Below are 144,179 nucleotides of genomic sequence, written 5' to 3'. Positions count from 1 at the left end.
ACTTGCACTCACAACAAACACACGTATTAAATTGTACACTAGCGCATGGCCGTGCGGTCATGCGCAGTTTATATAGTTGCAGGACAGGAAGCGGCCACAGAAACTTTGCCCTTCCAAGACCTGCCAAGAGGACCAATAGAATGCGCTGCAGAGTCTGAGCACATGACCCTCGATCTCCAACGGGAGATCTTGCCCTGGGCATGCTCAGTGTGCGCAGACAAGGACTTAGTCCCAGAGAAGTCCACTCGCCGCTGACCAGTATAGGCTTTACAGGCAGAAGCTGGAGAAGCAGCAGTAACTCTTCTCACAGAGCCAGACTGAGCGAGACGCTGGGATCGACGTCCCTGCTGAGCAGGCTCCACTGCGGCTGGAGGAGAATGGGAGACCGCAGCGGAGACGGATCGAGATTCCCCCTGTGCAGCAGAGGAAACTCGACTCCTAACATTACCCCCCCTCCTAGGGCCCCCCCCCTCCTTGGGCCTCGCTACGTTCGAAGGCAGCAATGAGCTGTGGGGCCCGAATGTTTTCAGCAGGCTCCCATGACCTGTTCTCTGGACCATAACCCTTCCAATCCACCAGATAGAACTTTTTGCCGCGTACCACCTTACACCCCAAAATAGCGTTCACCTCGTAATCGTCCGTAGACGAACCCGATGTCCCGGCAGATGACTCGGAAAACCGGGACATGTATACGGGTTTCAAGAGGGACACATGAAAGGTGTCGGTGATACCCAAGCGTGGAGGAAGAGCCAGGCGGTAGACCACAGGATTAACCTGTTCGAGAACCTTGAAGGGACCCAAGTAGCGAGGCGCAAACTTAGTGGACTCAACTCGCAGCCTGATGTTACGGGCGGAGAGCCACACCAAGTCGCCAGGAGCAAAGGTCGGAGCGGGGCGCCGATGAACATCGGTGGAGGACCTCATTCTCTCCTTGGAAGCCCGAATGGCATCCTGAGTGCGATCCCAAATGTCCCGTGCCTCCACAGCCCAGTCTGCCACCCTGGAATCGGCGGAAGACACGGGCATGGGCACAGGTACCCGCGGATGCTGACCATAGTTAAGGAGGAATGGGGTCTGTCCAGTGGAGTCAGCTACAGCATTGTTAAGAGCAAACTCCGCCCACGGTAGCAAAGATGCCCAGTCATCTTGTTTAGCAGAGACAAAATGTCGCAGATATGTGACCAAGGTCTGGTTGGCTCTCTCCACCAACCCATTCGTCTCGGGATGATATGCCGAAGAGAGATTCAACTCGATACTGAGAAGGCGACAAAGCTCTCTCCAGAACCGAGACGCAAACTGGGGACCCCGGTCACTGACAATTTTGTCTGGCATACCGTGAAGACGGAAGATGTGTTTAACAAACAATGCTGCCAAGGCCCGTGCAGAAGGTAGCCGGGGAAGCGGCACCAAATGCACCATTTTAGAAAAATGGTCGGTGATAACCCAAATGACAGTACAGCCACGTGACTTGGGCAAACCCACCACAAAGTCCGTCCCGACCATCTCCCAGGGCCTGTCTGCCACCGGCAGAGGGTATAACAACCCAGCTGGCCGTTGACGGAGAGACTTATTTTTGGCACAAGAGACACATGCCCGAACGTAGTCTCCAACGTCACGAACCATATGTGGCCACCAATACATTCTCGCCAACAACTCAGATGTCCTCTTTGCCCCAAAGTGTCCACCCACTCTGGACGAATGAGCCCACGAGAGAACCTCCGGACGCAAATTGATGGGGACAAAAATCTTGCCCGGAGGCACAGACTCAAGCGAAACCGGAGCTACGGTTCTCAGACTCTCTGAAGGGACAATGAGCCGAGGCTCGTCCTCCTCCTCCACAGTTGACACCAGGGAGCGAGAGAGAGCGTCAGCACGAATGTTCTTCTCCCCGGCGAGATAATGTAGAGTGAAGTGGAACCGGGAGAAAAACAAGGACCATCTGGCCTGACGAGAATTCAGCCGCTGGGCTGTCTGTAAATAGACCAAATTCTTGTGGTCCGTGTAGACTTGGAATGGGAACCGAGAACCCTCCAAGAGATGTCTCCATTCCAAAAAGGCCAACTTCATTGCCAGCAACTCCCTATCCCCGATGGAGTAATTTCTCTCCGCTGGTGAGAAGGTTTTTGAGAAGAAGAAGCATGGATGCTTCCGACCTTGAGCATCCTTTTGATAGAGGACTGCTCCTGCACCAACGGAAGAGGCATCCACCTCCATTAGGAATGGCTTATCCACCTCGGGACGATGTAAGATGGGAGCGCTAGCAAAGTGGGACTTAATAGAAGTGAAGGCCTTGGAGACCTCTTCGGACCACGATTTAGGATTCGCTCCCTTCTTGGTGAGGGATACCAAGGGAGCTACCAGGGTTGAGAAGTGGGGGATGAACTGACGATAGTAATTTATGAACCCCATAAAGCGCTGCACCGCTTTCAGAGAATGGGGTTCCTGCCAGTCCATCACTGCCTGTAGTTTGGCAGGATCCATAGCCAATCCCTGGGCCGAGATGATGTAGCCCAGGAAAGGTAAAGACTCCTGCTCAAACATACACTTCTCCAATTTGGCATAGAGGGAGTTTGCCCGTAGGAGGTCGAAGACTTTGCAAACATCTCTCCGGTGGGAGTCAATATCTGGAGAGTAGATAAGAATATCATCCAGATAGACTACGACCGAGGTGGAAAGCATATCCCGGAAGATATCGTTCACAAAGTCTTGGAAAACGGCTGGGGCATTACAGAGCCCGAAGGGCATCACCAGATACTCATAGTGCCCATCCCTGGTGTTAAAGGCCGTCTTCCATTCGTCCCCCTCACGGATGCGAATCAGGTTGTAAGCACCCCGCAAATCTAATTTAGTAAATACCCTTGCTCCCCGAAGTCTATCGAATAACTCAGATATCAAGGGCAAAGGATACTTATTCTTAACGGTGATGGCGTTAAGACCCCTGTAGTCTATGCATGGGCGCAATTCCCCATTCTTCTTCTGCACGAAGAAGAACCCTGCCCCAGCAGGTGACACTGACTTCCTAATGAATCCTCTTGCCAGATTTTCCTGGATGTACTGTGACATTGCCTCCGTCTCCGGGAGAGATAGCGGATAAACTCGACCCCGGGGAGGCTCAGCACCAGGCAAGAGATCAATAGGACAGTCATAGGGGCGATGGGGCGGAAGGGTCTCCGCTGCCTTTTTGGAGAACACGTCTGCATAAGACCAATACTGCTTGGGGAGAGAGGATAGATCTGCGGGTACCTCAGTAGTAGCAACCTGAACGCACTCCCTCTGACACCTACCCCCACAAGATTCACCCCAACCCAGAATTCTGCCTGAGGACCACTCGATATGAGGAGAGTGGTACCGGAGCCAAGGTATTCCCAACAGGACCTCATCAATTCCTTCCGGAATGACGAGCAGAGAAATTATCTCCTGATGAGATGGCGACATGGACAGAGTAAAAGGGATGGTCTGGTGTGTTATCTGTGAGGGCAATGTCGACCCATTCACCACTCGCACCGTTACTGGTTGAGCAAGCATAACCAGGGGTATTGCGTGACGTTGGGCAAAGGCAGAAGACATAAAATTGCCCTCCGCCCCAGAATCCACGCAGAGCTCTACCGAGTGGGAGAATGAGCCAATAGTAATTGTCCCCTTAAAGGACAACTTAGAGGCAAACGTCGCCGTGTCTAGTGTACCTCCACCTACTACCACTAGACGCTGACGTTTCCTCGACTGCTGAGGACATCTGGAGGCTAGATGTCCTGACTGCTGGCAAACATGACAGACCCTGAGTGCACAAGCGGTCCGGGACTTAGATCCTGCTTGTGACACTTCCCTGGCCTCATGTGACTCAGGAACCAGGACCGGAAATTCCAGAGGTTTGGCGAAAGTAGGAGCCAGCCGAAACCTCTGCCTACACTGGGCTCGCTCTAACCTCCGCTCGTTAAAACGGAGGTCAATTCGAGTGGAGACAGTTATTAACTCCTCCAGTGTGGCAGGAATCTCCCTAGTGGCCAGAGCGTCCTTTACGTGGTCAGCCAAGCCCCTCCAAAATATGGGGATAAGAGCTTTATCCGACCAATCCAGCTCAGATGCTAAGGTGCGGAATTGGACGGCAAAATGACTGACCAAGGACTCACCCTGAGTTAATGCCAGCAATTGGAGCGCAGTATCATGGGTGACTTGAGGTCCTAAAAAGACCTGTTTCAGAGTGCTCAGAAACAGCGGAGCACTCTGCACCTCATAATCACCACGCTCCCACAGCGGCGTAGCCCATTCCAACGCCCTGTCCGACAATAGAGACAGAATAAATCCCACCTTAGCCCGCTCTGTGGGAAAACGTGTAGCCAGGAGCTCGAGGTCAATAGAGCACTGACTCACAAATCCCCTACAAAACTTGCTATCACCAGAAAATTTTTCTGGCAGCGGGAGGCGAGATAATGTCGGAACAGGGGTGGCAATGGACATAGTAGCTGCAGCCACGCTGGCAGCCTGTACAGCTACTGCAGTAACATCCACAGCTGAGGTCGCGCTCTCGAGAGCCGCCAACCTACCCTCCAGCTGCTGGATATGCCGCAGAGATTGCTGTTTGTCTGTCATCACTAGCCAGATCCAGGCGCTAGTGTAATGTTAGGACTGGCGGAACGCACCAAGAGAGATGATATAGATGCGTTCGCAGTCCGGGGTCCACCGTGCAGGTGAAACCTGCTGCTAGGAAATGACAGACAATATGGCGGTATTCAAAAGTATACACGCGTGGGTTAAACCTCACCCAGCGTGAAGAAAGCGATCCTGTTGCGTCACAGGACCGCGGTACCGCACATAGAGCGCGAGCAAGTGGTCAGCGAACTAAACCCCAACAGGGATTGTAGTCCGATTAGACCCTTGCTGGCACTACACCGCAACTGGGTGTGAAAGGAATTATATAATTAAGGCACCGAAGTGCGAACTGTGCCGTGCTGGCAGGCACCACTAAGCACCCAGACGTGGGTCAGGAAGCGCACACTGGTGCGTGGCACCGCACTGGCGGTCACAGCAGTAGACGCTGACACGTGTGTGACACGTTGAGTGATAAGTCGGGCGCTAGATAGCAGCCATACTCCATACGCGAACAATCATACAATAGGGTAGGGGTATTTAAAGAACGACTTGCACTCACAACAAACACACGTATTAAATTGTACACTAGCGCATGGCCGTGCGGTCATGCGCAGTTTATATAGTTGCAGGACAGGAAGCGGCCACAGAAACTTTGCCCTTCCAAGACCTGCCAAGAGGACCAATAGAATGCGCTGCAGAGTCTGAGCACATGACCCTCGATCTCCAACGGGAGATCTTGCCCTGGGCATGCTCAGTGTGCGCAGACAAGGACTTAGTCCCAGAGAAGTCCACTCGCCGCTGACCAGTATAGGCTTTACAGGCAGAAGCTGGAGAAGCAGCAGTAACTCTTCTCACAGAGTCAGACTGAGCAAGACGCTGGGATCGACGTCCCTGCTGAGCAGGCTCCACTGCGGCTGGAGAATGGGAGACCGCAGCGGAGACGGATCGAAATTCACCCTGTGCAGCAGAGGAAACTCGACTCCTAACAGTCTGCATTCCAAAACGGCGCTCCTTCCCTTCCGAGCTCTGCCATGCGCCCAAATAGTGGTCCCCCCACATATGGGGTATCAACCTACTCAGCATAAATTGCACAATAAATTTTGGGGTCCAATTTCTCCTGTTACCCTTGTGAAAGTAAAAATTTGGGGGTGAAAAGATCATTTTTGTGGAAAAAATATGATTTTTTTATTTTCATGGCTCTACATTATAAACTTCTGTGAAGCAGTTGGGGGTTCATAGTGCTCACCACACATCTATCTAAGCTCTTTGGGGGGGTCTAGTTTCAAAAATGGGGTCACTTGTTGGGGGTTTCTACTGTTTAGGTACATCAGGAGCTCTGCAAATGCAACATGACGCCCGCAGACCATCCCATCAAAGTCTGCATTCCAAGCGGCGCTCCTTCCCTTCCGAGCCCCGATGTGTGCCCAAACAGTGCCACATATGGGGTATCAGCATATTCAGGACAAACTGGTCAACAGATTTTGGGGTCCAATGTCTCCTGTTACCCTTGAGAAAATAAAAAATTGCAGGGTAAAAAATCATTTTTGTAGAAAAAATGCGATTTTTTATTTTCACGGCTCTACGTTATAAACTTCCGTGAAGCACCTGGGTGTTTAAAGTGCTCACCACACATCTAGATAAGTTCCTTAAGGGGTCTAGTTTCCAAAATGGTGTCACTTGTGGGGGGTTTCCACTGTTTAGGCACATCAGCAGCTCTCCAAACACGACATGGCGTTCGATCTCAATTCCAGCCAGTTCTACATTGAAAAAGTAAAAAGGCACTCCTTCTCTTCCAAGCTCTGCGGTGCACCCAAACAGTGGTTTACCCCCACATATGGGGTATCTGCGTATTCAGGAGAAATTGCACAACAAAATTTATGGTTAAATTTCTGTTTCTACACTTGGGAACATAAAAAAATGGTTCTGAAGTAAAATGTTTGCAAAAAAAAGTTAAATGTTCATTTTTTCCTTCCACATTGTTTCAGTTCCTGTGAAGCACGTAAAGGGCTAATAAACTTCTTGAATGTGGTTTTGAGCACCCTGAGGGGTGCAGTTTTTACAATGGTGTCACACTTGGGTATTTTCTATCATATAGACCCCTCAAAATAACTTCAAATGTGATGTGGTCCCTAAAAAAAAATGGTGTTGTAAAAATGAGAAATTGCTGGTCAAATTTTAACCCTTATAACTCCCTAACAAAAAAAATGTTGCTTCCAAAATTGTGCTGATGGAAAGTAGACATGTGGGAAATGTTATTTGTTAACTATTTTTTGTGACATTTCTCTCTGATTTAAGGGCATAAAAATACAAAGTTTGAAAATGGCAAAATGTAAAAAATTTTGCACCATATTTCCGTTTTTTCATAAATAATCGCAAGTAATATCGAAGAAATGTTACCACTATCATGAAGTACAATATGTCACGAAAAAACAGTCTCTGAATCAGCAGGATCTGTTAAAGTGTTCCAGAGTTATAACCTCATAAAGTGACAGTGGTCAGAATTGTAAAAATTGGCTCTGTCATTAAGTACCAAATTGGCTCTGTCACTAAGGGGTTAAAGGTGTTTTCCAAAGAAAATAAGTTATCACCTATCATGTGGACAGGTGGTCACTTGCTGATTGGTGGGTGTAGCTGGAACTCACAGCAATCAGCAGAATGGGGAATTTTTATCCCTGTTACAGAATAGAGCACAAAGTCAAATATCTAATCGCCTTCCATTAATTCTCCTGACATTGGTATGGTTAATTTACGTAGGGTCCTTAACCTTTAAGGCCCCAGGCATGAAGCCCCCCTTTCCCAATGAACCATATACGACACTAAAGCCATTGTTGGATAATTTTGGCCACAACAGCCTTTATTAAACAAACAAATTAACATTACATAAATAACCAATCAATAAATAACCAATCAATAAATCGGGGTGGGTCCTTGAAGCTTGAAAATCTGGCGATTAAACAAAGCCGTAACAAACAGTGGACGAACCAACCGTAACTTACTCCCAGCCGTTACCCCCTGGCTCGGGAGCACCAAATCACCCCGAAGGGTGCCATCGTCCACTGAACCCCTGAGGATCAAGCCACCGCTGGCCAAATCCCCCCAAATCACCAGACCAAATAACCACCACATAAGACCAACTGAGGAATCCATATACCCACGGACCCCCAGCGCAATTTAGCACCAACTTCAAGGACCCCTCCCAACCGCCACAACGAGGGTCTCTTGACCCCTCAAAGACCCGAGACCCCCCCACACCGAATTGCTATGGCCCTCTCAATACCTTGTTGTAAACCCAGTGCCCATATATCAATACCCACAGCGTTTAGGTGCACACCGTCACCCAACAAAAATTCCTCGCCCCCTTCTTCCAGGTCCACATGCCGCACCGCCACTCCCCCATTCTGCTGTACAAACCCGGACACCGCTCGATTGAGTTTGATCCGCGCCTTATTGATCTTCGCAGACGATCTTGCGTGGCGCCAACACCTGCGCGGCACGATATCCGACCACACGACTGTCAAGCCACTATACGCCAACCATAGGCGTAAAAGGTCATGCTTAATGTCCCTCACCAGTTCCCGTAGAGGCCGAACACCCAGATCGTTGCCTCCCGCGTGGAGCACCAAAATGTCTGGAGGCCTGTCAAGCTGGGCACTGTTGTGCACCTCCTGGCTGACCCTGCTCCACTCCATGCCTCGGAAACCTAACCACCAAACGACCGCCACGTCCCGATGAAACCCGAGCTGCCGTCCGTCTCGTCGCATATCGGCCCGTCGGGCGCCGCAATGGACATACGAGTGTCCCAATATCCAGACCAAGAAGGGTTTGGCACCTACAACGAAAAAGAAACTTAACATAGAAAAACACACTATAACTCTCTAACTTCGTAACGCCCCCCAGCCCCTCAGGGCGGAATGTAACTCCTGTACCGGTTCGACTCCCATCTACCAATTCTCTGCACCACCTCAGGCAACAAACCGCCCGATGCGGCCTCGGTCGCAGCCCCGATCCGAAAGGAATGCGGGGCAAAACGAGATGTATCCAAACCCATCAGCGCTAACCCCTGTCTAAAAACCGCTATGAATTGAAATTTTGACAAAAATGACCCATCCGCGTGGCATAATAAAGGCCCAGACCTCACTGGATCAAAACTGAGAAACACCTGTAAACAACGAATGGGGCACATCAATGAATTAACCACTGCCCCCAGCACAACCCTTCGACCCCTTCCCAGCTGATCCGTTTTAGACCGCCGAATCCAGAATTCCAAACGACCGTTAGCCAGCACAACATCCTTAGCCAGCAAACCTCCACAACTACTCCTGCTCGGAGCCACCAGCTCCCCGATCCGCAAAGCCCCAAAAAAGGCTAAAGAAAAAGCCAAACGGAAAAGAGCGATTTCAAAATCCGAAACACAAACTTCCGACAAACGCCCCCCTAGAGATTCCAACATTTGGAAAGAAACCGGGCGTCTGCGGTCCCCGCACCACTCTGTCGCCCAAACCCCTTAAACGCCAGCCGGATCAGAAACACTTTCGTCAGATCCCTGAACCCTCTAAGTTTAAAGCCAAAAGCCAAGCCCGCACAAATGCGCCCCGCCTTTGCTGAGGACCAACCCTCCTTAGCCCCTTTACTCAGACACAACAATAAGGCACCCACCTGATCTTCCGCAGAACCTCCACCCTGGCAGGATTCCAACCACCCCTCCCATGCGCCCCATACTGACTGATACGCGGCCCAAGTGCTGGGAGCCAATGAAGCCCTTATCAAATGATCTGCTGCCCTGAGACCACGCTCTAGAGTTCCGGTGGGCAATCCGGACCCCGTTCCTCCGCTGTCGGAGCCAGTACACGAAATCGATCCCACTGTAAACGAGACAATGAGTCAGCAATGGAATTCTGAACCCCGGGAACATGAGTGGCGGTAACATGCGCATTCAAAGACAAGCAAGACAACACTAGCTGCCGCAAAACCCGAATCACCGGAGGTGAGGATGCTGATAGGCTGTTGATAGCACACACCACACCCATATTGTCGCAATTAAAACGGATTCTCTTATTCCGAAACTCATACTTCCACAAATGCACAGCCACCAAAATGGGAAAGATCTCCAACAGAGTCACATTTTTTTACCAAGCCGTTCGCAAACCATTCAGCTGGCCACCTCGTCGCGCACCACTGTCCTCTGAAGTAGGCCCCAAAACCTACATCGCCGGAAGCATCCATAAACAAATCCAACTCTGCGTTAACCACAACGTCCTCCATGAGCAAAGACCTACCATTGTAATCCGCCAGAAAACGATCCCAAACCTCCAAATCAGCCCTGTGCTCAGCTGTTAGCTTTACAAAATGATGCGGCGTCCGAACTCCGCTCGTGGCGGCCGCTAGTCTACGGGAAAAAACTCTCTTCATCGGAACGATGCGGCATGCAAAATTTAATTTACCGAGTAACGACTGAACCTCCCATAACTGCAACTTCTTCACACGCCTCGCCCTTGCGACCTAAAGCCGTAACGCGACCACCTTCTCCTCCGGTAAACGAAATTCCCAGTTCACTGTGTCGATAACCATGCCCAAGAACGAAAGGCACGTACAGGGCCCCTCAGTCTTGCCCGGAGCCAACGGTACGCCAAAGAGATCAGCCACCCAACAAACTGAACGCAAAACAAGTTCACAGCACCTGGAATCTGCCGGACCAATGCATAAAAAGTCATCCAAGTAATGGATAACCGAATCAAAGCCCGACGAGTCACGTACGACCCATTCAATAAACGAACTAAACGTTTCAAAGTACGAACACGACAAGGAACAGCCCATCGGCAAACATCTGTTCACAAAAAAACCACCGTTCCAAAAACACCCCAATAACTTTGAACTCTCCGGGTGCACCTGCAACAATCTAAAAGCGGTTTCAATGTCCGTCTTCGCCAACGGCACTCCCCTACCGCAACGCCGAACCCAACGGGCCGCCTCTTCAAACGATGTATAAACAACTGAGCAGAGTTCAGGATCGATCCCGTCATTGACGGAACGACCCCGAGGGTACGACAAATGGTGAATCAGCCTGAACTTATTAGGTTCTTTTTTAGGCACGACACCCAACGGGGAAACCACCAAATCCAAAAAAGGGGGATCCTGAAACGGCCCCGACATTCTGCCCAAAGCAACCTCCTTTGACAATTTCTCAGTGACAACACCAGCATATTCCTCAGCAGACCTGAGGTTTTTACAAGACCGGGGGGATGACAAACGGGGGGGCGGTATCCTAAAACCATCCTGAAACCCGGACCGCAACAGTTCGGCCCCCTTCCTATCAGGATATCTACTTAGATAGGGGGCCATCGCGCCCAGCTTCACCGGCGTCACCCCCTTTGGAATTACCAGACTCGGTCCTGGACTTGTTCTTTTTGAAACATCGTGCAGCACCATGTGAGGAACCACTGCAGTGTGAACACACGTGCTTAAACCTGCACGTAGCGCCGAATCTGCACTGGCCCTCGTTAAATTGCCAGCACAAGCGATGCTTCTGCCCTCCCGACTGACTCACGGACCCCCCAGCGGTCCCTTGGGATGCAGACTGGCCGGTCCCACCGGCCCCACCCTGAAAGGGTTGTCCCAACCGAGTGGGTGCCATCACCCGAAGCCATAAGCCAGTATCCTTTTGATCCCACCGTATAGCCGGCTGTATCGCTTTTCTCTGCCTGAACTACACGGTGCGCCTCCCCAATCGAGTCCATGTAACAAAAAAGGCCGGAACAATTCTCCGGTGCCTTCTCACCCACAACGCTGGCCAGGATTGCAAATGCCTGCAACCAATTTACGAAAGTCTGCGGTATAAGCCGCCACCTACGCTTCTCTTCCTCCTCCTTCTTGCTCTCATCTTTTTTCCCCTTGTCCAAGTTAAACTTTTCCAGCGGGAGAAGGGAAAAGATTTCGACGTATTCGTCTTTCCAAATCTTTTCCCTCACTTCCTTCTTCAAATGGACCACCAACGGGCCCTCGAAGCACACAAACACTTCGCCGTGCGCCCTGTCATCTAAATGAATCCTGCATTCTTTCTCTTTCTCGGTCTGTACTGATACAGACACCGGCTCAACAGCACTGTTGTGCGCCACCAGGCCCCAACCCGGAAACACTCGCTCGGCTTCCCGCGGTCCTACCCACGCGGCCAACTGACCAGGCAAAGACACACCACTATCCAGCCGCGCGATCAACTCTCTAACATTACCCAGCAGTTCGCTAACGCCAGCTTCCCCAAAACCGGATGCCGCCGACGCGCTCTGACTAACTACGCCCGACACCCCCACCGTACCGACCCCCACAGACTGAGATACCGCAATGGACAAACAAGACATGGAGCTATACTCACTGGGCTGCGAGAGAGCTGTGATCCCTCCAGCCGCTGGGCGTGCGTCCATACCGTCGATCGATGATCTCGAAGCTCCCTCCGGACCCTCCGGGAGAGGAGGTCCACTGATGACCGACCTCACGGATCCCGCTGGCGATGCTGCAGAGGGCCCGGCCGCCCTGGAAACGGGGAGCCTGTTGCTTGCAGATGAGCCAGCGGGCCCCTGTACCGGGGCGTCCCTGCTGTCTCCGGACCCGCTGCCCGATCCACGATGCAGGGAGTGATGCGACGATCCACTGCCAGCACTCCAGTGCTGGCACGCGCCGAGAGCGCCCTCAGCGCCATCTACTGGCAGGTCCAGCAACCCCGAAACCACTGGGGAGCCACCTGCCGCTGCATCCACTGCTGTGCTCCACCGCTGGGTCATTCCCGGCGACGAAGCAGGACGCCCGCCAGGTGAGTTACCCCGGCGGCCTGCTGTAACATAGCCGGAGCCTCCTGCAGCCCCAGCGAGCGCTGACACCGCCCCAGGCACAGGGCGGGAATGGCCGCGCGACGCTGTAGGCCTCAGCCCGGCCGGTGGATTCCTCCCAGCCCGGGGCCTGCTGGGGCACTTGGATGCAGGCGCCCGGACTGGAGGGTCCCGGGAGGGGCTCCGGCGCTGAGGCCTGGACGTCGGGAGAAAGCCGCTCTGGGGGACGTACCCGGCGTGAACGCCGCAGCGCTCCGGAATCCGACGCTGCAGCGCCGCTTCCACCGCCGATGATCCCCGCCACTTGTGTTTCTAGCCAGCCCGGCGGCGGGCTCTCCGCTGCTTGCCTAAGGGATTCCAGGGCCTGGGCCAAGGACGCCATGGTGAGTGGAGGAGCGAGGGGACTTCTCGCTGCGCTTCAGAGCGGGAAAGTGCCCCGCTCCTCCCCCCTAACATTATAAACCCCCCACCCATTACCATAGCCACCCCCTCTAATGACTCATAACCCACCCCCACCCCTCTCCTTCACCAACCCCTGTCATGTCGGCTTCCACTAAGCGCCGCATGGGGGATGGGCGCCTGCTCCAGCCTGTGCTATTGTGCTGCTGTAAAAAGCTGAGTTTAGCACTCGGCAGCCCCATAGGAAATGAATGTGGATAAATGTTCCATGTTCTGCTTATCAGTGCAGGTTTGAATAACCCCTTTAAATGTTGTCACTCTGCAGAGATGTTGATGACTTTGGGATGCCTACACTCTCAGACCCTGATAGCCTTATTTTAGTTGGACCAGTGATTGCAACACACAAAATTATCCCTGGGATTTAAGAAAACTGGACTGATTAACTAATTCAATTACTACTATTCTGAAAATGAAGGAAATGGCAACCATTTTCCCTTGCTCATAATTCCCTTCAGCCACCACTAGGGGGACCTCATTGCATAGAATTTCCAACAGTTTACATTGAGCTGACAAGTAGCTATAAAAATCCATAAAAGTGAGCTCCACTAGTGGTGGCTACAGGCAGAGAGGATTATTAACTATGTGGAGGAAAGACAAAATATTGAACATGCAAAAGGGAAGATATTACTTATTTGCCTGGACATTATTTGCAAGGACATTGTCTATGTAAAGGGTGGGGAACCTCAGGCCAGCAACGACTCTCGATGACCTTTTATCTGGCTCCAGGGCAGCTTCCTGGTAGCTGTAGCTGTATTTTGACAGCCACCATCCCGACCCCAGTGCCATCATCAGGACGCACGTTAAGGGCGGAGTTCGCGATTTGTGCAGCCCCCGAAGGATGGTATAAATATCCAACTGGTCCTTGGCAGAAATAAGGTCCCTCACCTGCGGTTTACGTGATATTGATCTCTCGTGATCATTTGAATCCTTTCTCACACACAACGCACAATGATCACATTGAACCAAATGATCCCACTATGTGTGCATACGATAAGAATTAAATCTTAATGCAGCATGAAATTATTTATTTATCTTACAATTAACATTTATTAACAAACATAAATTCTAAGCATCATAAATACACAACGTCCGAAAAATAGATGTGTACAATATAATGACATTCTTATACTTAGTATAAACAATATATAGGACTTACTAAGACTTTCTGATAGGGGTGAGGTACTGTAATTAGGAAGTTATTATCTGGAAACACAAAGATATAGGAAACCTTCCAATATTCAGATCTTCATGTCAACAGGAGATTGCAAATCCAGCTTTGTTATGGGGCACCCCGAGCTAGGGACCAGACAGCAGCACGCTTTCATCATGATGTAGTAGAGACACAATGTAAGAACTGTTCTTGATACGTGGCTTGAAAGTGGGCAAATAAACTTGTGTTGCTCAGAAATGCACATGGTGCCAGTTTTGTCATTAGAGTTTTTTTAAAATCAGAACTATTTCTTCTTTTGAAACTGTTTTACCAAATTGGTGAGGACCTCCAGCCCCTCCACAAGTCCATCCCCATTGGCAGCACAGCAACCTTGGACGTGCCACTGGTGTCCTTTCATCTTCATCAGTCCCAATTTCTCTGCTAGCTCCATGGGCTTTTGGGCACCAGGTAGATCTTGCTTATTGGCCATCACCACAAAGGGGACGCCTCTCAATTCAACATTTTCCAGGTTGTCGATAAGCTCTTCCCTGGCCTCCCCAAAACTCTCGGGATCGGCACCGTCCACCACAAAAACCAGACCGTCTGTGTTCATAAAGTAGTGTTTCCTCAGGCCTCTGTTCCTGTTTGGACTTCCCATGTCCCACATAGTGAAGGTGACGTTACGGATGGGTTCCACAGTTTCGATATTGAATCCAATGGTGGGGATTGTACGGACCGTCTCATTCAGCTTCAGTCTATATAGTAGAGTTGTCTTTCCAGCACCATCAAGACCCAGTAGCAGGATCCGGGTTTTGGTTCCAGAGCAGTTCAGAAGAGTTTGATAGAGGTTGCTCAGAAGACCACCCATATCTGCTGCAAATGTTCTTTTCTGTAGGGATCTTTTGGGTCTTGAGTAGGTAGCTGTGCATGCTTCCTGAAAGCTCTTTTGCTATATATACACTGCTGGTCAATCCCATGTTACTTAGCAATTATTAATGCTCTTGAGGAATTTCCTGCTTGCTCTGTCACTCTGTGCCGTGTTGGAGCTTTTCACTACAACCAGCAGTTACACTGTCAGCAGAATTCCTGGAAGTGACATCACTGAATGGCTCGTAAGGTCCCAGCAGATATTACTGTACTAACCCAATGCTAATACGGCTGCACCTCATATAATACATATATAATACTGGTGTTCTAGGAGAAGTAAAAATCACATGCTCTGAATGTTTAGAATGCAAATATCTTAACCCCTTGAGGGTATGTGCACACGGAAAATTCTCTGCGAATTACTGATGCAGTGTTGTGACATGAAAAAGAGGTTTAAATGGGTGTTCCAATAATGACAACTGGGTTGATAAGTGTCTGATTACTTGTGGTCTGATCCCTTTATGACAGAGACAACTTTTGTTTTTTCACTTTTTCATAGATACATTTTGCAGGATAAGTTGTACAGGTAAAAAAAATCCCACAGCATGTCGCCGTGGGTAAGATTATATATCCATGAAATTTTGGAGAAAAAGATGCTGTGAAAACAAGAGAATGCATGGTTAAAGAGAAGAAGAGAGGAAAAAAAGGGAGGAGGACATAGGAAGGACTCGAACAATATAAGAGTCTGAGATGGCGAACCTAAATTTCCCTACGGGCAGTCCCACACGTCCAAATAATTCCAGGACCGGAAAAAATCGGTACCGGAATTATCCGTGTGCCCACTGGGTACCACACGCACCGTGCAGGAGACAGCGCTAAAGTTTAGCGCTGTCTCCTGCATCGTGCTGAAGCCGCGATTCATATCTTCTGTGCAGCAGTGTTTGCTGTAAAGAAGATATGAATAATCAATTTTTTTGTGGTTTTTCGTGTATAAAATAAAGGTCCATGTCCCACCCCCTGTGCGCCCCCCCGCTGTTCTGAAAATACTCACCCAGCTCCCTCGGTGGCTGTCGCTGCTTCCTATCCTGGCCGCACCTTCTACTATATGTGGTCACGTGGGGCCGCTCATTTACAGTAATGAATATGCGGCTCCACCCCACGTGACCGGGGGGGGGGAGGGGAGCGCACGGGGGTGGGGACATGGACCTTTATTTTTTACACGAAAAACCACAAAAAATGGATTATTCATACCTTCTTTACAGCAAACGCTGTATTATGCATTATTCTTCAATGGAGTATGTTAATGAAGAGGTTGGACAAGAAATGACATCACAATTTTTTTGCTGTTGTTCAATAATAGATCTTTATTTAACCTTTATTTAGCGGACCCCGGTCAGTGTATCTAGCTTTGCGGGCCTGGGCCTTCCTGTTCCTGTCCTCCATGGCCCTCCGCTGGGTTTCGTGTTCTTCTTCCTCCTGCTCCAACTGAGTGCCTGCGTATGGCGATATTCTTCCCAGCTAATGATCTCTTCACTGCCTCCTCTGTCTTTGCCTCCCCAGGGAACCCCATTAAATCAGTTTCCATGCGTTCCCAGTGGAACGGCACCCATCCTCTGTGCTTCTCCCAGGGCATACGGTTAGGTTGCAGCGGCACCGCCAGTTGGTCCCTGGTGTTTGATGTCCGGTCCAAGGCTATTTTCGCATGCCTGGCTGGGTTTAAGAGCTGACAGGGGCTTCAGTGGGCCTATCAGGGTCTCCTCGGTCACCGGTCACAGTGCCTGCATCCATTGTTTCTCCGGTGCCGACCTTCTTCTGCTCCTCCGCTGGGGTCGGGTAGTGAGGCAGCCCGCCGCTCGCACATCTTCTCCAATAAGACCTCCTTCCACACCGACACCGCGGTAATCTGCGACTGCAGGAGCTGGCAGCTCAGCTCCTTCACCTCCGCTCCAAGGAACTCCGGGTCCATGATAGGCAGCTGGTCTTGGTTCCCATCCCGCTGGCTGGGGGAGTCCACCGCTTCCACCCCACGCTACGGGCAACCACTGCTCGCCATTAGAGTTGAGCGACCTTGACCTTTTTAGAGTCGAGCCGGGTTTTGCGAAACCCGACTATGTCCAAAGTCGGGTCGAGTGAAATCGGCCGATTATGACGTAAAGTCGGGATCGACCGAAACACGAAACCCAATGCAAGTCAATGGGGCAGCATAGTCGGCAGTGAGTGGGGGCCAGGAAAACACCTAGAGTGCCCATTTTAATGTCAAAACCATCCATTCTTCTTAATGAAGCTTGTCAAGCGTAATTTACCTTATAATAATTGGAAGGCATTTGAAATTGGGGGTCATTTGGCTAAAGTTGTGGGGGGTAGGGCTGGTTCAAGTAATTAGTGGGCCCAGGAAATCTGGACCACGTCACGGCAGTGGAGCAGGGAGAGGTAAGTATTTCAACTTTGCAAGTGCTGTGAACCTGAGCAAGCAGGGGGGGCCCACTCGTTGGCATTGGCACTGGCACAGGGCCCCTCAAAGTACAGCGGTGTGTTTGCACGGCGGGGGCGCCTCCCACCGGCAGCAACACTTTTGCGTACTATGAGAGGCCCTGTGCCAGTGACGTCGCCAACTAGTATTCCTCCCCCCACCTGATGAAGGAACCTGCACTTTCATCTGCACCTTCCTCTTTGTCCCCGTGTAAGGTGGTATGGTATGCGGGAAGAGCAACCTGACTTTCAGCAGGGTCACAATGTTGTTGTGTAGCGTGCACGGGGAATGTTGCGTTATGGGTCAATGTACCAGCAGACTCATCTATCACTGGCTGGGCAATGGGCAGGATGAGGAGGAAACACAGATATAGACCCAAAGAATAAAGTTGGCTAAATGCAGTTCAAAATTGGTAACACAGGAATAACCAGGGGGCATTGCAGTGGAGGACAACTGGAATGAGAGGCTGACACAGAGAGTACTGCCAAATCAGTAAGTAGTCGAAATGCAGTTCAAAATTGGCAACCGTAGTAAACAGGCGGCACAGCTTTGTTCAGTGGAGGAGAACAGCAAGGAGTGGCAGACACCGATAGTAGGCCCCAACCCAACTAGTAGGCCAAATGCAGTCTAACATTAACAACTACTTAACGAGAGGCTGAAAATGGTATTTCAGGACAGGAAACCAGGAGAACAGCAAGGAGTGGCAGACACCGATAGTAGGCCCCAAACCAACTAGTACGCCAAATGCAGTTGTTCCATTTAACCACAATTTAATGAGAGCCTGAAGATAGAAGCTCAGGAAAGGCAACCTGGGGAACACCTTGGAGTGTAACACACCATCTCTCTCCACCCCATACCCATTTTGTAGGCCTAATGCTGTGTACTTTTCTACAACTACTAAACGAGAGTCGGAAGACCGAAGCAATGGCAAGGAAACCTGGGGAACACCTTGGAGTGTAACACACCATCTCTCTCCACCCCATACCCAATTTGTAGGCCTAATGCAGCCTACTTTCCGACACCTACTAAACGAGAGCATGAAGATCGAAGCTCAGGAAAGGCAACCTGGGGAACACCTTGGAGTGTAACACACCATCTCTCTCCACCCCATACCCATTTTTTAGGCCTAATGCAGTGTACTTTTCTACAACTACTAAACGAGAGTCGGAAGACCGAAGCAATGGCAAGGAAACCTGGGGAACACCTTGGAGTGTAACACACCATCTCTCTCCACCCCATTCCCCATTTTTTAGGCCTAATGCAGCCTACTTTCCGACACCTACTAAACGAGAGCATGAAGATCGAAGCTCAGGAAAGGCAACCTGGGGAACACCTTGGAGTGTAACACACCATCTCTCTCCACCCCATACCCATTTTGTAGGCCTAATGCTGTGTACTTTTCTACAACTACTAAACGAGAGTCGGAAGACCGAAGCAATGGCAAGGAAACCTGGGGAACACCTTGGAGTGTAACACACCATCTCTCTCCACCCCATACCCAATTTGTAGGCCTAATGCAGCCTACTTTCCGACACCTACTAAACGAGAGCATGAAGATCGAAGCTCAGGAAAGGCAACCTGGGGAACACCTTGGAGTGTAACACACCATCTCTCTCCACCCCATACCCATTTTTTAGGCCTAATGCAGTGTACTTTTCTACAACTACTAAACGAGAGTCGGAAGACCGAAGCAATGGCAAGGAAACCTGGGGAACACCTTGGAGTGTAACACACCATCTCTCTCCACCCCATTCCCCATTTTTTAGGCCTAATGCAGCCTACTTTCCGACACCTACTAAACGAGAGCATGAAGATCGAAGCTCAGGAAAGGCAACCTGGGGAACACCTTGGAGTGTAACACACCATCTCTCTCCACCCCATACCCATTTTGTAGGCCTAATGCTGTGTACTTTTCTACAACTACTAAACGAGAGTCGGAAGACCGAAGCAATGGCAAGGAAACCTGGGGAACACCTTGGAGTGTAACACACCATCTCTCTCCACCCCATACCCAATTTGTAGGCCTAATGCAGCCTACTTTCCGACACCTACTAAACGAGAGCATGAAGATCGAAGCTCAGGAAAGGCAACCTGGTGAAAACCTTGGAGTGTAACACAACCTGTCTCTACACCCCATACACAATTAGTAGGCCTAATGCAGCGTAGTTTCCAACAGCTACTAAACGAGAGCCGGAAGATCGAAGCTCAGGAAAGGCAACCTGGGGAACACCTTGGAGTGTAACACAACCTCTCTCTACACCACGGAAGGGCTGATTCTTAGGAAGGAAGGCTGTTGTAAATAAGCATTGCGCGTCCGAGGGTGATTATATTCTTATTCGGTATCTACTCACCCTCGGACGCGCCATGCTTCTTGATTTGTAATTAATGTTTATTTGCAATGTGCTTTTGACTTACTCAATTATTTTTTTAATTATTGATTTTATTAAATTAATAGTTTAACATCTTATTGGAAATAATTTAAAGGAGACGCGACAGGACAACACTCGGTGGATGCCATATCTGTGTTAACAACTCCAAAAAACTTTCAGTTAACTTCTTGCAGGAGAAAGAAATTGTAGCTGTTGGACCTTTGTAGTACAGTTCCAGATATTTGTTGTGTGTTTGTTTTGATTGTTAAAATGTCTGCATTTGAGATCTCAACACGATCTTATTTTTTATAATCAAATTAATTTTTTAAATATTTTATTAGGTTGGTTCAAGGGGTACACGGGCCGCAGTAGACAGGTCAGTGGAGGCCTAGTGGAAGGAGGGACCGCAGATGCGCCACTGTTTCACCCATACACAATTAGTAGGCCTAATGCAGCGTAGTTTCCAACAGCTACTAAACGAGAGCCGGAAGATCGAAGCTCAGGAAAGGCAACCTGGGGAACACCTTGGAGTGTAACAACAACCTCTCTCTACACCACGGAAGGGCTGATTCTTAGGAAGGAAGGCTGTTGTAAATAAGCATTGCGCGTCCGAGGGTGATTATATTCTTATTCGGTATCTACTCACCCTCGGACGCGCCATGCTTCTTGATTTGTAATTAATGTTTATTTGCAATGTGCTTTTGACTTACTCAATTATTTTTTTAATTATTGATTTTATTAAATTAATAGTTTAACATCTTATTGGAAATAATTTAAAGGAGACGCGACAGGACAACACTCGGTGGATGCCATATCTGTGTTAACAACTCCAAAAAACTTTCAGTTAACTTCTTGCAGGAGAAAGAAATTGTAGCTGTTGGACCTTTGTAGTACAGTTCCAGATATTTCTTGTGTGTTTGTTTTGATTGTTAAAATGTCTGCATTTGAGATCTCAACACGATCTTATTTTTTATAATCAAATTAATTTTTTAAATATTTTATTAGGTTGGTTCAAGGGGTACACGGGCCGCAGTAGACAGGTCAGTGGAGGCCTAGTGGAAGGAGTGACCACAGACAGGCATCGAAGGCCTAAAATAATAACACATGGCTGTAGGCAATTTTAAATTGGTTCCAGGGGTACACGGGCAGCAGTGCCCTGGTCAGTGTAGTAGTAGTTGAAAGAATGGACCGCAGACAGGCATCGAAGGCCTAAAATAAAAAAATTGGGCTGGCTGTAGGCAATTTTAAATTGGTTCCAGGGGTACACGGGCAGCAGTGGTGTGGTCAGTGGAGGCCTAGTGGAAGGAGTGACCGCAGACAGGCATCGAAGGCCTAAAATAATAACACATGGCTGTAGGCAATTTTAAATTGGTTCCAGGGGTACACGGGCAGCAGTGCCCTGGTCAGTGTAGTAGTAGTTGAAAGAATGGACCGCAGACAGGCATCGAAGGCCTAAAATAATAACACATGGCTGTAGGCAATTCTAAATTGGTTACAGGGGTACACGGGCAGCAGTGGTGTGGTCAGTGGAGGCCTAGTGGAAGGAGTGACCGCAGACAGGCATCGAAGGCCTAAAATAATAACACATGGCTGTAGGCAATTTTAAATTGGTTCCAGGGGTACACGGGCAGCAGTGCCCTGGTCAGTGTAGTAGTAGTTGAAAGAATGGACCGCAGACAGGCATCGAAGGCCTAAAATAAAAAAATTGGGCTGGCTGTATGCAATTTTAAATTGGTTCCAGGGGTACACGGGCAGCAGTGGTGTGGTCAGTGGAGGCCTAGTGGAAGGAGTGACCGCAGACAGGCATCGAAGGCCTAAAATAATAACACATGGCTGTAGGCAATTTTAAATTGGTTCCAGGGGTACACGGGCAGCAGTGGTGTGGTCAGTGGAGGCCTAGTGGAAGGAGTGACCGCAGACAGGCATCGAAGGCCTAAAATAATCACACATGGCTGTAGGCAATTTTAAATTGGTTCCAGGGGTACACGGGCAGCAGTGGTGTGGTCAGTGGAGGCCTAGTGGAAGGAGTGACCGCAGACAGGCATCGAAGGCCTAAAATAATAACACATGGCTGTAGGCAATTTTAAATTGGTTCCAGGGGTACACGGGCAGCAGTGCCCTGGTCAGTGTAGTAGTAGTTGAAAGAATGGACCGCAGACAGGCATCGAAGGCCTAAAATAATAACACATGGCTGTAGGCAATTCTAAATTGGTTACAGGGGTACACGGGCAGCAGTGGCCTGGTCAGTGTAATAGTAGTTGAAAGAATGGACCGCAGAAAGGCATCGAAGGCCTAAAATAAAAAAATTGGGCTGGCTGTAGGCAATTTTAAATTGGTTCCAGGGGTACACGGGCAGCAGTGGTGTGGTCAGTGGAGGCCTAGTGGAAGGAGTGACCGCAGACAGGCATCGAAGGCCTAAAATAATAACACATGGCTGTAGGCAATTTTAAATTGGTTCCAGGGTTACACGGGCAGCAGTGGTGTGGTCAGTGGAGGCCTAGTGGAAGGAGTGACCGCAGACAGGCATCGAAGGCCTAAAATAATCACACATGGCTGTAGGCAATTTTAAATTGGTTCCAGGGGTACACGGGCAGCAGTGGTGTGGTCAGTGGAGGCCTAGTGGAAGGAGTGACCGCAGACAGGCTTCGAAGGCCTAACATAATAACATAGGGCTGGCTGTAGGCACTTTTAAATTGGTTCCAGGGGTACACGGGCAGCAGTGGTCTGGTCAGTGGAAGTCTAGTGGAAGGAGTGACCGCAGACAGGCTTCCAAGGCCTAACATAACAAACTTGGGCTGGCTGTAGGCACTTTTAAATTGGTTCCAGGGGTACACGGGCAGCAGTGGTCTGGTCAGTGGAAGTCTAGTGGAAGGAGTGACCGCAGACAGGCTTCCAAGGCCTAACATAACAAAATTGGGCTGGCTGTAGGCACTTTAAATTGGTTCCAGGGGTACATGGGCAGCAGTGTATGGTCAGTGGAAGTCTAGTGGAAGGAGTGACGGCAGACAGTCTTCGAAGGCCTAACATAACAAAATTGGGCTGACTGTAGGCACTTTTAAATTGGTTCCAGGGTAACACGGCCAGCAGTGGCCTGGTCAGTGTAGTAGTTGTAGAAAGAAGGGACCGCAGACAGGCTTCGAAGGCCTAACATAACAAAAATGTCAAAACAATGGTATTGTCAGTGCCAGGCATTGAAGGATGTCAGCGCCTAGACTACACATTGGTGAAGCTGTGAGAGATAATTTTGCTAGTGGTAGAGCACTGTTTGAGCTGGGGGGGGGAACTGTCTTGTGGCCGGCGGTACAGGCACAGGGCCCCTCATATTACAACGGTGTGTCTGACGTTGGGTGCGCACCACCACCGCCAGAGACACTTTATTGTACTATGAGGGACCCAGTGGCAGTGCCGTCGACCAAAAGCGGCCACACCCACCTCTTCAGACAAACAGCACTCTCAAGGGTCCAAGCGCAAAGTGGCGATAGCACGGCCCCGTGTGGGGAGTTTGGCCATTTCGTGAGGTGGAAACATGTCGTATGCTGGACAATCAGGTGAAGAAAATTACGAGATTGGAAAAGTCATTCAGAATAGTCCACAGGCAAGACCTTTTCATAGGAAAGCTAGGTGTCAGCCGGGCAGGGTGGGGCAAAAGATTTTGAAATCCAGTTGTGGTTCATTTTAATGAAGGTTAGATCATCTACATTTTGGGTAGCCAGACGAGTCCTTTTTTCTGTTAGTATTGAACCTGCAGCACTGAATACTCTTTCTGATAGGACACTAGCTGCCGGGCAAGCAAGCTCCTGCAATGCATATTCTGCCAATTCTGGCCAGGTGTCTAATTTGGATGCCCAGTAATCAAATGGGAATGACGGTTGAGGGAGAACGTCGATAAGGGATGAAAAATAGTTTGTAACCATACTGGACAAATGTTGTCTCCTGTCACTTTGAATTGATGCTGCAGTACCTGTCCTGTCTGCGGTCATAGAAAAATCACTCCACAACCTGGTCAGAAAACCCCTCTGGCCAACGCCACTTCTGATTTCTGCCCCTCTAACACCTCTGGTCTGCTGGCCCCTGGAGCTCGTGTGAGAACGATCACGGGCGCTGTGTGCAGGGAATGCCAGAAGCAAACGGTCAACAAGAGTTGATTGTTTTGTTGCTAATATTAGTTCCAAGTTCTCATGTGGCATAATATTTTGCAATTTGCCTTTATAGCGAGGATCAAGGAGGCAGGCCAACCAGTAATCGTCATCGTTCATCATTTTTGTAATGCGTGTGTCCCTTTTGAGGATACGCAAGGCATAATCCGCCATGTGGGCCAAAGTTCCCGTTGTCAAATCTGCGGTTGTGCTTGGTTGAGGGGCAGTTGCAGGCAAATCTACGTCACTTGTGTCCCTCAAAAAACCAGAACCCGGCCTTGCCACGCCACCAATTTCCCGTGCCCCCGGGAAAGCTTCCTCATTAAAAATATACTCATCCCCATCATCCTCCTCATCCTCCACCTCCTCTTCGCCCGGTACCTCGTCATGTACACTGCCCTGACCAGACAATCGCTGACTGTCATCAAGGCTTTCCTCTTCCTCTGGTGCAGACGCCTGATCCTTTATGTGCGTCAAACTTTGCATCAGCAGACGCATTAGGGGGATGCTCATGCTTATTATGGCGTTGTCTGCACTAACCAGCCGTGTGCATTCCTCAAAACACTGAAGGACTTGACACATGTCTTGAATCTTCGACCACTGCACACCTGACAACTCCATGTCTGCCATCCTACTGCCTTCCCGTGTATGTGTATCCTCCCACAAAAACATAACAGCCCACCTCTGTTCGCACAGTCTCTGAAGCATGTGCAGTGTTGAGTTCCACCTTGTTGCAACGTCTATGATTAGGCGATGCTGGGGAAGGTTCAAAGAACGCTGATAGGTCTGCATACGGCTGGAGTGTACAGGCGAACGGCGGATATGTGCGCAAAGTCCACGCACTTTGAGGAGCAGGTCGGATAACCCCGGATAACTTTTCAGGAAGCACTGCACCACCAGGTTTAAGGTGTGAGCCAGGCAAGGAATGTGTTTCAGTTGGGAAAGGGAGATGGCAGCCATGAAATTCCTTCCGTTATCACTCACTACCTTGCCTGCCTCAAGATCTACAGTGCCCAGCCACGACTGCGTTTCTTGCTGCAAGAACTCGGACAGAACTTCCGCGGTGTGTCTATTGTCGCCCAAACACTTCATAGCCAATACAGCCTGCTGACGTATGCCAGTAGCTGCCCCATAATGGGAGACCTGGTGTGCAACAGTGGCAGGTGCGGATGGAGTGTTTGTGCGACTGCGGTCTGTGGACGAGCTCTTGCTTCTGCAGGAGGACGAGGAGGAGGAGGAGGAGGAGGGGGTGCGAACGGCTACAGACAACTGTTTACTAGACCGTGGGCTAGGCAGAACTGTCCCAAACTTGCTGTCCCCTGTGGACCCTGAATCCACCACATTTACCCAGTGTGCCGTGATGGACACGTAACGTCCCTGGCCATGCCTACTGGTCCATGCATCTGTTGTCAGGTGCACCTTTGTGCTCACAGATTGCCTGAGTGCATGGACGATGCGCTCTTTAACATGCTGGTGGAGGGCTGGGATGGCTTTTCTGGAAAAAAAGTGTCGACTGGGTAGCTCGTAGCGTGGTACAGCGTAGTCCATCAGGTCTTTGAAAGCTTCGCTTTCAACTAACCGGTAGGGCATCATCTCTAACGAGATTAGTCTAGCTATGTGGGCGTTCAAACCCTGTGTACGCGGATGCGAGGCTAAGTATTTCCTTTTTCTAACCATAGTCTCATGTAGGGTGAGCTGGACTGGAGAGATGGAGATCGTGGAACTAGCGGGGGTGCCGGTGGACATGGCAGACTGAGAGACGGTGGGAGATGGTATTGTTGCCGCCGGTGCCCTAGATGCAGTGTTTCCTACTACGAAACTGGTGATTCCCTGACCCTGACTGCTTTGGCCTGGCAAAGATACCTGCACAGATACAGCAGGTGGTGCGCTAAATGGTGGTCCTACACTGCCGGAAGGGATGTTGCGTTGATGACTAGCTTCATTGGCCGAGGGTGCAACAACCTTAAGGGACGTTTGGTAGTTAGTCCAAGCTTTCAAATGCATGGTGGTTAAATGTCTATGCATGCAACTAGTATTGAGACTTTTCAGATTCTGACCTCTGCTTAAGGAAGTAGAACATTTTTGACAGATGACTTTGCGCTGATCAATTGGATGTTGTTTAAAAAAATGCCAGACTGCACTCTTTCTAGCATCGGATACCTTTTCAGGCATTGCAGACTGAGCTTTAACCGGATGGCCACGCTGTCCTCCACCAGGTTTTGGCTTTGCCACGCGTTTTGGGCAAGATACGGGCCCGGCAGATGGAACCTGTGGCGATGTTGATGCCTGCTGCGGCCCCTCCTCCTCCTCTGCTTCAGAACTGCTGCCGCCTGCACCCTGTTCCCCCAATGGCTGCCAATCGGGGTCAAGAACTGGGTCATCTAATAACTCTTCTTGTACCTCCTGCGCAACTTCGTCTGTGTCACCGTGTCGTTCGGTGGTATAGCGTTCGTGATGGGGCAACATAGTCTCATCAGGGTCTGATTCTTGATCAGCACCCGGCGAGGGCAATGTTGTGGTCTGAGTCAAAGGACCAGCATAGTAGTCTGGCTGTGGCTGTGCGTCAGTGCACTCCATGTCAGATTCAATTTGTAATGGGCATGGACTGTTAACTGCTTCACTTTCTAAGCCAGGGACGGTATGTGTAAAGAGCTCCATGGAGTAACCCGTTGTGTCGCCTGCTGCATTCTTCTCTGTTGTTGTTTTTGCTGAAGAGGACAAGGAAGTGACTTGTCCCTGACCGTGAACATCCACTAACGACGCGCTGCTTTTACTTTTACCAGTTTCACGAGAGGAGGCAAAAGAGCTAGAGGCTGAGTCAGCAAGATAAGCCAAAACTTGCTCTTGCTGCTCCGGCTTTAAAAGCGGTTTTCCTAATCCCAGAAAAGGGAGCGTTCGAGGCCTTGTGTAGCCGGACGACGAACCTGGCTCCACAGCTCCAGACTTAGGTGCAATATTTTTTTCCCCACGACCACCTGATGCTCCACCACTACCACTACCCTCATTACCAGCTGACAATGAACGCCCCCGGCCACGACCTCTTCCACTAGACTTCCTCATTGTTTTAAAAACGTAACCAAACTAACGTTATTTGTTGCAGTCACACAACTTACACGGTGAGCTATAACTTCAGTATGATTTAGCTACCCCTTTACAGGTTGGTGAGACCACAGCGAAAATCAGGCCCAATGTTACACACTCTTTTTTTGGTGGCTGCAAATTAGAGAGATGCCCCACACGCAGGACTGTCACTGAAGCACAAATGTTAATATTAATGTCACACTATTATTTTTTTTTTATTTTTATTTTTTTCAGGAACACTTTAGAAACCCCCCCAAAAAAAAAAAATTGATTTTTGCAGGGAGAATTTAGAAAACAAATGTAACAAACTATATGCTTTCTATGGGCCACTGAGTGAGAGATGACGCACACAGGAATCAGGAGTGGCACACAAGCCCAGAGGCCAATATTTTTCTACCAATGATTGATGGAGTTATTTTCTCTGGTAGATTTTGGAACCCAAATCAAGGAAAAAAAATATAGGCTTTCTATGGACCACAATTGGAGAGAGAGAGAGAGAGAGAGATGGCACACCCAGGAGTCAAGACTGGCACACAAGCAGAAAGGCCAATATTAATCTCCCACTGTTTTTTTTTTTTTTTTTTTTTTTTTTCAGGGAGACTTTAGAAAAAAAAATAATAAAAAAAATATGATTTTATCAGGAAGAATTTAGAAACCAAATAAAATAAAATGATTTTTTCAGGGAGAATTTATAAAACAAATAAAAACAAAAATAGGCGTTCTATGGCCCACTGACTGAGAGATGACGCACACAGGAATCAGGAGTGGCACACAAGCCCAGAGGCCAATATTTTTCTACCAATGATTGATGGAGTTATTTTCTCTGGTAGATTTTGGAACCCAAATCAAGGAAAAAAAATATAGGCTTTCTATGGACCACAATTGGAGAGAGAGAGAGAGAGAGAGAGAGAGAGAGATGGCACACCCAGGAGTCAAGACTGGCACACAAGCAGAAAGGCCAATATTAATCTCCCACTGTTTTTTTTTTTTTTTTCAGGGAGACTTTAGAAAAAAAAATAATAAAAAAAATATGATTTTATCAGGAAGAATTTAGAAACCAAATAAAATAAAATGATTTTTTCAGGGAGAATTTATAAAACAAATAAAACCAAAAATAGGCGTTCTATGGCCCACTGACTGAGAGATGACGCACCCAGGAGTCAAGACTGGCACACAAGCAGAAAGGCCAATATTAATCTCCCACTGTTTTTTTTTTTTTTTTTTTTTTTTCAGGGAGACTTTAGAAAAAAAAATAATAAAAAAAATATGATTTTATCAGGAAGAATTTAGAAACCAAATAAAATAAAATGATTTTTTCAGGGAGAATTTAGAAAACAAATAAAACCAAAAATAGGCGTTCTATGGCCCACTGACTGAGAGAGAGAGAGAGATGGAACGCTTAGTACTGGCACACAAGCCCAAAGGGCAATATTAATCTCCCTTTTTTTTTCCAGGGAGAATTTCTAAAACCCCCCCCAAAAAAAAAATAGGCTTTCTATGGCCCACTATTTGTGAGAGAGATGGGACGCTCAGGACTGGCACAGATGGCACGCTCAGGACTGGCACAGAAGCCCAGAGGCCAATATTAATCTCCCTTTTTTTCTGGGAGAATTTATAAAACCAAAAAAATATTTAAATAGGCTTTCTATGGCCCACTATTTGTGAGAGAGATGGCACGCTCAGGACTGGCACAGATGGCACGCTCACAACTGGCACACAAGCCCAGAGGCCAATATTAATCTCCCTTTTTTCAGGGAAAATTTATAAAACCAAAAAAAAAATTAAATAGGCTTTCTATGGCCCACTATTTGTGAGAGAGATGGCACGCTCAGGACTGGCACAGATGGCACGCTCACAACTGGCACACAAGCCCAGAGGCCAATATTAATCTCCCTTTTTTCAGGGAAAATTTATAAAACCAAAAAAAAAATTAAATAGGCTTTCTATGGCCCACTATTTGTGAGAGAGATGGCACGCTCAGGACTGGCACAGATGGCACGCTCACAACTGGCACACAAGCCCAGAGGCCAATATTAATCTCCCTTTTTTTCAGGGAGAATTTATAAAACCAAAAAAAAAATTAAATAGGCTTTCTATGGCCCACTATTTGTGAGAGAGATGGCACGCTCAGGGCTGGCACAGATGGCACGCTCAGGACTGGCACACAAGCCCAGAGGCCAATATTAATCTCCCTTTTTTTCAGGGAGAATTTATAAAACCCCAAAAAAAATAAAATAGGCTTTCTATGGCCCACTATTTGTGAGAGAGATGGCACACTCAGGACTGGCACACAAGCCCAAAGGCCAATATTAATCTCCCACTGTATTTTTATCAGGGAGAATTTATACACCCCACAAAAAAAAATACAGAAAAATGAAAAGGCTTTCTATGGCCCACTATGTGAGAGAGATGGCACACACAGGGATGGCACTCTAGCAGAAATGCCAAATTGCCAATCTTAATCTCCCACCAAAAAAAAAAAAAAACAGGGAATGTCCTACAATTACTATCTCCCTGCCTGCAGTAATCTCAGCCAGGTATGGCAGGCAGCTACTATCTCCCTGCCTGCAGTAATCTCAGCCAGGTATGGCAGGCAGCAATAAGGAGTGGACTGATGCACAAATGAAATAAAAAGTGTGGACAAACAAAAAAGATAGCTGTGCAGAAAGGAAGGAACAAGAGGATTTGTGCTTTGAAAAAAGCAGTTGGTTTGCACAGCGGCGTACACACAGCAATGCAGCTATCAGGGAGCCTTCTAGGGCAGCCCAATGAGCTACAGCGCTGAGGGGAAAAAAAAAAAAAAAAAAACTTCCACTGTCCCTGCACACCGAGGGTGGTGTTGGACAGTGCAAATCGCTGCAGCACAAGCGGTTTTGTGGTTAATGGACCCTGCCTAACGCTATCCCTGCTTCTGACAAAGCGGCAGCAACCTCTCCCTAAGCTCAGATCAGCAGCAGTAAGATGGCGGTCGGCGGGAACGCCTCTTTATAGCCCCTGTGACGTCGCAGACAGCAAGCCAATCACTGCAATGCCCTTCTCTAAGATGGTGGGGACCAGGACCTATGTCATCACGCTGCCCACACTCTGCGTTTACCTTCATTGGCTGAGAAATGGCGCTTTTCGCGTCATTGAAACGCGACTTTGGCGCGAAAGTCGCGTACCGCATGGCCGACCCCGCACAGGGGTCGGATCGGGTTTCATGAAACCCCGACTTAGCCAAAAGTCGGCGACTTTTGAAAATGTTCGACCCGTTTCGCTCAACCCTACTCGCCATCATGCTTGCCGGGTTCTCCGCCACGCCCATGAGCTGTTCCCGCTGTCTCCTTTATGGGCGGTTCTCTCTTCTCCTTTTTCCACCATCTCAGAACAGTAGGCGGATTTTCCCGGCCGACGGCCATGTTCTGATCGCATAGAAACATTCACAGTGGGCGGGCATGATTTTTGCGCCTTTCAGTAACCTAGCCCATGATGGGAAGCTACGCCATTCCCTTTGGTACTGTTTCTGGGCACACAAGATCCAGTTTAACCCCTTTCTGACATCGGACGTACTATCCCGTCGAGGTGGGGTGGGCCCCCATGACCATGGACGGGATAGTACGTCCAGCGCGATCGGCGGCGCTCACGGGGGGAGCGCCGCCGATCGCGGCCGGGTGTCAGCTGCCTATCGCAGCTGACATCCGGCACTATGTGCCAGGAGTGGTCACAGACCACCCCCGGCACATTAACCCCTGGCACACCGCGATCAAAGATGATCGCGATGTGCCGGCTGTGCAGGGAAGCATCGCGCAGGGAGGGGGCTCCCTGCGGGCTTCCCTGAGCCCCCCGCAGCAACGCAATGTGATCGCGTTGCTGCAAGGGTCTTACCTCCCTCCCTGCCTGCTCGAGCCCCGGATCCAAGATGGCCACGGATCCGGGTCCTGCAGGGAGGGAAGTGGCTTCACAGAGCCTGCTCAGAGCAGGCACTGTGAAGCAGCCTGCACTGCTCTCAGATCGGTGATCTGACAGAATGCTGTGCAAACTGTCAGATCACCGATCTGTGATGTCCCCCCCTGGGACAAAGTAAAAAAGTAAAAAAATTTTTTTTCAAATGTGTAAAAAAAAATAAAAAAAATTATTCCAAAATAATGAAAAAAAAAAAATATTATTCCCATAAATACATTTCTTTATCTAAATAAAAAAAAAAAAAACAATAAAAGTACATATATTTAGTATCGCCGCGCCCGTAATGGCCCAACCTATAAAACTGGCCCACTAGTTAACCCCTTCAGTAAACACCGTAAGAAAAAAAAAAAAAAAAACGAGGCAAAAAACAACGCTTTATTATCATACCGCCGAACAAAAAGTGGAATAACACGCCATCAAAAAGACAGATATAAATAACCATGGTACCGCTGAAAACATCATCTTGTCCCGCAAAATAGGAGCCATGACACAGCATCATCAGCAAAAAAATAAAAAAGTTATAGTCCTGAGAATAAAGCGATGCAAAAATAATTATTTTTTCTATAAAATAGTTTTTATCGTATAAAAGCGCCAAAACACAAAAAAAATGATATAAATGAGGTGTCGCTGTAATCGTACTGACCCGAAGAATAAAACTGCTTTATCAATTTTACCAAACGCGGAACGGTATAAACGCCTCCCCCAAAAGAAATTCATGAATAGCTGGTTTTTGGTCATTCTGCCTCACAAAAATCGGAATAAAAAGCGATCAAAATATGTCACATGCCCGAAAATGTTACCAATAAAAACGACAACTCGTCCCGCAAAAAACAAGACCTCACATGACTCTGTGGACCAAAATATGGAAAAATTATAGCTCTCAAAATGTGGTAACACAAAAAATATTTTTTGCAATAAAAAGAGTCTTTCAGTGTGTGACGGCTGCCAATCATAAAAATCCGCTAAAAAACCCACTATAAAAGTAAATCAAACCCCCCTTCATCACCCCCTTAGTTAGGGAAAAATTAAAAAAATGTATTTATTTCCATTTTCCCATTAGGGTTAGGGCTAGGGTTAGGGCTAGGGTTAGGGCTAGGGTTAGGGCTACAGTTTGGGTTGGGGCTAAAGTTAGGGTTCAGGTTGGGGCTAAAGTTACAGTTAGGGTTTAGATTACATTTACTGTTGGGAATAGGGTTGGGATTAGGGTTAGGGGTGTGTCAGGGTTAGAGGTGTGGTTAGGGTTACTGTTGGGATTAGGGTTAGGGGTGTGTTTGGATTAGGGTTTCAGTTATAATTGTGGGGTTTCCACTGTTTAGGCACATCAGAGGCTCTCCAAACGCGACATGGCGTCCGATCTCAATTCCAGCCAATTCTGCGTTCAAAAAGTAAAACAGTGCTTCTTCCCTTCCGAGCTCTCCCGTGTGCTCAAACAGGGGTTTACCCCAACATATGGGGTATCAGCGTACTCAGAACAAATAGGACAACAACTTTTGGGGTCCAATTTCTCCTGTTACACTTGGGAAAATACAAAACTGGGGGCTAAAAAATAATTTTTGTGGGAAAAAAAAAAAGATTTTTTATTTTCACGGCTCTGCGTTATAAACTGTAGTGAAACACTTGGGGGTTCAAAGTTTTCACAACACATCTAGATTAGTTCCCTGGGGGGTCTAGTTTCCAATATGGGGTCACTTGTGGGAGGTTTCTACTGTTTAGGTACATTAGGGGCTCTGCAAATGCAATGTGACACCTGCAGACCATTCCATCTAAGTCATCATTCCAAATGGAGCTCCTTCCCTTCCGAGCCCTCCCATGCGCCCAAACAGTGGTTCCCCCCCACATATGGGGTATCAGCGCACTCAGGACAAATTGGACAACAAATTGTGTGGTCCAATTTCTCATGTTACCCTCGGGAAAATACAAAACTGGGTGTTATGTTTGCTAATGACAGGTGTTATAAAGGATATCCAGAAACACAGTGTGCATAGCGATCAGAGCGCACACAGTGATCTGACAAATACCCAAAAATACAAGAACGAGCTCTGAGACGTGGAAACTCTGTAGACTGCACACCTGATCCTATCCTAAACACAACTAAAAGCGGCTGTGGATTGCGCCTAACAACTACCTAGGCAACTCGGCACAGCCTAAGAAACTAGCTAGCCTGAAGATAGAAAAATAGGCCTGACTTGCCCCAGAGAAATTCCCCAAAGGAAAAGGCAGCCCCCCACATATAATGACTGTGAGTAAGATGAAAAGACAAAACGTAGGGATGAAATAGATTCAGCAAAGTGGGGCCCGATATTCTAGGACAGAGCGAGGACAGTAAAGCGAACTTTGCAGTCTACAAAAAACCCTAAAGCAAAACCACGCAAAGGGGGCAAAAAAAAACCCACCGTGCTGAACTAACGGCACGGCGGTACACCCTTGCGTCTCAGAGCTTCCAGCAAAACAAAAGACAAGCTGGACAGAAAAAAAGCAACAAAAAGCAAAAAGCACTTAGCTATACAGAGCAGCAGGTCACAGGAACAATCAGGAGAAGCTCAGATCCAACACTGAAACATTGACAAGGAGCAAGGATAGCAGCATCAGGCGGAGTCAAGTAATGAAGCAGTCAACGAGCTCACCAGAACACCTGAGGGAGGAAGCTCAGAAGCCGCAGCACCACCCGTGACCACAGGAGTGAACTCAGCCACAGAATTCACAACAACTGGGGCCTAAAAAATAATTTTTGTGGGAAAAAATTTTTGTTTTATTTTTACGGCTCTCCATTATAAACTTCTGTGAATCCCTTGGTGGGTCAAATCGCTCAGCACACATCTAGATAAGTTCCTAAGGGGGTCTACTTTCCAAAATGGTGTCACTTGTGGGGGGTTTCTACTGTTTAGGTACATTAGGGGCTCTGCAAACGCAATGTGACACCTGCAGACCATTCCATCTAAGTCTGCATTCAAATGGCACTCCTTCCCTTCCGAGCCCTCTCATGTGCCCAAACAGTGGTTCCCCCCACATATGGTGTATCATCGCACTCAGGACAAATTGGGCAACACATTTTGGGGTCCAATTTCTCCTGTTACCCTCGGGAAAATACAAAACTGGGGGCTAAAAAAATAATTTTTGTGGGAAAAAAATTTTGTTTTATTTTTACGGCTCTGCATTATAAACTTCTGTGAAGCACTTGGTGGGTCAAAGTGCTCACCACACCTCTAGATAAGTTCCTTAGGGGGTCTACTTTCCAAAATGGTGCCACTTGTGGGGGGTTTCAATGTTTAGGCACATCAGTGGCTCTTCAAACGCAACATGGCGTCCCATCTCAATTCCTGTCAATTTTGCATTGAAAAGTCAAATGGCGCTCCTTCCCTTCCGAGCTCTCCCATCCGCCCAAACAGTGGTTTACCCCCACATATGGGCTATCAGCGTACTCAGGACAAATTGTACAACAACTTTTGGGGTCCAATTTCTTCTCTTACCCTTGGGAAAATAAAAAATTGGGGGCGAAAATATAATTTTTGTGAAAAAATATGATTTTTTATTTTTACGGTTCTACATTATAAACTTCTGTGAAGCACTTGGTGGGTCAAAGTGCTCACCAAACCTCTAGATAAGTTCCTTAGGGGGTCTACTTTCCAAAATGGTGTCACTTGTGGGGGGTTTCAATGTTTAGGCACATCAGGGGCTCTCCAAACGAAACATGGCGTCCCATCTCAATTCCAGTCAATTTTGCATTGAAAAGTCAAATGGCACTCCTTCGCTTCCGAGCTCTGCCATGTGCCCAAACAGTGGTTTACCCCCACATGTGGGGTATTTGCGTACTCAGGACAAATTGTACAACAATGTTTGGGGTCCATTTTCTCCTGTTACCCTTGGTAAAATAAAACAAATTGGAGCTGAATTAAATTTTTTGTGAAAAAAAGTTAAATGTTCATTTTTATTTAAACATTCAAAAAATTCCTGTGAAGCACCAGAAGGGTTAATAAACTTCTTAAATATGGTTTTGAGCACCTTGAGGGGTGTAGTTTTTAGAATGGTGTCACACTTGGGTATTTTCTATCATATAGACCCCTCAAAATGACTTCAAATGAGATGTGGTCCCTAAAAAAAATGGTGTTGTAGAAATGAGAAATTGCTGGCCAACTTTTAACCCTTATAACTCCCTAACAAAAAAAATTTTGGTTCCAAAATTGTGCTGATGTAAAGTAGACATGTGGGAAATGTTACTTATTAAGTATTTTGTGTGACATATCTCTGTGATATAATTGCAGAAAAATTCAAAGTTGGAAAATTGCGAAATTTTCATAATTTTCGCCAAATTTCCATTTTTTTCACAAATAAACGCAGGTAATATCAACGAATTTTTACCATTGTCATGAAGTACAATATGTCACGAGAAAACAATGTCAGAATCACTGGGATCCGTTGAAGCGTTCCAGAGTTATAACCTCATAAAGGGACAGTGGTCAGAATTGTAAAAATTGGCCCGGTCTTTAACGTGCAAACCACCCTTGGGGGTAAAGGGGTTAAAGGGTGGTGAATCCTGCTCATGACGCCAAAATGGAGTACCCGCTAGGTATTTAGGTATATTTTAATTTATTTTTCAATTTATAAAATGACCAATAATATCACATACAGGGGACAAATACCACCGCACCATGACCAGACACCATATTAACACCACATAGTGACCTATAATACCACATACAAGGAACAGATACAGCCACACCATGTCGAGACCACATATTACCACCACAGTGACCAAATAATATCACATACAAGGGACAAATACCACTGCACCATGTCCAGACCACATATTACCACCACATAGTGACCTATAATACCACATAAAAGGAACATATACTGCCACACCATGTTCAGGCCACATATAACCACCACAGTGACTGAATAATATCACAAACAATGGACAAATACCACCGCACCATGTCCAGATTACATGTTATCACCACATGATGACCAATAATACCACATACAAGGAACAGATACCAACACACCATGACCAGACCACATATTACCACCAAATAGTGACTGAATACTAAAATACTGATCAGTAATAAAAAAACCCACGATACTAATATCACCATAAGTGCCAATATACACAGGAGATCTGTACTTAGTATGCAGTGTCTGTGTACAGGTAATACAGTGATCACTGATGACATTGTACACAAGACTGCTGTGTATAGTATACAGTGTATAGTATCAGTGTACAGGTTACACACTGACTCACCAGTGACGTCTCTAGATGAAGTCCTTCATCTTCGCTTTTCATCTTCATCCAGCACAGACTGCCATCACTTCTTCCAGCCAGGGCTTGTCTCTGCATGAAATAACACAGTTATCTACACCACCACTTGCAGAACACATTACTTATTTTTTTCCCAAATTCTAAACTACACCAGATGAAGAAAAAAAGGCGACAGTGTTGCTCTGCAAAGTAACAGGACCGCCTCCCTTATTTAAAACAGTATGCTCAAAAAATAAAATAACCACATCACTGCAGTAATAATATCCCCCATCCTGGCCCTCGTGTGTCTCATTCCTGGCTCCAGCCATATGTTCTCCCATCCTGCCCCATCAGTCCCATGATCCTGCCCCATCTGTCCCATGATCTTGCCCCATCTGCCCCATGATCCTTCCCCATGATTCTGCACCATGTGTCTCCATCCTGCCCCCTGATCCTGCACCATGTGTCTCCATCCTGCCCATGATCCTGCTTCATCTGTCTCCCTCCTGCCCCATGATTCTGCCCCATCTGTCTCCATCCTGCAGCATGTCTCCATCCTGTCCCCTGTGTCTCCATCCCGCCCCCTTTCCCCATTCTGCCCCCGTGTCTCCCATCCTGCCCCTTGTCTGCAATCTGCCCCATGTGAGCAGGTTGCCGGATGCAGTGACAGACAGGATTCAGAACAAGGGTTAACAATATTTAATGAACAGGGAATACTCCATGCAGGGAGGTAACTGGTTAAACGGGAATAAACAGTCTAATTGCAAAAGGATTTGCATAGTTCAAGAATAAAGAATCAGGTAACAGCAGTTCCGGTGAATACGGCTAACAAGTCAGTAGTCACTCAGACGATGAACTCAATAGCGCCGACAACAGCAGCTGCGGGGTCTTTTCTAGTGGACTCCTATAGACAACAATGCCTTCTGGCGGCAGCGGTTGGTCTCCAGTACCTTCTGCTGTCCCTAGTCCATTTGCTGCAGTGGCTGACCAGGGTGCAGGCCACAGTCCGGTACGAGCCCAACGTGGCTGGGCAAATAAACACTGGCAAAGTCAGGGCACAAGTCTCTGTCCCGTACCCGGTCACTCTTATGTGGCACGTGCACTGTATCCACGGATATGGAGCTTACAGCACCTTGCTCTCTGGTAGTCGCCGACCACACACTGCACATCTCTCTCTGGTCCCCGTTGCTGGTGGTGAGAGATGACGGACGCTGGCCTGCGTGATTCTGGTGCTCCCAGGATGGAGCACTCCTCTCTCTGGACTGCTGCAGGACACACAGCTCCTCTCTCTGGACTGCTGCAGGACACACGGCTCCTCTTCTGGCAGCGGTCCATCTCCAGACGGTGAGGCCTGTCGCAGTGCCGATTCTCGGTGGGGAGGGGGAGCAGAGCGCGCCGCCCTCCTTACTGTGCGCTTCCCTGGGTTTGCACCAATCTGCGCTGCTGCGCGCACTTTTTCTTTATGTACCCTGCCCCCCTCTGTCAGGAGGAAGGTCTGGCTTGCTAATGCTTCCCCCAGGCAACAAGGGACCCGCCTCGACAGTTCCAGCCCCGGCAAGCAGGTACCCACTATGCAGTCCTTCCCCTTACATCTACATTCTGCCCTTTGTCTACATTCTGCCCCCGTGTCTCCCATCCTGCCTCCGTGTCTCCCATCCTGCCTCCGTGTCTCCATTCTGCTCCATGTCTCCATTCTTCCTCCGGTGTCTCCCACCCTGCTCCCATGACTCCCATCCTGCCCCATGTCTGCATTCTGCCCCCGTGTCTCCATTTTGCCCGGTGTCTCCAATCCTGCCGTGTCTCTAATCCTGCCCCCGTGTCTGCAATCCTGCCCCTCATGTCTCCATTCTGCCCCCTTGTCTCCAATCCTGCCCCATGTCTCCAATCCTACCTCTCATGTCTCCAATCCTGCCCGTGCCTTCTGGCGGCAGCGGTTGGTCTCCAGTACCTTCTGCTGTCCCTAGTCCATTTGCTGCAGTGGCTGACCAGGGTGCAGGCCACAGTCCTGTACGAGCCCAACGTGGCTGGGCAAATAAACACTGGCAAAGTCAGGGCACAAGTCTCTGTCCCGTACCCGGTCACTCTTATGTGGCACGTGCACTGTATCCACGGATATGGAGCTTACAGCACCTTGCTCTCTGGTAGTCGCCGACCACACACTGCACATCTCTCTCTGGTCCCCGTTGCTGGTGGTGAGAGATGACGGACGCTGGCCTGCGTGATTCTGGTGCTCCCAGGATAGAGCAATCCTCTCTCTGGACTGCTGCAGGACACACAGCTCCTCTCTCTGGACTGCTGCAGGACACACGGCTCCTCTTCTGGCAGCGGTCCATCTCCAGACGGTGAGGCCTGTCGCAGTGCCGATTCTCGGTGGGGAGGGGGAGCAGAGCGCGCCGCCCTCCTTACTGTGCGCTTCCCTGGGTTTGCACCAATCTGCGCTGCTGCGCGCACTTTTTCTTTATGTACTCTGCCCCCCTCTGTCAGGAGGAAGGTCTGGCTTGCTAATGCTTCCCCCAGGCAACAGGGGACCCGCCTCGACAGTTCCAGCCCCGGCAAGCAGGTACCCACTATGCAGTCCTTCCCCTTACATCTACATTCTGCCCTTTGTCTACATTCTGCCCCCGTGTCTCCCATCCTGCCTCCGTGTCTCCATTCTGCTCCATGTCTCCATTCTTCCTCCGGTGTCTCCCACCCTGCTCCCATGACTCCCATCCTGCCCCATGTCTCCATTCTGCCCCTGTGTCTCCATTTTGCCCGGTGTCTCCAATCCTGCCGTGTCTCTAATCCTGCCCCCGTGTCTGCAATCCTGCCCCTCATGTCTCCATTCTGCCCCCTTGTCTCCAATCCTGCCCCATGTCTCCAATCCTACCTCTCATGTCTCCAATCCTGCCCGTGTCTCCAATCCTGCCCCCGTGTCTCCAGCCTGCCCCCTTGTCTCCATCCTGCCCCGTGTCTCCAATCCTGCCTCGTGTCTTCAATCCTGCTCCCGTGTCTCCATCCTGCCCCCGTGTTTCCATCCTGCCGTGCCTTCATCCTGCTCCTTGTCTCCAATCATGCCTCCATGTCTCCATTCTGCCGTGTCTCCAATCCTGCCCCTGTGTTGTCTCCAATCATGCCCCCATGTCTCAATTCTGCCCCGTGTCTCCATCCTGCTCCGTGTCTCCAATCTAGTCCCATGTCTCTATTCTGCCCCGTGTCTCCACTTCTGCCTCCCATGTCTCCAATCCTGCCCCCGTGTGTCCATCCTACCCCCATGTCTCCATTCTGCCCCGTGTCTCCAGCCTGCCCCCTTGTCTCCATCCTGCCCCGTGTCTCCAATCCTGCCTCGTGTCTCCAATCCTGCTCCCGTGTCTCCATCCTGCCCCCGTGTTTCCATCCTGCCGTGTCTCCATCCTGCTCCGTGTCTCCAATCATTCCCCCATGTCTCCATTCTGCCGTGTCTCCAATCCTGCTCCCCGTGTTGTCTCCAATCATGCCCCCCATGTCTCAATTCTGCCCCCATGTCTCCAATCTTGCCCCCCGTGTCTCCAATCCTGCCCTGTGTCTCCAATCCTGCACTCCGTCTCTCCATTCTTGCCCTCCGTGTCTCCATCCTGACCCCGTGTCTCCAATCCTGCCCCTGTGTCTCCAATCTTGCCCCTTGTTTCCAATCTGCCCCTTGTCTCCATTCTGCCCTCGTGTCTCCAATCCTGCCCCGCGTCTCCATCCTGCGCCGTGTCTTCATTCTGCCCCTCTGTGTCCATTCTGCCCCGTGTTACCCAGCCTGCCCCAGTGTCTCCAATGTTGCCCACTGTCTCCGTTCTGCCCCTTGTCTCCATTCTGCTCCTTGTCTCCCATCCTGCCTCCGTGTCTCCCATCCTACCCTGTGTCTCCCATCCTGCCCCCATGTCTCCATCCTGTGTCAATGCCGCTTTCAATAAAAATAAAAAAACTTCCACGCTCTTGTGGTGAAGTTTCCTCCAGGCGTTTCAAGCGCGCACTTGCCGGCGAATGACAATGACGTCATACGCTGGCGACGTGCACGCTGACATCAGCTGCCAGCCTCCAATTGGCTAGTGGCTTTAACTATTGCCGTGCGGGCCCTCATGGCAATAGAGTAACTGAACCTGCATCTCGGACGCAGGTTCAGTTACTGCACCGGCAGAATCCTGCCGCTGGGGCCCGATCAGCAGAAGAGATGGGACCCAATGCGGGACCCATATGCCAGTTAGGGCAGTAATTCCCTGTGGCAGCCCTGTCCACGAGACCTGGTGGCTGTGATGAGCAGTGACATCAGTAACTACACCACTAATCAGAATTGCTGAGCCCTCTGTATAATGGTCCCATATAGTGCACCACAGTATACTGGTGTCATATAGTGCCCCACAGTATATTGGCCCCATATAGTGACCCACAGTATAATGAACCCATATAATGCATCATACTATAATGTGTCCCACCTATTGCTCCACAGTATAATAGCCCCATATAATGCTCCACAGTATAATGCCCCCATATAGTGCCTCCCAGTATAATGGCCCCATATAGTGCACCACAGTATAATGGACCCATATAGTGCACCACAGTTTAATAAACTCATATAGTGCTCCACAATATAATGGCCCCATATAGTACCCTGCAGTATAATAGCCCCATATAGTGCACCCTTATATATGGCCCCCCATCCTTTTATATGGCCCCCATCCTGGTATATGGCCCTGATCTTGGTATATGGTCGCCATCCTGGTATGTGTCCCTATCCCCCCCATACAGGTATTTGGTCCCCATCCTGGTATATGATAGCCATCCTGGTATATGTCCTCATCCTGGTATATGTCCTCATCCTGGTATATGTCCTCATCCTGGTATATGGTCCCAATCCTGTTATATGGTTTCCGTCCTGGCAATTGTCCTCATCCTGGTATATGGCCCTCCATCCTGGTATATGGCACTTTATCCTGGTATATGGCTCCCATCCTGGTATATGGCCTCCATTTTGGTACATGGCACCCTTCGTGGTATATAGCACCCGTCCTGGTATTTCGCCCCCATCTTGGTATATGCCCCCATCTTTGTATGCGGTCGCCATGCTGGTATATGGCCTTTGTCCTGGTATGTGTCCTCATCCTGGAATATGGCCCCCATCCTGGTATATGTCCCCATAGTGATATATGCCCCCATCCTGGTATATGGCTCTCCATCCTGGTGTATGGCCCTTTATCCTGGTATATGGCCCTCATCCTGGTAATGGCCTCCATGCTGACATAAGGCACTCATTCTGGTATATGGCACTCATCCTGGTATATGGATCTCATCCTGGTATACGGATCTCATCCTGGAATATGGCCCTCATCCTGCTATATGCCCCCATCCTGGTATATGACCCTCCATCCTGGTATATGGCCCTTTATCCTGGTATATGCTCCCCCATCCTGGTAATAGCCTCCATGCTTGTATAAGGCACCCATCCTGGTGTAACACCCCTTTAGGGCTACCACGGTACACTGGGTGTTATGGGGGGGTCTCACCTCTCCAGGGCGCAGTGCCTCCACCCGAATCTTGATTGGAGTTCTCTCTCTGGGACTGCAGAAGGGCTAGTATCTTCTGCCAGGGGCTGATTCGGGAAACCCCTGCCACTCTCAGTACACACTCACAGGGATCAGAAGTAAAACAGTTTAACAGGTTTATTGCTATGCAGCATAAATTAGATGGATTTAAAAGAATAACATGAAATACAAATAACTGTGCTCTGTCAAGGTCATATACACATCTCACTCTAATTCTACTTCAACCCTGCAAGTATAACGTAGTAGGGTTTTTTGTTTGTTTCTTCTAGTTTAACTCAGTCCAAACGTTGGGGCCCAGTTGCCGCGGATGCAGGCGCGCAAATTAAAACAGTTGGTGCACTTAGACGAATAGTCTGAGCTGTAATGTACTCACTGTAAATAACGCTGGTAGGACCACAAGTCTCAGAAAGTCACTCACGGCACGTCTCTAACGGTCGGATGGTTCTCTGGACACCAGCTGGGGGCGGCCGGATTCAGTCCTTTATACGGTGGGAGTGCAGGCAGAAATCTCCAAGTTTTTGATGCAACTTGCTCCAGAGGGTAACACAAAGTCGCACTCTCTCCAGCAACACAAGTATATCCGGGAGGACAGCAACCCTGCAGCATGGGGCCAGGCAAGTCCCCCGTGCTCCGTCTCTCCCAACAAGATACCACGCTCTTTTCTTCCTGTGTATTCTCAGTTTCACTTTCTCCCCAGCTCCTGCCTCCAAGTCCCTCCTCCTCCAATCCAAGCTGTGTCATCTCACTCAAACAAGGATCCCTGGGAATTGTAGTCCAGGGGTCCTTGGGAATTGTAGTCCACTGCAGCTCAGAGGAAAATCTGCTAATGTCTGTAGGTCCTGGTATAACAGCAGCTGCAAAGCTCTTCTTAGGCTACGTTCACATTGGCGTTCCGCCAATGTGCGTCGCTGTTGCGCCGGCGACGCAGCGGCGACGCAGCGGCGACGCGCCCCTATGTTTAGCATAGGGGACGCGTGCGTTTTTAGGGTGGCGTTTTTCGACACTTGCGTCGTTTCCGACGCTAGCGTCGGACGCAAGAAAATGCAACAAGTTGCATTTTCTGTGCGTCCGATATTGGTTTTTGCGCGCGTTTTTTCGTGCGTCGCGCGTTGCGTCGCCGACGCAGGGCGGCGCAACGCTAGTGTGAACGTAGCCTTAGTGTCTGTAAATCCCAGTATACCAGTAGCTGCCCTAACAGTTCCCAGTGCAGGTGTTACACTGGTATATGGCACTCATCCTGGTGTACTGATTTCATCCTGGTATACGGATCTCATCCTGGAATTTGGCCCTCATCCTGCTTCATGACCCCATCCTGGTATATGGCCCACATCCTGGTATATGGCCCCATCCTAGTATATGGCTCCCATCCAGGTATATGGTTCCCATCCTGGTCTCCATACTGGTCGCCGGGAAGGTGATACAGAACCACCTGGATAGAAGGTTTTTCCACCAACATATAAGAGGATTCTTTACTGTTAGGGCAGTGAGAATCTGGAATTGCTTGCCTGAGGAGGTGGTGATGGCGAACTCAGTCGAGGGGTTCAAGAGAGGCCTGGATGTCTTCCTGGAGCAGAACAATATTGTATCATACAATTATTAGGTTCTGTAGAAGGACGTAGATCTGGGGATTTATTATGATGGAATATAGGCTGAACTGGATGGACAAATGTCTTTTTTCGGCCTTACTAACTATGTTACTATGTTACTATGTTACCTGCTGTGATTTTCTTCTTGAACAGCTCTCTGCTGCCCCCTATCATCCAGACAAATACATGATTGGCCAACGACTAACAGAGGAGGCCACAGGCTGTCACCACTACTAGGCTGGTTATCAGGAAACTAACAGTGAGCATATGGTATGTACACCTCCGGATTCCAAAACATTGAATATATGTACAGATGTGCTCAAAAGTTGACATACCACGGCAGAATCATTGCTTTCTTAGCTTTTTTTCAGAGAATTTGAATCAAAACACCAAAACTTTTCCCCCACTAATGGTTAGAGGTTGGATGAAGCCATTTATTGTCAAACCACTGTTTTCTCTTTTTAAATCATAATGACAACCCAAAATATCCAAATGACCCTGATCAAAAGTTTACATACCCCATTTCTTAATACCTTGTATTGCCCCCTCTAACATCAATGACAGCTTGAAGTCTTTTGTGGTAGTTATGGATGAGGTTCTTTATTTTCTCAGATGGTAAAGCTGCCCACTCTTGGCAAAAAGCCTCCAGTTCCTGTAAATTCCTGGGCTGTCTAGCATGAACTGCCGCTAGGGATCTCCCCAGAGTGGCTTAATGATATTGAGGTCAGGAGACTGAGATGGCCACTCCAGAACCTTCACTTTATTCTGCTGTAGCCAAAGACAGGTCGACTTGGCCTTGTGTTTTGGATCGTTGTCATGTTGGAACATCCAAGTACATCCCATGCGAAGCTTCTGGGCCGATGATTGCAAATTGTTTTTTAAATTTTTGAAAAAGTTTTTGTGTTATCATTCATATTCTCTGAAAAAAGGCCAAGAAAGCAAAAGTTCTGCTGGGGTATGTAAACTTTTGAGCACAACTGTATATGCCCCTGTATGGTCACTGCTAACTCCACGATATCCACAGAAACATTATTTGCTGCCATCACCAATTGTTTTTTTAGACACATGTTGACTTATAAATCACGACATATTCCCTTTACCAAAGGTAAGGAGATACTGAGAGTTGTTATCAGTCATAATCAGGCTATGGACCATACAAGAACCACGTACGATGAAAATCACAAATATAATAATAATAATAATTTTTATTTATATAGCGCCAACATATTCCGCAGCGCTTTACAAATTATAGAGGGGACTTGTACAGACAATAGACATTACAGCATAACAGAAATACAGTTCAAAACAGATACCAGGAGGAATGAGGGCCCTGCTCTCAAGCTTACAAACTATGAGGAAAAGGGGAGACACGAGAGGTGGATGGTAACAATTGCTTTAGTTATTCGGACCGGCCATAGTGTAAGGCTCGGGTGTTCATGTAAAGCTGCATGAACCAGTTATCAGCCTAAGTATGTAGCAGTACAGACACAGAGGGCTATTAACTGCATAAAGTGAATGAGAACATGATGCGAGGAACCTGATTGCCTATTTAAAAAAAATAAATAAATAAAAACAATAGGCCACACAGGGATCGTTAGGTTAATAGATTGAGGCGGTAGGCCAGTCTGAACAAATGAGTTTTTAGGGTACGCTTAAAACTGTGGGGATTGGGGATTAATCGTATTAACCTAGGTAGTGCATTCCAAAGAATCGGCGTAGCACGTGTAAAGTCTTGGAGACGGGAGTGGGAGGTTCTGATTATTGAGGATGCTAGCCTGAGGTCATTAGCGGAGCGGAGGGCACGGGTAGGGTGGTAGACTGAGACCAGAGAGGAGATGTAGGGTGGTGCCGAGCCATGGAGTGCTTTGTGGATGAGGGTAGTAGTTTTGTACTGGATTCTGGAGTGGATGGGTAGCCAGTGTAATGACTGGCACAGGGTAGAGGCATCGGTGTAACGGTTGGCAAAAAAAAATTACATCCAGGTACCTTATAGATGATGTTGTTTCTGATTGAAGTCATTCTCTTTCTTTTCTTCATCTTATTCGCTATGATGACTTTTCACAGCAACAGCTTGTCACTGCAGGCTTCCATCTTTGGTCTTGTGCAGCACATCCCCACATGATAGCCTTAAAATAGCAGTGGCATTATAATGCTACTGAATAAAAAATATCTGTCCTATGCTGAGTCCTTGAATAACTAATTGCTCCTCCCTATATTTCCTGCACAAAATATGACCTACACACTGTTCCGCTTATGGCACATGCCCTCCCCACTGCCCTCTCCTTTCCATACCAGCCCCCTTTTCACACTGTCCTCTTACACTGTGTCCCCCCTATATGGCCCAGTCTCTATACTGTGCCCCCTCATCACATTCCCCCTCTGTGGCATACTATCCCCTCCTGGCTGTGCATTTACACTGTCCTCCCATGCTACTCCCTCCACACTACTCAGTCTCTATTCTGTGCCCATTCACACTTTTCTCCCCTCCACACTGCCATACTGTGTCTGCACCCAACTTCTCCCTTGCTCCCCATACTGAGTCTGCAGACATTTACCCCCTTTGCTCCTCATACTGTATCTGCACCCAACCTACTCAATCTGTGTCCACACCAATCCCCCACTTCCCATATTGTGTCTGCACTGATCCCCCCTCATACTGTTTCCTCATACATTCGTCCCTTGCTCCTCATTCTGTATTCGCACCCATCCCCCACTCACCATACTGAGTCTGAACCCATCACCCCCTCATACTGTTTCCTCATACATGCCCCATCTCCTCCTTTGCTCCTCTTACTGTGCCTTAAATATTTCTCCTGCTCCCCATATTGTGTCCACACCTATTGCTTCCTTGCCCCTGAACTGCGTCTTCAAATGTTCCCCACTCCTGTTACACTAAATCAGTTCTTCAGCACTTACCACCAATGTTTCCTTGCCGACAAGTGCTGTAAGCAGCGTGATCACATGACCTGATATGCTGTTCACGTCTCCCTGATCAGGCAGTCAGATCTTTAATTGCACTCTCGTCTGACAGACGTATGTATGGGCCCTTGTAGCATTCTAAATGCCAAAAAGACATGTTTGTTTAATGATGTTGCAGCCTCTGTGGCCTTTCAGAAAAGATGTGTATATACTGACAGGCCAGGTGACACTTGGATTGCACACAGGAGGTGTCATAATCCGTTCCAGGGTTTATTCCTGTCTGCCCTTTTTCCGGGCGGATCATGTCAAGGGTTAACTTTGCTCTGCCTCATTCTGGGTTCAGGTTTGCTATTTAGCTCCCATGAATCTTGCTGGCAGTGTGAGCTATAGTTCTGCCTTTGGTGTGTGAACCTACAGTATGTTCCTCATCCTGGTATATATGTTCTCCATCCTGGGCTCATTCTGGTATACATATACCCCTTCCTGGGTATGTCCCCAATCCTGGGACCCATCGTGGCTTATATGTTTCCCATTCTGGTATATATGTTCCCCTTCTTGGTTTATATGTCTCCCATCCTAGTATATACTGTATGTCTCTTGTCCTAGTATATATGTTCCCCAACCTGGTATATATGTCTCTCGTCCTAGTATATATGTTCCCCATCCTGGTATATATGTCTCTCGTCCTAGTATATATGTTCCCCATCCTGGTATATATGTCTCTCGTCCTAGTATATATGTTCCCCATCCTGGTATATATGTCTATCGTCCTAGTATATATGTTCCCCATCCTGGTATATATGTCTCTCGTCCTAGTATATATGTTCCCCATCCTGGTATATATGTCTCTCGTCCTAGTATATATGTTCCCCATCCTGGTATATATGTCTCTCGTCCTAGTATATATGTTCCCCATCCTGGTATATATGTCTCTCGTCCTAGTATATATGTTCCCCATCCTGGTATATATGTCTCTCGTCCTAGTATATATGTTCCCCATCCTGGTATATATGTCTCTCGTCCTAGTATATATGTTCCCCATCCTGGTATATATGTCTCTCGTCCTAGTATATACGGTATGTTCCCCATCCTGGTATGTATGTCTCTTGTCCTGGTATGTACATTCCCCATCCTGTTATATACAGTGGGGGAAAAAAAAGTATTTAGTCAGCCACTAATTGTGCAAGTTCTCCCACTTAAAAAGATGACAGAGGCCTGAAATTAACATCATAGGTAGACCACAACTATGAGAGTCAAAATGAGAAAAATCACCTTTTCTGATTTGCCAAGATTTATTTAGCAAATTATGGTGCAAAATAAGTATTTAGTCATTTGGTGTCCTCTTCTGTAGCCGGCGCAGAAGCCCGCTGCTGACATTGGGGTGCATGCTATGGCAATGCATGACATCACTGCCATGTGACAAAAACATCAGCTGCCAGCCTCTGATTGGCCGGCGGCATGTATTGCAGCGCAGGGAGCCGGAGAAGCTTCAGGGAGTCAATGGCTTCATGTTCCACCAATGGATTCACCGCTACCTACATCCTGAAGATGCAGATAATGTTTAAATTGCCGTTGAATTTTGCGGGATGCCGCTGTTTGTAGCCCATTGGTTTGTGTACACTGTATGCTTACTGGTGGCCAAATACAGCTTACTGTAGCCTCCAAAGTGATTTAAAATGGTTAGGTAATGGCAGGTTAAGTTATTTTATGCTTTGCTTATTCAGCTTCTTCTCTGAATCTTCCTGATGTTCCCACAAGTAAGCATAGTGTGAGTGAGTCTTTATGAGTGTACATGCTGTATTTGTGAGTACATGCAACCTTGACAGTGTCCATGTGAGTGTTAGTGACTGTAATACATGCTCCTGGCTGTCTATATGGTAGTATGGCAGTATGCCACAGCTGCCAACTCTTAGAGATTTCAAGGTTGACCAAAGGGACAGGACCATTTTTGGGGAAATGTTAGGTTGCCACTTAAAGGGATTTTCCAATGAAAAAAGTCATCACCCATCATGTGGACAGGTGGTCACTTGTTGATTGGTGGGTGACCGCTGGAACTCACAGCAATCTGCAGAATGGGGAATTTTTATCCCCAAAAGGGGAACTTTTATCCCTGTTACAAAATAGAGCAGAAAGTCAAATGTCTAATCGCCTTCCATTTATTCTCCATTGTGGCTGCTGTAAAAAGCTGAGTTCAGCACTCGGCAGCCCCATAGGGAATGAATGTGCATAAAAGTTCCATGTTCTGCCTATCAGTGCAGGTTTGAACAACAGTCTGACTGACACCGATCAGCAAGTTATAACCTATCTGGTGAATAAGTAATAACTTTTTTACCGGATAACCCCTTAAATGCCGTCACTCGGCAGAGATGTTGATGACTTTGGGATGCCTACACTCTCAGACCCTGATAGCCCTATTTTGGTCAGACCAGTGATTGCAACACAAAAAAAATCCCGAGAATGTAAGAAAACTGGACTGATTAAATACTACTATTCTGAAAATCACTTTATGAAGGGAATGGCAAAGAATTTCCCTTGCTCACAATTCCCTGCAGCCACCACTAGGGGGACCTCATTGCATAGAATTTCCAACAGTTCACATTGAGCTGACAAGTAGCTATAAAAATCCATAGCAGTGAGCTCCACTAGTGGGTGGCTACAGGCAGAGAGGATTATTAACTATGTGGAGGAAAGATGAAATATTGAACATGCAAAAGGGAAGATATTACTTATTTGCTTGGACATTATTTGCAAGGACATTGTCTATGTAAAGGGTGGGGAACATCAGGCCAACATTGACCCTCGATGACCTTTTATCTGGCTCTAGGGCAGCTTCCTGGTAGCTGTAGCTGTATTTTGACAGCCACCAGCCCTATAATTTCTCCTTGCTGGGTGAGCACGGCCACGCAGTGTTCACTACTGAATGCTGAGGCACGTGCAGTGAAAGATTACATCCCGACCCCAGTGCCAGCATCAGGACGCACGTTGAGGGCGGAGTTAGTTCGCGATTTGTGTGGCCCCCAAAGGATGGTATAAATATCCAAATGGCCCTTGGCAGAAATAAGGTACGTCACCTGCGGTTTACGTGATATTGATCTCTCGTGATCATTTGAATCCTTTCCCACACACAACGCACAATCATCACATTGAACCAAATGATCCCACTATGTGAACATACGATAAGAATGAAATCTTAATGCAGCATGAAATTATTTATTTATCTCACGATTAACATTTATTAACAAATTCTAAGCATCATAAATACACAACGTCCGAAAAATAAATGTGTACAATATAATGACACTCTTATACTTAGTATAAACAATATATAGGACTTACTAAGACTTTCTGATAAGGGTGAGGTACTGTAATTAGGAAGTGATTATCTGGAAACACAAAGATATAGGAAACCTTCCAATATTCAGACCTTCATGTCAACAGGAGATTGCAAATCTAGCTTTGTTATGGGGCACCCCGAGCTAGGGGCCAGACAGCAGCACGCTTTCATCATGATGTAGTAGAGACACAATGTAAGAACTGTTCTTGATACGTGGCTTGAAAGTGGGCAAATAAACTTGTGTTGCTCACAGAACACTTTTCCAAATGCACATGGTGTCAGTTCTTGTCATTAGAGAGAGTTTTTTTTTAAATCAGAACTGTTTATTCTTTTGAAACTGTTTTACCAAATTGGTGAGGACCTCCAGCCCCTCCACAAGTCCATCCCCATTGGCAGCACAGCAACCTTGGACGTGCCACTGGTGTTCTTTCATCTTCATCAGTCCCAATTTCTCTGCTAGCTCCATAGGCTTTTGGGCACCAGGTAGATCTTGCTTATTGGCCATCACCACGAAGGGGACGCCTCTCATTTCATCACTTTCCAGGATGGCGATGAGCTCTGCTCTGGCCTCCCTAAACCTCTCGGGATCGGCACTGTCCACCACAAAAACCAGACCATCTGTGTTCATAAAGTAGTGTTTCCACAGGGCTCTGATCCTGTCCTGACCTCCCACGTCCCACACGGTGAAGGTGACGTTACGGATGGGTTCCACAGTTTCGACATTGAATCCAATGGTGGGGATTGTAGTGACAGTCTCATTCAGCTTCAGTTTATATAGTAGAGTTGTCTTTCCAGCAGCATCAAGACCCAGTAGCAAGATCCGGGCTTTGGTTCCAGAGAAGTTCAGAAGAGTTTGGTAGAGGTTGCTCAGAAGACCACCCATATCTGCTGCAAATGTTCCTCCCTGTAAGGATCTCTTGCGTCTGGAGTAGGTAGCTGTTCATGCTTCCTGAAATATCTCCTGCTATATATACACTGCTGGTCAATCCCATGTTACCTAGCAATTATTAACGCTCTTGAGGAATTTCCTGCTTGCTCTGTCACTCTGTGCCTTGTTGGAGCTTTTCACTACAACCAGCAGTTACACGGTCAGCAGTGAGAGAATTCCTGGAAGTGACATCACTGAATGGCTCGTAAGGTCCCAGCAGATAATACTGTACTAACCCAATGCTAATACGGCTGCACCTCATATAATACATATATAATACTGGTGTTCTAAGAGAAGTAAAAATCCCACGCTATGAATGTTTAAAATACAAATATCTTAACCCCTTGAGGGTATGTGCACATGGAAAATTCTCTGCGAATTACTGATGCAGTGTTGTGGCATGAAAAAGAGGTTTAAATGGGTGTTCCAATAATGACAACTGGGTTGATAAGTGTCTGATTACTTGTGGTCTAATCCCTTTATGACAGAGACAATTTTTGCTTCTTCACTTTTTAATAGATACGTTTTGCAGGATAAGTTGTACAGGTAAAAAAAATCCAACAACATGTCGCCGTGGGTAAGACTATATAGCCATGAAATTTTGGTGAAAACAAAAGAATGCATGGTTAAAGAGAAGAAGAGAGGAAAAAAGGGAGGAGGACATAGGAAGGACTCGAACAATATAAGAGTCTGAGATGGCGAACCTAAATTTTCCTTGTCATAATTTTAAGGGGATGGAGAAGAACAAGTGCAGGATTTAGATGAAATGTAAGATCAGTGATCTTAAGTATCACTTGATCCCAAAAAGGAGTAAGAAGTCTGCATGACCCAAAAATATGCAGCAAGTCACCCTCTTCAACTCCACATCTCAACGGCTAGGAAGATAGAGGGCAAGCCTGTTGGGACGCTATACCTCCAAGAGAGCAGCTTATAGCCAGTTTCTTGAAAGCAAAAGCAGATAGATGATTTGTGCATCAGAGTAAAGGTACCGTCACACTGAACGATATCGCTAGCGATCCGTGACGTTGCAGCGTCCTGGCTAGCGATATCGTTGAGTTTGACAGGCAGCAGCGATCAGGATCCTGCTGTGCCATCGTTGGTCGCTGCAGAAAGTCCAGAACTTTATTTAATCGCTGGACTCCCTGCAGACATCGCTGAATCGGCGTGTGTGACGCCGATTCAGCGATGTCTTCACTGGTAACCAGGGTAAACATCAGGTTACTAAGCACAGGGCCACGCTTAGTAACCCGATGCTTACCCTGGTTACCAGCGTAAAAGTAAAAAAAAAAAAACACTACATACTTACATTCCGGTGTCTGTCCCCGGCGCTGTGCTTCTCTGCACTGTGAGCGCCGGCGAGCCGGAAAGCAGAGCTTACACAGTGCAGAGGAAAGCACAGCGCCAGAGGACAGACAGCGGAAGGTAAGTATGTAGTGTTTGTTTTTGTTTACTTTTACGCTGGTAACCAGGGTAAACATCGGGTTACTAAGCGCGGCCCTGCGCTTAGTAACCCGATGTTTATCCTGGTTACCAGGGAACCGGCATCGTTGGTCGCTGGAGAGCTGTCTGGTGTGACAGCTCTCCAGCGACCAAACAGCGACGCTGCAGCGATCGACATCGTTGTCGGTATCGCTGCAGCGTCGCTTAGTGTGACGGTACCTTAGAAGATAAATCTCCACTGCTCTCTCGAAAGATTGAGCCCGAAGTTGACCTCCCATTGCATCCCATGCAGGATGGCACCATTGAAGCTCTAAAAAACTATAGGGAGAAAAATACTTTATCTAAAAAACTAATTAAAGCTGCCAAAAAGGAAACAGAGAAGCACATTGCTAAGGAGAGTAAAACTAATCCCAAACTGTTCTTCAACTATATCAATAGTAAAAGAATAAAAACTGAAAATGTAGGCCCCTTAAAAAATAGTGAGGAAAGAATGGTTGTAGATGACGAGGAAAAAGCTAACATATTAAACACCTTCTTCTCCACGGTATTCACGGTGGAAAATGAAATGCTAGGTGAAATCCCAAGAAACAATGAAAACCCTATATTAAGGGTCACCAATCTAACCCAAGAAGAGGTGCGAAACCGGCTAAATAAGATTAAAATAGATAAATCTCCGGGTCCGGATGGCATACACCCACGAGTACTAAGAGAACTAAGTAATGTAATAGATAAACCATTATTTCTTATTTTTAGTGACTCTATAGCGACAGGGTCTGTTCCGCAGGACTGGCGCATAGCAAATGTGGTGCCAATATTCAAAAAGGGCTCTAAAAGTGAACCTGGAAATTATAGGCCAGTAAGTCTAACCTCTATTGTTGGTAAAATATTTGAAGGGTTTCTGAGGGATGTTATTCTGGATTATCTCAATGAGAATAACTGTTTAACTCCATATCAGCATGGGTTTATGAGAAATCGCTCCTGTCAAACCAATCTAATCAGTTTTTATGAAGAGGTAAGCTATAGGCTGGACCACGGTGAGTCATTGGACGTGGTATATCTCGATTTTTCCAAAGCGTTTGATACCGTGCCGCACAAGAGGTTGGTACACAAAATGAGAATGCTTGGTCTGGGGGAAAATGTGTGTAAATGGGTTAGTAACTGGCTTAGTGATAGAAAGCAGAGGGTGGTTATAAATGGTATAGTCTCTAACTGGGTCGCTGTGACCAGTGGGGTACCGCAGGGGTCAGTATTGGGACCTGTTCTCTTCAACATATTCATTAATGATCTGGTAGAAGGTTTACACAGTAAAATATCGATATTTGCAGATGATACAAAACTATGTAAAGCAGTTAATACAAGAGAAGATAGTATTCTGCTACAGATGGATCTGGATAAGTTGGAAACTTGGGCTGAAAGGTGGCAGATGAGGTTTAACAATGATAAATGTAAGGTTATACACATGGGAAGAGGGAATCAATATCACCATTACACACTGAACGGGAAACCACTGGGTAAATCTGACAGGGAGAAGGACTTGGGGATCCTAGTTAATGATAAACTTACCTGGAGCAGCCAGTGCCAGGCAGCAGCTGCCAAGGCAAACAGGATCATGGGGTGCATTAAAAGAGGTCTGGATACACATGATGAGAGCATTATACTGCCTCTGTACAAATCCCTAGTTAGACCGCACATGGAGTACTGTGTCCAGTTTTGGGCACCGGTGCTCAGGAAGGATATAATGGAACTAGAGAGAGTACAAAGGAGGGCAACAAAATTAATAAAGGGGATGGGAGAACTACAATACCCAGATAGATTAGCGAAATTAGGATTATTTAGTCTAGAAAAAAGACGACTGAGGGGCGATCTAATAACCATGTATAAGTATATAAGGGGACAATACAAATATCTCGCTGAGGATCTGTTTATACCAAGGAAGGTGACGGGCACAAGGGGGCATTCTTTGCGTCTGGAGGAGAGAAGGTTTTTCCACCAACATAGAAGAGGATTCTTTACTGTTAGGGCAGGAGAATCTGGAATTGCTTGCCTGAGGAGGTGGTGATGGCGAACTCAGTCGAGGGGTTCAAGAGAGGCCTGGATGTCTTCCTGGAGCAGAACAATATTGTATCATACAATTATTAGGTTCTGTAGAAGGACGTAGATCTGGGGATTTATTATGATGGAATATAGGCTGAACTGGATGGACAAATGTCTTTTTTCGGCCTTACTAACTATGTTACTATGTTACTATGTTACATTCAGTCTGAAATTAGGAGGCAGGTTGGTTTGGGGGATCGATGAGTAAAGAGAATGAAAAAGGATAAGGAGTGTCTTAATGATCCCACAACTGCACAAGCAGCTTCACAAGGTGTCATGTCCCTATTATTATAAACAGATCTGGTTGATAAGGATTTAAAAAAGTGAGTTAGTTGGCCAACTCTACATTCTACCTGAGGAGATAGATTGGAGATGCCAAATAGACAGGGGCTGACTGGCAAATTTTGGCCTGGAGGGCAAGCACACAGCAGTGGCCCATGAGTAGCGGCTCATCCTTAAAGGGGTTGTCGGATCTTATGCTACATGTCTACAGTCACTATGTGTGAATCCTCATATCGTGCTCACTGTGCGCTGTGAAGATTCTCTGGTGCCGGCAACAGGTGGTCTTGTGACCACAATCATGCAATATATATATTCCCAGCCACATTTCGACTAGACTGTTTTGGGCCTTGTTCAATACAGTTGCATTCGCCATGCAAGTCTAGTCGGCATGTGACCGCATGTATGCAAATCACAAACTTGCAGCCAGACACCCACCGAATAACCACAGCACTGCGAGCAATGTGAGATACACAAGTCTGCAGTCACATAGAATGACACACATAGAATGTCATATAGAATGATGCACCAATGATACACACACGCACAGCCCCACTGTATAATGACAGACACACGCACAGCCCCACTGTATGACACACATGCACAGCCTCACTGCATAATTACACACACGCACAGCCCCACTGTATTATGACACACGCACGCACGCACGCACAGCCCCACTGTATAATGACACACACGCACAGCCCCACTGTGTAATGACACACACTTACAGCCCCACGCGCAGAGCCCCACTGTATAATGACACACACGCACAGCCCCACTGTATAATGACACACACGCACAGCCCCACTGTATAATGACATACGCACGCACAGCCCTACTGTATAATGACAGGCACACACGCACAGCCCCACTGTATAATGACAGGCCCACATGCACAGCCCCACTGTATAATGACACACACGCACAGCCCCACTGTATAATGACAGGAACACACGCACAGCCCCACTGTATAATGACACACACGCACAGCCCCACTGTATAATGACAGGAACACACGCACAGCCCCACTGTATAATGACAGGCACACACGCACAGCCCCACTGTATAATGACAGGCACACACGCACAGCCCCACTGTATAATGACAGGCCCACATGCACAGCCCCACTGTATAATGACACACACGCACAGCCCCACTGTATAATGACACACACGCACAGCCCCACTGTATAATGACACACACGCACAGCCCCACTGTATAATGACAGGCACACGCACGGCCCCACTGCATAATTACACATACGCACAGCCCCACTGTATAATGACACACACACACAGCCCCACTGTATAATGACACACACGCACAGCCCCACTGTATAATGACAGGCACACGCACGGCCCCACTGCATAATTACACATACGCACAGCCCCACTGTATAATGACACACACACACAGCCCCACTGTATAATGACACACACGCACAGCCCCACTGTATAATGACACACACGCACAGCCCCACTGTATAATGACACACACGCACAGCCCCACTGTATAATGACAGGCACACGCACGGCCCCACTGCATAATTACACATACGCACAGCCCCACTGTATAATGACACACACACACAGCCCCACTGTATAATGACACACACGCACAGCCCTACTGCATAATGACACACACGCACAGCCCCACTGCATAATGATACACACGCACAGCCCCACTGTATAATGACACACACACCCACAGCCCCACTGTATAATGACACACACACGCACAGCCCCACTGTATAATGACAGGCACACACGCACTGCCCCACTGTATAATGACAGGCACACTCACAGTCCCACTGTATAATGACACATACGCACAGCCCTACTGTATGACACACACACGCACAGCGCCACTGTATAATGACATACCCACACAGCCCCACTGTAAAATGACACACACATACAGCCCCACTGTATAATGACACACACACATGCACAGCCTCAATGTATAATGACATACACGCACGCAGCTCACACACACGCACGCAGCTCACACACACGCACATAGCTCACACACGCACATAGCTCACACACACATGCAGCTCACACACATGCAGCTCACATACATAAACACGCAGCATCAAACACACAAACACGCAGCTCACACGCAGCATCACACACACGCAGCATCACACATACACACGCAGCATCACAGACACACGCAGCATCACACATGCAGCTCACACACATGCAGCTCTGACACAAATGCATCACACACACGCAGCCATCACACACACACAGCTCACACACACACACAGCTCTGACACAAATTCATCACACACGCAGCCATCACACACACACCAGATACCTCATACACACATCACACAATCTCCTCTGTGGTGAGGGGAGGCTGATGTCCATGCGCAGCTCTTCAGTTTCTCCTGCTTACAGCTCTGCACTGTCCGGCACCTCCCCCGTCTCTCCTTCTCTGCCGGGATAGCAGATAAGAGCAGGAGAAGCCGAAGCTCCGTGCACACACAGGCTGGTATGCTGACTTTTCATCTTGATTGCTGCTGGCTCTCTCCCTCAGAGTGGCAGCGCCGCACAGGAGCTTGCTCATCGCATACCCCTGCAGCCTGCATGTCAGGGCTGCTGGCGGGATGACACCACCGCGCACTACAGGTGTGCTATGTATTGCAATCACTGCTAGTCCTCCAGCGGCCCTGTGCAGCTGCTTAGGCACCGGCCCGGGGGGCATATGCATTCCTGTCACCTGGCCCAGTCCGCCCCTGCAAATAGATGTTCTTTTGAAGGCCAGTTAGTTCCATCCACAAAGTGTGATATTCTAAAGTAGCCACTGTTTAGCCAAGAAGAAAAAACTGAATCATCTAAAAAGTGAGGGAATAACGGATTACCTAAAATAGGATACATGGAGTAGGATTGCAGTATAATGTGGGAGCGGACCATTGGGTTAGAACAACAGGAAAAAGTAGCCCCTACGGTAGGCAGTATGTAAGATAGCTCTCCTAAATTTGGTGGGGAGGGGGGTTTCTTGGACCTTATGAATTAGTTTGAACTGAAGCGAGGCTCATGAAGAAAAACAAGGGAGTCCTAATCGGTGGAGCTTGCAAAACATACCAAATCCGAGGTAGAATGTTTATTTTAAAATTTGTGCATCTCTCAATCCTAGAATAGGCACCTTGGGTAGCTCTCTCCAGCTGTTTTGAGTAAATTCGGAAAGTTGAGCAAATATGTCAGGTTCATATATCTCAGGTATTTTAAAGCTACAGTGAAGAGCAAAAGGGTAGCAATGTTTTGAACTTTTGACTTTCAGGCTCCATATCTCACCAGAATGTTGGTACATACATTTTTGGGGGGATCTATCCTTTTTCCTTTCTTGATCTCCTTGGAATTGATATATGTTTCCCCAACGCTCATCTTTCTGGGCATCTTATTGAGCGGGTATGATAGATACGCCTAATTTAAATATTGTTTTTCAACAAAACTAATGATAAAAAATAATAAAAATCACAATATGTTTTTCATTTTGGATTTATACGTTTTTTATTCAGCGCTTTATATGCGCTGCATAACATCTGGGATAACTGTGATGTCTACCCTTTGGGTCTGACTGGCTAATCTGTGTAAACGGTATTTACTGCCAACTGGCTTTTCCTCTACAATATCGTTTTTTATGCTTTATTTTCTTTTTGGGTAATCATTACATCTTCAAGGTGCCTTGTAATAGGTACTTAGATGTGCGCTATTAACATCTTTTCTTTACTTTAGTGCTCAGTACATTCGAGTCTATATCTAACATTTTCTTGTGCTCGTCCATACTCTTCTCATTTTACACTTGGTTTACGCATGCGCTGGATACTTTTGTTGTTTATTGCCCTCTGGTTCCGGCGCGCCGATTTGCGCATGCGCTGTACATTGCCGCTCAGCCATCTTGCTTCGTCCGGTGCGTCGATTTGTGCATGCGCCGTAGCCTGTCATTCAGCCATCTTGCTTCACCCAGATGCTCTGTGAAGTCTCCCCTGGGTTTACAGCTCTGCACTTCCGCATCAGGTGACTCCCTGGTCTGGGACGCCCGCCTGCTCAGCTGTTCGTGATTCATGCTACTTAGGTATGCTATATATTTGTGTTAGTTTATTAATCACACTACATTTGCTCCTGACAAAGCCACTACAGGCGGCAATACGCGTTGGGCTTTAGTGCCCCCGGACTTTGGACCCTTATCCTCACTGGTCATGCTCATTAGGTATTTATTAGGTATTTATTCCTTGGGGTAAACCATTCTCCAGCTTGATTTAAGGCTTTAGTCAATCTCTTTCATGCTCTGAAGCTGCAACAACTTGTTTCTTATTTTGCACACATGGACATGTGAGCGGATTTTGGACATTTCTGCTCTCGTTTCATCCATTGCATTAGGCACTTTATGTTCATTGCAGCTGATCACTGATTTCTTGCATCTATTCTTATTGCGAGTTTTGGCACAGAATTTCGTATTCCCCCCTGTTTCTTCAATGCATGGTCCAGTTTTGATATATGATTATTGTCAGTATTTTTGATGTTATACCTTGAATTATCTAATTGGGTGTATCTAGTTTTTTGTCCGGCGGCTGGTCCCTACTGTTGGAATGTATACTACTGTTGTCTTTTAAGGCTATGTGCACACGTCCGGATTTTTAGCGTTTTTTTTGTGGAATTTCCCGATAAAAACGCTATAAAATTGCTAAAAAAATGCAAACATTATGCATCCTATCATTTAGAATGCATTTCGCATTTTTTGTGCATATGTTTGTGTTTTTTTTCGCAAAAAAAACGCATTCCGCAAAAAATCCGAGCATGTTCATTATTTTTGCGGATTTTTTGCGAATTTCCCATTAAATTGGAGTGTCCAGAAAAAAACGCAAAAAATCCACAAAAATTCCGCAAAAAAAAACCGCGCAAAATCCGCGCCAAAAAAGCATGCAGATTTCTGGCAGAAATCTCAGGATTTTGTCAGGTAAAAATCCTGACGTGTGCACATAGCCTGAATGTTTTTAAAATAATATTTTTTTGGTGTTTGTGGTGTTTAACCCCTTTCTGACATTAGACGTACTATCCCGTCGAGGTGGGGTGGGCCCGTATGACCACCGACGGGATAGTACGTCATATGTGATCGGCAGCGCTCACGGGGGGAGCGCCGCCGATCGCGGCCGGGTGTCAGCTGCCTATCGCAGCTGACATCCGGCACTATGTGCCAGGAGCGGTCACGGACCGCCCCGCCACATTAACCCTCGGCACACCACGATCAAAGATGATCGCGATGTGCCGGCGGTACAGGGAAGCATCGCGCAGGGAGGGGGCTCCCTGCGAGCTTCCCTGAGCCCCCCGCAGCAACGCGATGTGATCGCGTTGCTGCGAGAGTCTTACCTCCCTCCCTGCCTGCTCCAGGCCCGGATCCAAGATGGCCGCGGATCCGGGTCCTGCAGGGAGGGAGGTGGCTTCACAGAGCCTGCTCAGAGCAGGCACTGTGAAGCCTGCAGTGCTGCATGTCAGATCGGTGATCTGACAGAGTGCTGTGCAAACTGTCAGATCACCGATCTGTGATGTTCCCCCCTGGGACAAAATAAAAAAGTTAAAAAAAAAATTTCCAAATGTGTAAAAAAAAAAAAAAAAAATATTCCTAAATAATGAAAAAAAAATATTATTCCCATAAATACATTTCTTCATCTAAATAAAAAAAAAAAAAACAATAAAAGTACACATATTTAGTATTGCCGTGTCCATAGCGACCTGACCTATAAAACTGGCCCATTAGTTTACCCCTTCAGTAAACACCGTAAGAAAAAAAAAAAAATCGAGGCAAAAAACAACGCTTTATTATCATACTGCCGAACAAAAAGTGGAATAACACGTGATCAAAAAGACAGATATAAATAATCATGGTACCGCTAAAAACGTCATCTTGTTCCGCAAAAAACGAGCCGCCATACAGCATCATCAGCAAAAAAATAAAAAAGTTATAGTCCTGAGAATAAAGCGATGCAAAAATAATTATTTTTTCTGTAAAATAGTTTTTATCGTATAAAAGCGCCAAAACATAAAAAAATGATATAAATGAGGTGTCGCTGTAATCGTACTGACCCGAAGAATAAAACTGCTTTATCAATTTTACCAAACGTGGAACGGTATAAACGCCTCCCCCAAAAGAATTCATGAATAGCTGGTTTTTGGTCATTCTTCCTCACAAAAATCGGAATAAAAAGCGATCAAAAAATGTCACGTGCCCGAATATGATACCAATTAAAATGTCAACTCGTCCCGCAAAAAACAAGACCTCACATGACTCTGTGGACCAAAATATGGAAAAATTATAGCTCTCAAAATGTGGTAACGCAAAAAATATTTTTTGCAATAAAAAGCGTCTTTCAGTGTGTGACGGCTGCCAATCATAAAAATCCGCTAAAAAACTCGCTATAAAAGTAAATCAAACCCCCCTTCATCACCCCCTTAGTTAGGGAAAAATTAAAAAAATGTATTTATTTCCATTTTCCCATTAGGGCTAGGGTTAGGGCTACGGCTAGGGTTAGGGCTAGGGTTAGGGTTAGGGATAGGGTTAGGGCTAGGGTTAGGGATAGGGTTAGGGCTAGGGTTAGGGTTAGGGTTGGGGCTACAGTTAGGGTTGGGGCTAAAGTTAGGGTTAGGGTTTAGATTACATTTACAGTTGGGAATAGGGTTGGGATTAGGGTTAGGGGTGTGTCAGGGTTAGAGGTGTGGTTAGGGTTACCGTTGGAATTAGGGTTTGGGGTGTGTTTGGATTAGGGTTTCAGTTATAATTGGGGGGTTTCCACTGTTTAGGCACATCAGGGGCTCTCCAAACACGACATGGCGTCCGATCTCAATTCCAGCCATTTCTGCGTTGAAAAAGTAAAATAGTGCTCCTTCCCTTCCGAGCTCTCCCGTGTGCCCAAACAGGGGTTTACCCCAACATATGGGGTATCAGCGTACTCAGGACAAATTTGGACAACTTTTGGGGTCCAATTTCTCCTGTTACCCTTGGGAAAATACAAAACTGGGGGCTAAAAAATAATTTTTGTGGAAAAAAAAAAGATTTTTTTATTTTCACGGCTCTGCGTTATAAACTGTAGTGAAACACTTGGGGGTTCAAAGTTTTCACAACACATCTAGATGAGTTCCCTGGGGGTCTAGTTTCCAATATGGGGTCACTTGTGGGGGGTTTCTACTGTTTAGGTACATTAGGGGCTCTGCAAACGCAATGTGACGCCTGCAGACTATTCCATCTAAGTCTGCATTCCAAATGGCACTCCTTCCCTTCCGAGCACTCCCATGCGCCTAAACGGTGGTTCCCCCCACATATGGGGTATCAGCGTACTCAGGACAAATTGGACAACAACTTTTGGGGTCGAATTTCTGCTCTTACCCTCGGGAAAATACAAAACTGGGGGCTAAAAAATAATTTTGGGGGGAAAATGTTTTTTTTTTAATTTTCACGGCTCTGCGTTACAAACTGTAGTGAAACACTTGGTGGGTCAAAGTGCTCACCACACATCTAGATAAGTTCCTTAGGGGGTCTACTTTCCAAAATGATGTTAATTGTGGGGGTTTCTACTGTTTAGGTACATTAGGGGCTCTGCAAACGCAATGTGACACCTGCAGACGATTCCATCTAAGTCTGCATTCCAAATGGCGCTCCTTCCCTTCCGAGCCCTCCCATGCACCCAAACAGTGGTTCCCCCCACATATTGTGTATAATCGCACTCAGGACAAATTGGGCAACAAATTTTGGGGTCCAATTTCTCCTGTTACCCTCGGGACAATACAAAACTGGGGGCTAAAAAAATAATTTTTGTAGGAAAATTTTTTTTTTATTTTTACGGCTCTGCATTATAACCTTCTGTGAAGCCCTTGGTGGGTCAAAGCGCTCAAAACACATCTAGATAAGTTCCTTAGGGGGTCTACTTTCCAAAATGGTGTCACTTGTGGGGGGTTTCAATGTTTAGGCACATCAGTGGCTTTCTAAACGCAACATGGCGTCCCATCTCAATTCCTGTCAATTTTGCATTGAAAAGTCAAACGGCGCTCCTTCCCTTCCGAGCTCTCCCATGCGCCCAAATAGTGGCTTACCCCCCCCCCCCCCATATGGGGTATCGGGGTACTCAGGACAAATTGTACAACAACTTTTGGGGACCAATTTTCTCCTGTTACCCTTGGTAAAATAAAACAAATTGAAGCTGAAGTAAATTTTTTGTAGAAAAAAAAAAATGTTCATTTTTCATCTGGTCAGAAAACCAGAAGAACAAACAAGCAGAGTAGAGCACGGAGAGCAAAGAAAGCAAATGCAAACCGAGCACACACTCAATGGGTCAGACACACAGACTAAACTAAAGTATAGCTGACAGGGAATCCTAGTCTGGAGTGTGTATAAATACCCCTGCTAGATTCGAAGAGAGGCCAGCAATATTAACCCTGAGAGAGCAGGACATGAACCATGTCCTATACCATGACAATACCCCCCTCTTAACAGGGGGCCACTGGCCCCCAAGGCTTCTCAGGGAATCTGGCATGAAAAGCCCGCACTAGTCGATCAGCATGCACAGAACTGGCTGCAACCGATGACAGATCATCAAGGGAATATCCTTCCAGTGTATTAGGTACTGAAGCCTTCGGCGCACTCACCGTGAATCAATGATGCGCCCTACCTCGTACTCCAGCTGATCCTCTACCAACACTGACGGAACATTGGATGAGGAATCTTCTCTAACCGTCCCCACAGGTTTTAACCCATTATCTACCAATGTCCTTTTTTTTGGGACGCCTAATCTTTAGCTTTTAGCAACTAAGATTTATAATTTTTTTAATTAGGTTCAATTTTTTTGTGTTGTGTTTGTAAAATGAATGTTTTCAAAATAGGAAATCATGGCATTGTCATCTTTAATTGAATATTGGGACGCCCTTTTCTGAAAAATCCGTACTTGTAAAAATTTTAATTTGGCAAGTAATGGCTTAATAGGGACCTGTGGAAGACATTAGATATTCTGAAGGAGGCCACCGGGTTGATCACCTCCACAATCTTGTATGGACCAATAAACCTGGGGCCAAGCTTCATAGAGGGTATCTTAAGTTTGATGTTACGGGTGGACAACCACACCTTCTCCCCCCCTGCCAACATCGGAGCTGACCCCCCTCCTCCGCAAATTGTTTGTACCTATCCTGGGCTTTAGAGATGTTCCCCTGGACCTCCCTCCAAAGGGTTCTCAAATGTTGTACCATGGCCTCAGCACCAGGACAACCTGAATCCATGCGGGCAAATTCCCCAAACTGCGGGATAAACCCATATTATTGTCCTGAAAGGGAGACTTCCCATTAGACTGATTAATGCAACAATTGAACGCAAATTCTGCCATGAGTAATACCTCACACCAGTCTTCCTGTCTGGACGAGACCAGGCATCTCAGAATTTGCTCCAACGACTGATTCGTGCATTCAGTCTGTCCGTTAGATTCCTGGTGAAAAGCAGAGAATGATAACGTGACCCCCAGCTTCTTACAAAACGCTCTCCAAAACCTGGACACAAATTGCACACCCCTGTCAGACACCACATTCACCGGTACTCCATGCAACCGAACTATGTGCTGTATAAATAAGTTTGCAAAGGTTTCAGCAGCCGGTAACGTGGGTAATGGTACAAAATAGGCTTGTTTAGAAAACCTATCAACCACCACCCATACCACTGAGTTGCCCTTGGAAGAAGGAAGATTAGTGATAAAGTCCATGGACAGGTGTGTCCATGGCTTTTCCGGAATTGGCAAAGGCACCAATTCCCCAGCCGGTCGGACCTGAGAGCATTTAGAGCGAGCACATACCCTACTAGTACTCACACTTGATATCAGCAACCATAGAGGGCCACCAAAAACCCCTAGCCACTGCCCCCCGGTAGCTGCAATCCCAGGGTGTACACTTAACACAGCATCATTAAACTCCTGCAGGAGTGTGAGAAGGAAATGTTTGGGTGCAAACAATTTACCGTGGGGTTTATTCTGGGAGCTTGTGCTTCCAAAATCTCTCTCTGTAACTCAGATGAGACTTCTGCCACAACCACTCCCAGTTGAAGAATGGAGGAAGGAGGTTCTGGAGGGGACACAGAAACAAAACTTCGGGATAAGGCATCCTCCATTACATTTTTAGACCCTGGTCAGAATGTAATGGTAAAATGAAATTGAGAAAAAAAAAGTGTCCACGGACCCTGACTGGGGATCAATCTCTTAGCGGACTCGATATAGGCCAAATTTTTATGATCAGTAATGACCGTAATGGGAAGAACGGCTCCCACCAAAAAATGCCTCCATTCTTCAAAGGCCAATTTAACCGCCAATAATTCCCTGTTGCCGAAGTCATAATTTCTCTCAGCCCAAGATAATTTTTTAGCGAAAAAGGCACAGCGTTTGAGGTTAGTGAGGGTGGGAGGGCCCTGGCAGAACACTGCCCCCACCCCAACTCAGAAGCTTCAACCTCTACAATAAAAGGTCTCGATGGTTCGAGTTGTACCATACCATCACAGGGGCTGAAGTAAAACATTTCTTCAATGTCACACTGTGGTCAATCATGCTTTTATGCACGCCTAAAAAATGGATACCGCTGGATCACAGGTCCTACAGCATCCACAGTGGCTCTATTTGCCTCATTATAGGGAATGTCCGTCGGGAACTCCGTCTGAATCATGTATTTCAGATAATTACATGGAAACCTCGGTGTAACCGCTGAGTGTAGAATGCAGGATAAATGTGAGCCAAGCCTTACTGCGATCTTTTGGAGGCAGAATGAACAAAAAAATAGAAGGTGAAGAATTGGTTTTATTTATTTTTTACGCCGTTACTCATGCGGTATAAGTAATTAGATGACTTTTTTCTTCGGATCGGTGCGATTACAGCGATAGCAGGTTTTTATGTTTGGCAGTGGTCACACACTAAAACACACTTTTTATTTCAAAAACTAGTTTTTGTATCCCCATATTTAGATAGATATAATTTTTCCATATGTTGGCTGGCAGAGTCATGTTACAGCTCCTTTTTTGCGGGACGAGTTGACATTTTTATTGGTACCATTTTCAGGCACATGTCATGTTTTGATCGCAAATATGTGTACTTTTTTTTTTTTACACAAAAACAAATAATTGTATTTATTGGATTAACATTTTTTAATTTTTTTATTGTTTACTTGGGGATTTTTAAAAAAAATACTTTTACAATTTTTAATAACTTTTTTATTTTTTACATTGTCCTACTATGGGACATCATCTTTACACTGACAGATCACTGATCAAATACTCTGCAATGCTTCTGCACTGCAGGGCATCAGACAGAGTGTGACAGGCAAGGATGAGATGTGTCAGCTCCTGCTCTGAGCAAGAGCTCACAGACCACCCTCTCTGAAGCACACTGAAGGAGCCTGCTGTCATCATGCAGCCAGAGGTCACCATGAAGACCATTTTGTGCCGATGGGAGCAGACAGGAGGCTCACTCCCTCTGTGATGGTCCTCGATGTCGCTGTCACTATTGACAGTGGCATCAGAGGGGTTAAACATATACAATTGGTGTTAGCACCGATCGTGGGTGTCGTTGCATAGAAAGCTGACAACCACACTCATTCGCAACAGCGCTCAGCCTGAGCCCGCAAGAACGAGAAGTATATGTAGAGCGGTTTGTGGGAACGCAGCTCCCCCAGCGCTGTACATAACGGGACATGTTGGGAAAGGGTTTAAATCTACATTATGGTGTGAGATTGGTCTATAGCTTGCACATTGAGATAGATCTTTCCCCTCTTTATGAATAACTGATTTATGAGCTCATAAAAGTCTCCCCAGAAAGAGGAACTATTACCGCGCTAAAACTAGACACAAGATGAATGAGCAAATCAGTAAACGGTTTGTAATATGGCAGTGAAAAAAAACCTGGACCAAGGATTTTCCCCAGTTTTGACTCCTCTATATGGCTGCACGTTGTTCCCCTTCAGAAAAGGGTAACTTGAGGTATTCAACGTCGACCTCTAATAAACCGGGCATTCCCGATTCTTTTATACAAGTCTGGCTCTAAATATGAGTTTAAGTGACTTAGTTGTGTTGTTTCTAGCCTCTCTACCATTTGCTTGACCTGGGTGGATAACTGGGTTAACCATGCTTGACCTGGGTGGAGAACATTCACTAAAAGCGGAGATAGTGTGGACGCAATCATTTTTGCAAACAGTTTAATATCTGCATTAAGGATTGAGATGGATCTTTTCCCTCCTTATGAATAACTGATATATGAGCTCATAAAAGTCTCCTGGGAAAGAGGAACCATTACCACATAAAAACTAAAAGATAAGGAGTGAGCGAATCATTAAACTATTTGTAATAAGGTAGTGAAAAACCGTTTGAACCATGGGCTTTCCCCAGTTTTGACTCTTTTATGGCTGCACCTAGTTCCTCTTCAGAAGGTGTTCCTGATTCTTTTATATACAGTTGTTCTGAAAATTTACATACCCCTGCAGAATTTTTGCTTTCTTGGCCTTTTTTGAGAAAATATGAATGATAACACCAAAACTTTTTCTCCACTCGTGGTTAATGGTTGGGTGAAGGCATTTATTGTCAAACTACTGTGTTTTCTCTTTTTAAATCATAATGGCAACCCAAAACATCCAAATGACCTTAACAAAAGTTCACATACCCTGGTGATTTTGGTCCGATAACATGCACAGAAGTTGACACAAATGGGCTTGAATAGCTACTAAAGATAACATCCTCATCTGTGACCTGTTTGCTTGTAATCAGTATTTGCATAAAAGCTGAGTGAGTTTCTGGGATCCAGACAGACTCTTGTATCATTCATCCAGCCACTGACTTTTCTAGATTGTGAGTTATGGGGAAAGGAAAAGAATTGTCAACAGATCTATGGGGAAAGGTAGTTCAACGGTATAAAACAGGAAAGGGATACAAAAAGGTATCCAAGGAATTGATAATGCCAGTCAGCAGCATTCAAACTGTGATTAATAAATGGAAAATCAGGGATTCTGTAAAAACAAAACCACAGTCAGGTAGACCAACAAAAATGTCGTCCACAACTGAAAGGAAAATTGTTCAGGATGCAAGGAAAAACCCAGAAATAACATCAGCTGAAATACAGGACTCTTTGAAATCTGTAAGTTTAGATACAGGATTTAAACTCAGCTCTTTGTGTTTCAGGATTTGTTGAGTCCACCGAGTATATGGAAGAATAGAAAGCTTTAAATGCATCTTTTATATTTGCTGGAAGGTGTTTGCGTCACTGCAAAGGGTATAGAAGAGTTGGAACATAAGTGTTCATTCTCTATAATCTTAAGTCTTAGAGACTTATAGCTCTTATTTCCATATTCATAGTAATGATGTTGACATTTAGACAGAATGACTTTAACTTTATGTAGAAGTAAAGAACGAAGAGACTGTTGTTTAAATGTAAGGGTAGTCCTTATTGCTTCAGTAGGCGATCGCTTGTGTAACCTTTCTAAATCACCAATTTCTTCCAGGAGACATGTAATCTCATGAGGACGCTCTTGTTTAAAGGAAACCTGTCATCACTTTTTTGCTTTATCAGCTAAAAATATCATTTAATTGAATGTCAGGTATGCAATCTACATTTGAAACCCCACGACACCTCATGCATCACCCATAAAAACCTTTTTTATTTGTCCCGCGCTGTATGTTAATCTGTTCAGTCCGATGGGCGTTGCCTCTGTTCCCTCACTCCACCCCTCTTCGGCTTGCTGTACGCATTCTTCGCCGTGAATCTTGCAGAGCGCGTACAGATTTTGTGCGTGTGGATCGCCCCCGTGTAGGGCAAGGGGTACTCGGTACCGGGTCCTTCGGTTCTCAAGGGGCATGTCACGGTGGCTGACCTGGTCCATGGCCCTCAGGAGGTTCATTGTTAAAAGGGGAGAAAGGTCTTTAAAGGGGAAATGTTCGTGACACCACCTGTGGTATTCGGTCAGGGTGACCGACGCTGCTTAGGGGTCCGCTGGGCTGATGTTATGGCAGCTAGATGGTATACCTTCCCACAGGTGAAGTTTGTCCCCAGGACTTCACAGTGTGTAAGATGGTGGATGGTGTGAGGCGCAGTGAAGAACGAGGACACAAGGGTGCAGTCTCTTTACCTTTTACTGAAGGCTTCAGCATCCACAGTCCAGAGCACCAGATCACAGGGCAGGCAGAGTCCGGACGGTTTGGAGGCAAATCCAGAGTCCCCTTATCCAGGTGGAAATCAGTAGCCTTCCTCTAGCGCCTGGGTGTTGTAGTACCTTATTGCTGAGCCTCTCATAAGGTCCTCACAACTGTTGTAGATTCTAGATGTTATGTCTCTCTCTGTCCCCCAGATGGATAGAACAACCCGTATGACTGGTGGCCTGAGGCTTTTTACAGGGACTCTAGCACGCCCCAGCCTCTCGTGGGTGCCACCTTGTCTCCTGGGTATGGGGCAGATCAGTAACTTGCAATTAGCTGTCCTGCCGGTCTCTGGAGCAAGGCATAAAGGACTGTTGCTCCCTCGGTGTTCCGGCTACCGGGATACTGCGCCTCAGAAGGAGGCAGCCTGTGCAGGGCAGAACTCCTTCTGGTTTCCACTCCTTTTGCTATGACTTCTTTCTCACTCTCTACAATACAGTTCGCTTTCGTGTCCGTTCTTAGGAACTGCCGCACGTGGGGCAGGTGCAGCTCCGTGCCCTTCTGTCTAGGCCTCTGACAGGCTCCCAGCCCTGTCAGGGACCAATTACCTGAGCCGAAGCTCAGACAGCAAATGCCTAACTTCCTCTCCAGGCAACCAGTTTGACCTAATTGTGAAGAGTGCCCTAATAAATAGGAGCATAGATTCCCCTGGTGGACTGGAGTGTGAAATGTGTTGTATGTTTGTGGTACCTGATAAAGAGATCTCCTTTATTGCCTCCAAACGTAACATCACTCCCCCTAGAGGAAAATGATATTACTGCAACGACCAGGACCCTGGGGCGCTGCACATGCGCATTGCAATGTGACCTCGCGCGTGCACAGTATGCTTTGCCCAATTGCGGGCAAAGCAGAAAAGCAGTATGGCGCATGCACCAGTACTGTGCCGTACTGCTTTTCAGCTTTGCCTGCAGTTGGGCAAGCATACTGCGCACGCGCGAGGTCACATTGCAATGCGCACGCGCAAAATCTGTACGCGCTCTGCGAGATTCATGGCGAAGAATGCGTACAGCAAGCGAAGAGGGGTGGAGTGAGGGAACAGAGGCAACACCCATCGGACTGAACAGATTAACATACAGCGCGGGACAAATAAAAAATATTTTTATGGGTGATGCATGGGGTGTCAGGGGGTTTCAAATGAAGATGTGGAATGCATATATGACAATCAATTAAATTATATTTTTAGCTGATAAAGCAAAAAAGTGGTGACAGGTTCCCTTTAACATGAGCCACATCTTTAATTAGAATCTCCCTAACCACACATTTGTGAACCTCACACACAATGCATGGATCTGTTTCCTCTAGAGTTTACAACAAAGCCTGACAAAGTGTCCTCTGTAGTTCTGCCTTCATAATAGGGTCCTCGAGTGTCACAATTCCAACAGTCACCGTGTCCAATGACAACTATGCTGCCCTGTGGAATCAAGGGCTGGCTGAGCTGTCAGGATTGTGTGTGACGGCTCTGCTGCCAAATCTGAGGCAGAGGTGCTTGGGTATTGATTCAGTGGTGTAGGGGGTGTAACTTCTGAGTGGGACCCTAACCAGGTAACCTTGATTATAACTGGGTGACGCACCCTAATAGTGGAGAGAACCTCAGCAGATGACCACACTGTTGCTGAAAATAATCTCTATATAAAGACCAATATTGATATTACCGCCATATGGTCAGTGGTAGACACCAGTCCTACAGAACATGTAAGAGATCACAGCACAGTTACAGATAATGACTTACTGCTGATGTTCTTTCTGATGGAATCGTTCACTTTTCACATCTTTTCCATCTGGCCCAGACAAACATGACAACTTCTTCCAGCCAGAACTCGGCTGCAGAGAATACAACAAAGACACATTTCACTTCTCATATTTTCAGCCCCATCACCATCTATTCCCAACCTGCACACTCATCATCCTGCTGATACCCCAATACTGAGCCGCTGCTGCCGTATGTGTCCCTATTACTACACCTGATACCCCAATACTGAGCCGCTGCTGCCGTATGTGTCCCTATTACTGCACCTGCTGTGTGGTTCTCTGTGCCCTCTAAATTCTAAAGCAACCCTCTAGAACAGGGGTGGGGAACCTTTGTCCGGCCGGGGGCCATTTGGAAATTTCTACCATCATCCGGGGGCCACATAAAAATGATCACCTTGAAAATGAACCAGGTATATTTAGTCAAACAATTAATTATGGTAACTCACCCTTAATGTGACGGCTGGAGCTGCTTCTCTTTGGTGCCGCTGTGATGTTCGGTGATGCTGATCATGTTGCTTCTCACAGCTGCTTTTCCAGGGGTGGCACGAAGATCACAGGGGCCACAGAAATCACAGGGGGACACAAAGATCAAAGGAGGGCCCATAGCTGGGGGACACAGAGATCATGGAGGGGCACATAGCTGGAGGGGACAGAGATCACAGGGGGCACAGATCACATGGGAGCACAAATATCACAGGGGGGTACATAGCAGGGGGGCACAGGGATCACAGGGGGCACATAGATCACAGGGGGGCACAAAGCTGGGAGCCACAGTGATCACAGGGATGCACATAGCTGGGGGGCACAGAGATCACGGAGGGGCACATAGCTGGGGGCACATAGCTGGAGGGGACAGAGATCATAGGTGGCACAGATCACATGGGAGCACAAATATTGCAGGGGGTACATAGCAGGGGGGCACAAGGAGCACATAGATCACAGGGGGCACAAAGCTGGGGGGCACAGAGATCACAGGGGGCATATAGCTGGATGGCACAGAAATTACAGGGGGAACAGAGATCACAGGGGGTACATAGCTGGGGGTCAGAGAGATCACAGTGGGCACATAGCTAGGGGGCACAGGGATCACAGGGGCACAGGTGACATGGGACACATACCTGGGAGTCACAGAGATCACAGGAGGCTTATAGCTGGGGGGCAAAGGGATCATATTGGGGCACATAGCGGGGGGCACAGGGATCACAGGAGGGGGACAGAGATGACATGGGGGCACATAGTTGGGAGGCACAGAGATCACAGGGGGCTTATATTTGGCAGTGCAAAGAAATCATATTGGGGCATATAGCAGGGGGCACAGATCATAGTGGGCGCATAGCGGGGGGCAGAGATCACAGTGGGCACATAGCTGAGGGACACAGATCACCTACAGGTACAGAGCTGCCAGCACAGAGATCACTCTGGACTCTAGTCTAGCTGCAGCAGCTCCTGGCTCTTCTGGGACAGGAGGATGGGAGAGCATTAGGCGCAAACCCCACCCACCCCAGAGCTAACCCCGCCCACCCCAATTACATCATTCATGTGCAGGGCAGGCAGGTTCTGTGATGAATGCTGGGTGCCATGCACTTGGAGTTAAAGGGCCGGCTGCCTTTAGGATGCGGCTGCCGCCAGGACATTGCGGACTCTGGGGATCTTCCTGCGGGCTTCATGAAAAGCCGCTGCGGGCCGCATGCGGTCGTGGGCCGGAGGTTCCCCACCCCTGCTCTAGAATATAGTAATGCCAGGTGCAAGTGCCATAGAAAACAGTGCCCACATTTTGTCCCATAAAAAGTAATATTGCCCTATATGCTCCATTGACAGTCACAGTAACCTGAGTTCCCCTATAACAATAAGTGCCCACTTTACATTTAATAATGTCCCGAGTCTCCCCCCTGTACAGCTCTATACTGTTGTGAATTCTGTGGCAGAGCTCCCTCCTGTGGTCACAAGTGGTACTTCGGCTGATTCTCTCTATGAGCTTCCGTTGGTGGAGGAGAGTGGTACTGCGGCTTCTGAGTTTCCTTCCTCAGGTGATGTGGTGAAGTCGTTGGGTGCTGCTCTATTTTACTCCACCTAGTGCTTTGATCCTGGCCTCCAGCCAATGTTCTAGTATTGGACTTGTTTCCTCCTGGATCGTTCCTGTGGCCTGCTGCTCTGCATAGCTAAGTTCCGTTTTTGTTATTTTGTTTGCTGTTTTTTCTGTCCAGCTTGCATATTTGGTTTTTCTTGCTTGCTGGAAGCTCTGGGACGCAGAGGGTGTACCTCCGTGCCGTTAGACGGTACGGAGGGTCTTTTTGCCCCCTTTGCGTGGTTGTTTGTAGGGTTTTGTGTTGACCGCAAAGTTACCTTTCCTATCCTCGCTCTGTTCAGAAAGTCGGGCCTCACTTTGCTAAATCTATTTCATCTCTACGTTTGTCTCTTCATCTTACTCACAGTCATTATATGTGGGGGGCTGCCTTTTCCTTTGGGGTATTTCTCTGAGCCAAGGTAGGCTAATTTTCTATCTTCAGGCTAGCTAGTTTCTCAGGCTGTGCCGAGTTGCATAGGGAGCGTTAGGCGCAATCCACGGCTGCCTCTAGTGTGGTTGGAGAGGTTTAGGGATTGCGGTCAGCAGAGTTCCCACGTCTCAGAGCTCGTTCTATGTTTTGGGGTATTGTCAGATCACTGTATGTGCTCTGACTTCTATGTCCATTGTGGTACTGAATTACCGAATCATAACAGTACTGGAGGCCCAAAGTGCTAATGATTCTCAATAGAGGGAAAAAAGAAGTTCTGAGACCATTTTTTTTTCTCTGCACTGTGTTTTGCCTTTTTTTTCCCCTAGACATTTGGGTGGTTCAGTACACAGGTGTAGCGACGGACATTAAAGGTCTGTCTTCATGTGTGGATCAGCTCTCGGCAAGAGTACAAAAGATTCAAGACACTATTGATCAGAAATCTATGTTAGAACCTAGAATACCTATTCCTGATTTGTTTTTTGGAGATAGAACTAAGTTTCTGAGTTTCAAAAATAATTGTAAACTATTTCTGGCTTTGAAACCTCGCTCCTCTGGTGACCCAGTTCAACAACTTAGGATCATTATTTCTTTTTTACGTGGCGACCCTCAGGACTGGGCATTTTCTCTTGCGCCAGGAGATCCTGCATTATGTAATATTGATGCGTTTTTCCTGGCGCTTGGATTGCTGTACGATGAACCTAATTCGGTGGATCAGGCAGAGAAGAATTTGCTGGCTCTGTGTCAGGGTCAGGATGAGATAGAGGTATATTGTCAGAAATTTAGAAAGTGGTCCGTACTCACTCAATGGAATGAAGGTGCGCTCGCAGCTATTTTCAGAAAGGGTCTCTCTGAAGCCCTTAAAGGGAAGGTGCCATAAAAAAAAAAAATTTTTCAGAAATTGTAAAAATGTAAAGAATTAATGATTACATTTTCTTACAAAAATATTATCATTTGTTTATAATTTAGTAAAATATGAAAAATAATTTGAAAAGTTTTGGAATTTCCACTTTTCAACACTAGGGGGAGCAGCTGCTGAAATTTCAGAAAAACCTAGTGTACAAATAGCTCACATTACAGCACTGCAGTAATTATGGGCGGAGTCTGCTGACCTGTGTGATGTCTCCTCCCCTTCTGGGTGTTTGCTAAGGGATTAGAGAGGATGAGATTCAGGGACCCAGTGAGCAGCCATTTTGTTGGTGACTGCAGAGTATGGCTGCCGTCACACTATCAGTATTTGGTCAGTATTTTACCTCAGTATTTGTAAGCCAAAACCAGGAGTGGAACAAATAGAGGAAAAGTATAATAGAAACATATGCACCACTTCTGCATTTATCACCCACTCCTGGATTTGGCTTACAAATACTGAGGTAAAATACTGACCAAATACTGAGCGTGGACGGCAAACCTTAGGCTACTTTCACACTAGCGATTTTGGCTGTACGGTGCAATGCGTCATTCAGGAGAAAAAACGCATCCTGCAAAGTTGTCTGCAGGATGCGTTTTTCCCCATAGACTAACATTACCGACGCATGTAACGTTTGTGCGTCGAGTCCACCATTTTCGACCGCGCATGCACGGCCGAAACTCCGCCCCCTCATGCCCAAACCTTACAATGGGGCAATGGAAGCGTCGCAAGACTGCTTCCGCTGCCCACGTCGGGCATTTCTTTCACAGCATGCGTCAGTACGACGCACTGTGAAAGGCCCGTACCGACGCTAGTGTGAAAGCAGCCTTATACTGACAAGTAGACAGTCACCATGGCAGGCAGCAAGGATTCTGGGAGATATGTGGTGGAGGGAGCAGGGTGACAGCAGCACAGAGTATTTCAGGAGAGTAGTGTGCTGGTCTATAGGGGCCCCCTGTTTGGTGCGCGGAGCAGCCAGGGATTATACATAGAGCGCTGTCTTATACACACCTGGATGGACCGTCTGCTCCACAGAAATCCAGGAAACATTTCTGAGGATTGATGGCCTGTTCTGATCCAGACTTTGCATGCAGACCCAATTCCCCTCCTCAGATCCTGTCCTGGCGATGTGTGAAAGCAAGGCGACAGGCACAGTCGGGGTGACGCTGGGAAGGAAATGTAGCCATATAGTAACAATAAAAATGAGACCCCTCTCTTCAGCTGCCTCACCAGCCTTCCCCTGACTACACCTAACTGGAGGTCATGCTGTCCCCTCTATTACCCCAGACCCGCGTGCAGGTGCTCAGCCAGAACCACCCTAGAATGGGTCCGCTTTCTGAATATAATACTGACATACAGATCACACATAATACCGCCATATAGATCACACATAAAACCACCATATAATTCTCACATAATACTGCCACATAGATAGATCACACATAATCCCACAATACAGTTCTCATATAATCCCGTCATATAGTTCTTATATTATTGCACCATACTGATCAAACATAATACAACCATACATATTACATATAATACTGTCATATAGATCACACATAATGCCATCATACAGGTCACACATAATAATTAGCGGCATCAAGTGTGGTCTATATGGCAGCATTATGTAAAAAATATACATTATATGGTGGCATCATGTTTGATCTATATGGCAGCAGTATGCAAAAAATATATATATGGCAACATTACGTTCCGTCCATATTACAGTATTATGTAATAGATATATCTGGCGGCATTATGTATGACCTATATGGCAGTATTATGTAATAAATATATATGGCGGTATATTTATTATGTAAAGGCAGGAAAGTTGTGAGCTATGCCCTTCTGTGACCCCCACAATTATTATTTTTTTTTTTTTGGGGGGGGCAATTAGACCTTATGCTATGTCGCCCTATGATTTGTATGTACGCCCCTGGTGACGATCCTCACAGCTTGTCCTGAAAGACAGCAGGCTTGGGGTGTCGGTGAGATTGAGGTGGGTTTCAGGGAGCAGGAGATGGGTGTCAGGGGGCATGGGGTGGGTCAGTGAGCTTAGGGTGGGTGTCAGGGCTCAGTCTCAGTCTTTCCTCTTCTGCTCCCTGGATCACTAGTCTCAGACCACCTGCCCTCTGCTCTGCACTGTATAGTAGGACGATCAGGCAGGAGACCTGAGGAGCTGCAGGACTACAACACTTAGGAGCTCAGTCCTGGCATGCTGGGACTTGTAGTGACACAGCAGCTAGAGCTTGCTGAGTGTCATCACCCCCTGGGTCTGCTTCCTTGTGCCAACCATAGCCCAAATGTTAGAACACTATTACTGTGCCCACCTCTTTACACTGTGCAGACCTCCCACCTGATCCATAGGTGAAGCCCCCAGGCTGCTGCCTGCCTGCACACTGATCCCCCTGCACCATGCACAGCTGCAGGCAGGGAAGGGTTAAAGGGAACCTGTCACCCCGTTTTTTGAGATTGAGCTATAAATACTGTTAAATAGGGCCTGCGCTGTGCGTTACTATAGTGTATGTAGTGTACCCTGATTCCCCATGTATGCTGAGAAATACATTACCAAAGTCGCCGTTTTCGCCTGTCAATCAGGCTGGTCTGGTCAGGTGGGCGTGTTCACAGCGCTCTTTTCTTCTCCAGCTTTCCGTTGGTGGCGTAGTGGTGTGCGCATGTCCAAGGTCCGAATTCCCTGCGCCCACGTGAAAACACAGCGCGCGATCTGCGCTGTAATCCCTTGCATCGGTGGGGGCGGCCATCTTCCTGGGGCCGCGCGTGCGCAGATGGAGTGCTCTGCTGCACGGGGCTTCAGGAAAATGGCCGCGGGATGCCGCGCGTGCGCATTAGAGATCGCGGCGGCCATTTTCCCAAAGCCGAGTTTCGCTTTGGGAAAATGGCCGCCGCGATCTCTAATGCGCACGCGCGGCATCCCGTGGCCATTTTCCTGAAGCCCCGTGCAGCAGAGCACTCCATCTGCGCACGCGCGGCCCCAGGAAGATGGCCGCCCCCACCGATGAAAGGAATGACAGCGCAGATCGCGCTCTGTGTCTTCACGTGGGCGCAGGGAATTCGGACCTTGGACATGCGCACACCACTACGCCACCAACGGAAAGCTGGAGAAGAAAAGAGCGCTGTGAACACGCCCACCTGACCAGACCAGCCTGATTGACAGGCGAAAACGGCGACTTTGGTAATGTATTTCTCAGCATACATGGGGAATCAGGGTACACTACATACACTATAGTAACGCACAGCGCAGGCCCTATTTAACAGTACTTATAGCTCAATCTGAAAAAACGGGGTGACAGGTTCCCTTTAACCATTACAGGCCAGCCTGGGTGCCGCCCCTTGTAACCAGGAGGGATCCCCTGCTGCAGAGAATCGCTCTATTTTTAGAATCATGGGGCTTCAGACTCCAGGCTGCAATCTACAGGGACAGTCACTGTGTGGGGTGATGAAGTGTTGCCACAGATCAGTGCTGCACACACAACGCTCCATGTACAGGGAGACACACTGCTGCTGCTGGGGGATTTCCTGCCCCTGGACTGAGGGAGGAAGCTTTCAGCAACACAGGGCAGGTCGGCAGTGATCGCAGCCTGTACTGTAATAAGTACAGGCTGTGATCACTGCTAATGCTGCAGATACTTACCCCAAACCCTCGCTCCCAGCAGCTTCTCCTCAACATCTTCTGTCCTCGCAGCCCACAGCAAACAAAATGGCCGCGATCTCCTCTCACAGCTGTGACGTAGCAGCCCAGTGGGCGTGTCCAGGTCACAGCTGAGAGGCAGGAGAAGCGGCCTCAATGTAAGAGATGCGGTCGGGGTCCGACTGTTGGCTCCTATGTCCATGTGTGCCGTAAGTGAGGAGTGCAAGTGTCGTTCCCAGACACACACACCCCCACTAGTCAAAATGGCAGCCCCCAGTGGCACACACAAATGTCAATAAATAAAAAACTATTAAAGTAGTTAATTTAATTTTGTATTAAAAATAATTGATTGTATAATCAATAATTATTAATACAAAAATTAAAATCACGGCACCTTCCCTTTAAGGATGTCATGGTGGGATTTCCTATGCCTGCTGGTCTGAATGAATCTATGTCTTTGGCCATTCAGATCGGTCGACGCCTGCGTGAGCGTAAATCTGTGCACCATTTGGCGGTATTATCTGAGCATAAACCTGAGCCTATGCAGTGCGATAGGACTTTGACCAGAGTTGAACGGCAAGAACACAGACGTCAGAATGGGCTGTGTTTCTACTGTGGTGATTCCACTCATGCTATCTCTGATTGTCCTAAGCGCACTAAGCGGTTCGCTAGGTCTGCCACCATTGGTACGGTACAGTCAAAATTTCTTTTGTCCGTTACCTTGATCTGCTCTTTGTCATCTTATTCTGTCATGGCATTTGTGGATTTAGGCGCTGCCCTGAATTTGATGGACTTGGAGTATGCTAGGCGTTGTGGGGTTTTCTTGGAGCCCTTGCAGTGTCCTATTCCATTGAGAGGAATTGATGCTACGCCTTTGGCCAAGAATAAGCCTCAATACTGGACCAAGCTGACCATGTGCATGGCTCCTGCACATCAGGAGGTTATTCGCTTTCTGGTGTTGCATAATCTGCATGATGTGGTCGTGTTGGGGTTGCCATGGCTACAAGTCCATAATCCAGTATTAGATTGGAAATCCATGTCTGTGTCCAGCTGGGGTTGTCAGGGGGTACATGGTGATGTTCCATTTCTGTCTATTTCGTCATCCACCCCTTCTGAGGTCCCAGAGTTCTTGTCTGATTACCGGGATGTATTTGATGAGCCCAAGTCCGATACCCTACCTCCGCATAGGGATTGTGATTGTGCTATCGATTTGATTCCTGGTGGTAAATTCCCAAAAGGTCGACTGTTTAATTTATCTGTGCCTGAGCATGCCGCTATGCGGAGTTACGTGAAGGAGTCCTTGGAGAAGGGGCATATTCGCCCGTCATCGTCACCATTAGGAGCGGGGTTCTTTTTTGTGGCCAAGAAGGATGGTTCGCTGAGACCTTGTATAGATTACCGCCTTCTAAATAAGATCACGGTTAAATTTCAGTACCCCTTGCCGTTGTTATCTGATTTGTTTGCTCGGATTAAGGGGGCTAGTTGGTTCACCAAGATACATCTTCGTGGTGCGTATAATCTTGTGAGTATTAAGCGAGGCGATGAATGGAAAACTGCATTTAATACGCCCGAGGGCCATTTTGAGTACCTAGTAATGCCATTCAGACTTGCCAATGCTCCATCAGTGTTTCAGTCCTTTATGCATGACATCTTCCGAGAGTACCTGGATAAATTCCTGATTGTATACTTGGATGATATTTTGATCTTCTTGGATGATTGGGAGTCTCATGTGAAGCAGGTCAGAACGGTGTTTCAGGTCCTGCGTGCTAATTCTTTGTTTGTGAAGGGATCAAAGTGTCTCTTTGGTGTTCAGAAGGTTTAATTTTTGGGATTCATTTTTTCCCCTTCTAATATCGAGATGGACCCTGTTAAGATCCAAGCCATCCATGATTGGACTCAGCCGACATCTCTGAAAAGTCTGCAAAAGTTCCTGGGCTTTGCTAATTTTTATCGTCGCTTCATCTGCAATTTTTCTAGTATTGCTAAACCATTGACCGATTTGACCAAGAAGGGTGCTGATGTGGTCAATTGGTCTTCTGCTGCTGTGGAAGCTTTTCAAGAGTTGAAGCGTCGTTTTTCTTCTGCCCCTGTGTTGTGTCAACCAGATGTTTCGCTTCCATTCCAGGTCGAGGTTGATGCTTCTGAGATTGGAGCGGGGGCTGTTTTGTCGCAGAGAAGTTCTGATTGCTCGGTGATGAAACCATGCGCCTTCTTTTCCAGGAAGTTTTCGCCTGCTGAGCGAAATTATGATGTTGGCAATCGAGAGTTGCTGGCCATGAAGTGGGCATTCGAGGAGTGGCGTCATTGGCTTGAAGGAGCTAAGCATCGCGTGGTGGTCTTGACTGATCACAAGAACTTGACTTATCTCGAGTCTGCCAAGCGGTTGAACCCTAGACAGGCTCGTTGGTCGCTGTTTTTTGCCCGTTTTGACTTTGTGGTTTCGTACCTTCCGGGCTCTAAAAATGTGAAGGCGGATGCCCTGTCTAGGAGTTTTGTGCCCGACTCTCCGGGTTTATCTGAGCCGGCGGGTATTCTCAAAGAGGGAGTAATTGTGTCTGCCATCTCCCCTGATTTGCGGCGGGTGCTGCAAAAATTTCAGGCTAATAAACCTGATCGTTGCCCAGCGGAGAAACTGTTTGTCCCTGATAGGTGGACGAATAAAGTTATCTCTGAGGTTCATTGTTCGGTGTTGGCTGGTCATCCTGGAATCTTTGGTACCAGAGAGTTAGTGGCTAGATCCTTTTGGTGGCCATCTCTGTCGCGGGATGTGCGTTCTTTTGTGCAGTCCTGTGGGATTTGTGCTCGGGCTAAGCCCTGCTGTTCTCGTGCCAGTGGGTTGCTTTTGCCCTTGCCGGTCCCGAAGAGGCCTTGGACACATATCTCTATGGATTTTATTTCAGATCTTCCCGTCTCTCAAAAAATGTCAGTCATTTGGGTGGTCTGTGATCGCTTCTCTAAGATGGTCCATTTGGTACCCTTGTCTAAATTGCCTTCCTCCTCTGATTTGGTGCCATTGTTTTTCCAGCATGTGGTTCGTTTACATGGCATTCCAGAGAATATCGTTTCTGACAGAGATTGGAAACATATCTGAGATGCTTTGTTTCTGCTGATCAGGATGACTGGGTGTCCTTTTTGCCTTTGGCTGAGTTCGCCCTTAATAATCGGGCCAGCTCGGCTACCTTGGTTTCGCCGTTTTTCTGCAACTCTGGGTTCCATCCTCGTTTCTCTTCAGGGCAGGTTGAGTCTTCGGACTGTCCTGGTGTGGATACTGTGGTAGACAGGTTGCAGCAGATTTGGACTCATGTAGTGGACAATTTGACCTTGTCCCAGGAGAAGGCTCAACGTTTCGCTAATCGCAGACGCTGTGTGGGTCCCCGACTTCGTGTTGGGGATTTGGTTTGGTTGTCTTCTCGTCATATTCCTATGAAGGTTTCCTCTCCTAAGTTTAAACCTCGTTTCATTGGTCCGTATAGGATTTCTGGGGTTCTTAATCCTGTGTCTTTTCGTTTGACCCTTCCAGATTCTTTTTCCATCCATAACGTATTCCATAGGTCATTGTTGCGGAGATACGTGGCACCTATGGTTCCATCTGTTGATCCTCCTGCCCCGGTTTTGGTGGAGGGGGAGTTGGAGTATATTGTGGAGAAGATTTTGGATTCTCGTGTTTCAAGACGGAAACTCCAGTATCTGGTTAAGTGGAAGGGTTATGCTCAGGAAGATAATTCCTGGGTCTTTGCCTCTGATGTCCATGCTCCCGATCTTGTTCGTGCCTTTCATATGGCTCATCCTGGTCGTCCTGGGGGCTCTGGTGAGGGTTCGGTGACCCCTCCTCAAGGGGGGGTACTGTTGTGAATTCTGTGGCAGAGCTCCCTCCTGTGGTCACAAGTGGTACTTCGGCTGATTCTCTCTATGAGCTTCCGTTGGTGGAGGAGAGTGGTACTGCGGCTTCTGAGTTTCCTTCCTCAGGTGATGTGGTGAAGTCGTTGGGTGCTGCTCTATTTAACTCCACCTAGTGCTTTGATCCTGGCCTCCAGCCAATGTTCTAGTATTGGACTTGTTTCCTCCTGGATCGTTCCTGTGGCCTGCTGCTCTGCATAGCTAAGTTCCGTTTTTGTTATTTTGTTTGCTGTTTTTTCTGTCCAGCTTGCATATTTGTTTTTTCTTGCTTGCTGGAAGCTCTGGGACGCAGAGGGTGTACCTCCGTGCCGTTAGACGGTACGGAGGGTCTTTTTGTCCCCTTTGCGTGGTTGTTTGTAGGGTTTTGTGTTGACCGCAAAGTTACCTTTCCTATCCTCGCTCTGTTCAGAAAGTCGGGCCTCACTTTGCTAAATCTATTTCATCTCTACGTTTGTCTCTTCATCTTACTCACAGTCATTATATGTGGGGGGCTGCCTTTTCCTTTGGGGTATTTCTCTGAGCCAAGGTAGGCTAATTTTCTATCTTCAGGCTAGCTAGTTTCTCAGGTTGTGCCGAGTTGCATAGGGAGCGTTAGGCGCAATCCACGGCTGCCTCTAGTGTGGTTGGAGAGGTTTAGGGATTGCGGTCAGCAGAGTTCCCACGTCTCAGAGCTCGTTCTATGTTTTTGGGTTATTGTGAGTTCACTGTATGTGCTCTGACTTCTATGTCCATTGTGGTACTGAATTACCGAATCATAACATATACACAATATGATGCTCTCTTATACACAGTACAATGCCCCCTCACTGTATATATACTGATGCCTTAATATCCCCCAAACTGTTTAATGGTTCCAACGGTGTATGATGGCCCCGTCACTGTAATCTCCACACTATGATGTCCCCCTAGAAAGCCTTCATATAGGATAATACACCAGTCCTCAATATAGTATAATGCACTACCCAAAGGTCTCCACATAGTATAATGCACTCCCCATAGGCCTCCATATTGTATAATGCACTCCCCATAGGCAGACTCTATATAAAGTATAATGCACTCCCCATAGGGCTCCATATATTATAATGCAGTCCCTATAGGTGTCCATATAGTATAACGCCCTTCACGTAGGCAGACTCTATAGTATACTGAACTCCCCATAGGCAGACTCTATAGCGTAATGCACCCCTATAGGCAGCCTCTGTAGTGTAATGCGCCCCATAGGCAGCCTCTTTAGTGTAATGCAGCCCCATAGGCAACATCTGTAGTGTAATGCACCCTATAGGCATCCTCTTTAATGTAATGCTCCTTCATAGGCATCCTCTGTAATATAATGCTCCCCCATAGGCATCTTATATAATGTAATGCACCCCCATAGGCATCTTACATAGTAACATAGTAACATAGTTAGTAAGGCCGAAAAAAGACATTTGTCCATCCAGTTCAGCCTATATTCCATCATAATAAATCCCCAGATCTACGTCCTTCTACAGAACCTAATAATTGTATGATACAATATTGTTCTGCTCCAGGAAGACATCCAGGCCTCTCTTGAACCCCTCGACTGAGTTCGCCATCACCACCTCCTCAGGCAAGCAATTCCAGATTCTCACTGCCCTAACAGTAAAGAATCCTCTTCTATGTTGGTGGAAAAACCTTCTCTCCTCCAGACGCAAAGAATGCCCCCTTGTGCCAGTCACCTTCCTTGGTATAAACAGATCCTCAGCGAGATATTTGTATTGTCCCCTTATATACTTATACATGGTTATTAGATCGCCCCTCAGTCGTCTTTTTTCTAGACTAAATAATCCTAATTTCGCTAATCTATCTGGGTATTGTAGTTCTCCCATCCCCTTCATTAATTTTGTTGCCCTCCTTTGTACTCTCTCTAGTTCCATTATATCCTTCCTGAGCACCGGTGCCCAAAACTGGACACAGTACTCCATGTGCGGTCTAACTAGGGATTTGTACAGAGGCAGTATAATGCTCTCATCATGTGTATCCAGAACTCTTTTAATGCACCCCATGATCCTGTTTGCCTTGGCAGCTGCTGCCTGGCACTGGCTGCTCCAGGTAAGTTTATCATTAACTAGGATCCCCAAGTCCTTCTCCCTGTCAGATTTACCCAGTGGTTTCCCATTCAGTGTGTAATGGTGATATTGATTCCTTCTTCCCATGTGTATAACCTTACATTTATCATTGTTAAACCTCATCTGCCACCTTTCAGCCCAAGTTTCCAACTTATCCAGATCCATCTGTAGCAGAATACTATCTTCTCTTGTATTAACTGATTTACATAGTTTTGTATCATCTACAAATATCGATATTTTACTGTGTAAACCTTCTACCAGATCATTAATGAATATGTTGAAGAGAACAGGTCCCAATACTGACCCCTGCGGTACCCCACTGGTCACAGCGACCCAGTTAGAGACTATACCATTTATAACCACCCTCTGCTTTCTATCACTAAGCCAGTTACTAACCCATTTACACACATTTTCCCCCAGACCAAGCATTCTCATTTTGTGTACCAACCTCTTGTGCGGCACGGTATCAAACGCTTTGGAAAAATCGAGATAGACCACGTCCAATGACTCACCGTGGTCCAGCCTATAGCTTACCTTTTATAATGTAATGCATCCTCTATAATGTAATGCACCCCCATAGCCACCCTCAGTAGTATAATGCATCCCAATAGCCACCCTCTATAGTGTAATGCACCCCACAGGCATCCTCTATAATGTAATGCACCCCCATAGCCATCTTCTATAATGTAATGCACCCCCATAGCCACCCTTTGTAGTATAATGCACCCGCATAGCCACCCTCTGTAGTGTAATGCACCCCATAGCCATCCTCTATAATGTAATGCACCCCATAGGCATCCTCTATAATGTAATGTACCCCCATAGCCACCCTCTGTAGTATAATACACCCACATAGGCATCTTGTATAATGTAATGCACCCCCTCTGTAGTATAATGCACCCCCATAGCCACCCTCTGTAGTGTTAAGCACCCCATAGGCATCATCTATAATGTAATGCACCCCCATAGCCACCCTCTGTAGTATAATGCATCCCAATAGTAACCCACTGTAGTGTAATGCACCCCATAGGCATCATCTATAATGTAATGCACCCCCATATCCACCCTATGTAGTATAATGCACCCCCATAGGCATCTTTTATAATGTAATGCATCCTCTATAATGTAATGCACCCCCATAGCCACCCTCAGTAGTATAATGCATCCCAATAGCCACCCTCTGTAGTGTAATGCACCCCACAGGCATCCTCTATAATGTAATGCACCCCCATAGCCATCTTCTATAATGTAATGCACCCCCATAGCCACCCTTTGTAGTATAATGCACCCCCATAGCCACCCTCTGTAGTGTAATGCACCCCATAGGCATCCTCTATAATGTAATGCACCCCATAGCCATCCTCTATAATGTAATGCACCCCATAGGCATCCTCTATAATGTAATGTACCCTCATAGCCACCCTTTGTAGTATAATACACCCACATAGGCATCTTTTAAATGTAATGCACCCTCTCTGTAGTATAATGCACCCCCATAGCCACCCTCTGTAGTATAATGCACCCCCATAGCCACCCTCTGTAGTGTAATGTAGCCCCATAAACCAAATACTCACCTCTCTTCCTCCTGGTTCCTGCGCTGCTCCCTGCTCCAGCTCATCTCCGACTGCAGGCACCGAGTACTGATGTCAACGCACCCACTGTCAGTGGCAGCTGACCCTGCGATGACAGGCGGGGCCCACTGCTGGCACACGGCCCCCCGCCTGCTCAGGGGCTCCATAGCGGCTGGGCGGCAGTGCAGGGAGATCAATTCTCCCTGCTTTGCTGCAGAATGTAATTGTATTGGCACGCTGTGCACACCGATAGTCATAGTAGCGTAGCTCCCGATGGGCCCCCTCAGAGCGCAGGGCCCTGAATGACCGCCCACCGGGGGCTACGCTACTAGTATTGATTGATAACTGTCCTATCTGGTCAAGTCTGTGGGATCTGGAGCGCCCGCCACTTGGTACCGGGTCTGGTCTTAAAGGGGATGTCACAGTGGCTGTGACCTGGTCCATGTCCCTGGGCGCCATATTGAAGGGGGAAAGGTCTTTTAAGGGGAACTGTAGAATAAAGTCTATTGTTCGTGATGGCGCCTGTGGTGTTTGGTCGATAGGGACCGACACTGCTTAAAGGGGTCCTCTGGGGTGATGTTATTGCAGCAATGATTGTAATGCTTCCCACAGGTGAAGCAGGGTCCCCAGGGCTTCCCAGGTGTAGGGCACCTATGGTGTGGTGGGTGGTGCAGTAAAGAACGAGGACACAGGTTTGCAGTCTTTACCTGGTTTACTATAGTTTCAGGCAGCCGCAGTCCAGGGCACCAGATCACAGGACAGGCAAGGTCCGGCCGGCTTGGAAGCGAATCCAGAGTCCCCTTTACCAGGTGGAGATGAAAGCCTTCCTCAAAGCGTGGTGGTGTTGTAATCCCTTACTGCCTATGGCTTCTAATAAGGTCCTCACAGTTCTTCTCTGTCCTCCATATAGGTTAGGACACAAACCCGTATGACAGGTGAACTGGGCCTTTTTACAGGGTCTCTATCAAGACCCGGGCTCTATGTGCCACTGTGCCTCCTGGGTTTTAGGGCAGACAGGTAACTTGCAGTTCAGCTGTCCTTCCGGTTTCTGCTGTGCCTCTTAGAGTCCGACACGGCCTCGGTCTTCCTGCTACCGGAATCTGCGCTAGCCAGGGAGGTAGCCAAATTACTGGTCTGCTCCCCTGGTGTCACTCTCCTGTGCCTTTTTCTCTCCTGCACACCTTCCACAAATTGTTCTTTCCTTCTAAGTTTCCTCTTTCTGCCAGGAGCTGCAGACCCCAACGTCTGCTCAGCTATTCTCCTATCGTACTAGCCCCGCCTCAGCTGATGTTCCTCGACAAGCTCCCTTCTGTCAATCTCACTCTAGCACATCTTTCCGCTTCCTTCCCCTCTGACAGGAACTGCCCCTTTTCCTCCAACCAGAATGTATTTATAGGGGAGTTCACCCTAAACCAGGTTTAGCGCTCCCCCTTCTGGCCTGGAGTGTGAACGTGTTGTATGTGAGATTTACCTGGTGAATGATATCCTTCATCGCTCCCAAGCGTGACATCCCTCTCCCCAAGGGGAAAGCAATGCCACTGTGATGACCAGGACCCTGGGGCGCCACAGATCTCCTGAAGGTCTCATCTATCCTGGGTGATTACTGGGCTATTTAGCACTCTGACAATAGCCAGACCTTGACCAATTGTAATTTGAGGCAAGTCCTACTCACACACTTACAAGACTTACCGTAAGGCAGGATAGTCAAGAGGCCTGGGGTCAATACCAAAAAGGCTTGTAATAGACCGAGATCAGAGTGTTAGGAAGGTAGCGGATCAAGATAAGGGGTAAGTCAAATGGAAGGTCAAAAAGATAAATCCTAGGTAAGCAACGGGATCAGAATATCACTTACAGTTATAGTACCTATAGAGTACAGAGCAAACACACATACACAGTATTTGAGCAAAGCTACAATTGGCAAAGGTCTGGGTATTGTCAGAGTGCTCAGTAGCCCTGTAATCACCCAGAACTGATGACACTTGCAAGAGATCCAACAGACCCAGCCAGATAGGATGGCAGAGCTGTCAATCAATACTCAAACACCTCTGCCTCAGATTGGGCAGCAGAGCTGTTACTCACAATCCTGACAGCTCAGCCAGCCCTCAATCGTATAGGGAAGCAGAACTATCATTCGCATTGTTCATTCAGGCTCCAGTGGCATTGCTTAGACCTAAACTTTGTAAGGACAATAGAGATACTAACAAATGTGTGATCTGAGAAGAAAATATTGTCAATATCAGCCCTTTGAAGGAGAGTAATATCTTGGTGTCTTAGTAAAAAATAGTCAATCCTCAAGTGTCCATCATGAATGTTAGAACAGAAAGACAAGTCTTTGTCTGCTGGGAAGAGTAGGCACCATATACCAACCAACTGATGTTCTTGCACTTGTTTTAGTACTCGTTTTTGCATGGGGCTGGAAAGGATGGACACACCCTTACAGTTGTCCATAGAGGCGTCCATAGCCGCACTGAAGTCTCCCCCCAAGATGAGCGTTCCAACCGTATCAATGACAATGTCCAGAGTAAAGAGAAAAAAATGCAATCGCACAGCCGCTATACGCTAGACCCTTACTGCTCCAGGGGCAAAAAAATGCACTGTTTAAGCCTTTTGTCAGAAAACAAACTAAACAAAAAAACCGCTGAAAAGATTATACCTTGGTGCTGCTTAAGAAAAACAGATCCAATATGATACATAAGAAGAGACTGAAAGCGCACTCACCGGTATTTGAACAATCAAAGCGGTTTATTCACATGAGATCATGCGGTATATAAGAATGATAGAAAATTTGTTTTCTGCTTTAAATATGGTCCTATGGACGCACAAATTAGAACAGCAATTCGAAAAAATTGGCAAATTCTCTGCCAAGATCCAGCGTTGAAGGAAATGACAGAGAAGGGTCCCCTTTTTGCCTGCCGCCGCAGTAAAAATATAGGGGATTTAATAGTTCGAAATCGGGTAACTTCATCTCATAATAATTGGCTCCAAAATACTGCACCCAAAGGAAATTTCCGTTGTGGGCATTGTAATTATTGTAATCAACATCAAACAGGAACTAATTTAAAAATTGGCCCAATAATGCATACAGTACGTGATTTCATCTCTTGTAGAACAACTCATGTGGTTTATATTTTATATTGCCCTTGTAGTTTTTTCTATATCGGGAAAACAATTCGCCCAATGTTTGTTCGATTCAGAGAACATCTCAATTCATTGCGCACAGGCAAGGGGGTCCCCCGTTTGATAAAGCACATGAATGAACAACATGGAGGTGATGCAAAATTGCTTCGATTTGCGGGGATAGAGAAAACTGCCCTACCGCAGGATGGCGGTAATTTAAATCGTATGCTTCTGCGTAATGAAGCAAAGTGGATATTAAGAGCCAATGCTTCTGGACCAACAAGGTTCAACGATAAAGTTGACATGTCTGTTTTTTTGTAAAAAATTCCTGTGTATTGGTTATCACATTATAGTATATTTCTTCCTAAATGATATTCTTCGTCACCCGTCAATGTTTTTATTGTATTTTAACTTTTCACTGTTTCACTCCCCCTTTTTTCCTCCGGATAGTGACTAATTGTTCATTATGACGAAGTGAATAATGGGAGGGACCGGAAGACTATTTCGTTAAAAGGCCCTCTCTCTCTTCACTCGCCATTGGATCTGTTGAAGTGCTCACCTAGCACGAAACAGCTGTCATCCTCTTTGTATTCACATACCCTCCCTGCACCGCATGATCTCATGTGAATAAACCGCTTTGATTGTTCAAATACCGGTGAGTGCGCTTTCAGTCTCTTCTTATGTATCGTATCAATGACAATTGTTCTAAAAAGTACAAAGAGCTCTATCCTGACCTGAGTTAGTTGATATACAGAAGCAAATGTAACTTTATTAGAAGCAGTAGATCATATGAACATAAGTAAACATCTTTCTCCATCATTGCGAGACTCTGAAAATATCCATGGTATTGAGAGCGAGATTAATATACAGGAAACTATGGATTTTGAATCTGGTGAAGAACTGAGATATACTGTAGGGAATGTATAATTAGATAATTTATAAGGTTTGCTCTGACAAAAATGTGTTTCCTTAAGAAAGGCTACATCCAGCTTTCTTTTACATAGGAAATGTAATAATATGGACCATTATTCTGGGCTATGTAGTATTTTGACATTCAGGGAACCCACTATTAGATCAGAACCATTATTGGCCGGCATCTTCACAATGTACTAATAGGATTAGGCAAATACAGAGAGGGGTAAAGGAATAGAGAAGTGAGTGGGGAGGAGGAAAAGATGGGAAGAGGGTGAGATGTCAGAAAAAAGAAAAAGCTAGCTAATGGAAGTAACATAGGAATGACAATAATCCAAAGTGGGTTCAGGGAGGTATATAGAAAAAAGAAGATAAAAAAAATGAAAAGGACTAAGCTAACGCTAGATGCTTGGGATTTATTGCTGACCTGACGCCAAACTTTTTTAGACTGGGGTGTAAAGAAGACCGCAAGGTAAAGCTCCGTGGAACATCATTGCATCATGGAAGAAGAAACAACATCCCCCAATACAATTACTTATAGTACGACAGGGAAGGCAGAGCAGCTTAGAATTCTACAAGTATTGGTGTTCATTTCTATACAGGATGAAAACCGGGAACATGAGTATTATTGAGTATTATAGAATCTTATAGCTGTTTAAAGATCATAAATAGTATGGACAAACAGCCATTGATTGTTATAGAGACTTCTCAAGGCGTGAAATAGGTCCAAAACAACTCTCCTGTCCAAAACCCCCCTCTTTGACCTAGCGCCATCCAATGCCCCTTGTATCTCCATCCATCTCAAGACAGGTTCAATCAAATTCAGAGTTTACCACTTGATGCCATGTAGAACTGCCAACATCCCAACATTACTGAACATTAGTGTAAGGTGATAAAGGTATACATGAAACGTTCTGTTTGACAAGACGTCCGTAAGGGGGAGTCCAACAGCAATGTGTTAAGCAGGAAAATAATTTGAGGGATCCTAAGTCAGCGAAGGAGAATCAGATCCGTTCTTATTGCTGATAGAGGATGGATGATCATTCCTTCTTGCATGCTTCAGCATTGGTGGAAATCCTTCCATAGAAAGCCAAATAGGAATAGTTATGGAATCCATCCTGAGGAAGTCAAACAGAGCATTTCAATCTGTGTGTCCCTTAAGAAAAAGTAGAGCTTTCTTTATGATGAAATGAAAAGGGTTAAATAAATAAGGCAGCACACTGCAGCGCTAAAACATGTAAACTTGAAATACGAAATTTGAACTGCATTACTGCACTAGAAATATGAAAAATGAAAGCGTTTAGCGCATAAAAATGGTCAATTTTATGTGTACCTGGTAGCCCCTTTACGGCATCTCTCTTATACCAGGTCCTAAACTTGCCTTACCTCGCTGAGAATAAACGTCTCCATCATGTCTATGTTTGGATGTGCCGGTCAGGTTTTTGAAATGTATTCTTTAGCCTTCTGATTGTGCACTCCGCCTCCTAGCCTACAGGTGTTTTAATTACAGCAGGTCCAATACCCCTCCACAGAGAGAGAGAATTTTAGTCTAGGAAGAGGTTTCACATGTACCCATTCAGATGGAGACGTTTATTCTCAGCGAGGTAAGGCAAGTTTAGGACCTGGTATAAGAGACCAGGTACACATAAAATTGGCCATTTTTATGCGCTAAACGCTCTCATTTTTCATATTTCTAGTGCAGTAATGCAGTTCAAATTTCGTATTTCAAGTTTACATGTTTTAGCGCTGCAGTGTGCTGCCTTATTTACTTAACTATATACGAGTTGGCGACTCTAGGTTCAGCACCTGTTCACACTTAGTCTATGTTTGGATGTGCCGGTCAGGTTTTTGAAATGAAAAGGGTGTCCCAATCTGTAAGAAGCGCCAACTTCACAGATATTTGCAAGAAGTCGTTGAAAGAGGTACTTCATGTAAATTGTATGACCATAGACATAATTTAACCACTACACCCTCCAAAGATATGGGTTTGTGAACCAACGACTGCAAAGAATATCCTCCTTATCTGTGTAGTAGTGAAGTCTGCATAATACATCTCTTTGTTTATTTGGATCAATAGGGCTTATTCTGGCGACAATGCACTCTGTGAATAGCATAAAAGAGGCATCTCATGGTATGTGAAAGTGCATGTTGCAAAAATCAGACCTAGTCTGGCTGTGGTGTATAGGGTTGTTAGACCAAGGTGCAGTGCCCAGGAATGGGGGCAGATTGGACATCCTCAGTGTAGGTTTCTTTCTCTGTTTAATGAGGGCACTTGGAAACTCATCATTTGCCTACAGCTGGTTTGGGCACTGGCGTCATTGTAGCTGAAGAAGATTGGTCCATGTCGGGATGAGTGGGTGAGAAAAATACACCTAATAAAATTGGTATAATTGGTATGTGTACCTTCGGGGCCAGAGATTGATAGCGAGGCTGTTGCCTCATCACTTTCTGGGCTTCACCAGAGGTATATTAAGTAGAAAACATCCATGTAAGGTGCATGTTTCCACAGAGCACAAGCAGTGTGTGTCCTCACTCCACCATGGATAAGCCATGCCACCCATATAGTTTCTTTTATATTCCACTCAGAGGCATAGCTAGGGATTTGGTTCAGGGGTGGCGAACTTCTGAGTTGGCCCCGAACCAGGTAATCCTGATCACAACTATGGTGGCGCACCCTCATAGTGGATGTAGGAGAACCTCAGCAAATGACCGCACTGTTACTCACAAAAATCTCTATGCAAAGACCAACACTGATATTACTGCCATATGGTAGCCATATAGTGGTAGATATCAGTCCTGCTGAACATGTAAGAGATTACAGTACAGTTACAGATAGTTACAGATGTGCCGGTTCACATTGCATTAGAGGCGTCCGTTAGATGGACTACGTTACACCACGGCATAACACAGTCCGTTAACGCTGCCATTAAGTCCTATGTCGGACGCATCGCTAGCGCATGCCCACAATGGGCGTGGGCTAGCGATGTGCCGTCATTGAGTGATGGACCCTGGGACGCGGGCTGCAGCGTTTCTGGGTCTGTCACTGCTAGCGCAGATAGAGCATCTGCTAGCTCTATCAGCACTTGCGTTAACAGCAGCCTGTTAACCCCTTAGTGACAGAGCCAATTTGGTACTTAATGACCGAGCCAATTTTTGCATTTCTGACCACTGTCACTTTATGAGGTTATAACTCTGGAACGCTTCAACGGATCCCGCTGATTCTGAGATTGTTTTTTCGTGACATATTGTACTTCATGTTAGTGGTAACATTTCTTCGATACTACTTGCGGTTATTTATGAAAAAAACGGAAATATGGCGAAAATTTTTAAAATTTTACAATTTTCAAACTTTGTATTTTTATGCCCTTAAATGAGAGAGATATGTCACGAAAAATAGTTAATAAATAACATTTCCCACATGTCTACTTTACATCAGCACAATTTTGGAAACAAAATTTTTTTTGTTAGGGAGTTATAAGGGTTAAAAGTTGACCAGCAATTTCTCATTTTTACAACACCATTTTTTTTTTTAGGGACCACATTACATTTGAAGTCATTTTGAGGGGTCTATATGATAGAAAATAATGAAGTGTGACACCATTCTAAAAACTACACCCCTCAAGGTTCTCAAAACCACATTCAAGAAGTTTATTAACCCTTTACGTGCTTCACAGGAACTGAAACAATGTGGAAGGAAAAAATGAACATTTAACTTTTTTTGCAAACATCTTAATTCAGAACCATTTTTTTATTTTCACAAGTGTAAAAACAGAAATGTAACCATAAATTTTGTTATGCAATTTCTCCTGAATACGCCAATACCCCATATGTGGGGGTAAACCACTTTTTGGGTGCACCGCAGAACTTAGAAGTGAAGGAGCGCCGTTTGACTTTTTCAATGCAGAATTGGCTGGAATTGAGATCGGACGCCATGTCACGTTTAGAGAGCCCCTGATGTATCTAAACAGTGGAAACCCCCCACAAGTGACACCATTTTGGAAACTAGACCCCTTAAGGAACTTATCTAGATGTGTGGTGAGCACTTTGAACCCCCAAGTGCTTCACAGAAGTTTATAACGTAGAGCCGTGAAAATAAAAAATCGCTTTTGTTTACACAAAAATGATCTTTTCACCCACAAATTCTTATTTTCACAAGGGTAACAGGAGAAATTAGACCACAAAAGTTGTTGTGCGATTTCTCCTGAATACGTCGATACCCCATATGTGAGGGTAAACCACTGTTTGGGCGCACCGCAGAGCTTGGAAGTGAAGGAGCGCCGTTTTACTTTTTCAATGTAGAATTGGCTGGAATTGAGATTGGACGCCATGTCGCGTTTGGAGAGCCCCTGACGTGCCTAAACAGTGGAAACCCCCCACAAATGACCCCATTTTGGAAACTAGACCCCTTAAGGAACTTATCTAGATGTGTGGTGAGCACTTTGAACCCCCATGTGCTTCACAGAAGTTTATAATGTAGAGCCGTGAAAAAAAAAATCGAATTTTTTCTACAAAAAATGATCTTTTTGCCCACAAATTTTTATTTTCACAAGGGTAACAGGAGAAATTAGACCACAAAAGTTGTTGTGCAATTTCTCCTGAGTACGCTGATACCCAATATGTGGGGGTAAACCACTGTTAGGGCGCACCGCAGAGCTTGGAAGAGAAGGAGTGCCGTTTTACTTTTTCAATGTAGAATTGGCTGGAATTGAGATTGGACGCCATGTCGCGTTTGGAGAGCCCCTGATGTGCCTAAACAGTGGAAACCCCCCACAAGTGACACCATTTTGGAAACTAGACCCCTTAAGGAACTTATCTAGATGTGTGGTGAGCACTTTGAACCCCCATGTGCTTCACAGAAGTTAATAACGTAGAGCCGTGAAAAAAAAAATATTTTTTTTTTCACAAAAAAGATATTGTAGCCCCCAAGTTTGTATTTTCACAAAGGTAACAAGAGAAATTGGACACCAGAAGTTGTTGTCCAATTTATTCCGAGTACGCTGATGCCCCATATGTGGGGGTAACCCACTGTTTGGGCGCACGGCAGAGCTCAGAAGGGAGGGAGCACCATTTGACTTTTTGAGCACAAAATTGTCTGTCGTGTTTGGAGACCCCCTGATGTACCTAAACAGTGGAAACCCCCCCAATTCTAGCTCCAACCCTAACCCCAACACACCCCTAACCCTAATCCCAACCTGATCCATAATCCTAATCACTAACCCTAACCATAATCACAACCCTTACCCCAAAACAACCCTAATGTCAACCCTAACCATAACCCTAATCAAAACCCTAAATCCAACACACCCCTAAACCTAATCTCAATCCTAACCTCAAACCTAACCCTAATCCCAATACACCCCTAATCACAACCCTAACCTTAACCCTAATCCCAAACCTAACCCTAATCCCAAGCGTAACCCTAATGCCAACCCTAACCCTAATACCAACTCTAATCCAAACCCTAACCCCAAATCTAACCCTAACTTTAGCCCCAACTTCAGCCCCAACCCTAACCCTAAGGCTACTTTCACACTTGCATCGTTTGGCATCCGTCGCAATCCTTCTTTTTGGACAAAAAACGGATCCTCCAAATGTGCCCTCAGGATGCGTTTTTTGCCCATAGACTTGTATTGCCGACGGATCGTGACGGATGGCCACACGTCGCGTCCGTCGTGCACTGGATCAGTTGTGTTTTGGCAGACCGTCGGCACAAAAAAACGTTCAATGAAACGTTTTTTGTACGTCGCATCCGCCATTTCTGACCGCGCATGCGCATTTTCACAACGTGCGTCGGTATGTCGGGCCGACGCATTGCGACGGCCCCGTACCGACGTAAGTGTGAAAGAAGCCTAACCCTAAATTTAGCCCCAACCCTAACCCTAAATTTAGCCCCAACCCTAACCCTAAATTTAGCCCCAACCCTAACCCTAAATTTAGCTCCAACCCTAACCCAACCCCTACCCATAGCCCTAACCCTAACCCTAGCTCTAGCCCTAACCCTAACCCTACCCCTATCCCTAACCCTAACCCTACCCTTACCCCTAACCCTAACCCTACCCCTACCCCTAACCCTACCCCTAACCCTACCCCTAACCCTAACCCTAATTTTAGCCCCAACTGCTGTTCTCCTGCCGGCCAGCAGATGGAGACAGATGGTGGGCGCACTGCGCATGCGCCCGCCATTTTCTTTTGCCGGCGGCCAGGAGGAGCAGCAGGAGGATCCAGGGACACAGGTGAGTATGATAGGGTCCCCGAATCCCCCTATTTCTCTGTCCTCTGATGTGCGATCACATCAGAGGACAGAGAATTACACTTTGACTTTTTTTTTTTTTTTTGCGATCGCCGGTAAACAGTTAATTACCGGCGATCGCAAAACGGGGGTCGGTAAAACCGACCCCGATCATGCTCTTTGGGGTCTCGGCTACCCCCGGCAGCCGAGACCCCAAAGATTCTCGCGGGGCCGGCCGGCGGGCGCACTGCGCATGCGCCCGCCATTTTGAAGATGGCGGCACCCACCGGGAGCCACGAGGAGCATCGGGGGAGACAGGTAAGTATTGGGGGGCTTTCTGGACCCCTTTTCTCTGTCCTCCGATGTACGATCACATCGGAGGACAGAGAAATTAAAAAAGATCAGGTTTTTTTTTTTTTTTTGCGATCGCCGGTAAACGGTTAATTACCGGCGATCGCAAATGCGGGGTGGGTAAAAAACCCCCCGAATCATGTTCTCTGGGGTCTCGGCTACCCCCGGCAGCCGAGACCCCGGAGAAAATCCGACTCTGGGGGGCGCTATTCACTTTTTCCACAGTGCCGTTAATTAACGGCGCTGTGGTTTAAGTACCCTTAGCGGCCGCCGTTAAAAGGTGTATCGGCGGTCGCTAAGGGGTTACACATGTGTTGAACAGGCTGCTGTTATCGCAATGTGAACAAACAACCCAGCATAGCCAGCCACTAGACTCTAAAACTTAACATTTAATATGTATACCTCTAAAATTATGTGTACTTTAAAAACAATTTGGTGCTCATGTTTAAACGTGCACTAGACAAGAAAAATGGCATGATCTCACCCAATTGCTGTCTCTCTTCTTGTTGTAGATTCTTGTGCTTATTGAGAGCACGGCATGGGATGGAGACCAATAGACCTTTTCCAATGGGGGGGAGAAGAAAAGAAAAAAAAAAAAAAAAATATAGGTAGGTGGGGGGGAAGGGTTTAAAGCTATCTTCCCTGTCGTGCCCCGTGTATAAGACTCCCGCCCTAACAAGGGCAGTCCCCAAGTTTGAGCCTACTTAATGAAGCCCTTTGGTTAGTATAACCACCCTGGATGATATGTCCTCTTTCTCTTCCCAACGCGTTTCCCTCCCCGTTACGGGGGTTCATCAGGGGAATAAAATGTCCAGGTTAAATGTCCAGGTTAATGGAGGTATTCTGCAGTGGCAGACATAACCTCATTCAGCGGCGTCCTCCATGTGAGGATAAGGCAGTCCCAGGGGAGGGAAACGCGTTGGGAAGAGAAAGAGGACATATCATCCAGGGTGGTTATACTAACCAAAGGGCTTCATTAAGTAGGCTCAAACTTGGGGACTGCCCTTGTTAGGGCGGGAGTCTTATACACGGGGCACGACAGGGAAGATAGCTTTAAACCCTTCCCCCCCACCTACCTATATTTTTTTTTTTTTTTCTTTTCTTCTCCCCCCCATTGGAAAAGGTCTATTGGTCTCCATCCCATGCCGTGCTCTCAATAAGCACAAGAATCTACAACAAGAAGAGAGACAGCAATTGGGTGAGATCATGCCATTTTTCTTGTCTAGTGCACGTTTAAACATGAGCACCAAATTGTTTTTAAAGTACACATAATTTTAGAGGTATACATATTAAATGTTAAGTTTTAGAGTCTAGTGGCTGGCTATGCTGGGTTGTTAGTTAAAAGTGGTCAGACGTGATTAGGAACGATACGTTCTGGTTTCTTTCTTTTTTCCTGCTGAATTCACATCGCAATGTGAACCCAGCCTTAGGCTGGGTTCACATTACGTTATTGGCGTCCGTTAGACAGACTACGTTACACCGCGGCATAAATGCGGTGTAACGTAGTCCGTTAACACCGCCATTAACTCCTATGTCGGACACATCGCTAACGCACGCCCACAATGGGCGTGCGCTAGCGATGTGCCATCATTGAGTGACGGACCCTGAGACGCGGGCTGCAGCGTTTCCGCGTCCGTCACTGCTAGCGCAGTTAGAGATAGCAGATGGTCTATATGCGCTAGCGCGATGGAGAATATCGGGACATGCGTCAGCAGCCCGTTCACGTATGTGTTGAACGGGCTGCTGTTTAACGCAATGTGAACCCGGCCTTACAGCTGATGTTCTTTCTAGGGGAGTCATTCACTTTTCCTTCTGTCCCAGACCAACATGACAGTTTCTTACAGCCAAGACTCATCTGCAGAGATTACAATAAAGACACATTTGACTTCTCACAGTTCCAGCACTGTCCTCATCTGCCCCCAATCTGCCCTGTGCAAGTGCCCTAGAAAACAATGCTGATATTTTGCCCCCTACAAAGTAATAATGCCCTCTATGTGCCCCTTTGACAAGTCACAATAACCTCAGTTCCCATAACAAAAAGTGCCTACGTAACATTTAATAATGTCCTCCCCTGTACAGCTCCCTTCTACGCAAAGTATAATGCCCCCACACTATATAGTACCCTCCTACACAGTATATTGACCCTTTAATAGCTTCTAAACTGTTTGATGGCCCCAACACTGTATAATTGCCCCCACACTATACAAAAGCCCCACATTAGCTTCCACATTTTATGATGGCCCACTCACTGTATGATGGCTCCCTCACAGTAGTCCACACACTGTATGATAGCCCCCTCAGTAGCCCCCACAGTGTATGATGGCCCCCTAAGTAGCCTCCATATAGTTTAATGAACCCCATAGTCTTCCATATAGTATAATGCAATCCCCATAGTCCTCTATATAGTATAATGCACCCCCCCATAGTCTTCGATACAGTATAATGCACTCTCCATAGTCCTCCCTATGGGATAATGCTCCCCATAGTCCTCAATATAGTATCATGCATCCCATGGTTCTCAGTATAGTATAGTCCATCCCATAGTCCCCAATATAGTATAATGTACTCCCCATAGTCCCCAATATAGTATAAAGCATCCCATAGTCCCCAATATGGTATGATGCCTAGCTAATATTGCTAATACATGTTACGATAGAGCATTATGTAATGTATTCTTACCAGTAACCGCTAATCAAAATCTAAAAATGTACTGCTCAGGCTAGGTTCACATTGCGTTAGGGCAGTCCGTTTAGCGCATAGCGCTATGGACTGCGCTAACGCATTGTCCCAAAAGGGATCGCATTTGCCGATCCCGCTAGCGCAGATGCCCGATCTGCGCTAGCGAGGAACGGACCGCGAACGCTGCAAGCAGCGTTCGAGGTCCGTCACTCAAATGACGGCACATCGCTAGCGCACGCCCAATGTGGGCATGCTCTAGCGATGCGTTCGCCATTACAAGCAATGGCGGCGTTAACGGACTACATTACACCACGTTATGCCACGGTGTAACGTAGTCCGTTAAACGGGTTCACACAACGCAGTGTGAACCTAGCCTTATTATAAAGTTTATAAATCATATTGTTCCTGCTATTCAGCCCTTGTACATTGGTCAACAGCTCTCCCCACACAGTATGATGTTCACATAATTACAATAATTTTTATTTTTATAGTGCCAACGTGTTACACAGCATTTTAAAATTCCGAGGGTACTTGTACAAACAAGATAAGACATAAGAGAGTAACACATAATTCAAACGCTTTCCTAAACAAGCTGTACATGTACAATAATTGCCAGACTGGATGCATAGTGCAGCGATTTCCTGCTTGTTCTGTCATTCTGTGCCGCGTTGGAAGATTTCAGTACAACCTTTTATGACCGTGACTGTTGTGTACGGCAAAGGAAGTGACGTCTGGTCCTGAATAACCTGCGTTTGCTCACATGTAACATTATTACAATCAGTAAATACATAAAAATCAGCTGGTAAATGGAATTATCACGTTAACTGTACCAATATCATACAAAAGAAACTAAAAAGAATAACATTTTTTTCTTTCTTTTCATTATAGTATAGTATCATTTCAGTTTAAGACTGCATTTAAAGTGACCTGGGAAAAAATTGAAATCTCCACTCCCCACTACCAAAAATGTACAATTATTATGAGAAGCATCTCTTAGGAGTAGATGGTGTGGCAAATGCCTCGGGTGCTGGATGTTTGGAGGTGTTGGGTGCCGGTCTCCAAAAGGAACTAATGTTCCCAGTTCTCACATAGGAGCCTTTTCAAACTTGAAAAATATCTAATTTCAAGACTGAAACATAGTATGAATAAAACCTTTTGACTGTTCGCAACTTTTTGATCAGAAAGTTTGGATTCCTGTCACCAGCTAATAACTGTCCAGTTTTTGCTCTTATGTTAGTCTTGTTTAAATCAACCATACAGCTCCAGAAATATGGGTCTTTTTATTTGGTACTAATTCTTAGGGTATTATCAAGGGGCCTGACACACAGGATTCTCTAGGGGGGGTGGGTGTTTAGGCTGTTTTTGAGTCACGCCCCCTTAGTAAATACTGTGGAAATTAAAGGGAACCTGTCACCAGCAAAAATGCTATTACTTGCAGATATGGACTTAATCTGCAGGTTGATAGCGTTACTAATCTGTCCACCAGAAAAAAAGGTTTTTCCTCTTACCTTCTTGGTGTCCAGGATGTTCTCCACCTCGAAAACGTCCTCAGAGCTGACTGGAGAAGGAGTTGTGCCTGGATCTTTGAAGAAGGAACTAAGGGCAACAGGCTTTAGGAGAGAAACGTGGAAGGAGTTGGGGATCCGTAAAGAGGCAGGGAGTTTGAGCTTGTAGGCTATAGGATTAATTTGTTTAAGAACCTCGAACAGAACGATGAAGCGAAGACCTAGTTTATTGGAGAGTATGTTGAGACAACATATCTAGACAACAGCCAGACCTTTCCCCCAGGACAAAACAGAGGCGGATCCAGATGTCTCTTGTGTTTTTTTTAAACAATTCAGAGAATTTCAATGAGGTGTACTTGGTGTCCTCTCAGATTTTAGAAAAACCCTTAATGACAGATTCCGCAGAAGGAATATCAGAGGAAGTGGAATACTGTATATAATACATAATACTGTATGGAGGACTATGGGGAGAGCATTATACTATATGGAGGACTATTATGAGGTTTAATATACTGTATGGAGGACTATTAAGTGCATTATACTATATGGAGGACTATGGGGAGTACATTATACTATATGGAGGACTATGAGAAGTGCATTATACTATATGTAGGACTATGGGGAGTGCATTATACTATATGGAGGTCTTTGGGGAGTGCATTATACTATATGGAGGTCTCTTGGGGTGCATTATACTGTATGGAAGAATATTGGTTGTGCATTATAATATATGGAGGACTTTGGTGAGTGCAAGACTTCTATATACACCCTTGCTCCTCCCCAATGATGGGCCAGCCTTATAGTTAACCCTGTGACCTCTGACTAACAGAAACTGCAGCCTGCAGGATGATAAAAACATGCAATACAGTACATTTTTATACATTTAACAGGGGTACTCAGAGGGGTGTTACATAATTTCCACCTTTACAATTTATTTACAATTGCTCATTTTGCTCTTTAACCCACTTAATTCTTTTTTTGTCTTCCTTATGTAGAAACAGGAAGTCTCTTGTCCCTGTATTTATCATCCCCCTCTGCTCCTGACCCAGCTGCTCCCTTCTCCACTGCCAGAGACATTTGCAGGGAAAACTGACCTCCTGTTTCTGCATAGAGCTTAGAAGGATTCAGATAGCCAGTTTTTATCACGTGATTAGTAAAAAAAAAGATATTGACGTTTCAGAGTAGATCACACTGCTGTTTAAAAGAAGCAGTTTCAGACAGAGTGGAATAACAATTTCGTAGCACATGTACGGTAGTTTGATTTTCAAAAAGAGCTCAGTGCAAGCATGAAACGCGTAAAAATAAAAACTACGACATTGCTATTTCACTCTGGAACTGCTTTCTTCATACAGCAGCTCAGTCTACTCTGAAACGTCAATCTCCTTTTTCTACTAATTGATATGCAAAATAAGGTTTCCCTTCATTTGCCGACCGGACTGCAGCAGCTGTAATATTCATGGACCATTATTGGAGTTGTAACAATCACAACCCTTTCAAGTGAGCAACTTCATAACTAATTTCTTAGCTGTACCTTTCAATATCACTCTGTGATATTGTCTCCCCCCTGTTTTTCTATAATCACGTGATGTCATAGACCAAATAGAAAACAGAAGAATTAATTGGGTAGAAAGACAAAATGAGCAGTTTGTAAGTGCATAGTGCTATATAAAATGATGATTGCAATATAGTAAGATGATAAACATTTTGATGGAAGTGCTTCTTTAACCCCTTAACGACCACCAATATGCCTTTTCACGGCGGCAATTAAGGGTACTTAAACCACAGCGCCGTTAATTAACGGCACTGTGGAAAAGGTGTATAGCCCCCCCCAGAGTCGGAATTTCTCCTGGGTCTTGGCTACCAGGGGTAGCTGAGACGCCAGAGAACATGATTCGGGTCGGTTTGTTGTGATCGCCGTTATTAACGGTATAACCGCAAAAAAAAAAAAATCAGATTCTCCATTTAATTTCTCTCTCATAACATGAAGTACAATATGTCATGAAAAAAAAAACAATATCAGATTCAGTGAAATCCTTTGAAGCGTTCCAGAGTTATAACCACATAAAGTGACAGTGGTCAGAATTGCAAAAATTGGCTTGGTCATTAAGCTGCAAATTGGCTCTGTCACTAAGGGGTTAAGGTATTAATCAGCGTAATGGAATGATGCCCTGACTCAATATGTCTGACTCTCTCTAGACTAGCTCAGCGCACATGTGTGGTCCCTCCCTGTGTGATGCACTGCTTAGTTGCCATGATACCAACCTATGCTTAGTCTTTATTGGCTTTTCTAGACATGTGACACTTTCTAAGAGATCTGAGTCATTTCTGTAGCCTCAGGTGTTAACTCTGTGCTTCAGTGAACTACAAACCCCACTGACATTAAGTAAACCTGTGATGTTCAGCTTCTCCTCCGGCGCATCTGTCTCTCTCCTGAGTGATTTACATGTGTAAGAAAAATTTATTGGATATTTATTGAGATGCTCCATAATCTTAAACGGTTGTCTGATCACACCATATTGATGAAGTAAATAACGGATTATTGGGGTATCAGACCCACTCTGATCTCATATTGATGACCTACTCTTTGGATAGCTCTTCAATATTGTGTGACCAGAAAACCCATTTAGGCTATGTGCACACGTTGCGGATTTATATATATGTTCTCCCCGTGTTTGCATGTGTTTCCTCCAGGTTCTCCGGTTTCCTCCCACATTCCAAAGACATACTGAGAGGGAATTTCGATTGTGAGCCCCATCGGGAACAGTGATGATAATGTGTGCAAACTGTAAAGCGCTGCGGAATATGTTAGCGCTATATAAAAATAAAGATTAGTATTATTATTTTGCTGCGGATCCACAGCAGATTGGCCGCTGCGGATTCGCAGCTGTTTTCCATGCGGTTTTCAGTACCATGTAAACCTATGGAAAACAAAATCCGCAGTGCATAATGCTGCAGAAAATATCGTGTGGAAACGCTGCGGTGTATTTTCCGCAGCATGTCAATTCTTTGTGCAGATTCCGCAGCAGTTTACACCTGCTCCATAATAGGAATCCGCAGGTGGAATCCGCACAAAAACCGCAGGAATTCCATGGTAAATGGATTTTACAAAAAATCCGCACCTTATCCCGCAACGTGGGAACATAGCCTCAAATAGCAAATGGTCTGAAAAATATAACACTATCTTTGGATTGCATTTGTAATCACTTAATTATTGTACTTGCACTGGGATAGATAGATGTGTGAACCTTTTTCATGCAACTTACAAGTACATGTGCACTGCAGAGTATTTAAGGCATACAAGTCCGTGAGGACATTTAACATCAATCATTCTAGTATGAATGATTGGTGTTAAATATGTTCACTAATTTGTAAAAAATGGGCTATTCAATAGTATTTTTCTACTTGAGATGGTGTGCTGCTTCCAGTTTTTTCCACTATATTTAACCCCTTTGAGACCTTGCCCTTTTTCATTTTTGCGTTTCTGTTTTTCGCTCCCCTTTTTCCCAGAGCCATAACATTTTTATTTTTCTGTCAATATGGCCATGTCAGGGCTTGTTTTTTGCGGAACAAGTTGTAATTTTGAACAACACCATTGGTTTTACCATATTGTGTTCTCAAAAATGAGGGGGAAAATCCAAGTGCGGTGAAATTGCAAGAAAAGTGCAATTCCACAAAGGTTGTTTGGATTTTTTTTTACCAAGTACAGCAAATGCTATAACTGACCTGTTATTATGATTCTCCAGGTCATTACAAGTTCATAGCCACCAAATATGTCTAGGTTCTTTTTTAAGTGGTAAAAAAAAAAGTTTGTTTTAAAAAAAAAAAATTGTGCCATTTTCCGAGACCCGTAGCATCTTCATATCTCTCGATCTCAGGTTGGGTGAGGGCTTATTTTTTGTGCGCCAAGCTGATGTTTTCATTGATTCCATTTTGGTGCAGGTATGATCTTTTGATCACCCGTTATTGCATTTTAATGCAATGTCGCAGCGAACAAAAAAAGTAACTCTGGCGTACTGACTTTTTTCTCGCTATGGCGTTTAGCAATCATGATATATATACTGATAGATTGGGCGATTTTGAACACGGCGATACCAAATATGTGTATGTTTGATTTTTTTTATTGTTTGAATTTGAATGGGGCGAATGGGGGGTGATTTAAACTTTTATATATTTTTTTATTTTTTTACTATTATTAAAAAACATTTTTTTTTACTTTTGGCATGTTTCAATATTCTCCATGGGAGACTAGAAGCTGCCATAACCTGATTGCCTCTGCTACATACAGGCGATGATCAGATCACCTGTATGTAGCAGAATACCTCACTTGCTATGAGTGCCGACCACCGGGCGGCTGACAGTGACAACCACAGATGTCTCCAGGAGACCTCTGGTTGTCATGCCAACCCAACGTTGACCCGCGGTCATGTGAGTCACCGATGGGCGGATTTCCGGCCTGATGGGCGGAAGCGTGTGTTAAATGCCACTGTCAGAGTTTGACATCGGCATTTAATGGGTTAACAGCCACGGGTGGATCGCGATTCCACCTACGGATGTTCCGGACACGTCAGCTGTTTAAAACAGCTGACATGTCCTGGAAAAGATGTGAGCTCACCGCCGGAGCCCACATCAAAGGGAGAGAAGCGACCTGCGCAGTACTAATATGGCGCAGGTCACAAAGGGGTTACAGGACTGGTATGTACCTGGGAGGCTTGTCTTTTTCTTTGTAGATGGATCGATGGATAGACAGATAGATGGATAGTTAAATAGATGGGTAGATGGATGTGTGGATCGATCTATCTATCTATCTATCTTAGCAAAAAAAGAACAGCACAACCCTTTACTTATCTTCAGGTGCAAGGCCCCCTGGTGATCCGTCCAGTGATTACACCAATATACAAGTATTCAAAAAAAGAGGCAGCACTCCATTTCTTCTGTGAAAGCGTGGAAGATTTAATCAACCCACTTGTCTGGGCCCAGACAAGTGGGTTGATTAAATCTTCCACGCTTTCACAGAAGAAATGGAGTGCTGCCTCTTTTTTTTAATACATATCTATCTATCTCTATCTATCTCTTTCATATCTATCTATCTAATCAAATCCTACCAAGGACAACATCTGCAAGGAGTTTGTATGTTCTCCCCGTGTTTGCGTGGGTTTCCTCCCACATTCCAAAGACATAGGGAATTTAGAATGTGAGCCCCATCGGGGACAGTGATGATAATGTATGCAACCTGTAAAGCGCTGCGGAATATGTTAGCGCTATATAAAAATAAAGATTATTATTTTATCTATCTATCTATAGATCTATCCATCCATCTATCTATCTATCTACGGTATCTATCTATCTATCTATCTATCTATCTATCTATCTATCTATCTATCCATCTATCCCATATCTATTTATCTATCTATTTATCCATCTATCTTCAAAGAAACAAAAACTGAGCAACATGACCTAACAAAATGAAGCAAATGTAAACTAAAGAGTGCAGCAGACCCTGTGTGCACCAAGATATATGCAAAAATATATCGCCTTGACATGGCTGGTGGGCACACATGATGTTGGCCAATTCGTGCTCAAAGTACCCCAATTTTACGGTCTATATTAACAATAATTCCATTTAAAATTCATATATAAAATGTTTGCATGTATCTTTGCACACAATATATGTATCTATCATCTATCTATCTATAACATATTAACAAGTATAACAACTCTATTATTTTTGGATATCTTTGGTTAGATAAAAAAAAAGACAATACTAATTTTCATCTATAATATTATCATCTATATTATATGATTTATTTATAAAATGACATGCAAATAGTAAGACAAGAACTAGAAATGCCAGGAATGCTATATGGTATTTCTATTATATAATACCACTCCCTCGGTTGCAGTGGTCATGCTGAAATGTCCATCTGTTCCTCTGTTCTGTGATGCTCGGATCACACCGCGCACGGGTGTTATAGTCCCTGTAATGTTTTTTAGATTAAACTGTTACAATCATTTATATCAGAAGAAGATCTGAAATCAGGAGTGAAAGTAACATTCATGCAGTGTTACATTAAGGTGAAATTAGAAGAAGATTTCCTCCACATGACAGATATTGATGTACAAGGTTGATATGATCAAAATGATTATTTCTTCTTAAATTGTTTCACCAAGTCAGTGAGTATCTCCAGCCCTTCGACAATTCCGGCCCCAGTGGTGGCACAACATCCTTGGACATGCCACTGGTGTCCTCCTATTTTCCTTAGCCCAAGCTCTTCGCACACTTCTCCTGGTTGCTTGGCACGAGGTAGATCTTGCTTATTGGCAAACACCACGAAGGGGACGCCTCTCATTTCATCAGTCTCCAGGATGGCGAAGAGCTCTGCCCTGGCCTCCTCAAACCTCTCAGGGTCAGCACTGTCCACCACAAATATCAGTCCTTCTGTGTTTTGATAATAATATTTCCACAGGGCTCTGATCTTGTCCTGACCTCCCACATCCCACACAGTGAATTTGACGTTACGGATGGGTTCCACAGTCTCTACATTGAAACCGACGGTGGGGATTGTACAGACCGTCTCATTGAGCTTCAGCTTGTACAGGATGGTTGTCTTCCCAGCAGCGTCCAGACCCAACATTAGGATCCGTGCCTCATATCCTGAGAACTTCATTAGGGCTTGATGGAGGGTGCTCAGCAGAAGACCCATACTGAAGAATGTCTCGGCCAGACCAAATAGCAGTTTGCTCCTGTGCTTGTGCATTCTTATTTCAGACTTTCCCCTTTATTTATATACAACCCTTTCACGTGTCAGTATTATCTGTGCTCATAGCAACCGCACAAGCTGCGATCTCCTATTTCCTGCCTGTTCTGTCATTCTGTGCCGTGTTGGAAGATTTCATTGCAACCTATTATGACAGCGCCTGTTGTGTACGGCAAAGGAAGTGACCTCTCCAATAACCTGCTTTTGTACACATGTAACTTTATTGCAATCAGCATATACAGAGAAATCATCCTGTAGATGGCGCTATCGCTTTAAGATTAAGAAAAAAGAACCAATTGTAAACCACAGCTTATTTTTTACAGAATTTTTTATATATATATAAAAAATAAATAAAATAATAAAAAAATACTGAATTGTTTGAATTAAAACTGCACACAACCCATTTATGATAAGACTATTTTCCCTTTTTTACACTTTAGTTTTTTCTCTCCTTCTATTTTTCCTCTGACACAGCTGTACAAGGACTTGTCTATTTATATAATTGCCTTGTAATGTTTTCATTTCCTGTTCTGTCTAGATGTCACCGTATCCCAGCGCCGCTATCTGTCTGCACAAAGATGGCGGCAGTCTGATTTACTGCACCTGCACGAATTACTGCACAGGTGCAGTGAATCACTCGGAAACGTGTCTACAGGCAGAGGAAGCCGGTCACATTAAAGGGGTTTTCACACGAACGAAAGTTCATTTTAAAAATTGACTGTGTCTGACCGTGTACAGAGCATACCACATCTCCTGGGCAGGGGAGGAAGCAAAAGACAATACTGATATTACAGCAGGGGATCTCAGTGGATTCATTTTGTGAGGTAAAATATTTCATTGACTGTTTTTAAAAAATATTTTACCTCACAAAATGTATCCTCTGCGATCTCCTACTGTAATGTTAGTATTGTCTTTTGCTTCCGCCCCTGCCCAGGAGATGTGGTATGTTCGGTACACGGTCAGACACAGACTATTTTTAAAATGAACTTTTGCTCGTGAGAAAACACCTTTAAAGAGCAAATATCAACGCCAACATGGCTCCTCCTAAAAAGTACGCCAATGACAATGAAAGGATGCTGTAGATAAGCCCCTGATGCCGGTGGGATTAGCTCACCTTCGATTTGGGGGTGACAGGTTCCCTTTAAATTTCAGATGGTCTAGACATTTTGCCACTCCAAAATACAAACAATAAATATTTCATGAGTCCAGCACTCCATGAAAGCAAACTTCTCTATTGATAGATTTAACTCTTAAAACGTATGTCAATTATTTCTCTAAGACTAGATGGTGGCCAGTCATGAAGTATATTGCCCAGTCACGTAGTATATTGCCCAGCCACGTAGTATGAGCTGTAATGCTGGATACAGCTGTGATTATATGTTATACTAGATGGTGGCTCGATTCTAACGCATCGGGTATTCTAGAATATGCATGTCCACGTAGTATATTGCACAGCCCACGTAGTATATTGGCCAGCCACGTAGTATGTTGCCCAACCATGTAGTACATTGCCCAGCTACGTAGTATATTGCCCAGCGACGTAGTATATTGCCCAGCGACGTAGTATATTGCCCAGCCACGTAGTATATTGCCCAGCCACGTAGTATATTGCCCAGTCACGTAGTATATTGCCCCGTCACGTAGTATATTGCCCAGTCACGTAGTATATTGCCCAGTCACGTAGTATATTGCCCATTGACGTAGTATATTGCCCAGCCACGTAGTATATTGCCTAGTCACGTAATATATTGCCCAGTCACGTAGTATATTGCCCAGTCACGTAGTATATTGCTCAGTCACGTAGTATATTGCCCAGCCACGTAGTATATTGCACAGCGACGTAGTATACAGCACAGAGCCACGTAGTATATTGCCCAGCCACGTAGTATATTGCACAGCGACGTAGTATACAGCACAGAGCCACATAGTATACAGCACAGACACATAGTATACTGCCCAGTCACGTAGTATATTGGCCAGTCACGTAGTATATTGCCCAGCTACATAGTATATTGCCCAGCCACGTATGTAATAGGTTAAAAAATAAAAAATAAACATATACTCACCTTCCGAGGGCCCCTTGTAATGCTGTTGCCTGTGTGCAGTGCACGCAGCAGCTTCCGGTCCCAGGGTTGGTATGAGCGCAGGACCTGTGATGACGTCGCGGTCACATGACCGTGACGTCATGGCAGGTCCTTCTCGCATAGCATCCTTAGCACCGGAATAGCCTTTTTTTATTATTATTCTTATTTGTAACATTAGATCTTTTTACTATTGATGCTGCATACCTGGCATCAATAGTAAAAAGTTGGTCACACAGGGCTAATAGCTGCGTAACCGGAGTGCATTACACCGCGCTCCGGTAACGCTGCCATTAACCCTGTGTGAGGGCTGACTGGAGGGGAGTATGGAGCGGGCACTGACTGCGGGGAGGAAAGAGCGGCCATATTGCCGCCGGACTGTGGCCGTCGCTGATTGGTCGTGGCAATGGTTGTGGGCGTTTTGCCACGACCAATCAACGACTTGGATTCCATGACAGACAGAGGCTGCGACCAATGAATATCTGTGACAGACAGACAGACAGAGACAGACGGAAGTGACCCTTAGACAATTATATAGTAGATTAAGAGTATGATGCTCCTACAGTACATTCCCCCCAAGCAGTATGATGTCTTCACAATGTTACATCTTTGCTTCCACCGCGGTTCCCTGCTCCCTCTTGCACTCACCTGTCTTCGGCGCCTCGCCGCGCCTCCTTTGCCTCGGGTTCCCGTCCGGTGTCCTCTCATCTGTGTGCGCGCCCGGACTCTGCTTCTCACCGGCTGCGCGCATGCTCGGTTCAGCGCAGTCTCCCTGCCGCTCTATCTTTTCCTCTCTTTTCCCTGGAGGACTCTAACCTGGAAGTGCTCACTGCACTGGCCTTATTAGTCCGCCTCTTCCTCCAAACCTCGCCTTGTGATCATTTGTACTTGCAACTGACCTTGGCCGCACTATTGTCCTGCGTCTTATTTGCCTGACCTTGTGCTTCTTTCTCTATTTCCCTAGGTCCTGTCCTAGTTCCTCATCCAGTCTATCTCCACGTAGTCCTGCTTGCTTGTCCGCTTCCACAGCACCGTCCCTGCTTCACTCTCCAGTTTGTCCTCAGTTATCTTCCGGATTTGTGCTTCTTTCTTGTACCACTACATCACCCTGTCTTCCAGCTGCCGTGGCGATAGTCTCTCACGGGTCTGCCCCTAACGCTCCCTGTATAAGGGGCGGTTCCATCTGGTCAGCTCTCCCATGGGAGGATCGTTGTCACGGTCCAGTGGGTCCACCCCTTCGTTCCTTTACGTCTCCGTCATTGTCTCACTAGTCACAGCAGTAGTTGTTACAGGACTGCACTCGGACGACATCTGAGTGCAGCCTGATTGTTACACACAACACCCACTGCACAATAGAATGCCCACATAGTGTCTCACTCACAATATGTTGCCCGAACACAGGGCCACCATCAGGGCACTACTGCCCTTAATGCTGTATGGTGCTCAGTGATCAGCAGTACAGAGGGGAGCCCGGACCCCCTCTTGTGCATCTGCTTACCGGGCCCCACTGTGCACTAAAGTGCTGAGCGTGTGGCGCACACCTTGTCGCTAGGAACTTTCTCGGAGCTCCATGGCCGTCTAACCTGGATGGTTGCGAAGCTCCTGCTCCCTCCTCCTTCTCTGGACTTCTGGCCAGGTGACGGCGTGTATGCGATGATGTCATTGCATATGTGCCATCCTCTATGAGGATGCCAAAAGCAGAGCTGCACCTGCATGGGATCGTCAGTGAAATTTTATTTTCTGTATAAAATGAATTAAATAGGTGAAAGGGACTGCAAATGATGAAGTGAGGTAGGATGGGGGACTGCAAATGATGAAGTGAGGGGTGATGGGAGATTGCAAATGATGAAGCGTGGGGGACTGCAAATAATGAAGTGGGGGGAGGGTGACTGCAAATGATGAAGTTGTGTGGAGGGGGAGTGCAAATGATTGAGTTTGGGGGCTGCAAATGATGAAGTGAGTGAGGGGTGGGGGACTGCACATGATGAGGTGGGGGGAGGGCGATGGCAAATTATGAAGTGTGGGGGAGGTGGACTGCAAATGATGAAGTATACGGCAGTATATACAGAGCTTATGTGTATAATGGCACTTAGTATTGTGTTTTTTTAATTAATCCCTTTCTTCCAGCTGACGGAATAGTACGTCAGCTGGCAGTATCCCCCGCTTTGAGGTGGTTTCCGGCAGTGAGCCCACCTCAAAGTTGCGACATGTCAGCTGTTTTCAACTGTTTTCCCCCGCGCGGCCGGAAGTACTCGCACTGCTGACCCCCATCACGTTGCGATCACAACCAGAGGTCTCCTCGAGACCTCTATGGTTATTGATGGCAGATTGCTATGAGCGCCACCCTGTGCATCACCTGTATGTAGCAGAGGCGATCGAGTAGCGCATGGAGGCTATTTTAAAAAAGTGTTTAAAAATATAAAAAAGATATATATATATAAAAGTTCAAATCACCCCCCTTTCGCCCCAATCAAAATTAAACAATAAAAAAAAAAATCAAACCTACACATATTTGGCATCGCCGTGTTCAGAATCACCCGATCTATCAATTAAAAAAAGGATTAACCTGATTGCTAAATGGCGTAGTGAGAAAAAAATCAAAACGCCAAAATTACGTTTTTTTTGGTGGCCATGAGATTGCATTACGAATGCAATAACGGGCGATCAAAAAAACATATCTGCACAAAAGTGGTGTAATTAAAAACCTCAGCTCGGCATGCAAAAATTAAGCCCTCACTCGACCCCAGATCATGAAAAATGGAGACGCTACGGGTATCGGAAAATTGCACAATTTTTTTTTATGAACTCGTAATGACCTGGAGAATCGTAATGGCAGGTCAGTTATAGCATTTAGTGAACCTAGCAAAAAAGCCAAACAAAAAACAAGTGTGGGATTGCACTTTTTTTGCAATTTCATGGCACTTGGAATTTTTTTCCCGTTTTCTGTTACATGACATGGTAAAACCAATGGTACAAAGTACAACTCGTCCCGCAAAAAACAAGCCCTCACATGGCCATATTGATGGAAAAATAAAGTTAGGGCTCTGGGAAGCAGGGGAGCAAAAAACAGAAATGCAAAAACAAAAATGAGCTGTGTCATGAAGGGGTTAAAAACTCTTTTGGCCAAAACAAAAGCTGCTGGCTATGTATGTGATATGATGTTCAATAGGAACTGTTAATATCTGATTGGTGAGAATGTGGTGCAGTAGTTGAGTTTTTCCAAGAGTGGACGGTGGGACTGTGGAAGGTTTGAGGGGTGGAGTCTCAAGGGGGCCCGAAAATTTAGCCAGTATGGGGCTCTGAAATTCCTAGTAGCAGACCTGCCCGAACAGCACCCTTTAGCCGGGATCACACATGCGAGGAATACGGCCGAGTCTCGCATGTGGGTCCGGGAGGTGAGTATTTGATTTTATTTTACATGGCGCACTGTTTCATTTAAGAAGGGGTTATCCAGGGGTTTAAACAGATCTGTCAGACCTGGTGATGGTAGTAGTGAAAGACTTCCGTATTGCCTTGTCACTTTGTGTAGTGTTGGAATGTGTTATATAACCCGTTGTGACAGTGCAGCACGGGAAGTGATCTCAGGGACAGGGCGGTGACTGAAATGGACGGATAGCAGAAGCCACAAAATAACAAGAGCCGGTATCTCGCCTGCAGAGAATGCTGCACATCCTGGCATCCCTCGTGTGTCACTCACTAGTAGATGGTATTTTTGCACTGCTTTCACATTACATTGGATCCTTGATATAGGATCCATAAAAAGCGAGTATATGCCGATGCCAAGTCACACAACCTGCTAGCTATAAGGCCACATTCACACGATCAGTATATGGTCAGTATTTTACCTCAGTATGTGTAAGCCAAATTTTACCTCAGTATGTGTAAGCCAAAACCAGGAGTGGGTGATAAATACAGAAGTGGTGCATATGTTTCTATTATACTTTTCCTCTGATTGTTCCACTCCTGGTTTTGGTTTACAGATTCTGATGTAAAATACTGATCAAATACTGAACGTGTGAACATGGCCTAAAAATGCCTTGTAATATGGTCTTTATGCTGCTGATGTTCTAAGGTCGGGCTCACGGGCACATTTCACATATTTCAGCCTCATAGACACATACTGTATGAGGTTGTAAATTCAGCTTGGGAAACTCACGGTCAGTCCGGGCATTGTGTGAATCCCACCTAAAAGTGCATTTTGGGCTGTGTGTTCCTAGTGCACTAACACACCCTCACCAGTGGACTTCAAGCCTGATTTGCATCTGACTTCTTTATTGATTTCTTATGACAAGCACATCAGATTTATGCCTTAAAAATATAATATTGATATGCCTACACAGCCATACTAATACTTCCATATGGAAAAAAAATGTGCCGATAGCTTCCCTTTAAAGGTGTTGTCTAGGGAGTAAATGCTCACATTTCCTGCTCCAGTGATGACGTTCAGAGCACACAGCTTAGAGGGGGTCACTGACTGTTACCCTATAAAATGCCACGGCAGGACACATTATTAGGGTCTATAAATGTAATGGGTTCTGGGGACAACTGCAGAGACTTAGCTCTTCTGGTTATCATCGAGGTTATGCAGTAAAGGGTTAAATTCTGTCTCCTATCTAGAACCCTTTGTGTAGCCTTCTGGCACCTGTCTAAAGTTCAATGCTTTTGTGTCTGTATGAACTAACAAGGTTTTTCTTGTTCACAGCAGCTTCCAGCATGGAGGCTTTGGCATAGAACAAGGATGACTAAGGAAGCAGGAAGAGGTGGGAGAAGAAGTGATCATCACGTGTCATTAGTCTGAAGGGTTTCCTACTGTGACTCAATAGTGAAGTGCATCCTCTCTGGTCGCATTGGAGGCAGTGGAAAATATGGGCACCTTGGTGAGCCGGGTACAGGGGCTGTGTGGTAGGGCACAGCTCAGGAAGGCTACTATTGTAATGATTGGACCTGATGGAAGTGGCAAAACCACAATACTGTACAGATTGAAGCACAAAGAAGCTTTGGAAACCATTCCAACCGTTAGTTACAATGTAGAGACCTTGGACATCTTTCAGGACCTATCACTTGTTATATGGGACGTTAGTCTAGGAGCCAAAGGTGGGCCCTTGAAAAGACATTTTTTGGAAACATGCCAAGGCTTTATGCTTGTAGTGGACAGTAAGGACACCGAGAGATTTTATGATGCCCGTGATGACCTCTTCTATGCGGTCTATATGGACTCACAGGACTTACCATTCATTGTACTGGCCAATAAGCAGGACCTGGCTGGAGCTTGTAGTCCTTCTGAACTTGAGCATCATCTTAAACTTCACGATTTGCCTTCAAGGAAATGGGATGTGTGTGGCTGCTCCGGCATCACCGGAGAAGGTGTTCATGAGGCTCTGGAAAAAATGTGCAAGATGATAAAAGAAAGTGAACGATGAGGCGATAATGTCCTCTATAATGACAATAATCCAGAGGTCCAGTGTCACCATGATGAGATGCGACATAAAGGCCACCCAACCACACAATCACAGGCCAAGCATGGAGCAGAGCGTGCTGCAGGTCTGAAGCTAAAGAGTACATTTTGACCGAGACTGCTGATGTTTTTCTAAGACATCATGAGATCCAACATTTTGCCCCCATGAATCTATCCCAAGGAATAGCAACTGTCAATGAGACATTTCCTAGCTTATAGCAAAATCTGATTTGTAATAGTACTTCTGCATAATTGTATTTATATAGAAATCAGCCTACAGTTACATCTGGAATGCCCTCCTGAGGGTTTATTACAAGCGCAGGCGATGTCCACCACATGTTTTTGCCTCTATGTTTAGCATTTATGCAGGGAAAGCTCCTGATCATTTGAACTTGCTAAACACATCCATTGGGGTCTACTTTTATGTGATATGTAATATGTCAGTATACTGCAAAAAATGTATGGAATAAAAGATAAAATCTTGTAAAGCGTATTCATTTATTGTGTGTTTCTTTTTTTTACATTGAAGTATGTGCGTGGCAGATGTCAATGTTAGGGCCTGTTCATGCTTTGTTTTTCAGACTGTTCATTTCTAAATCCGGAGATTCCGTCTGAATCCCCCCAAAAAAGCTTTTCTGGGATGAATGTCAAATGGAGGCCATAAATCTGGTGTAAACACAGCCTAAGGGCAGTCTCACACGTCCAGATAATTCCGGTACCGGAATTATCCGTGTCCATGTGCCCGTGCGTTTCTGTGGCACATCAGTGTGGCACACGAGCAGCACACGTGTGCCGCCCATGTGCCGACTGGGTACCACACAGAGCGTGCATTAGACAGCGCTAGAGATAAGCGCTGTCCCCTGCATCTGGTGCTGAAGCTACCATTCATATCTTCTCTGCAGCAGCATTTGCTGTAGAGAAGATATGATAAATCCTTTTTTTTTTGGTTTCTCGTGTTTAAAATAAAGATCCCCACCCCTCTCCCACCCCCTCTGCGCCCGCCCGCTGTTATTAAAATACTCACCCGGCTCCCTCGCAGTGTCCTGTCCTGGCCGCAGCTTCTCCTGTATGAGCGGTCACGTGGGGCCGCCCATTACAGTAATGAATATGCGGCTCCACCCCTATGGGAGGTGGAGCCGCATATTCATGACTGTAATGGGAGTCTCCTGCACGGCACACGGACTGCACACGGACAACATTGACTTTAATGGGTCCGTGTAATCCGTGCGCTCCCACGAACACTGACATGTCTCCGTGTTTTGCACACGGACACACGGTCCGTGAAAACACGCTGGCATGTGCAGAGACACATTGATTTCATTGTGTCTACGTGAGTCAGTGTCTCCGGTACGTGAGGAAACTGTCATCTCACGTAGCAGAGCCACTGACGTGTGAAACTGGCCTAAGGCCGGCGTCACACTAGGCGTAGGGAAATACGGTCCGCATTTTACATGCGTAATACGCAGAAATTATCCCAAAACAGTGATATGCATGTCAACCGTAGGCAGGGTGTGTCAGCGTATTTTACGTATGTAAACCTCCGTACGTAATCCGTATGGCATCCGTACAGCGATATTTTCTCGCAGGCTTGCAAAATGGACATAGAATGGATCCATGGGCTCAAATATTCGTGAAAAAAAAAAAAAAAAAAATATATATATATATATATATATATATATATATATATACACACACATGTACAGTTAGGTCCATATAAATTTGGACAGAGACAACATTTTTCTAATTTTAGTTATAGACATTACCACAATGAATTTTAAACAAAAAAAAGCTGAAACTCCTAAACCCTTCATCCAATTTTAATGTGGATACCCTCGAATGAAAGCTGAAAGTCTGAACTTCAACTGCATCTGAATTGTTTTGTTTAAAATTCATTGTGGTAGTGTCTATAACCAAACCAAATATATATGGATCTAACTGTATATATATATATATATATATATATATATATATATATATATATATATATATATATATATATATATACAGTTAGGGCCAGAAATATTTGGACAGTGACACAATTTTCGCGAGTTGGGCTCTGCATGCCACCACATTGGATTTGAAATGAAACCTCTACAACAGAATTCAAGTGCAGATTGTAACGTTTAATTTGAAGGGTTGAACAAAAATATCTGATAGAAAATGTAGGAATTGTACACATTTCTTTACAAACACTCAACATTTTAGGAGGTCAAAAGTAATTGGACAAATAAACATAACCCAAACAAAATATTTTTATTTTCAATATTTTGTTGCAAATCCTTTGGAGGCAATCACTGCCTTAAGTCTGGAACCCATGGACATCACCAAACGCTGGGTTTCCTCCTTCTTAATGCTTTGCCAGGCCTTTACAGCCGCAGCCTTCAGGTCTTGCTTGTTTGTGGGTCTTTCCGTCTTAAGTCTGGATTTGAGCAAGTGAAATGCATGCTCAATTGGGTTTAGATCTGGAGATTGACTTGGCCATTGCAGAATGTTCCACTTTTTGGCACTCATGAACTCCTGGGTAGCTTTGGCTGTATGCTTGGGGTCATTGTCCATCTGTACTATGAAGCGCCGTCCAATCAACTTTGCAGCATTTGGCTGAATCTGGGCTGAAAGTATATCCCGGTACACTTCAGAATTCATCCGGCTACTCTTGTCTGCTCTTATGTCATCAATAAACACAAGTGACCCAGTGCCATTGAAAGCCATGCATGCCCATGCCATCACGTTGCCTCCACCATGTTTTACAGAGGATGTGGTGTGCCTTGGATCATGTGCCGTTCCCTTTCTTCTCCAAACTTTTTTCTTCCCATCATTCTGGTACAGGTTGATCTTTGTCTCATCTGTCCATAGAATACTTTTCCAGAACTGAGCTGGCTTCTTGAGGTGTTTTTCTGCAAATTTAACTCTGGCCTGTCTTTTTTTGGTATTGATGAATGGTTTGCATCTAGATGTGAACCCTTTGTATTTACTGTCATGGAGTCTTCTCTTTACTGTTGACTTAGAGACAGATACACCTACTTCACTGAGAGTGTTCTGGACTTCAGTTTATGTTGTGAACGGGTTCTTCTTCACCAAATTAAGTATGCGGCGATCATCCACCACTGTTGTCATCCGTGGACGCCCAGGCCTTTTTGAGTTCCCAAGCTCACCAGTCAATTCCTTTTTTCTCAGAATGTACCCAACTGTTGATTTTGCTACTCCAAGCATGTCTGCTATCTCTCTGATGGATTTTTTCTTTTTTTTCAGCCTCAGGATGTTCTGCTTCACCTCAATTGAGAGTTCCTTTGACCGCATGTTGTCTGCTCACAGCAACAGCTTCCAAATGCAAAACCACACACCTGGAATCCACCCCTGACCTTTTAACTACTTCATTGATTACAGGTTAACGAGGGAGACGCCTTCAGAGTTAATTGCAGCCCTTAGAGTCCATTGTCCAATTACTTTTGGTCCCTTGAAAAAGAGGACGCTATGCATTACAGAGCTATGATTCCTAAACCCTTTCTCCGATTTGGATGTGGAAACTATCATATTGCAGCTGGGAGTGTGCACTTTCAGCCCATATTATATATATAATTGTATTTCTGAACATGTTTTTGTAAACAGCTAAAATAACAAAACTTGTGTCACTGTCAAAATATTTCTGGCCCTAACTGTATATATATATATATATATATATATATATATATATATATATATATATATATATATATATATATATATATATATACATATATACAGTCATGGCCAAAAGTATTAACACCCCTGCAATTCTGTCAGATAATACTCAGTTTCTTCCTGAAAATGATTGCAATCACATTCTTTGGTATTATTATCTTCTTTTCACACAAAACTCCAAAAATGGGCCAGACAAAAGTATTGGCACCCTCAGCCCAATACTTGGTTGCACAACCTTTAGCCAAAATAACTGCGACCAACCGCTTCCGGCAACCATCAATGAGTTTCTTACAATGCTCTGCTGGAATTTTAGACCATTCTTCTTTGGCAAACTGCTCCAGGTCCCTGATATTTGAAGGGTGCCTTCTCCAAACTGCCACTTTTAGATATCTCCACAGGTGTTCTATGGGATTCAGGTCTGGACTCATTGCTGGCCACCTTAGAAGTCTCCAGTGCTTTCTCTCAAACCATTTTCTAGTGCTTTTTGAAGTGTATTTTGGGTCATTGTCCTGCTGGAAGACCCATGACCTCTGAGGGAGACCCAGCTTTCTCACACTGGGCCCTACATTATGCTGCAAAATTTGTTGGTAGTCTTCAGACTTCATAATGCCATGCACATGGTCAAGCAGTCCAGTGCCAGAGGCAGCAAAGCAGCCCCAAAACATCAGGGAGCCTCCGCCATGTTTGACTGTAGGGACCGTGTTCTTTTCTTTGAATGCCTCTTTTTTTCTCCTGTAAACTCTATGTTGATGCCTTTGCTCAAAAAGCTCTACTTTTGTCTCATCTGACCAGAGAACATTCTTCCAAAACGTTTTAGGCTTTTTCAGGTAGGTTTTGGCAAACTCCAGCCTGGCTTTTTTATGTCTCGGGGTAAGAAGAGGGGTCTTCCTGGGTCTCCTACCACACAGACCCTTTTCATTCAGATGCCGACGGATAGTACGGGTTGACACTGTTGTACCCTCGGACTGCAGGGCAGCTTGAACTTGTTTGGATGTTAGTCGAGGTTCTTTATCCAACATCCGCACAATCTTGCATTGAAATCTCTTGTCAATTTTTCTTTTCCATCCACATCTAGGGAGGTTAGCCACAGTGCCATGGGCTTTAAACTTCTTGATGACACTGCGCACGGTAGACACCAGAACATTCAGGTCTTTGGAGATGGACTTGTAGCCTTGAGATTGCTCATGCTTCCTCACAATTTGGTTTCTCAAGTCCTCAGACAGTTCTTTGGTCTTCTTTCTTTTCTCCATGCTCAATGTGGTACACACAAGGACACAGGACAGAGGTTGAGTCAACTTTAATCCATGTCAACTGGCTGCAAGTGTGATTTAGTTATTGCCAACACCTGTTAGGCGCCACAGGTAAGTTACAGGTGCTGTTAATTACACAAATTAGAGAAGCATCACATGATTTTTCGAACCGTGTGAATACTTTTGTCCACCCCCTTTTTTATGTTTGGTGTGGAATTATATCCAATTTGGCTTTAGGACAATTCTTTCTGTGTTTTTTCATTTAAGACAAATTAAATGAAGATAATAATACCAAAGAATTTGTGATTGCAATCATTTTCAGGAAGAAACTGAGTATTATCTGACAGAATTGCAGGGGTGGTAATACTTTTGATCCATGACTGTATAGCTTTCTTGCAGTGGTTTAGAAGGACAATATTTAGAAAAATCTGATTAACACCACTGACTGGAGTAAAGGTTTGCATGGCGTGCCAACAACCTATATAGTTATATTAGATGGACTAATTGATGGAGATATATGGGAGACATGATGCTGCCATACTAATGGCAAATAGATTTTCACTGCCCTGGTCTGGTGTCCAGTTCAGACCCCCACCAGGGCAGTGTTCACTTTTGGCATGTCTGCCGCTTACTAGGATACCGCAACATTGGGGACATCCAGAGAGCATAATTTAAGTATATTTTAGGCACCATAAAATCTTCAGCTTAAAAGGGTTGTCCTCCTTCAGAAAACCTCCTGAGATGTACAGTCTGTTGTTAGAAAACAAAAAACAAATTGTTGTTTACTTACCCTCCCGTGGTCCAGCTTAGTATCTCAGCCGCTGCCCCAGTCTCTGTTACTTGGTTGCAGCGGTCACGTCACTGAGCTCAGCGGTTTTGACGAGCTGACGAGATGTGACACTGAGCTCACTTAGGCCGGTTTCACATTAGCGTTTACCTGATCTGCGGCAGGCTGCGGTCTTCCTCCGTGAAGCCCCGTCCTCGGCCGCACCTCCGCCGCTAGCTCCGCCTACTTCTGCATGCTGCCCGCATGCGGCCTGCGCACCTATATTTAACATTAGGTACGCAGGTCGTGCGGCTGTATGCGGATGCTGCCGCATGCGTCGTTTTGACGATGCGGCGATCAGCGTAGGACGCAGCCTGTAGCATTTTTTTTTTACGCATCGTGAAAACGACGCATGCGGCAGCATCCGCATACAGCCGCACGACCTGCGTACCTAATGTTAAAGATAGGTACGCAGGCCGCATGCGGGCCGCATGCAGAAGTAGGCGGAGCTAGAGGCGGAGGTGTGGCCGAGGACGGGGCTTCACGGAGGAAGTCTGCAGCCCGCCTCAGATCAGGTAAACGCTAGTGTGAAACTAGCCTTACTGGACCAGGGGAGGGTGAGTAAAGTTATTTTTTGCAGCAAAGGAACAATGTTTTTTCAGAATCTGGAAAATTTCTTTAAAGTAAATAAAAAAATGTGGACAACCCCTTTAATATTTTTTACAGCTTTGAACAGATGCAATAGAGAAAGAAAATGTTTGAACTGCTCTTTTCAAGAAACATCCACTAGGGAGCAGCAGTGATCAGGATATGAGTCGTGCAGCGCAATTACTGCCTCATCCAATATAACAAATGAGAAATACACCGCAACATGCCAGACTAAAAATGTGAATATCCGGCCGATATTAATAAATGGGACGCCATTGCTGAAGTCCAGATGCTGCCTGTATCTGTTTTGTCATGCTCTAGCACTGCCTGACATGTGGCAACTATGTCCGGATATTGCATAAAACCACATTAATTCTTATCTGCTTATGAAAAATTCCTATTACATATTTGTTTTCTGCATTGCTATTCAACCTGTGGCTCTCCAGCTGTGTGACACTACACTTCCCAGCATGCTGTGACCTACCTACTGTATATACAGTGCCTACAAGTAGTATTCAACCCCCTGCAGATTTAGCAGGTTTACACATTTGGAATTAACTTAGCATTGTGACATTTGGACTGTAGATCAGCCTGGAAGTGTGAAATGCACTGCAGCAAAAAAGAATGTTATTTCTTTGTTTATTTTTTTTTTAAATTGTGAAAAGTCTTTTCAGAGGGTCATTTATTATTCAACCCCTCAACCCACCAGAATTCTGTTTGGTTCCCCTAAAGTATTAAGAAGTAGTTCAGGCACAAAGAACAATGAGCTTCACATGTTTGGATTAATTATCTCTTTTTCCAGCCTTTTCTGACTATTTAAGACCCTCCCCAAACTTGTGAACAGCACTCATGCATGGTCAACATGGGAAAGACAAAGGAGCATTCCAAGGCCATCAGAGACAAGATCGTGGAGGGTCACAAGGCTGGCAAGGGGTACAAAACCCTTTGCAAGGAGTTGGGCCTACCTGTCTCGACTGTTGGGAGCATCATCCGGAAGTGGAAGGCTTATGGAACTACTGTTAGCCTTCCACGGCCTGGACAGCCTTTGAAAGTTTCCTCCAGTGCGGAGGCCAGGCTTGTCTGAAGAGTCAAGGCTAACCCAAGGACAACAAGGAAGGAGCTCCGGGAAGATCTCATGGCAGTGGGGGCATTGGTTTCAGTCAATACCATAAGTAACATACTCCACCGCAATGGTCTCCGTTCCAGACGAGCTCGTAAGGTACCTTTACTTTGAAAGCGTCATGTCAAGGCTCGTCTACAGTTTGCTCATGATCACTTGGAGGACTCTGAGACTGACTGGTTCAAGGTTCTCTGGTCTGATGAGACCAAGATCGAGATCTTTGGTGCCAACCACACACATGACGTTTGGAGACTGGATGGCACTGCATACGACCCCAAGAATACCATCCCTACAGTCAAGCATGGTGGTGGCAGCATCATGCTGTGGGGCTGTTTCTCAGCCAAGGGGCCTGGCCATCTGGTCCGCATCCATGGGAAGATGGATAGCACAGCCTACCTGGAGATTTTGGCCAAGAACCTCCGCTCCTCCATCAAGGATCTTAAGATGGGTCGTCATTTCATCTTCCAACAAGACAACGACCCAAAGCACACAGCTAAGAAAACCAAGGCCTGGTTCAAGAGGCAAAAAATCAAGGTGTTGCAGTGGCCTAGTCAGTCTCCTGACCTTAACCCAATTGAAAACTTGTGGAAGGAGCTCAAGATTAAAGTCCACATGAGACACCCAAAGAACCTAGATAACTTGGAGAAGATCTGCATGGAGGAGTGGGCCAAGATAACTCCAGAGACCTGTGCCGGCCTGATCAGGTCTTATAAAAGACGATTATTAGCTGTAATTGCAAACAAAGGTTATTCCACAAAATATGAAACCTAGGGGTTGAATAATAATTGACCCACACTTTTATGTTTAAAATTTATAAAAATTTAACTGAGCAACAAAACTTTTTGGTTTGTAAGATTTATGCATCTGTTAATAAATCCTGCTCTTGTTTGAAGTTTGAAGGCTCTAACTTATTTGCATCTTATTAAACCTGCTAAATCTGCAGGGGGTTGAATACTACTTGTAGGCACTGTATGTACTATAATAACAGCAGTGTTACAATGACAGTTAAAGGGGACGTGCTATATATACAGTTAGGGCCAGAAATATTTGGACAGTGACACAATTTTCGCGAGTTGGGCTCTGCATGCCACCACATTGGATTTGAAATGAAACCTCTACAACAGAATTCAAGTGCAGATTGTAACGTTTAATTTGAAGGGTTGAACAAAAATATCTGATAGAAAATGTAGGAATTGTACACATTTCTTTACAAACACTCCACATTTTAGGAGGTCAAAAGTAATTGGACAAATAAACATAACCCAAACAAAATATTTTTATTTTCAATATTTTGTTGCAAATCCTTTGGAGGCAATCACTGCCTTAAGTCTGGAACCCATGGACATCACCAAACGCTGGGTTTCCTCCTTCTTAATGCTTTGCCAGGCCTTTACAGCCGCAGCCTTCAGGTCTTGCTTGTTTGTGGGTCTTTCCGTCTTAAGTCTGGATTTGAGCAAGTGAAATGCATGCTCAATTGGGTTTAGATCTGGAGATTGACTTGGCCATTGCAGAATGTTCCACTTTTTGGCACTCATGAACTCCTGGGTAGCTTTGGCTGTATGCTTGGGGTCATTGTCCATCTGTACTATGAAGCGCCGTCCAATCAACTTTGCAGCATTTGGCTGAATCTGGGCTGAAAGTATATCCCGGTACACTTCAGAATTCATCCGGCTACTCTTGTCTGCTCTTATGTCATCAATAAACACAAGTGACCCAGTGCCATTGAAAGCCATGCATGCCCATGTCATCACGTTGCCTCCACCATGTTTTACAGAGGATGTGGTGTGCCTTGGATCATGTGCCGTTCCCTTTCTTCTCCAAACTTTTTTCTTCCCATCATTCTGGTACAGGTTGATCTTTGTCTCATCTGTCCATAGAATACTTTTCCAGAACTGAGCTGGCTTCTTGAGGTGTTTTTCTGCAAATTTAACTCTGGCCTGTCTTTTTTTGGTATTGATGAATGGTTTGCATCTAGATGTGAACCCTTTGTATTTACTGTCATGGAGTCTTCTCTTTACTGTTGACTTAGAGACAGATACACCTACTTCACTGAGAGTGTTCTGGACTTCAGTTTATGTTGTGAACGGGTTCTTCTTCACCAAATTAAGTATGCGGCGATCATCCACCACTGTTGTCATCCGTGGACGCCCAGGCCTTTTTGAGTTCCCAAGCTCACCAGTCAATTCCTTTTTTCTCAGAATGTACCCAACTGTTGATTTTGCTACTCCAAGCATGTCTGCTATCTCTCTGATGGATTTTTTCTTTTTTTTCAGCCTCAGGATGTTCTGCTTCACCTCAATTGAGAGTTCCTTTGACCGCATGTTGTCTGCTCACAGCAACAGCTTCCAAATGCAAAACCACACACCTGGAATCCACCCCTGACCTTTTAACTACTTCATTGATTACAGGTTAACGAGGGAGACGCCTTCAGAGTTAATTGCAGCCCTTAGAGTCCATTGTCCAATTACTTTTGGTCCCTTGAAAAAGAGGACGCTATGCATTACAGAGCTATGATTCCTAAACCCTTTCTCCGATTTGGATGTGGAAACTATCATATTGCAGCTGGGAGTGTGCACTTTCAGCCCATATTATATATATAATTGTATTTCTGAACATGTTTTTGTAAACAGCTAAAATAACAAAACTTGTGTCACTGTCCAAATATTTCTGGCCCTAACTGTATATATATATATATATATATATATATATATATATATATATACGTATATATATATATATATATATATATATATATATATATAAATAATAAGACAGGACGCCATCAGAATCCATCCTCTGGGGGGTTTGAGATATCATGGCTGTTACTACAAGCTGCATTGTATATACCACTGTGTGTACTGTATATACTGCATATACAGTGGGGCAAAAAAGTATTTAGTCAGTCAGCAATAGTGCAAGTTCCACCACTTAAAATGATGAGAGGCGTCTGTAATTTACATCATAGGTAGACCTCAACTATGGGAGACAAACTGAGAAAAAAAAATCCAGAAAATCACATTGTCTGTTTTTTTATCATTTTTTTTGCATTTTATGGTGGAAAATAAGTATTTGGTCAGAAACAAACAATCCAGATTTCTGGCTCTCACAGACCTGTAACTTCTTCTTTAAGAGTCTCCTCTTTCCTCCACTCATTACCTGTAGTAATGGCACCTGTTTAAACTTGTTATCAGTATAAAAAGACACCTGTGCACACCCTCAAACAGTCTGACTCCAAACTCCACTATGGTGAAGACCAAAGAGCTGTCAAAGGACACCAGAAACAAAATTGTAGCCCTGCACCAGGCTGGGAAGACTGAATCTGCAATAGCCAACCAGCTTGGAGTGAAGAAATCAACAGTGGGAGCAATAATTAGAAAATGGAAGACATACAAGACCACTGATAATCTCCCTCGATCTGGGGCTCCACGCAAAATCCCACCCCGTGGGGTCAGAATGATCACAAGAACGGTGAGCAAAAATCCCAGAACCACGCAGGGGGACCTAGTGAATGAACTGCAGAGAGCTGGGACCAATGTAACAAGGCCTACCATAAGTAACACACTACGCCACCATGGACTCAGATCCTGCAGTGCCAGACGTGTCCCACTGCTTAAGCCAGTACATGTCCGGGCCCGTCTGAAGTTTGCTAGAGAGCATTTGGATGATCCAGAGGAGTTTTGGGAGAATGTCCTATGGTCTGATGAAACCAAACTGGAACTGTTGGGTAGAAACACAACTTGTCGTGTTTGGAGGAAAAAGAATACTGAGTTGCATCCATCAAACACCATACCTACTGTAAAGCATGGTGGTGGAAACATCATGCTTTGGGGCTGTTTCTCTGCAAAGGGGCCAGGACGACTGATCCGGGTACATGAAAGAATGAATGGGGCCATGTATCGTGAGATTTTGAGTGCAAACCTCCTTCCATCAGCAAGGGCATTGAAGATGAAACGTGGCTGGGTCTTTCAACATGACAATGATCCAAAGCACACCACCAGGGCAACGAAGGAGTGGCTTCGTAAGAAACATTTCAAGGTCCTGGAGTGGCCTAGCCAGTCTCCAGATCTCAACCCTATAGAAAACCTTTGGAGGGAGTTGAAAGTCCGTGTTGCCAAGCGAAAAGTCAAAAACATCACTGCTCTAGAGGAGATCTGCAGGGAGGAATGGGCCAACATACCAACAACAGCGTGTGGCAACCTTGTGCAGACTTACAGAAAATGTTTGACCTCTGTCATTGCCAACAAAGGATATATTACAAAGTATTGAGATGAAATTTTGTTTCTGACCAAATACTTATTTTCCACCATAATATGCAAATAAAATGTTAAAAAAACAGACAATGTGATTTTCTGGATTTTTTTTTCTCAGTTTGTCTCCCATAGTTGAGGTCTACCTATGATGTAAATTACAGACGCCTCTCATCTTTTTAAGTGGTGGAACTTGCACTATTACTGACTGACTAAATACTTTTTTGCCCCACTGTATAAGATATATTAGAGATGAGAGACTCTTAATTAGATTCTCTTAGATTCTCCTCGAATTTTACCAAAAGCCCAATTACAATTTTTGGTCATTCGCTTTCTTTGAATTCAGCAAAATGGTGGGCAGTCGGCCACCATCTCTGCTGAATTGTAGGAGGCTATAAAAACGAAAACCTCTCCTCGCCACTCACCCGTCCCAACCATTCAGCTCCCCAATGTCCCCTTCAGCTTTCAACATCTTCTAACAAGTAGGCCTCAGAAGCCACAATTTGTGTCATGATGTCACGGCACGAGTCTAATCAGCACCTCGGGTGGTGCACGTCATGACGTCGTGTCGTCTAAGGTGCTGACAAGGCCTTGTGTGACAGGGGCCTACTCGGTGATAAGTGGAGAAGACTGAAGAGCCGAAAAAAATGTGTGAAGACCAGATGTAGGGGGCTGTGGTGGCAGGAAAAGTGACATGTGAGGGATTTATTATTTGTTTCTGTTCTTCCCCATCTTGTCTGACATAGTTTTCTGCGCGAATATCGAAGGAGATCTATAGAAGCATCAAGAAAAATGTAAGTGTAAAGAGCAAAATGTTAATCCTGAAAATAATGTTTATAGGGAAATGTACATTTAATTTTTCTGCTGTGTTTTATTTTACACCAGTTTGGGTTTAAAGGTCAAAACATCACAATGCATGCGGTTTTTTTTTTTGCAGTTTTTGTGTGGATTTTCACCTGCGTTTTTACACCTGCGGATTCCTATTATGAAGCAGGTGTAAACCTCTATGGAATCCGCACAAAAAATTGACATGCTGCAGAAAATACAACACAGCGTTTCCTCACGGTATTTTCTGCAGCATGTGCACTGCGGATTTTGTTTTCCATAGGTTTACATGGTACTGTAAATGCATGGAAAACTGCAGCGAATCTGCAGCTGCCAATCCGCTGCGGATCCGCAGCAAAATCCACAACGTGTGCACATACCCTTAGAGCTCACTCCCACTCGCAATTAAATCATATGAATGCAATCTGATTAAATCTGATTTGCATTCCAAATTTGGATCACACGCACCCATATAAGTCTATGGATGAGTGTGAAACATTGCACTGCACTTGGATATCATGCAAGTGCAGTGCGATTGCTGCTGATGCCGGCAGCGGAGGAGATGGAGAAATTACTTTCTCTACCGCCTCCACGTGCTGTGATTGGAGCACGGAGCACTGACACTCAGCTCATGCTCACAGTGGAGCAGTAGCCAAGTGTGATTAGTATATCACATCCTATGATTTCACATCTGATGTGATTCGTTAGTGGAAGCCCGGCCTTAAACATACATGGTTGAAACCATGTTGGAAGTGTCTGATACTGCCCTGGAATCACACAGGATGTATCAGCCACCAGGCTCCCTAAATCCATGCAGCTCAATCCATTTTAGTGTGAATTAGAACATGGCTGTGCAATTGCAGCCAGGTATGTTTAAGGCTGGTTTCAGACTTGACAACGGGAGTGCTGCGGATGGCAGCGTACTTCCTCCCTGAAACCACACCTATGCTCCGCCTACTTCTCCTTGAATCCTGCGATGCCCTGCATACCTATCTTTATCATTGGGTGCACAGGGACGTACGTGCAGCGCCCCAGAGATCTGAGCGTTGCAGTATGACACTCTGCCGCTAAGGGGAGTGATGGTACATCTGATGGCACTAAAGGAGTTCTGACCAGGTATCACAAACACACATGACACTTCACACTCCGGCCACCAGGGGGAGTGGTTCTATCTAGTAGGCCACTCTTCACACTCTGGTAAAACTGGGGGTTGGACAGGAAGTTAGACAGAAAGAGCCCGGGAGAGTTCGGGAGAGGACCTGTCAGGGGTGGGATCCTGACAGCGGTCTAGAAAGAGAACAGATCGTTACGGAGCCGCGCCTGCACTATCTTGCGGCGGGATTCTAAGAAAGGACACAAAGCAAAGTTGATTGTGGAGAAGTGAGAAGCGGGATCACAGTGTAAAGGAGATAGAGCCAGTAGGAGGCGTGCCGTGAGACTGAGGCAACATCCTTCTGAGGTGCATAGCAGTGGCCGGAGCACCGAAAAAGTAAGAGACTTTACGCATTACTTCAATACGGCAGGACAGTTAATTATAGGTTGGCTGTCTCACCTAAATCACCTAAGCAGACAAGGGAGGCAACTGTGGGAGAGGGGCGTCTCTAGGGTCCCAGAATAACTCCAGGCCTACCCATCATACGGGTGCGTCCTAACCATATCATCTGGGGGACAAAGAGAGAGAGAACAACGAACACAGACACAACAGTTGTGAGGACCATCCCGTGGTGCTCAGCAGGGAAGGACTACAACACACAGGCGCTAGTGGGTAGGCACTGATTTTCACCTGCAAAGGAAACTCTGGATGTGCCTTCGGACCGGCCGATCTCAGCCAGCCCTGTTAACAGTGCTCTGGATTGCGGATCCCAAAGCCTTCAGTAAAGAGGTAAAGAGACTGCAACCCTGTGTCCTTGTTATTCATCGCGCCTCGCACCACGCATCGCACCATCACCTTTCATTGGGCGCCCCTTAGCAGGGTCACGGACTGGGTCTAGCCACCGTGACGACCCCAATACAGAGACTGAGGGGCCCGATATCGAGAACCCGTGGCCCTGTGTCTGGGGGCGCTCCAACTTGGCGTCACGAACAGGATCTACTTAGGCCTGAAAGAATCAGGTCATGTGTGCCTTGGAACTGTGTTGAATTGTACTTGAACTGTGATCCCTTGCAAAGACTGTGTATTGCTAATTGCCACCAAAATCCGCCATTGCTGCGCCGAGTGGGGCGCGAGGGGAGGAGCCATTGTTTCATGGGCGGAGCCGGCCGAAAAGAGCGCGGAACGAAAAGGCGCAGTGAAATGCCGATTACGGAAGTGGAACTCCGACCCCGGGGGGGGGGAGGTTAGCAGGAAGGAGGAACGGCCATGTCAGATCCAGGAGAAGTGGCGGCCACAGCCGCGGGGGCACTTCCAGACCCCGTAGTAGACGCAGCCGCGGGCCTGGAACCAACGCCGGAAGCTGCGGGGCCTGCCGCTCCCATCGGCCAGCTGGACACTGCTGCAGCCACAACAGCCATAATGCCCTTCTCCATGCCGTACCTACCAGGAGCCACCTGGCTCCCGCGATACTCCGGAGAAGCCCACACGTTCACTGACTTTAAAGAGGGGATTTGCAGCCTGCTCGAGTTTTATCCCCTGACAGAGCCTCAGAAGGTTCATATGAAAATTGGATAGCTCTTTGGCACGGCTTTGAGAGAAGCGAAGTCCTGGCCCGCCGCGGATAAGAAAACTGCACAGCAGGTCCTTGCAAAGCTAAAAACCACCTTTGACACCTGCACCGCTACGGAAATTAAATTGACATTCTATGGGTGCAAGCAGAGGCCGCAGGATAGCTTACGGGACTATGCCCTCAATTTTCAGGAGGCACTGCGGGCCATCAAGAAGAGCGACCCCAGCAGCATGCAAGATGAAGATAAACTCCTGAAAGAGCGGTTCATCGAGGGGCTCCTGTGCAGTAACCAAAGGGCTCAGTTATATTTCTTAGCCATGCAGAACCCAGATCTGACCTTTGCGCAATTCAAAGATAAAGCCATCCAAGCGCTCCCAGAGCGACAGCCCAGCCATGCTGTACTCCCCAGGCGTCAAGCCCTCACGTACCACCAGGAGGTGGCACCAGAAACACCTGTCTCTGCTGAGGCCGAGGCCCAGATTCTGGATGACGACTCCCCTTCAGGACTACGCTTCCAGATGCAAGAGCTGACCAAGAGCGTTGCTGCCCTAGCCCGGACCGTCCAGTCCCTACAGGAGGCCCCCAAGGAGAAGATCCAGCTGGCTTCCAGACCGGAGGATGTCCCCTGGCAGTGACAGAGGAGGATCCCGTTGACCAGAGGCCGAGACGACGATCGCTTCCATTGGGATGGACGACCGATTTGCCGCCGCTGCCACCAAGTGGGCCATCTTGCAAGGTACTGTATTTTAAATTAGCAACCCCTGGGGCAAAGGGCCAACCCCCAGAAATAGGACGATCAGGCCCGCAACATTGGAGAGCCAAATACGTCGGAGGGCGACCAGTTCTCCCCATTGTGATCGACGGTATCCCCATGAACGCTCTGTTGGACACCGGTTCCCAGGTGACGACTATGCCCTACGTCCTCTATAAACGCTACTGGGAGGACACTGACATTACCCGTGGCCCCGATGACGATTTCACCATCATAGCTAGTAATGGTCAGCCACTGCCACAAGTGGGGTATAAGGAGGTCACCATCAAAGTGGGGCGGGTAGAATTGGAGGCCCAGGTCATTGTTATTGTTGATATTGATCAACGTGAATGTAACCCCATGATGACTATCGGTACTAATGTTATGGAAAATTGTCTTGCAGAAGTTATGGTTTGTTGCAGCAAGTAGCCGAAACAGCTGGTTACAGCGAACAGCGTGCCTTGCAGAAAGAGATCAGAGCTCTGATGCAGAGACAGCAGGTGGAGTTGACTGGTGGTGAAATTGGCCGGGTCACAGTGACTGATTCAAACCCCATTGCGATACCCCCCAGGAGTGAAATGTTAATATGGTGTCGGGCAGCCATAGGCCTTAGGGGTAAAAATTATCAGGCCCTGGTAGAGCCGGTGTATTCAGATAACAGGCCTACTCTCCTGACCACCATACAAGCGTCCTACGCTGGTCACCGCATCGTCAAAACGGCGCATGCGGACGCATTCGCATATAGCGGCACGACCTGCGTACCTAATGTTAAAGATAGGTACGCAGGACGCATGCAGAAGTAGGCGGAGCTAGCGGCGGAGGAGCGGCCGAGGGCGGGGTTTCACAGAGGAAGTCCGCAGCCCTCCGCAGATCAGGTAAACGCTAGTGTGAAACTAGCCTTACCTGCACACTATACACTATATACAGAGCTTTTGTGTATAATGTCACTGGTGGTCCCTGCATTACCTGTACACTATACACTATATTCACAGCTCCTGTGTATAATATCACTGGTAATCACTGTATTATTGGTACACTATACACTATATACAGAGCTCCTCTGTATAATGTAACTGGTGACCACTGTATTACCTGTAAACTATACAATATATATAGAGCTCATGTATATAAATTCACTGATCACTGTATTTCCTGTACACTTGCTCTGTATACTATGTACAGAGCTCCTGTGTATAATGGCACTTATGGTAATATTTGCATTGTTTTTTTTATTAATGATCAGTATTGTAGTATTCGGTCAGTATGAGGTGGTAATATGTGATCTGGTCATGGTGTGCAACGGTATTTGTTCCTTGTATTTGTTATTTTCCCATCACTATGTGGTGGCAATATGTGGTCTGGTCATGGTGTGGTGGTATTTGTTCCTTGTATGTGTACACTTAGGTAGGAAAAAGGATCATACCTGTTATGAAAGGTAATTCAGTACCACAATGGACATAGAGGTCAGCGCACACACAGTGACCTGGCAATAACCCAAAAAACAAGAACGAGCTCTGAGACGTGGGAACTCTGTTGACCGCAATCCCTAATCCTCTCCAACCACACTAAAGGCAGCCGTGGATTGCGCCTCCACTGCCTATGCAACTCGGCACGGCCTGAGAAACTAGCTGGCCTGAAGATAGAAAAGAAGCCTACCTTGCCTCAGAGAAATACCCCAAAGGAAAAGGCAGCCCCCACATATAATGACTGTGAGTTAAGATGAAAAGACAAACGTAGAGATGAAATAGATTTAGCAAAGTGAGGCCCAACTTTCTGAACAGAGCGAGGATAGGAAAGGTAACTTTGCGGTCAACACAAAACCCTACAAAAACCACGCAAAGGGGGCAAAAAGACCCTCCGTACCGAACTAACAGCATGGAGGTACACCCTCTGCGTCCCAGAGCTTCCAGCAAGCAGTAAAAAACAAATTGACAAGCTGGACAGAAAAAAACAGCAAACAAATAGCAAAGAGGAACTTAGCAATGCAGAGCAGCAGGCCACAGGAACGATCCAGGAGGAAACAGGTCCAATACTAGAACATTGACTGGAAGCCAGGATCAAAGCACTAGGTGGAGTTAAATAGAGAAGCACCTAACGACTTCACCACATCACCTGAGGAAGAAAACTCAGAAGCCACAGTACCACTTTCCTCCACCAACGGAAGCTCACAGAGAGAACCAGCCGAAGTACCACTTGTGACCACAGGAGGGAGCTCTGCCACAGAATTCACAACACATACCCGCGCTACCGCAAGAAGAATTCCAAAAATTGTAGAGGTTTCAACGTGGTTTACTCTACGCGTTTCAGGGTTCAGGAGACCCCTTCATCAGGACATACCACAATATTTGTGGTATGTTCTGATGAAGGGGTCACCTGAACCCTCAAACACGTAGAATAAACCACGTTGAAACCTACATTTTTCGGAATTTTTCTTGTGGCAGCGCGGGGATGATCCTTTTTCCCTACCTAAGTGTACTGTTTGTTTCAATCAGGTCTTGCACTGACCTGTGGATCTGCAGCAGCCGCCATTAATATATGTCCTTCCTTCACTCTCACCAGGTGAGTAGTTCTCTTGGTGGGCAACTCTGTGTAATGTTTGATAAGACCCTATTTGCGTTTTTGTGTCTCCCTTTTTTCTGACTTCCTTGTATGTGGTATTAGTGGTCCCTATGTGTGATAATATATGGTCTGGCCATGGTGTGGTGGTATTTGACCCTTGTATGTGGTATTATTCAGTCACTATGTGGTGTAATATGTGATCTGGTGACAGTGTGACAGTATTTTTCCCTTGTATGTGGTATTATTTGGTCATTATGTGATCTGGTCAAGGGGTGGCAGTATTTGTTCCTTGTATTTGATATTTTTCGGTCACTATGTGGTGGTAATATGTGGTCTGGTCATGGTGTGGTGCTATTTGTTCCTTGTATGTGGTATTATTGGTCACTTTGTGGTGATATGTGGTCTGGTCATGGTGTGGTTGTATTTGTCCCTTGTATATGGTATTATTCAGTCACTATGTGGTGGTAATATGTGGTCTGGTCATGGTGTGGTAGTATTTGTTCCTTGTATGTGGTATTATTCAGTCACTATGTGGTGGTAATATGTGGTGTAGTATGAGGTTCTACAATAGCTGAGGTGTGTATTATGAGGTTCTGTAGCAAACTGAGGTATATTATGAGGTTCTGCAGCAGCTGAGGTGGATATGTGTTTAATGAGGTTCTGCAGCAGCTGAGGTGTCTAATATGAGTACCTGCAGCAGCTGAGTTATCTTAGTATGAGGATTCTGCAACAGCTGAGGTATCTGATATGAGGTTCTGCAGCATGTGAGGTATCTGATATGAGGTTTTGCAGCTTAAAAAAATTGCCTTGTTTGCGTCCTTGGAAACTGGGTAAAAATGAATAGGGTGGGGGCACCAAACGGTAGTTTTGCAAACAGCACCTTTCAGGCTTAGGCCGGCCCTGGGTACAGTATGTTCATACTGAGTTTTGTTTTCTTACGTGGATTTTTATGACTGTCAAAAAGTACTTTTAAAAGTTTTTTAAAGTGTTTTTTTTTTATGTAGTTTTCGTGTATGGGTTGTTTTTTTCATTATTTTTTTGTTTATCCAATAGTGTTTCTATTTTGATGTAGAAAAAATACATGAAAAAATGAAAACCACTCCAAAATCCATGTAAAAACAGTGTGTGAACATATCCTAGAAGAGAGGGAATATGTTACCGTAATTGTCAGTGTGTCTGCTTGAGAAAAAAAAACGCTCCAAATTCGACACCTAAATCAACTGATGTTGTAAGAATGCCCTATACACAAAAACAGTGACAAAACACACGAAAAGACACTTCAAAAAGATAATTTCTTGATGCAGTGTTTGAATGTGGATTTTACAGTAGGAAAAATGCATTAAAAAATCTGTGTGGGAAAAAAACCCATAACCTAAATATTTATTGTTCATTTGAGAAAAAAATCCTTAATTTCCACCAACACATCAGACTGTAACCTCTGAGCAAAATGACAAGTTACAGCCACTGGTATTTGACTGGCAATAACTTCAAATCCAGAACCCGTCTTCAGCCAAATCCACATCCTTTAAAATAAAAATGACACTCTAACTGCAGTTCATCAGCCAATCTCACCTAATCCAAAATCTGATATTTGCCAGTAAACTGTCTTTTAAAAAAAATAGCTGAAATGGTTTCCTTCTGACAAAATACAGTCATGGCCGAAAGTATTGGCACCCTTGAAATTGTTCCAGAAAATGAAATATTTAACTCCTTAGTGACAGAACCAATTTGCAGCTTAATGACCAAGCCAATTTTTACAATTCTGACCACTGTAAATTTATGAGGTTGTAGCTCTGGAATGCTTCAACAGATCCCACTGATTCTGAGAATGTTTTTTCGTGACATATTGTACTTCATGTTAGTGGCAAAATTTCTTTGATATGACTTGCATTTATTTATGAAAAAAACAGAAATATGGCGAAAATTTTGAAAATTTAGCAATTTTCAAACTTTGAATTTTTATGCCCTTAAATCAGAGAGTGTTGTCACACAAAATACTTAATAAATAACATTTCCCACATTTCAATTTTACATCAGCACAATGTTTAAAACATTTTTTTTTTGTTAGGACGTTATAAGGGTTAAAAGTTGGCCAGAAATTTCTCATTTTTCCAACAGAATTTACAAAACCATTTTTTTAGGGACCACCTCACATTTGAAGTGACTCAGGGGGGTCAATGTAACAGAAAATACGCAAAAGTGACACCATTCTAAACACTGCACCCCTCAAGGTGTGCAAAAACACATTCGAGAAGTTTATTAACCCTTCAGGTGCTTCACGAGAACTAAAGCAATGTGGAAGGAAAAAATTAACATTTTACTTTTTTCAAAAAAATTTATTTGTAACTATTTGTTTTTTATTTTCACATGGGTTATCAGGAGAAAATGAACCACAAAATTTGTTGTGCAATTTCTCCTGAGTACGCCGATACCCCATATGTGGGGGAAAGCCACTGTTTGGGTGCATGGCAGGGCTCAGAAGGGAGGGAGCACCATTTGACATTTTGAACGCAAAATTTGCTGGAATCAATGATGGCGCCATGTCACGTTTGGAGACCCTCTGATGTACCTAAGCAGTGGAAACCCCCCAATTCTAACTCCAACCCTAACCCCAACACACCCCTAATCCCAACCCTAACCACAAACCTAACCCCAACACACCCCTAACCCTAATCCCAACCCTAACCACAACACACCCCTAATCCCAACCATAACTCTAACCACAAACCTAACCCTAAAACACCCCTAACCCTAACCCTAACTTTAGCCCAACTCACTTTAGCCCAACTCTAACCCTAATGGAAAAATGGAAATATATTTTTTTTTAATTTAATAATTTTTCCCTATCTAATGGAGTGATAAAAGGGGGTTTTATTTTATATTTTGATCACTGTGATAGTCTATCACATTGATCAAAATGAACCAATAGGAACATTTTCCTATTGTTACCGGTTGCCGGCTGGCAGATCTCTGTGAATGCACCCGCCATTTTCTCCCAGAAGAACACACCGGGGGACATCACGGGGGATTCATGGACTCCAGAGGTACAGGGGGGCGATCGGGGGACCATATTCCTCTCTCCTCTGATGTGCGATCACATCAGAGGAGAGAGAAATTAAATGGGAAATCAGACTTTTTTTTGCGGTCAGTGTTATACTGTTAATAACGGCGATTACAACACTGGGGTCAGTAAAAACAGACCCAAATCATGTTCTCTGGGGTCTCGGCTATCCCTGGCAGTTTATTTATGTGTGTATTGGAACAATGCAAAAAAAACTGAGAGGAAAAAAAGGCAAATCGGGCTTAATTTCACTCAAAACTCCAAAATTGGCAGTACAAAATTGTTGGCACATTTCCAAAATTGTTGGTAAACAACTTTGCTTCAAGTATTGATTCTCGTTCAAACTCATTTGTGGCAAGTAACAGGTGTGGCCAACATGAAAATGACACCTGAAGCCAGGTAAAAAGGGGAGAAGTTGACTCAAGTGTTTCATTGTGTGTCTGCCACACTAAGCATCGAGAAAAGAAAGAGGAGAAGAGAGCTGTCTGGGGACTTGAGAACCAAAATTATTGAAAGCTATCATCAATCTCAAAGTTTCAAGTCCATCTCCAGAAATCTTGATGTTCCTTTGTCCATGGTGCCCAACATACCATAATCAAGAAGTTTAAAACCTATGACAATGTAGCTAATCTCCCTGGACATGGACAACAGAGAAAAATTGATGAAAGGTTGCAAATCAGTATAGTCTGGCTAATGGATAAGCCGCCCCAATCAAGTTCTAAAGAAATTCAAGCAATCCTGCAGGCTCAGGGTGCATCATAGTCGGTGCGACCTGTCCGTCAACATTTGAATTAAATGAAATGTTTTGGCAGGAGGACCCCATTGCTGATACAAAGACATAAAAAAGCAAGACTGCAGTCTGCCAATATGTACATGAGTAAGGCTTCTTTTATATTTCCGTCGGAACGGGGCCGTCGCAAACCGTCGGCCCGACGTACCGACGGACCTTGTGCAAATAGTGCACAACGTGGGCAGCGGATGCAGTTTTCAGACGCATCCGCTGCCCAATATGAGTTCCGGGGAGGAGGGGGCAGAGTTTCGGCCACCCATGCGTGGTTGAAAATGGCGGACCCGTCGCACAAAAAAAGTTGCATTGAACTTTTTTTGTGACAACAGTCCGCCAATTACCGATGCATCCAATGCACGACGCGATGCGTCGGTAGTACAAGTCTATGTGCAAAAAACGCATCCTGCGGCAACTTTGCAGGATGCGTTTTTTGCACAGAACGATGCATTGCAACGTCTTCAAAAAGACGGAAGTGTGAAAGTAGCCTTAGCCAAAATTCCTCTGGGAAAGTGTCTTGTGAACAGATGAGACCAAGATACATTTTTCTACTCTACATTTTTCTACTCTATACCGAAAACAGAATGTGGCCTTCAAAGAGAAGAACAAAATACCTACAGTCAAATATTGTGGAGGTTCAAAGATGTTTTGGGGTTGTTTTGCTGCCTCTGGTACTGGATGCCTTGACTATGTGAAATGCATTATGAAATCTGAAGATTACCAAAGGATTTTGGGTTGCAATGTAGTGGCCAATGTCAGAAAGTTGGGTTTGCGTCCCAGGTCATGGGTCTTCCAGCAGGACATTGACCTCAAACATATTTCAGTAAGCACCCAGAAATAGATGGAACAAAGTACTGGAGAGGTTTGTAAAGGTGTAAGAAGCTGGTTGATGGTTATAGGAAGCAATTGATTGCAGTTATTTATTCCAAAAGGTGTGAAAGCAAATATTAAGTTGAGGGTGCCAACAATTTTATCTGACCCATTTTTGAAGTTTTAGGTGAAAATATGTCCAATTTGCCTTTTTCCCCTGTTTTTTTGTGATGCTCCAATACACACAAAGAAAATAAACATGTGTATAACAAAACATGTGTAATTGCAATATTTTTGGGGAGAAAAACTTAATTTTCTGAATTAATTAATTTTTTGAGGCGAAGGTCTCTCAAAAGCTATCTTTGCTGATTCTCCCTAAACAGGATGGGTAGGCTCAGCCATGCGCTCGTATATTCAATTTGATAGAGCCACTTACAGGCTCCTACAGTGGTGGCAATTCTCAAGGGAAAACTAAAGGATCGGCTGCTGAAAGAACTTAAAGGGAAGGTATCATCGGAAAAGAACCTAATGTTAAAAATGTAGGATGCGTTAGAAATATTTATTACTGCTGGCAATGTTCCTTTTTTTCAATACCATAATATATAGAATATGTATGTAGTTTATTTATGAAGATTTTAGAATTGTGCAACGAATACACAGGATTCGGCCGGCCGGGCGTGACTAATCAGCGAAGCGTGGTTCAAATCTTGCGCGAATTCGTGGCCGGACTGCGCCTGTCGCTGATTATTTGTAGCCGGTCGGGCACGACCAACACATAGTATATAGCACAGCCTATGTAGTATATAGCACAGCCCACACAGTATATAACACAGCCCACGTAGTATATAGCACAGCCCACAGAGTATATAGCACAGCCCATGCAGTATATAACACAGGCCATGTAGTATATTGCACAGCCACGTAGTATATATCACAGTCATGTAGCATATAGCACAGCCATGTAGTATATTGCATAGCCCACATAGTATATAGCACAGCGAGGTAATATATAACACAGCCCACGTAGTATATACCACAGCCACATAGTATATAGCACAGCTCATGTAGTATATAGCACAGCGAGGTAGTATATAACACAGCCCATGCAGTATATAACACAGCCCACGTAGTATATAACACAAGCCACGTAGTATATAGCACAGCCCACGTAGTATATAGCACAGTGAGGTAGTATATAACATTGCCCACGTAGTATATAACACAGCCACGTAGTATATTGCACAGCCACGCAGTATATAACACAGCCCACATAGTATATAGCACAGCGACATAGTATATAACACAGCCCACGCAGTATATAGCACAGCCCATGTAGTTTATAACACAGCCCACACAGTTTATAACACAGCCCACGCAGTATATAACACAGCCCATGTAGTATATAACACAACCCACGTAGTATATATAGCAATGTGGGCACCATATCCCTGTTAAAAAAACAATGAAAATAAAAAATAGTCATAGTCATTTTTGGCCACTTGTACTGTTATGATCTGGTGGTTTAGGAACAACATGAGACAAGCTCTGAAGGAGGTGGTATCTGTACTGACCGCAAACCCTGAACCTAGCAGCACAACTAAAAATAGCCGTGGGGGGGGTACCTGACGCTCCTTAGACCCCTTGGCACAGCCTAAGATCTAACTACCCCTAAAGATGGAAACAGGAAACCTATCTTGCCTAAGAGAAAATCCCCAAAGGAAAGATAGCCCCCCACAAATATTGACGGTGAGAGGAGGGGAAAATAACATACGCAGAAATGAAATCAGATTTTAGCATAGGAGGCCAGTCTAGCTTGATAGATAGGACAGGAAAGGATACTGTGCGGTCAGTATAAAAACTACAAAACAATCCACACAGAGTTTACAAAAATCTCCACACCTGACTAAAGGTGTGGAGGGTAAATCTGCTTCCCAGAGCTTCCAGCTAACAGAAATAATCCATACTGACAAGCTGGACAAATATAGAATGCACAGAACAATAAGTCCACAACATGTGGACTGAAATGAGCAAAGCCAGAACTTATCTTTGCAGAACTGGTCAGGAAACCAGGAGAATCCAAGCAGAGATGTGAATCCAGCCAGGAAACATTGACAAGTGGCACAGGCTGAAGAAAGAGCCAGTCTTAAATAGCAGAGCAGAAGAGACAATAAGTGGAGGCAGCTGATGACAGCTAACTCCAAGGAGCAGCCATACCACTAGAAACCACAAGAGGGAGCCCAAGAGCAGAATTCACAAAAGTGCCACTTACAACCACCGGAGGGAGCCCAAGAGCGGAATTCGCAACAGTACCCCCCCCCCTTGAGGAGGGGTCACCGAACCCTCACCAGAGCCCCCAGGCCGATCAGGACGAGCCAAGTGAAAAGCACGAACCAAATCGGTGGCATGGACATCGGAGGCAACAACCCAAGAATTATCCTCTTGGCCATAACCCTTCCACTTGACAAGATACTGAAGCCTCCGCCTCAAAAAACGAGAATCCAAAATCTTCTCAACCTCATATTCCAACTCTCCCTCAACCAACACCGGGGCAGGAGGGTCAACCGAGGGAACAACGGGCACCACATATCTCCGCAACAAAGATCTATGGAAAACATCATGAATGGCAAAAGAGGCAGGAAGAGCCAAATGAAAAGACACCGGATTAATAATTTCAGAAATTTTATAAGGACCAATAAACCGAGGCTTAAACTTAGGAGAAGAAACCTTCATAGGAACATGACGAGAAGACAACCAAACCAAATCCCCCACACGAAGCCAGGGACCAACACGCCGACGGCCCTTTCCTGAGACAACGTCAAATTGTCCACCACATGAGTCCAAATCTGCTGCAGCCTGTCCACCACAGAATTAACACTAGGACAATCAGAAGGCTCAACCTGCCCAGAAGAAAAACGAGGATGAAAATCAAAATTACAAAAGAAAGGTGAAACCAAAGTAGCCGAACTAGCCCGATTATTAAGGGCAAACTCGGCCAACGGCAAGAAAGACACCCAATCATCCTGATCAGCAGACACAAAGCATCTCAAATAGGTCTCCAAGGTCTGATTAGTTTGCTCAGATTGGCCATTAGTCTGAGGATGAAACGCCGAAGAAAAAGACAAATCAATGCCCATCCTAGCACAAAAGGCCCGCCAAAATCTAGAGACAAACTGAGAACCTCTTTCAGACACAATATTCTCCGGAATGCCATGCAAACGAACCACATGCTGAAAATATAATGGAACCAGATCTGAGGAGGAAGGCAACTTAGGCAAAGGTACCAGATGGACCATTTTAGAGAACAGGTCAAAAACAACTCAGATAACAGACATCTTCTGGGAAACAGGAAGATCCGAAATAAAATCCATGGAAATATGCGTCCAGGGCCTCTCAGGGACCGGCAAAGGCAAAAGCAGCCCACTAGCGCGGAAACAGCAAGGCTTGGCCCGGGCGCAAGTCCCACAGGACTGCACAAAAGCACGCACATCGCGAGACAAGGAAGGCCACCAAAAGGACCTAGCAACCAAATCTCTGGTACCAAAAATCCCAGGATGACCAGCCAACACTGGACAATGAACCTCAGAAATTACCTTACTTGCCCATCTATCAGGAACAAACAGCTTCCCCACTGGACAGCGGTCAGGCCTATCAGCCTGAAATTCCTGAAGCACCCGCCGCAAATCAGGGGAGATAGCAGAAAGAATTACCCCCTCCTTAAGAATGCCAACCGGCTCCAGGACTCCAGGAGAATCAGGCGAAAAACTCGTAGAGAGGGCATCAGCCTTAACATTCTTAGATCCCGGAAGATACGAGACCACAAAATCAAAACGGGAGAAAAACAGGGACCATCGAGCCTGTCTAGGATTCAGCCGCTTGGCCGACTCGAGGTAAATCAGATTCTTATGATCGGTCAGGACCACAACACGGTGTTTAGCTCCCTCAAGCCAATGTCGCCACTCCTCAAACGCCCACTTCATAGCCAACAACTCCCGATTGCCGACATCATAAGGCGAAAACTTTCTAAAAAAAAAAGCACACGGTTTCATCAAAGAACCATCAGACTCCCTCTGAGACAAGACGGCCCCTGCCCCAATCTCAGAAGCGTCGACCTCAACTTGAAAAGGAAGAGAAACATCCGGTTGACGCAACACAGGGGCAGAAGTAAATCGGTATTTAAGCTCCTGAAAGGCCTCAACAGCCTCAGAGGACCAATTCATCACATCAGCGCCTTTCTTCATCAAATCAGTAAGGGGCTTAACCACACTGGAAAAGTTGGCAATTAAACGGCGATAGAAATTAGCAAAGCCCAAAAATTTTTGAAGACCCTTCACAGATGTGGGTTGGATCCAGTCATGAATAGCTTCGACCTTAACAGGATCCATTTCTATAGACAAGGGAGAAAAAATAAAACCCAAAAAAGAGACCTTCTGAACTCCGAATAGGCACTTAGACCCCTTCAGAAATAAAGCATTATCACGAAGGATCTGGAACACCATCCTGACCTGCTTCACATGAGACTCCCAATCATTGGAAAAAATCAAAATATCATCCAAATATACGACCATGAATTTATCAAGATAATTGCTGAAAATATCATGATGAAAGACTGGAACACAGATGGAGCATTAGAGAGCCCAAATGACATCACAAGGTATTCAAAATGGCCTTCTGGCGTATTAAATGCAGTTTTCCATTCGTCACCCTGTTTAATATCAACAAGATTATATGCCCCTCGGAGGTCAATCTTAGTAAACCAACTAGCCCCCTTAATCTGAGCAAACAAATCAGTAAGCAAAGGCAAGGGGTATTGGAATTTGACCGTGATCTTATTAAGAAGACGATAATCAATACAGGGTCTCAAGGAGCCATCCTTCTTAGCAACAAAAAAGAAACCCGCTCCCAATGGTGACGAAGAGGGCCGAATATGCTCTTTCTCCAAAGATTCCTTAACATAGCTCCACATGGCGGCATGCTCTGGCACAGACAGATTGAAAAGTCGGCCCTTAGGGAACTTACAACCAGGAATCAAGTTAATAGAACAATCACAGTCCCTATGTGGAGGAAGGGAACTGAACTTGGGCTCATCAAATACATCCTGAAAATATGACAAAAACTCAGGGACCTCAGAAGAGGGGGAAGAGGAAATTGACATCAAAGGAACGTCACTATGTACTCCTCGACAACCCCAACTAGTCACCGACATAGTTTTCCAATCCAGCACCGGATTATGTTCCTGTAACCATGGAAATCCCAGCACAACAACATCATGCAGGTTATGCAACACCAGAAAACGGCAATCTTCCTGATGTGCAGGAGCTATGTACATAGTCATCTGTGTCCAGTACTGAGGTTTATCCTTGGCCAAGGGTGTAGCATCAATGCCCCTCAAAGGAATAGGGCTCTGCAAAGGCTGCAAGGAAAAACCACAGCGCCTGGCGAATTCTAAGTCCATTAAGTTCAGGGCAGTGCCTGAATCCACAAATGCCATGACAGAAAAGGACGACAATGAGCAAATCAGGGTCACAGATAAGAGAAATTTAGGCTGTATAGTACTAATGGTAACAGACCTAGCGACTCTCTTAGTACGCTTAGGGCAATCAGAGATAACATGAGCCGAATCACCACAGTAAAAACACAGCCTATTCTGACGTCTGAATTCCTGCCGTTCTATTCTAGTCAAAATCCTATCACATTGCATAGGTTCAGGACTTTGCTCAGAGGATACTGCCATATGGTGCACAGCTTTGCGCTCACGCAGACGCCGATCAATCTGAATGGCTAGAGACATAGATTCGCTCAAACCAGCAGGCGTAGCGTAGGAAAGCCCACCATAACATCTTTAAGGGTTTCAGAAAGACCTTTTCTGAAAATAGCAGCCAGAGCCTCTTCATTCCATTTAGTGAGCACAGACCATTTTCTAAATTTCTGGCAGTATAACTCTGCCGCTTCCTGACCTTGACACAAGGCCAACAGGGTTTTTTCTGCATGATCCACAGAATTAGGTCCGTCATACAATAATCCAAGCACCTGAAAAAATGCATCTACATTCAATAATGCCGGATCCCCTGTTTCAGGACAAAAAGCCCAGTCTTGAGGGTCACCACGCAGCAAGGATATGATGATTTTTACCTTCTGAATGGGATCACCAGAAGAACGGGGTTTCAAAGCAAAAAACAATTTGCAGTTATTTTTAAAGTTCAAAAACTTGGATCTGTCCCCAAAAAACAAATCAGGAGTAGGAATTCTGGGCTCTAAAGCCGGAGTCTGGACAACATAGTCCTGGATACTCTGTACTCTTGCAGCAAGTTGATCCACACGAGAAAACAAACCCTGAATATCCATGCCAAAACATATATCCTGAACCACCCAGATATCAAGAGGAAAAAAAAAAGACAAACCAAAGCACAGAAAAAAAAATGGTTCAGAACTTTCTTTTCCATCTTTTGAGATGCATTTAATTCATTTTTGGCCACTTGTACTGTTATGATCTGGTGGTTTAGGAACAACATGAGACAAGCTCTGAAGGAGGTGGTATCTGTACTGACCGCAAACCCTGAACCTAGCAGCGCAACTAAAAATAGCCGTGGGGGGTACCTGACGCTCCCTAGACCCCTCGGCACAGCCTAAGATCTAACTACCCCTAAAGATGGAAACAGGAAACCTATCTTGCTTCAGAGAAAATCCCCAAAGGAAAGATAGCCCCCCACAAATATTGTGGTTGAGAGGAGGGGAAAATAACATACGCAGAAATGAAATCAGATTTTAGCATAGGAGGCCAGTCTAGCTTGATAGATAGGACAGGAAAGGATACTGTGCGGTCAGTATAAAAACTACAAAACAATCCACACAGAGTTTACAAAAATCTCCACACCTGACTAAAGGTGTGGAGGGTAAATCTGCTTCCCAGAGCTTCCAGCTAACAGAAATAATCCATACTGACAAGCTGGACAAATATAGAATGCACAGAACAGTAAGTCCACAACATGTGGACTGAAATTAGCAAAGCCAGAACTTATCTTTGCAGAAGTGGTCAGGAAACCAGGAGAATCCAAGCAGAGATGTGAATCCAGCCAGGAAACATTGACAAGTGGCACAGGCTGAAGAAAGAGCCAGACTTAAATAGCCGAGCAGAAGAGACGATA

At 45.8% G+C, this 144,179-nt stretch overlaps 4 protein-coding genes across 7 annotated transcripts; 1 reads left to right on the top strand and 3 right to left on the bottom strand.

Moving 5' to 3' along the window:
• Positions 1 to 13,878: 13,878 nt before the first annotated feature.
• Positions 13,879 to 15,166, bottom strand: LOC138664694 (ADP-ribosylation factor 1-like). The gene has a single exon (XM_069751613.1). It carries the CDS (start codon positions 14,879 to 14,881, stop codon positions 14,318 to 14,320), a length of 564 nt encoding a protein of 187 aa, XP_069607714.1. The 5' UTR covers positions 14,882 to 15,166; the 3' UTR covers positions 13,879 to 14,317.
• Positions 15,167 to 49,086: 33,920 nt separating this feature from the next.
• On the top strand, positions 49,087 to 114,363 carry LOC138664693 (uncharacterized). Of its 4 annotated transcripts, none has more exons than XM_069751609.1 (2): positions 49,087 to 49,227; positions 113,123 to 114,363. In XM_069751609.1, exon 2 carries the CDS (start codon positions 113,286 to 113,288, stop codon positions 113,838 to 113,840), a length of 555 nt encoding a protein of 184 aa, XP_069607710.1. In that variant the 5' UTR covers positions 49,087 to 49,227; positions 113,123 to 113,285; the 3' UTR covers positions 113,841 to 114,363. The 4 variants fall into 4 exon arrangements, with proteins under 4 accessions (XP_069607710.1, XP_069607713.1, XP_069607712.1 ...); XM_069751612.1 differs by lacking the exon at positions 49,087 to 49,227 and adding an exon at positions 88,412 to 88,563; XM_069751611.1 differs by lacking the exon at positions 49,087 to 49,227 and adding an exon at positions 112,011 to 112,126 and having other exon boundaries at positions 113,126 to 114,363.
• LOC138664691 (uncharacterized) lies at positions 49,360 to 50,613 on the bottom strand. The gene has a single exon (XM_069751606.1). The coding sequence runs from the start codon at positions 50,380 to 50,382 to the stop codon at positions 49,813 to 49,815; it is 570 nt and encodes a 189-aa protein (XP_069607707.1). The 5' UTR covers positions 50,383 to 50,613; the 3' UTR covers positions 49,360 to 49,812.
• On the bottom strand, positions 105,360 to 106,515 carry LOC138664690 (uncharacterized). The gene has a single exon (XM_069751605.1). It carries the CDS (start codon positions 106,337 to 106,339, stop codon positions 105,725 to 105,727), a length of 615 nt encoding a protein of 204 aa, XP_069607706.1. The 5' UTR covers positions 106,340 to 106,515; the 3' UTR covers positions 105,360 to 105,724.
• Positions 114,364 to 144,179: the final 29,816 nt, after the last annotated feature.

This window comes from Ranitomeya imitator, chromosome 2, assembly GCF_032444005.1.
Source record: "Ranitomeya imitator isolate aRanImi1 chromosome 2, aRanImi1.pri, whole genome shotgun sequence".
NCBI classification, from domain to species: Eukaryota; Metazoa; Chordata; class Amphibia; order Anura; family Dendrobatidae; genus Ranitomeya; species Ranitomeya imitator.
Note: the sequence above shows the minus strand (reverse complement) of the source record. Positions and strands in the feature narration are given on the sequence as shown.

Bases quoted from the DNA above. Each gene is read 5' to 3' on its own strand.
- LOC138664694 (XM_069751613.1), bottom strand. From the start codon at position 14,881: ATGGGTGGTCTTCTGAGCAACCTCTATCAAACTCTTCTGAACTGCTCT.
- LOC138664691 (XM_069751606.1), bottom strand. From the start codon at position 50,382: ATGGGTGGTCTTCTGAGCAACCTCTACCAAACTCTTCTGAACTTCTCT.
- LOC138664693 (XM_069751609.1), top strand. From the start codon at position 113,286: ATGGGCACCTTGGTGAGCCGGGTACAGGGGCTGTGTGGTAGGGCACAG.
- LOC138664690 (XM_069751605.1), bottom strand. From the start codon at position 106,339: ATGCACAAGCACAGGAGCAAACTGCTATTTGGTCTGGCCGAGACATTC.